The following is a 144,179-nucleotide window of genomic DNA, read 5'->3' on the forward strand; positions in this document are numbered from 1 at the left end:
CAACCCTGTCACACAGTGACACAGATACATATATACATACATACATATACATAAGCATTAGCATGAAACAATCATGATCCTGTCAAACAACGACATACATACACACATATATACATATAAACGTTAGCATTAAACAACCATGATCCATGACGACCCTGTCAGACATGACATACATACATGTATACATATATAAACATCAATATAATCATGATCACAACATAATTACATATAACATAAGGTCAAGGTTAAGAGAACGCCCTTTATCCATGCAACATGCACAACATTGAGAACAACAATTCCCAACATAGCCAAGGCATTTGACGACTCAAATCTATTTACCTTACCTTTCCTGATTACCTTGCTCATGACTGTACTACCACTGTCCATTTACACCAATGGACCAAACCAATCCAACCGATTGTCATATTCTTACCTTCAAATGCCCTTACTCATGCATCGAGCTTCATTCGGGTCTTACATTACCTGCTAGGTTTCATTCAACTCTCCTTGAGCTCCATTAACTTTCCTCTTTCCCAACCAATTCCCAAGACCCTCAAAACATAAAAGGCAAGAACAAACATAAATAATAAGAAAACCATGAAAACAAATAACAACACGACACCACAAACAAAGTGGTATGGCCATACACTAGACATAAACAAAACCATAAATCAAGCGCAACAAATCACAAAAGAGAAAAAGCACAATACTGTCAACAAACACCATGACTCAATCCCCATGGTTCCCAGTGCTTCCAAAGGAAAGCTCAACCTGAGCCTTCTTCATAATTTCATGTTAGTCTCTTTGCCATGCAATCCCCTGCATCATATTGCCATAAACACATAACTGTCAGTGCATAAATAAACATAACAACATACTAGTTACCTTACCTTATTGTGCCAAGCACATTGCCTTGTAACTAAACACATCCATGCCATCTCTTAAGGGACTCCAATTCCCTTGAAGAATCCACCCATAATGTTGAAAATGCAACAAGATGATGGAGCTTAGTGGAAAGGAGTCGCCTTCACTAAGTGGGCCCGCAGGCTATTTTTGGCGCAAAGTCTATTTTTAGACTATGCCTATTTTTAGACATATGGATCATGGTCTATGAGTTGTAGGATGCTATTTGTGGATGATTGGTCATGTTGGTAAAAATAGATGGACTTCTATTTTTAGACATATGGGCGGAGTCTATTTTTAGACTGCCAGGCTAAAAATAGAACAATCGAATATTATTAGCTCTTAATAATATTTGGACTATAAACATTATCTTATCCTCTTGGAGCACTTCAGTTCGAGCTATGGATGTGGCACATGCAACTGTCAGAAGGAAATACACTTTTCTTATGGGTCAGTTGAGCTATTGCATGATGGACTTCAGTTATAACTCAAGTGATTGAGTTAGGTGGAGTTGATTGAGGAGTTGATGGAGTTGTGTTCAGTTTGACTTAGTTGAACTAGTTGTATTTAGTCTAACTGCAGAATACACTAGTGATGAGTGATGTGAATTAATTATTAATTAATTCACTAATTATTAACTCATAAAGCAACTAAAGAATACATCAGTTAACTCAGTGCATGGACAGTTCAGTGGAGACAAGTGTTAGAGGTGGGTGAAAGAGTGAGACTGCTATCAGTTGTGACTATAGCTATGCATGAGATTTTCAAAATCAATGATGGAGATTGCGAATGAGGATTGCGTAGTACAACAAAAGGGAATTCGAACTTGGATCATTCCTATTCTCACATTGGATTGCGCAGTGGAGGCAGGAAAACAACGGAGGAGATTTGAACCTGTGACTTGATTCAGATCTGAGCTAGTTTGTGTGTAACAGGTGGAGATAGTACTGAGTACTTGTGAGAAGTATTGTACTATGTATTGTTACATGTTCTTTATCATTATAATATACAGATAGTTGTGGGTTTTCAGCTGTATGCTTTCCCCAGTACATACTGTGTTAATGTGCGCATGCGATTGAAGTTTCATTGTTTTTAATTTTGCAAAATTGATGATCAACGTAGAGGAGGTTATGTATTATGCATGCATTATGCAATAGTGTATAATCAAGATAATCTCTGTGAATAAGTTTTATATTATTCAAAATTTCTACACATAACTCGAAACTAGTTGTTATACCTGTCAAAGGCATGTTCAGGAATATAACACATATCCACATAATGTCAAATAAAATCAAGGTTAAGAAGACTTCTTGTATGCAAAGCACTCATTTGTTTGGAATTGCGGTTTCCAAACATAGCCAAAGGAATTTTCACCCAATTCCTTTCTTTTACCTTTTCCTTGCTACAATTGAGTCTTACTATGCACTGTCACATCACCCAACTGTTAGTTATATAAACACATCAACTATTACCTTGTCAAGCTAATACCAAGCATGTTTCCTTGCAACTGCTCACACATGTCAGTCTCACGTTCCAAAGATCAAGACATCATGTATATTAATTTGAAATCAACCTTTACCAAGTCTAACAAGCATGCCATAATCAACTAACAATCATAAGACATAATGTTACACCTATCACCTACTTACACTCAAGTACATATCAATTATCTCAACACATATGTATTACTACAACCATCTTAAAAAAAGATCATTCCTTCATGCAATCTTATAGACACATACTCATATCATGCAATTAATCAAACATTCAAATAACAAATAGATGACATAATAGACACCAAACAATCAAAATGCTAGATAAATGATATATTCAAACATTCAAGCACCAAGTAGGCAACATAAGCAAACTCATACCTTAATGTATTTCAGGGGAGGCTATCTTGTTTGTATAATTAATCTAGATTGACACAATATAACTTCACAACATATAAACTCAAACATAGATAAGGTCATGATATCCATAACAATAACTAGCTAACATGTCCACATCATAAATTCATAAACAATTGTCATTCATGCATAACAATCACATATGCACAATCAATCTAGATTAGTATGACATAATATCCAAATATAGTAACTCATACCTGAATGTCATAAGCATGATCATCTGCACAGGTCAATCCAAATTAGCACAAAACATACAACATCAAGATCTTAGATGCAATAACCCTAATCATCAATTTAACTAACATATAACAACAACAAGTTAACATATAACATAATCGTAAACAACATATAGAATAATCATCAAGTTAACTATCATATAACAATCAACAAGTTAACATATAACGCATTCATCATGTTAACTAACATAAGACAACAACAACAAAACATATAAAAACGAGTTACTATCATTCATGACTATTCGACACATGTGCATATGACCACACTGATTCAATAGCATCTACCATGCATGTAACCACAACAACAATAAAATGACAAACACATATATAACCCTACTGCATATAACAATCCATTAACTAACATACCTGCATGCCAAACATACAATACATGTATGACAATCTTCTCTTACCCCAAAGTTTAGTGTTGAAACTACACTTTGATGGTCTGCATCTCCTGCTCTATCTCAGTCAACACATTAGAATCATAACAATACAACAAAATCATGATGACATAACTACATACAATGACCTCACAATGCATATCTAACCTATTATGCATGCATAACCATAACCATAACAATGCATGCACAACAACCTATAGACACTGTGATGCATAACAAATGCATATACAACTGACATGCATTCATGACAAACACATCCCGATAACAACATCATCAACTCCTACATGGCAACACAACTGTGACAATGACCATCATCATGCATACACAACAAGCACATAGACCACAAGCATAACGACATATATGCAACCGACATGTATGCATGACAAACACATTCTGCCCATCCAATCCAAGTGTTGAACCATGCTTTGATACCACTCTGTAACACCCTCCTCCCACATCTACCCAAGTAACCGACCAACCGGGGTAAACATGTGACGAAGAGTTACTATGATATGATTCAACTCCCTATGTATCAGTTAAGGAAGTGGAACCGACAAAACACAGACAACTTGACCTTCTACACCTGCAACAGAACCCCCAGGAGCCATCCATCCCATCCAGGTGACTAGCCCCTGAGACAAATTGACATTTTGTTGCATTAAAGCCTTAGTCGCTATCTTGACATGGGCATGCATGCGACTGAGACCCTCAAGTCGCTCCCACCACACGACTTGCATGCGACTCGGGACTGTTCCAGGTAGTTTTGTGCTAGTGACTCCGAATTCTGTGCCACTTTTTCAGGGCCAGGACTCAGGCCACTGCCCAAAACTCCATGAAATTTCCAGAAATGAAAAATAACATTGAAACAACGATAAAAATGCAAAATACCTGAACAAGGACTTGACTAGACCCTTCCTAGCCATGACAAACATTTCATCAAACATGTCACAAATATGCATTATACAGGTTTAAACAACAAATTGGAGCACGAGGGTCTCATAATTATCTGAGAATCACTAAGAAGCATTGATGCCTCGTCACAATAATTGCATTACCATCTATTAAGCCATATATTCATTGTACATTGAGTGATTAACCAAAACATGATGAGCGCCATACATTAACATTGTCATAAAACTCACTCATAAGCAACATATAATCAACATAAATATCAAGGATATAACAACCATATAAACCACATATAAATAAGTGTATTTACCCATGAAATAACAAGGAGACAGAGAGCTCTTATTAATGAATGCAAAGGCCAACCAGGTTTGATACTTCCACATTCCACCTGATCATAGAACCAAGTATCTCTTTAGCCAATCAACCCTTGTGCCATATTCCAAACATGAATGTGGAATCTCATAGAACGAATCCATCAAAACCAAACCAAGGCTTCCAGAGGCTAAACCACCTCAACCCTCAACCAATGATTCCACCTCATAGTCAGATATCACTAACCATCACTAGACTGGTTTCTACCCAAGCTGTCCAGTGCTCCAGAGCGTTTGTTCCAACCAAGACTCTAGGACTAGTAACTCAACCCACATCTGCTACCGGGCTTCAGAGCATTTGTCCAACCAAGGCTCCAGGACTAGTAACTCAACCCACCAAGGGCTCTAGAGCGTTTGTCCAACCAAGGCTCCATGACTAATAACTCAACCCAAGTTGTTATAGGGCTCTAGAGTGTTTGTCCATCCAAGGCTCCAGGAACTAATAACTCAATCCACAATTAAAGGAACATGAGACCAACCAGAAAACAAAAGGGAAAGACTCCTGCAACACCGTGGTTATCCAGGAAATGGCAAGGCTAGGAAAAACCACTGTCAATCTAGGCAATCCTCAATGCCAATGACATATCATAACCAAGAAACCACATGCATGTGCCATGCATGCCAAAACTAGTAAGGAAATCATACATGTGACTCGGTACCTACAAGCAAAACCCGCTATAGTTGTTGATCCTGATGTCCTCTTGCACTTTCTTGCTCTTCCTTCGCCTTCTTGCTCAAAATCCCAAGTATGCCACACTCCTCCAAGAGTGCTCTAAGAGAACTCTAAGTATCCAAGAGCACGAGAGAGAGAGAATACAATGAGAGCTCCAAAACCAAACGGACAAAAAGTCTGAGCAAAAGCTACCAACTAATCCTCATAAGCCTTTTTATCAATGAGGCCTCTAATTTCTTCATTTTCCATTATTTTCCTTCAATTTCCTCTTCACATGCAACTTGTGACCTTTCACCTTCACTTTCTCTTATTTTCCATTATTTTCATAAATAAAATGCCAATTAATGCCTCATGCCTTTCAAAGCCTTTGCCAATTTTCTTTAGCCATAATAACTGAAATGAACACCCACTAGGATGATTTGTCCACCATTCAGCTTGGAATATGTGTCCCATGACCGTGGTCTTATATAGTTTTACATGATTTTTTAACCAAGGTTATTACATCTGTTTTGACGCCAGATTTGACAGGGAGTGATAAAAAACTAGATCTTGTTTGTCACACTGCTCCATAGTTAGATCTGCAAGAATATAAGGAACTCGAGGCCCAGAGGAATAGGAATCCATGCTTTGTGGTTTTTGGTGGCTTTGTTGGCCCTTCCTCCTTCTTTGTAAAAAGAACCACGTAAGAGCAAAAAAACTAGAGAACTTCCACGCTCTCATCCATATTTGAGAGGAAATATATTAGTTCGGCAACATAAATGAGTAAAAGACCCTTTTCTAATCTTTGCGGTTTCAGATTTGGCAGAGAGGGATCAAGCCCCCATTCCATTGTGGCCCGAGTGAACCCCTCCCTCCTTTGTGTAATAATGACAACGATGTTGACCCCAGGACGACAAAGTGACATCCATTCCCTGTCCAAGATTACTTTTGAGACTTCACAAACAACTCCATTTGCTTGATGGATATGTTGATCTCCTTTATTAAGAGCGCCATATGCATTATAGTTGATCTGAAGCTCGACAACAATAGTGTGACAATGCTTACGAACAAAAAACCCTAGCTATTCTCTTTGCTCCGACCAACGCTTCACTCTCTTAATATTACAATTAATATATATAGAATAACAAAAAATATATTTAGGGCTCGGAGTATGTTTTAAATTGCTTTTGCTTGGCTAAGAGTTGGTCTCCCTCACACGTAAGGAATAGGTTAACGGTCCAAGACCGAGAAGCATATGGCATGATAGAAAGCTTGCATCCTTATGGACCACCAATAGATAATTCTAGATGACGTGGTTTTCCTTAAATAACGATAATGAGTCACCTTAGATTTTGCGTAATAACTAATAATAACCGTCCCATTATAAATTTGAAAACTAAACTATGATAAATTTTCCCATCTCTATAAAAAATAATAAAATACATTTAAATATAAAATAACAATAAAATAAAAAATAATAAAATACATTTAAATATAAAATAACAATAAAATACACCAGTTTGTAGTTTTTTTTACATTTAATTGATTCGAAGCAAACCGCCCAATCCCGGCTATATGGAATCGTAAACCTTCATCCATAGGTCCCTGTCATTGCTTTTCGTCATCCTGTTTTATCGGCTATATGCTCCAGCTGCCACACAGTGGAAAACTCACGTATGCAAAGCGGTGTAAATGATTTTTTAAAACAAGATTGTAATAGGTTCGAAAAGAGCAAAAGGGTTATAGGTTGAACGACCATTACTTTGGGATTTGAATGGCAGTGATAAGGGATAGCATATGCTAACACCTAGTCAAAGAGCATGCTGCACCTGTAGGGAGAAGCCAGGCTGTGTTGCCAACTGATCTGCAATGGAGGCAATCACAAATTTTGGGGTTTTAACTTCTGCATTGGGCAAAGGAGTGCCTTCTAGAGAGTATTCGAGGTCTAATTCAAAATCCCAAGTAAGGAGGTCTCATATTAGCTGGGAGAGGGGCTTCACTACCAGTAACTTCATCAACAATAACAGGCCTATCATGTCCTGTAATTCTCAAGAGGTAAGCAAGGTTTTACAATTTCAATAATGTTTTGAATTAAGGTCCAATTCTTCCAGAAAATACTGATATTCAAATCATTTAACGTCTGGTAATTCAATTTGGTCCTCCTATTTCTTCTTTGGCATGTTTTCTAGATAGGCCTTTATTGATCGGGTTTAGCAGTGAATTGGTCTGCAGTCTGAGAGCACAGATGAACCTGTGGTGTTTGATCCCAAAAACAACATTGCTGAGCCTCCTCCTGAATGGAAGGATTGGGAAGAGAGGAAGATGCAGGAAGAATTGGATTCCAATGGGGGGATTGCTATTAGAAGGCGTCCTGCCACTGGACCTCCATTGCATTACGTGGGTCCTTTTGAATTCCGTCTGCAGAACAAAGGCAACACTCCCAGAAACATATTGGAGGAAATTGTTTGGAACAAGGAAAAGGAGGTTACACAGGCAAGGTTTCTCAATTTTGTTTGGCATCCATTCTTTTATACTCATTTGCGTTGTATTCTATATTCTATGTGGCAGGCCAATTTATCTTGAACAGTAGGTTGAACTGTTTAGCTGCCCAATTTTCTGAATGATATTAGTCTAGTATTTGTCATCAGTTCGTTGCCCTTTTTAACAGATTATTGTTTTATTTTCAGATAAAAGAAAGAAAGCCCCTTGTAAGCCTGAAAAAAGGTCTTCCTTCTGCGCCCCCTGCAAGAGACTTCATTGGTGCGTTGAGGGCTCGTGCGGAGGAAACCGGCATGCCAGCTCTGATCGCAGAAGTGAAGAAGGCATCGCCGAGTAGAGGAGTCATTCAGCCTAATTTTGATCCGGTAGAGTAATCATGAATGCTAGATTTGATTCACTAATAGTTTTAAGTTTTTGGAATTGCATGGGTTGAATAAAATTTTAATGAACTGATATAATCTATCGGGTAACTTATAAAAGTGGTAAGATTATGTTCTCCTCTGTGAGGAGAATTTTGTGCCAATCTGTTGCCTGTTAAACTCATGGATTTTGTTTGAGTCCATGTTGTATGAGCAAGAAACGGGACTCCACGAGAAAGGAAATTGACAACCACTGGTTGGTAATCAAGCACCAGTCAAGCGCCATTTATAGGATCAAATATACTTTTGCGGTTTCCAAAAGTTGTGCAAAATTTCAATTAAGTTCCACTTATGCAAGAATACAGGCAAGTGTTTAGAAACAGCCCAAAGTAATGGGCCACTTAAAAAAATAGTAATATGACATTCACTATGTGGTTAGCCAGAAACTTGAAATTGTTAAGCATGCTTTGTGGGAATGTAGGTAGCTTGAAGATTCTGATAATGGATAGTGGTTGCCATGAACTGTGCACCTTAAAAATGAGTAGTCAATTGATACAATCCACTTGGAGGCAAAACCTCCTTTTACAATGAATTCCACACCCAAGACAAGATGAGATGATTCTAAGGCTGTCTCCTTGGTGTGTGTATATATATGGAAGACAAAGGGTACAATTATAATGAAAGCCTAAAGGGTACAATGAAATGTTCTGGCTGACCTACTAATATAGTACTAGAAATGTAGTAACTCATTATCTAGGACTTAATAAGGGGTTTTATGCTTAACATGCCCTTCCCCTTCAAACAAGTGTTGACCTCAACAATTGACTAACTACTGGTGTTTCACATGAATAAACTCATCTGCCAATGTTGCCTCTTCCAATAGTAAGTTTTCCATTTGATGAGGTGCTCAGTAATTGCTCGATTTTGCAGCGACTTAATCATTGTTTCAAGGATTATTCATGGTTCTAGTATGATTTTCCCTTCTTCATTAATCTTTGAGAAAATAGTTTCAATTGGGATCTTGTCACCAATTACCTTCTTTAAGCAAGAAACATGGAAGACTAGATGTACATGTGAAGATGGAGGCAACACGAATTTTATAAGCCATACATTCAATCCTTTGCAACACCTTATAGGGGCTATAATACTTGGGTGCTAATTTATTGTCCTTCTTTTGTTGCTTCAAGAACATCTGTTTATATGGTTATAGCCTCAAAAGATTCCCTTTCACTATGATGCTTGGCCGCTTGTTGTTTCAACCTATTTTGTGCTATAACCAAGTTGCCCTTCAATACTTTGAGATCCTCTTGTTGGTACCCTATGTGGCCCTCCATGAACTTTTGCAGTCCCTTTCAAGGGTGATGTGATGGGTGGAGGATGATCACAGGATGATATCCATAAAGTGCCATAAATGAGGACATTTTTGATGAAGTATTGAAGGATGTGTTCTACCACCATTCTGTGAAGGGCAACCACTTGAGCCATTGTGTTTGTTTATCAGATGCAAAGCAATGAAGATATTTTCTAAACATTTATTTACAAACTTAGTTTTCCCATTGGCTTGAGGATGGTAAGATGAACAGTGAGCCAATTTAGTACCCAAACATAAAAATTAATGTGGTGATTTTTTTTATAGTGAAAATTGAATTTTTGTCACTTACAATAATCTTCAGAATTCCATGTAGCTTTTGGACAATTTCCATGAACGCTATTGCCATTATACTTGATTTAAAAGGACGAGAAAGAGAGGGAAAATGGGCATACTTTGGTGTTCGATCTACTACTATTATGACATTTTTTCCTTCAGATTTTGGTAAACTTGTAATAAAGTCCATTGGAACTTCTTCTTAACATTAATTTGGTATAGTTAATGGTTGTAAGAGACCCATGGCCTTGATTATCTCTCCATTTTTTTGTTGGCAAAACACACATTCAACCACAAACTTTTGAACATCAATTTTTCCTAGAAAAAATCCTTCTGGGTCTTGTGGTAAGTTTTCAAGAACCCTGAATGTCCTCCTATAGGAGAAGTGTGCAATTCCAAAAGGGCCTTTTGTTTGAGTTGGGGTTTCTTACATAAATATAAGTGATCTTGATACCATAATAGATCATTCTTCCACACAAATTTATCCAATGCAATTGGGTCCTCTTGTAGTTTTTGAATGATCTTGCATATATTTTGTCCTTGCTTCTTCCACCCGATCATATTGCAGAATAGAAATAGCACATTGTAAACCCTTGGTTTCTTCTCCTTTCCTTGAGAGTGCATCTGCCATCATATTATGTTTTCCTTTTTCTGTAGATAAATTTAAGTCATAATCAAATGTCTTTCTAACCCATTTTTGTTGCTCCTCTGAAGATAATCATTACTCCAAGAAGTACTTCAAACTATAATGTTTTGTTTTTCTTTGAAGTGTTTTCCTATTAGGTAAGGGCACCATTTTTTAACTGCATGTAGCATAGCCAATGTCTCTTTTTCATAAATGGGTTTGAGCACATTCTTTCCTTTAAGTTGGTTGCTTTCAAAGGCAAGGGGCCTTCCTTCTTTCGTTGAAACTACACCAATGGCAAGGCTTGAGGCATCACACTAGACAACAAAGTTTTTTTGTGAAGTCATGTGTGGCTAGGATAAGAGTTGTACACATAGCCTCCTTATGTTATCCAAAGGCTTTGGCTGGTTTTTAAGTCCAAGAAAATGCTTCCTTCTTTAGTAATGTGGTTAGAGGTGCTGTTGTCATAGTTTTAAAAACTGGAACTGACTTTTGAATTGGGCCACCTATCAAATCGGGGTTTGAACTGGAACTGGAACTGGATTGAACCAGATTTAATAAACCTTAATGAACCAGAATTGAAAAATACATAAAATAATTAAATTTTAATGGAAACAAATTATTTTAAGATTTCAAACCGTTAGACTCTAGAGACAAAATATGCAAAGTTTTCTCATCTATATACCATGTAGGGGTGCATGTATCAAAATGGCACTGACGGCAATATATATCATCAACAAAATACATAATCAATGAGGCTCTAAATGGCTTCTAGAGTCCAAAAAAATGCCACAACTTGAATACTACAAGTCTACAAATCACTGATCAACACAAATTACAAAAGTCTTTTTTCTAAGGTATTGCTCACCTCAATAAAATGTTAGATTCTTTCTCACTAATATCACTCTTTAAGTTCTTGTTGTAATGTATTGTGGTGCACATTAATCATCTCATAATTGGCTCAACATTCTCCCAACATTTTTCTTGTGTGTGAATTTTTGTAGAGACATTTTCTTTCTTAAAGAAAAGAACACGTCAAAGAAAATGCACACACAACTAGATGCGATGTCTAGGATACAGGAAGAATACAAGGCTCCTTGTGCGCCATGACCATAAAAGGTAAAAAACTCGTGAATTTCTTGGAAGTTGGGTCCAAGCACCAAAGAAAAACATATTGTGGTGCCATTAGCCAAGGTTGCAATATAAAAAATCTCAATTGATTATATTTCTTGTAATGCATTAATTTATCTTAAACTAGATTCCTTTGTGTTTCTCTTTGCTTGTAGTTGGATACTATTGAGGGGCCTGCTATTAAACATCCATTAAGTTAGCTGCAATCTAGTTTATCACACATTCATTGTCCATACATGGACCTTGTAAGTTATAACAAAGCATTCTACCAAATGCATTTCAAGATACTATGATATGACTTATAAGTTTATTTATTTATTTTTATGTGGTTTATGGACCCTGAAGATTGGTGATCGCTACGTCCACATAATATTTGTACCAGGCAGATCCACTCAAAGGGATCACTTCATGCTGGTTGAACCACAGAGCCTGACCCCTTAGGGTGTCTGAAAGAATTGAACCCATGACCTCTCAATAACAAAGGTGCTTTAACGATGGGGATTCAACCAATTGAGCTAACCCTTGGGGCTGATATGACTTATAACGAGCATTCTACCAAAATTCTTCCAGTTCTACCATGATATGACTTATTAGATGTTGATTTTTTGTAGCCTCGAAAGGTTTTCTACATTGGCTAAGTGTCTTCTCATATAGAAAAGACTTGATTGCCTCTTTAGGTGTTTTCTTGGTGGAATAAGTGATTTTATGATTTCTTTTCGAAGGTTAACTTAAGAAAAGTTTACTAATTAATTATTGTGGACTATTAGGTCAAAGTTCTAAGGATAAATAATTAAATTATTTACGTGACTTAGATAAAATCTCAATTGTTGATATGAAGTGAGACTTAGGATTTAATCCTAGCTGTTGATCACTTAGGAGATTAGGGTTAGGGATTTTGTCTTACTAAAATTATAAAATAAGCCCTAAGGGAGAAGTGAAGACGCATTATGTCAAGGAAGCGGTTTTCTCTAGAGCAAGAGGTTCGATTTAGCTAAGGAGAATAAGGAGAGTTTGCTGAGAGAATTTCAGGAATAAATTCAAGGAAACCGATTTGGAAAATGTAGAGGCCGAGTACAAAATCCAAGACGCCGAATTATCCAGAGAGGCTGAGTTGCATAGGTGCGTAGGCCGTACAATAGGTTTGAGGAGGCTGTGAGTAGGGTGAGGAGGTTGAGCAACTCTAGAGAGTAAGTTGAGAATTTCTTAGGGCTGATTTTCAACTGACAAGTTCAATTTTAGGAGTCTGATTTCCTTGGGGCCGAGTTACAGGTTCTCATACAACTGAAAATTTCTCTGTGTATTTTATCTTGTGTCTAACCCAGAATTTTCCAGAGTTTAATAAAGTGAAGGAAGATTGTTATTGGGTGAATTTTCTGTTGTTACATTTTTGATTTCTCATGATATTTTCTGTTGCAATTTAATTTTCCGAGTTAATATACTAGTGTGTTTGTTTTATCAACAATTCCATAAAATATTTGAGATAAATATTTGTGTTTTTAATAAAATTGTTGAAGTAAAATAAATTAGATCTGGTATAAAGGAATTAACATGGTATCAAAGCCCTAGAAATTTGAAGAAGGAAGATCAGTGGCATAATGGTTTTAACAACAAAATTTTACTTTAAGGGTTTTGTGGCTAAAGTCGATATGGTAATATGGCATCATCAAGTCTAAGGTATGAAGACAGATTGGAGGGGGATATAAACTTTAGTCCATGGAAGGAGCAAATCACCATTGTCTTAATGGTAAACAATTTGTGGAAAGTTGTAAGCCAAGAGATTCAAGTTCCTTCGGATGCTACCCAAGTAGTTGAACATAAGATAAAAGATATAAAAGCCAGGGGCATCATTTTGGATGGTGTGAAGGATCACATAATCCCTCACATAACAAAGAAGGATTCAACCTATTAAATGTGGATGGCCTTGACAAAGTTGTACCAGAGTGATAACCAGAACAGAAAGATGGTGCTAAGGGAGAAGCTAAATAACATTAAGATGAATAGATATGAGATTGTGGCCTCGCACTTCACAAGGATTCAATAGGTTCGTGATGAAATTTCACTTGTTGGGGAAGAGGTGGATGAGATGGAGCTTGTAAAAGTAGCATTGAAAGGATGTACCAAGCAGTGTGATACATTTGTTACAGGTAACTTAGCTAGAGATAAGCTTCTTACTTGGGCTAGATTCTGGGACAATTTCCCCCAAAAGGAGATTTGGAACGAATCCATAATTAGTGGACAACACAAAGGTGGAGATGAGGAGAACCTTGCTCTTGCCGGGCAAGCAAAGAAGAGCAAGGGTAAAGCTAAGGGGAGTGGAGAAGCACCTACACAAGGGGAGAAATACATGAGAAACGTTAAGTGCTTTGCATGTCATAAGTTCGGTCATTATGTGGACCAGTGTTGAAAATATCGGCGAGGGTCCAGAAAATATCTTATTGGCAATATCGGCAAATATCGGCAAGCATAAAAAATGCATGTGATATATATATATATTTCTTTCTTTATTTATTTTTTGCTTTCAGATTTTTAAACAAATAAAGCAATAACAACATGAAATAAACACATTGGCACATAAATATGAAGAAAGCACTGATATATATGATGTCAAATAGAAATGATACATCAAAGGCGATACCAACTCCTGTTGATCCCTGATAATTGTCCATTTAAGGACTCAAATGTGGAGAACCAATACAAGATAACAACACATATATAAAAGTATCTCATCATCATGAGTTATATGTAGCATAACAAATAAAACTAGCAGCTATCTATCTGAAATCACTGCCCTCTCCCCCTTTTACGGGAAAACATGATGGGCTGTTTGCCAAGCCTGCCCCTAGTAGTAGAAGGCCCTGACCCTGCCTCTGCACCTAATGTCAAATAATGAGTGCTAGGTATGGGGCTATGCTCTCCTATATCTATTGCAGATGGTGTTGATGCTGATGCTCCCGCAGTGTCCTCCTCCTCCTCCTCCTCTGAGTGCTGTTGCTCCTCCGAGTCCTCCTCCTCTTGCTGCCCCTGTTCTAATGGATCATCTGCCACTGGCTCGAACCATGAAGGTGACTCCTCCAAGATGGGCTCCTCATACTCCACCCTCCACTGAGACAATACATCAATATTGTCTAAGGAAATGGCATCTGGAACCATTGGTGATCCTATTTGCCTCACTCGAAGTCGGATGTTGTAATACACATACACCAAATCGTTGAGGCGTGCGAACTCCAACCTGTAAGAGTGTAAAAAAAGTAATGAGTCTTGACTCTTGACTCTTGACACTTGAAGGTCATAAATTAAAAATTAAAAATTACAATAAGTGTAATTGCTCAACTGAAGGTTGGAGCTCAAAGTTATACCTGTTGCGCTTTTTTGCGTGTATTTTTTCAAATACACTCCAATTGCGCTCACACTTTGAAGAGCTACATGTTTGGCTCAAGTTTCGTATGGCCAATTTCTGCAAATTTGGTGCCCTTGCACCATAGCTTCGCCACCAAATATCTACAACAAAATAATGAAATAAAAAATTCAAAAACTTAAAACATAATTAAACTTTCAAATAAAAGTTACATAATTGAATTTAAAAAAAAGAAGAATTATAAGTAAGGAAATTCTAAATTGAAAATTCTAATTTCTAATGAGTGATGACTTGTCACTTACGTGGCATGAAGAGGGTCCTTTCCCTAATAGTATCATCAAAGCCAAATAGGCCAACACAATCCTGATAAGACTGTATCTCACGATTGATTTTGCTACGAAGCTCAGGATCAGGTACCATCCTCTGAATACAGGAATGGAGCCCTTCCATCACCTCACCATCAAAATCAAAGCCGCATTTGTATGAAAATGCGGGGATGAGGAAGAGTGCTGCTGCATGAATGGGTCGATGAAGCATCCCTATCCACCGACTATCAATCACATCCCATAACATCATCTGCCTATCAAGGCCGACAGAACCCTTGTCTGCATAATAAGAACGAATGGCCTCCTTGGCCCTATCCATGCCCTCATACAAAATAAGCCATTGCAGTTTTCTCCCCATCCACCAATCTGAGAACCTTTACTATAGGTTCACTAACTGCGCATGCTTCTTCTACTCCACGCCAAAACGTCTCAGAGCACACCATTTTTTCAATGGCTTTCCCGTCCTGTCTCCTGTTGTATCTACAATTACGCCAATCATCAGACACAAACATTTGCTTCAACTCGAACTGACATCGAAGCAAACACTGAAGAGTAATAAAGTTTGTGGCAAAACGTGTGATCGCAGGACGCCGCAACTCCTTGTTTCTAGTGAACCTCCTCATGAGGCTAAGAACAAAAGCATGGTTATAAATAAACTTGGGGATGCTCCTAGCCATATCAACTGCCTCCTTGATGAAGGAGAGTTTCCCCATATCATCAAGCAACAAATCGAGACAATGTGCTGCACACGGAGTCCAGAACAATGTGGGATGCCTCTCCATAAGCATCTTGCCGGCAGACACATAATTAGTAGCATTGTTTGTTATGACTTGCACCACATTCTGCACACCAATCTCTCGAATGAACCCATCTAACAACTCACATATCGTTGCTGCATCTTTGATATGTTCTGATGCATCCAACGATTTAATAAACATGGTACCTTTAGGACAATGTAGCAAGAAATTTAGAAGGGTCCTACCCTTCCTATCTGTCCAACCATCAGACATCACTGTGCATCCAGTAACTTCCCATGTCTTTTTCAACTCCGCCAATCTAGAGTTGATGTCCTGCTTTTCTGCTTGAAGAATTGGCCCCCACAACTCCTCATATGTGGCACTTTTGTACCCTGGGCCCACAACAGCAATAGCATCACACATTGGCTGCCAAAATGGATTGGTTTTGGTGATGTTGAGAGGTAAGTCGCTCTAGAAAGTACACCTCCCCATGACTCTATCTTCTTGCTTCTCCTTTTTTTAACAAGCGATTTTATGCCAGGTTGTGCTCCAAGTCCTGTTCGTGGAACAAAAAATGATGACCTCGCACTAGCAGTAGCAGGTGATGATGTGCCAGCTGTGGAGCCCCTCCCACTACCCTCAACATCAAAATTAGGAGAAGGTATCGCGAAAGATCTACCTGCACGTTCAACTTTGTTTCTTTCTGCCTCTTCCTTCTTTCTGTCTTTTTCATCAATTGCCTCAAGAGCTTTTTGTATAAGCTCCGGACTAGAAACTGTACAAATCCCAACATCATGTCCACTGAGTCTAGCAAGATGGTATTTCAGTTGTGTAACCCCACCTGTCATCCTGGTCCCACACAATTTGCATGTAAGATATGCACGATTTGTCCCACCATCAGGGTTCCCATACTCCCAAAATGGGTCCAAGGCTTTTGGCATATTTGTATTTTCTATTGGGCTAACTCAAACCTAGGGCACCAAAAAAAAATTGGAATTAGTAACTTAATAAGTAATAACCACATCATTTTACAAAACAGTTTTTTTGCTACATTATTTGCAATTTTGCAATGTGAATTGAAAATTGAAAATTCATAAATTCATACATAGAATTTACTTTTAGAAATAGGCAAACGGTAAGCCTACCTCACTGTTCACATTGCACAATAAGAAACTAATTTCTAAGGTGAAGAAGTTTTATAGAGATGAACCCCTAATATATAATAAAATTAATAAATAGCCTCTGCAGCTATGAACTCAAAAAAAATGGAGTTTTCCCTCCAAATATGGAGAAAATTTGAAAACTTAAAAACTTAAAACCCTTGCATTTGCTCATGGGCATGAAAATCTTTTCAAATGGAAAAAAAAATCAAGCAAAATGATTGTAGGCAAATAGGCAAGCAAGAACAATCCTAAAACTAACAAAAAATTCATTAAAATAGGGGTTTATTTGAACATACCTGTTAATGGAAGAAATGAAATTGTTTCACTGTTCTTGAAGCTTAGATCAATGAAATCTTTGTTGTTGGTGGCGATAATAGCTATGGAACGCTCAAACCCTCCTTGGCAGCAAGCACATAACTCTCCCCTTCCTTCTCCAACAATCAGAAATGAAAATGATTCATAAAAAACCAAAATCCGAATTTTATAACCTGCGCGGATATTTTCTACTATCTCCTGGCGATAAATTAGATCGTCGCGCGATATTAATATCGCAATATTTTATCGGCGATATTTCGGCTCGCCGAAAATATCGCGATATTTACAAATATTGCCGATATTTTCAACACTGATGTGGACAATTTCCAAACAAGAAGAAAGGTTAGGGGAAAATAGGTCACAACAATAGTCGTATCTGGATAGCTAGATGAGTTGGTTGAAAAAATTCGAGAAGGAATTTGCTCTAGTATCCTATTTTTCTAGCACTATTACAAGAGGGGTGTGCTTTGTGGACAATGGAACATCTTGTCACATGCTAGGGTCTCGTGATATCTTCACTGTATGGCCAAGGAGCATAAATATCTACATGTGGAGCTTGGTGACAACACCAGGTATGTAGTGGAGGCATTGGCAACATATAGTTCCAACTAGGCTCCGAGAGTCTTATTGAGGTAAAGGAGGTAATGTATGTACTTGGGTTGGAAAAGAATTTACTCTTAGTTTTGGCAATGGAGAATAGAGGACGGGAGGTCAGTTTCACAGGAGGTGAGGTAGTTTCCAAGCCGAAAGGGGCTGATCCTAGTGTGAGGCGAGTTATAGGCAACATGGAGAATAATCTGTATTTGCTGAGAGGATAGCCAGTGAAATCCCTAGTACATATTAATGATAGCCAGAGTGAGATTTTGCATATGAGAATGGGACATCTACATTACAAAGCTCTACCACTGTTACGAGAGGTGGTCATTGGTTTTTCAGAGTTCAGTATAGAGCATGATGGTGTGTTTAAGGGATGTACACTTGGCAAGCAGGTCAAAGCAACATTTCTTATCAGTGAGACCAGGTCCAAGGGTGTGTTGGATTTGGTGCTTTTCAATATCTGTGGTCCTTTGTCGGTGGATTCTATCTTGAGGTGCAACTATTTTGGGACATTCATAGATGACTATTCCAGGAGGACAAAAATTTACTGCATGAAGGCCAAGGATGAGGCCTTTAGTTGGTTTCAAGAGTTCAAAGCTCTTGTGGGCCAGACTAAGAAGATCAAGTTCCTGAGATCAAATAATGGGGCGAGTATACCTTCAACGAGTTTAAGGATTTTTGCAGGGAAGCAAGAATTAAGAAAGAGCTGATAATGCCTTACAATACATAGCAGAATGGAGTGGCAAGGAGGAAGAACAAGAGTATAGTCGGAGCAGCCAAGTCCATGATCCATGATTAGGATCTGCTTATGTTCTTGTGGGTGGAGGCATGTAATACCACGATATACTTGCATAATAGGAGTTCTCACAGGATAATGGAGGACATGACTCTTGAGGAGGCTTTTACATGAGTGAAACCAAAGGTGAGTCATTTGTGCATCTTCAACAGTTGAGGGTATGTCCACTTTCCTTTAGAGAAGAGGACTAAACTGGAGCCCTTATCAGAGAGGTGCATTTTTATTGGATACAACGAGACTTCAAGGGCCTACAAGGTTTATATTCCAAGACAGAGGAAGAGAGGAAGAGAGTAGACCACCTGCCTGATTTTTTAGTTATTTGTCCTTGACTAGCAACATAAGTGATTCCAAGGCTTCTACTTATGAGGAGGTAGCAAATTAGCAGGTTTGGAAGGATGCCATGATGTAGAGTATAGTTCCATCACGAGGAGTGATGTTTGGGAGATTGTATTGAGGCTTGAAAGGAAGTTGGTGGTTACTTGTTGATGGATTTTTAAGATCAAATATGTACTAGATAGCAGTGTTGAGAAGTACAAAGTGAGGTTCATGGCGAGGGGTGTTAAAATTGGCAACTAGGGCCAAACTCCATGTGGGTCATCTTATTTATAGCAGTTGATATTTTTCTTGGATTTCTCTCTTTGAGAGTTGTAGGATTGATGTAAAGATCATCTGATTCCGACATGTATTTATGGAGATATGAATTTATTTGTATTATTGACAATTTGTCAAGGTCGGCCATCAACCAAATTACCCTAACTTATCCTCAACATTGCATTATAAATAGAAGAGGTCTTCAAGTCATTTTGACACACTCATCTCTTGTGATCTCTCTCTCCACTCGTTTTGGTTTTGGTGGAAAGAGAGGTCTAGAAGAGAAGGCTTATACACTGTCCTAAGGAGAAGCCCTATACGCTGTCTTAGAGGAGATCTAGCCATGACCTAGCCGCATGTGAAGAGAAGGATCTGGCCGCAGTACTGGAGGGGAGATCTAGCCCTAGCCGCAGTCAAAGAAGGCAGCCCTAGATGCAGTGAAAGGGAGCTCTAATATGCAGCCAAAAGGAGCCCTAATAAGCTATCTAAAGGAGGCCTAAAACACAGTCTAGAGAGACCTAATCTAAGGTCATCCATATGCTCTCAAGAGGCCCTAATTCGCTGTCAAAAAGGAGGCCATAATTCCGCAGCAAGGAGAGGCCCTATCTGCCGCAAGAAGAAAGGTAGAAGAAGCTCTTAACTACAGCTAAAGCAAGCCCTAGCTGCAGTAAGGAGAAGTCTAGACAACGAGGTCATTTGGGGGCTATTTCAAGGGTCCGTTTAGAGGACAGAGTGACTGTTCTTGGAGGCCGAAGCAGGGAGGGTTTGCTGGAGGGTGCAACAACAGTTTTAGGGTGTCAATACCATGTGTTGGGCTTGTAATTGCCCTAAAGGATCAATGTGGAGGGCAACATCCTATTAAGGGATAGCCGCACCAAGAGGAAGGAATTCTGGGTTAGTTTGAGGGATGTTAGGGATTGTGGTTGGCTGTCTAACCAGTCCAGAATTGCAGCAACCTAATTACCCTAGAACATTGAGCTAGTGCACACATCTTGGAATGTATCTTGTATGTGTTAAGTCAGTTTGATGGGCAACTTGTAGGAGTCTTTAGGACAACAAGTTTGCAGACAACATAGAGTGTTAAGGGCTGCATATTGTGCCCTAACTAGACTTGCAGGAGCAACAAGCAAACAATGGTGGACAACAACACTTTGTGGAGGAGTGTTGGGTCAATGTGTTGACCAGATTGAATCGTGATTGCAGTAGACTGTTGTTATTACGTGGAGGATCTTCCAAACTGCAAGGAGGATACATTGAGCTTACTGTTGAAGGCCTTATCTGCTGCTGTCATTAATTATCAGTTTTTGTATATTTGTACTATCTCTCTCTTTGCTGAACTATTGAAGAATATAAGAAGAATTGATCAAGGGTTTCCCTGCATTGGGGTTTGTCCCTGGCTGGTGCCACATCTTGTGTCCTCTTGTCTTGGCTTGTCTTCTGCTGTTTACGTTTATATTCTATTTGCATTTTAATATCATGCTATTGTGATTGCTAATCTGGATATTGATGTTGAGCTAATAAGAATGTTGAAGTAAATTTCTCTAAGCATAGAACATACCAAAATTTAACATGGTATCAGAGCTGAGGTGAAGACAATGCCCAAGCAAGAGTGAAGAGCAATCACCGAAGACAGTTGGAAAGGACAAAAGGCTCAATGTGTTCCTCATCCCACTTCCTGGCTGAAGACAAGCTCCGTGAAAAGTATGACTATCACGGATGGAAGATGTCTCTTGATTTGACATTGGAAAAACGAGAAGTGTTGGATTATGTGAAGGGTGAAATCCCTGAGCCTCCATCAAATGCACCGACTGCTACAAAGAACAAGTACACCAAGGGCGAATTCAAAGCGAAGAAGATTATCAGAGATTCCATTGACAAGCGTCTGGTGGCCTACATCTCCGATCTAGACACCTCCAAGGAGATCTATGACAGATTGGTAATCATGTTCAAGGTTAGTGATGCAAATCAAATTTTGTTCCTCAAAAATAAGTTGAAGGATATTAAGAAGGGCAAGGACGAGGATATTCAATCCTACTTAAGGATCACCGAGATTAAGAATGATCTTCTATCAATTGGAGAAACAATGCAGGGTCTAAAGGTCACTTCAATGGAAAGCTCGGATCTAAGGGAGGAAGGAAAGGCAAATGCTTTGTTTGCAATAAGTTTGGCCACTATGCGAAGGAGTGTCCAAATAGAAGGGACACATCAGATGATGATGATCACAATCATTCCAGGGGAAACTTCAACAACAATGATCGAAGGAATGTCAGGTTCAATAGCAAAGGAAAAAGGAATGCAGGACATCAAGGAAATGGTCAACCCTCTAAGAAAGTAAGGAACTCTAGGTATGAAGAATCGAATGTTGTTTCTGACAAGCAAAAGGAGTATTATCTTATATTGGCCCTTTCCACTACCTCTCCTCCGGACACTTTGGGAAATTGGCTTATTGATAGTGGTGCTTCAAGGCACTTTACCGGATACAAGGAAGCACTCTCTATTTGATAGAGAAGGAGACAAACTTGGAGATTATTCTTGGAGACAATGCCACCTATCTCGTAAAGGGTGTAGGGAATGTTATCTTTCAATTGAATCAGGGTAACACGATTCATTTACAAGAAGTTCTTTATGTACCCGATCTCAAGAAGAACCTGGTGTCCACTTCGGCAATGGAGGACAAAGGTTACAAGGTGGCATTCATCGATGGAAAGGTATGTGCTTGGAAAAAGAATTTTAAAGATGCTTTTACTCTTGGGTTCAGGGTTGGCACTTTGCATCAAGTTGCAGGAAGTCCATTGGGGACCATGTCGTGTGACACATCTCTTCAATGGCACTAGAGGTTTGCCCATCTTCATTGTAAGGCCCTACCCGATGTGAGACAGATGGTGACAGGGGTGCCTGAATTCAAAGAAGAGCATGAAGGTACATGTCCGAGATGTACCGAAGGAAGACTTACAAGGGGACCATTCCCCTCTTGTAATAGCAAGACCATAGATGTTGAACTGTTGAAATTTCTAATTCTATCCGTTAGAAATTTTATCTGTATTCTTCTGGCTTATTTCTCCTACTTTTTAATTACAAACAAGTTATTTAAACATATAAACATCGAAATAAACACAATACAGTCTCAACCATCTACAGATCAACAACTGAAAGAAATAGCAAACACACAAGTGACACCGTTATTTTTGGACAACTCGTCCCCGGAAAAATCCAATTCGGGAAAACCGGTGCAGTGATTCTGAGGGTTATATTATTATGCAGTATATCCTCGAGTACAATTGGGTGCCAAACTGGCTCAATCGATAGAGAAAAATAACCGACAGTAATACCTCTCTTTTCGGAAGTAGATATTCAGAACATCTGCCCCACGAAACCCTCTCCAGCACCACTGAAGCACTACGTTGGCCCTCCTGGCCTCTATGTCAGCCTCAGAACCTTCTGCATCAGCCCTCTGAGGCACTGTGCAACCTCTACGACGTTCTGCGTCACTCCTGTTGCCCTCTGCGTGGATGATGCAGGCCCTTTTGGCTCTGCGCTGTCTCTGCTGGGCTTTGCGTGGCCTACTCTGGCTTCTCCGTCTGCCCCTCTGCCTCTGCGCTGGTCTCTTGGCAATATCTCTGCTGGGCTCTGTGTGCCCTGCTCTGGCTTCTGCATCTGCCCCTCTGCCTCTGCGCTAGTCTCTCGGCACTATCTCTTCCTCTCTGTCTAGTACTCACTGCCCTTCGCTGTTGATCACTGATTCGACTTTACTTAGCAAACCTCGCTCTAGTAAATCGAATGACTGGTCACTCTGGTGTGTTCTCCAACTGACCCTCAAGCCTCTTCTTATACTTTTCCTGTTGGTCCTTCAACGGTCGAGATTACATCTCTAATGAACGGCTAAGTTTAGATTTGGCTTGATCCATCTTTTGAAACCTTCTAACCCAGTTTTATATTAATACCCTTTTATTTTTCCTAAGTTTAGACTTAGGAACTCCATTAAAAATATTAATTATTTTAAAATCTCCTAAACCAGGTAGAATCTGCCCAAATCATTTCTGGGTCTTGGAGATCTCATGTGCTTTAGCCTCAACCAATTTTCATGGCTAGAGCACATCTGATGCTACCCCAAATCAACACTCCCTCTTAGCGAGGACCGTGCTCTAGTAATACTCCATACTGAGCACCACTCTGATTATACGACACCGGTACTTGCGCTAATGCTAGGCCTCCCCGCCCAACATCCTCGGCACTGCTGCATCCTATACTGTTGCCCATGGCCTTGCCATTGCCGCTGCTGCATCCGTACGACAACTTCCTCTGCATCCGTGCTGCCGCTGGTCCTTTCTCCCAACACTGCATCTGCACTGCAACCCCCTCTCATCACGCTGCATTGTGCTACTGCTCACTGCTACTGCACTGCAACTCAGTTAGTGAGAAGTAAGTAACTGATCAACCCAACTACTGACATCCCTATCAGGCTAGAAACACTCCCGATGCTGAAGCTCCCTCTGCCGCTATCAAGTGCTCCCTCTACTGCCTCTGCGCTGCTGCAACAACTCCCTGCCTCTTGCAGCATGGTAAACCTCTCTGTGCCATCCAGCATCGTTGCAACCCTCTTTGTGCCTCTCGCACTGCTGCAACTTGCTAGCCTTGCGCTGCATGGGGACTCCTACATTGTAGCACTCTCTACCGCTTCATCCGCATCCATTTCTACCGACATCCGCCAATCCTGCTAGTCTCTCTTCGGGGCTCCCGTAGTAAGGTATAATCCAAGAGGTTGGGTACTTCAAGGATCCTGCCCCTCATTGCTTGTAGTCTTTTTGACTATAGCTAGATGTCTCCCCACCTCTTCTCTAGAGGTAGATGAGCACTCATGGCACAATCGTCATCCTCCTCTACCTCCTTTTCCGCCTTCGCCGGCGCTGCCTTAGAGTTAGATGCCTCTCCCTTGTTCTTCTTCCTCGGACACTGGTTCGCATAATGACCCAGTTCCCCATAGTTGAAGCACCTGACCTTGGAGAGGTCCTTTTCCTTGCTCTTCTCCTGCTTTCCTACAGATGCCAGAGTTGCATCCTCTTCCTCTTCCTTCTTGATTCAGACTCCTTTGCTGCTACTCCCTGTTTTGGACAACTGTCTGATCTCTTCTTGGTGAAGAGCCGCCCACAATTCTTCCCAATCTGGAAGATTCGCCATGCCCAATATGCTCTGGAGAAATGTCTCCCACTCCTCGGAGACTGCGTTTAGTGCGGTCCTCACCATCAATTCCTAATCCGGCGTGGCCCGTATGGAAGTTAGTTGGTCCTGGATCTCCTTCAACTTCCCGAGGAAGTGATCTATCTGCTCCCCCTTCTGCATCTAGTATGACCACCGCTGATTCTCAAGTAACATCTTCCTCTGCACGAAAGTATGCTGGTACAATGTCTTCAAGGCGTCCCACATTTCCTTTGCCGTCTCCTTCTCGGCAATATGCTGGATCACATGATCCTTGACCCCATCAAAGATGATACATTTCGCCTTGGCCATTGCCTCCTCGTACTTCTCATTATCTGCTGGGTCAACTGGGATCGCCACTGTTCTCAAGGTGAAGGCCTTGATGTGATGTCTATCTAGAATAGACAGGACCTTGGCCTTCTAGACCACAAAGTTGGACGCCCCATCCAGCCTGTCCTGATCCCTCAGCCCATTCATGGCCATCTCTTTGCTCTTCTTGTCGACTCCTCCGAGTCTCTCTACTTCCCTCCGGAAGTTCTCTCTTCGACTCCTATTGAGTCTCTCTACTTCCCGCCTGGAAGTTCTTTGCTAGACTTCCTCTGAGTCTCGATTTCCCTTCTGGAAATCCTCTTGCCAATCGTCAAGTCGCATCTCTCTGATCTTCTGTGCACCTGCAACAATGATCCAGATTCCTTGGCTAGAAATCCGCCTCGGTAGCGACTCCCTTTACCTTGGTTTTGCCCCGTTAGGTACTGTTTTGCCCACAACACCCCACCAGCGCCACTCCTCGCAAACTGCCCACAACTACCTATGCCCCAACAACTGAAGGACTGAGCCTCTAGGCTTTGCGCAATCCCATCACAGGCTAAATGCTCCCTCAGCCAACTGCGTCAACCCTCCTGGTCTCTGCGTGAGCCTTTTTCTGCCCTCCTCAGCCTCTGCACTGGCCCTTCTCTGGCCCAGATTGATCACACAATCCCTCTGTGTCAACCCTTCTTCTGTCGCCTTCTGCAAGGAACAACTTCTGTCACTCGGGACTACTGTTTCTACTGCAAATGCTCTGCTTCAACTAATGCCTTCAGCTCTTTGGTGATCTGCAACCATGCTCTAATACCATGTTGAAATTTTTAAGTCTATCTGTTAGAATTTTTATCTGTATTCTTTTGGTTTATTTCTCCTACTTGTTAATTACAAACAAGTTATTTAAACATATAAACATCGAAATAAACATAATACAGTCTCAACCATCTACAAATCAACAACTGAAAGAAATAACAAACACACAAGTGACACTGTTATTTTTGGACAACTCGTCCCCGGAAAAACCCAATGCGGGAAAATCGGTGCAACAATTCTGAGGGTTATATTATTATGCAGTATATCCTTGAGTACAACTGGGTGCCAAACTGGCTCACTCGACAGAGAAAAATAACCGACAATAATACCTCTCTATTCAGAAGCAAATATTCATAAAATCTGCCCCACGAAACCCTCTCTAGCACTACTGAAGCACTGTGTCAACCCTCCTGGTCTCTGCGCTAGCCTCAGAACTTTCTGCGTCAGCCCTCTGAGGCACTGCACAACCTCTACGACCCTTTGCTGCTGCCCTCTGCGTGGATGACGCAGGCCCTTCTGGCTCTGTGCTGTGTTTGTTGGGATTTGCGTGGCCTGCTCTAGCTTCTGTGTCTGCCCCTCTGCCTCTGCGTTGGTCTCTCAGCACTATCTATACCTCTCTGTCCAGTTCTCACTGCCCCTTGCTAATGATCACTGATTTGACTTTACTTAGCAAACCTCGCTCTAGTAAATCGAATGATTGATCACTCTGGTGTGTTCTCCAACTGACCCTCAAGTCTCTTCTTATACTTTTCCTATTGGTCCTGCAACAACCGAGATTGCATCTCTAATCAACTGCTAAGATTATATTTGGCTTGATCCATGTCTTTTGGAACCTTCTAACCCAGTTTTATATTAATACCCATTAATATTTTTTTTCCTAAGTTTTGACTTAGGAATTCCATAAAAAATATTAATTATTTTAATATCTCCTAAACCGGGTAGAATCTGCCCAAACCATTTCTGGGCCTTGGAGATATCATGTGCCTTAGCCTCTCCACCAAATTTCATGGCTATAGCACATCTGATGCTACCCCAAATCAACAAGAACAACCCGAGGAGTTTGAGATTCATGATCGGGAATCTCATGTATGCAGGTTGAAGAAAGCTCTCTATAGTTTGAAGCAAGCACCCTGGGCTTGGTATAAGAGGATTGATAGCTATCTAATAAAGCTGAGATTCACTAGGAGTGAAGCTGATCCAAACCATTGCTTTAAGGTTGTGGATGATAGACCTCTCGTACTGGTACCTTATAAGGACGACCTCTTTTTTGACAAGTACAAACCCTCTCATTTACAAATATAAGAGGGAGTTGGATTCTGAATTTGAAATGGTGGACTGCAAGCCTGTGACTACTCCGATGGAGCTTAACTTTAAGAAGTTATGCGGTAGTGCTGTCGGACCTGAATTGAGGAATGCCTCTGAGTTTTGTCAACTCATAGTAGCATTGATGTTCTTGGTGAACTCCCGTCCGAATTTATGTTTTGTAGTTAGCATGTCGAGCCAACATATGGCTGAGCCTCATCACTCACATTGGATTGGCGCCAAGCTTTTGAGGTATCTTCGGGGCACAATCACTCATGGACTGAGATACATTGCCGGAAATGTGGAGCTGCATTGTTGTTCTGATGCTGTTTGGGTAGGCAGTATTGTGGATCGCAAAAGCACTTCTGAGTGCTGGTTCTCTTTGGGTTCTGCGTCAATATCCTGGATGAGCAGGAAGCAGAAGTCGGTTGCTTTGAGCACCGCTGAGGCCATATACATAGCTGCGAGTATGGTCTCGTGTGAAGTTGTCTAGTTGGGGAAGCTCTTCAGTGAGCTGTTTGGACACGTGTTGGATACCACCGTGATCCTCTGTGGCAACCAAAGTGGGATCCGATTATTAGAGAATTCCATATTTCATGATTGCTCCCAGCACATAGGCATCAGGTACCACTTTATCCGGGATATGGTACACCAAGGAGCAATAAGGCTCCATCACATTGGGACTGATGTGCAGATCGCCAATATTCGGATGAAGCCCCTAGGAAAGATCAAATTCTTGACTTTCCGAGAACAACTAGGAGTCGTGGAGAGACCCTCTCTTGAGGGTCCTGTATGATATATCGAGCTCTGGGAGCTCCAGAGGGCATGGGGTACTTCTTGGAGCGATGAGCAACCATAAGGTGAGTGGTTCAACCTTCCCCTAGTGGTTTTCTATGTAGGCAGGATGAGTGGTTCATCCTTCTCCTGCTAAGACACAATCATAGGGTGAGTGGTTTAGCCTTCCCCTAGTGATTTGTTGTGTATAGGGTGAGTGGTTTAGCCTTCCCCTGGGATACCCCATGGCGACATGTAGGCAGGATGAGTGGTTCATCCTTCTCCTGCTGAGACATCCTACCCATGCAGTCTGGGACTCATGGGAAGTACCTCTCATCTGGCCAATGAGTAGGGAAATGAGGATAGGGACCACAGTGCCCTCTCTTTATTTGGAACTGTTTTCGGATCAGTAAGGGTGGAATGAGACACTCTCTTTATTTGGAACTGATTTCGGATTAGTAAGAATGGTATGAGACACTCTCTTTATATGGGATTGACTTTGGGTCAGTATAGAATGGTATGATACATTCTCGATCACTTCTTCTTCTTCATAGTTCAGCAGAGCAGTGCAGGGCACTGCATTGATGGCAGAGATAGTACGGACTGGTAGATGGAGTTCTCCCTAGTTGAGAGGGAGTGTTAAAATTGGAAACTAGGGCTAAAATCCATGTGGGTCATCTTATTTATAGTAGCTGATATTTTTCTTGGATTCCTCTCTTTGAGAGGTGTAGGATTGGATCTAAAGATCATCCGATTTCGACATGTATTTATGGAGATATGAATTTATTTGCATTATTGACAATTTGTCAAGGTTGGCCAACAACCAAATTACCCCAACTTATCCTCAACGTTGCATTATAAATAGAAGAGGTCTTCAAGTCATTTTGACATACTCATCTCTTGTGATCTCTCTCTCCACTCGTTTGGGTTTTGGTGGAAAGAGAGGTCTAGAAGAGAAGGCTTATACGCTGTCCTAAGGAGAAACCTTATACGCTATCTTAGAGCAGATCTAGCCATGACCTAGTTGTAGGTGAAGAGAAGGATTTGGCCGTAGCCCTATAGGGGAGATCTAGCCCTAGCCGCAGTCAAAGAAGGCAGCCCTAGCCGCAGTCAAAGGGAGCTCCAATACGATGCCAAAAGGAGCCCTAATCCGCTGTCTAAAGGAGGCTTAAAACGCAGTCTAGAGAGACCTAATCTAAGGCCATCCATACGTTGTCAAGAGGCCCTAATTCGCTGTCAAAAAGGAGGCCATATTTCCGCAGCAAGGAGAGGTCATATCTGCCGCAAGAAGAAAGGTAGAAGAAGCCCTTAATTATAGCTAAAGCAAGCCCTAGCCGTAGCAAGGAGAAGTCTGGACAACGAGGTCGTTTGAGGGCTATTTCAGGGGTCCGTTTAGAGGACAGAGTGATTGTTCTTGGAGGCCGAAGCAAGGAGGGTTTGCTGGAGGGTGCAACAACAGTGTTAGGGTGTCGAAACCATGCGTCGGGCTTGTAATTGCCCTAAAGGATCAGCGTGGAGGGCAACATCCTATTGAGGGACAACCGCAACAAGAGGAAGGAATTCTGGGTTAGTTTGAGGGATGTTAGGGACTGTGGTTGGGTGCCTAACCAATCCAGAATTGCAGCAGCCTAATTACCCTAGAACATTGAGCTAGTGCATACATCTTGGAATGTATCTTGTATGTGTTATGTCAGTTTGATGGGCAACTTGTAGGAGTCTTTAGGACAACAATTTTGCAAACAACATAGAGGGTTAAGGGATGCATATTGTGCCCTAACCAAACTTGCAGGAGCAGCAAGCAAACAATGGTGGACAACAACACTTTGTGGAGGAGTGTTGGGTCAATGTGTTGACTAGATTGAATCGTGATTGCAGCAGATTGTTGTTGCCATGTGGAGGATCTTACAAACAACAAGGAGGATACATTGAGCTTACTGTTGAAGGCCTTATCTGCTGCCGTCATTAATTATCAGTTTTTGTATATTTGTACTATCTTTCTCTCTGCTGAACTATTGAAGAATATAAGAAGAATTGATCAAGGGTTTCCCCACATTGGGGTTTGTCCATGGCTGGTGCCACATCTTGTGTCCTCTTGTCTTGGCTTGTCTTCTGCTGTTTATGTTTATGTTCTATCTGCATTTTACTATCATGCTAATGTGATTGCGAATTTGGATATTGATGTTGAGCTAATAGGAAAATTGAAGTAAATTGCTCTAAGCATAGAACATACCAAAATTTTACAAGGAGGTTCTCCCAGAAGGGGGGAGTAGACTATGAGGAGACATTTGTTCATGTTGCCAGATATACATCTATTAGAGCGATCATTTCTATTGCTTTAGAGATGGAGTGGAGGATCCATTAGATGGATTTGAAGACTACTTTCCTCAATGGGGTGATTGAGGAAGGGATGTATAGTGACCAATCTTAGGGCTTTGAGTTGCATGGGAGGGAGTCCCATGTATGCAAATTGAAGGCCTTATATGGACTTAAGCAAGCATCTTGTGTATGGTACTCCAGGATTGATAGGTACTACTTGGATTGGGCTTCACCAAGAATGAGGTGGATTCCAACTTGTACTATGTACTTGTTGATGGTGAACTGCTCATCTTGGTGCTAAATGCTGATGATCTCTTTCTCACGGGTTTAGAGAGGCTTATAGGGGATGTGCAAGGAGGACCTTTCTTTGGAGTTCAAGATGAAGTACATTGGTTTGGTGTGTTACTTCTTGGGATCAGAGGTGTGGCAACAACCAAGAGAGATCTTCCTTGGGCATGGCAAGTATGCAGTTGAGAGTTTGAGGAGACTTGGGATGGAAGATTGCACACCGATGTCTACACCAATGATCACCAACTTGAAGAAGCTAAGTGCTTATGAGGGTGAGTTAGTGGATCCCACCTTGTATAGATAGTTGATCGGGTCCTTGATGTATCTGGTCAACACTAGGCCAAATATTTGTTTTATTGTGAACACACTCAACTAGTTCTCTTGCATAGCATTAAGGATTCTTGATGATGTAGCAGTGGATCCAACATGACCCTAGGTTGGCCTTAACACCACTTGATGGACATGCTTTGTTCCAGAGCCTAAATGAGGATGATTATCCCTCAAGATGATTAAGGAGGGCTTGTTGCACCTAATGGAACCCCAACGCTGGAGAGAGAGTACACCACGTTGTCTACATGGCACCCATAGAGATAGATGGAGGGTGCCCACAACTGGCTTTTGGACACATGGAGATGCTTTGATGCTTGATTTGAGGACTTGTCCTCAAATTGAGGTTGGTCATGATGCTTGAAGACTCATTTAGCCCTTCCAGTGCACTTTTGGAGCTTTTTGAGTCCTAAAAGGGCATGATGTCACGCTTTCTAGAGGCTTACAACTCACACGTGTGGGCATTTATCGACATATTTTATTGTTGAGCTAGTAGCCCAATTTTACTTTATGTCTACTCAAAATTGAACTTGTTTTAGGGGATTTTAGTGGATTATTAGAGCTGATAAACCTCATATAAGAATAGGATAATGTCGTGTCATTTATCATCATCACTTGTGGATTTTGGCCTCTCAAGAAGAGCTTGACTTAGCCTACTTGTACTTCACTGCTTGAGGAGATGTAATCTTATGTGGATTTTCGCTATTGATGACTAGTTTTTGTGTTGGAGAATCTTTTCGGGATTGAAAGAAGGCATATTCTTGGATAATTCATGTCTTTTATGGTTTACATGTAATGGAATATTGCTAGGGTTTCTATTTTGTTCCTTGTTTAAATGCAAATGTTTATTGGAAATTATTGGTAATTGTTGCATGTTAAATCTATCATCCCTGAACTCCCTAGAAAACCTCCTAGTGAGCCTTTTTCTAGTTAATTTCTCCCCTCATAAAAAGGTAGCTAGGGTTAGAAAGTGAAAACGAGGGTTTTCCCTGTTACTCCACTCAAAAGTTTGATATATCTATGGTTAAAGTTCCTAAGACTCCATCACCCAAGTAGTGAAAAGGTGCTGTGATCCCTTTTGATGATCAAAACATTAGGAACTTTACCTTTTTCTTCTCTCTCTGCTTTTTTGGCCCTTCAAGGCAAGCTGTTAAGGCTAGGGCAAGGGGCCAAATTCAACTAGGGCTTGTCTTTGTGCAATGTTGAACCTAATTTGGCACATTCTCACCTCGTTTTCCTTTCCACACTCAAAATCTAGCTTCTTCTGTGGTGAAAATTGCTTCTTTAGGGCTGATGTCATCAACCCTAGGCAATTTATGGCCTCTTGAAACCCTAGTTCAACAAATAGGCTTCAACTTAGGGCTTGTTGAAGGTTTGCCATTCCATATTGTTGACTATACCCTTAAAGAAAACCTTTTCCTTATGCTTGTATGCCTAGATGCATTGTTAATGAAACATATCTTGAAATCCTAGGCTTCAAGTGCTCTTCTTTAGGATTCCTCATTAGTATGTTGTCCCTTTACATAAAGAATTGTGCCTTAATTCGGTAAGAAGTACCTTGATCTAGCCTCTATTACATCTCCTTGATCCTATTGACTTAGTGATGAGCCTAGGTATTGTAGCAAGAATGCTGTAAGTCCCAGGGCTGCTAGTTTTACTTATCAACCCGAGGTTCGTACAAACTTGGAGGTGACTGTGCTATATACACAAGTAGAAGTGAAGGTACTGCCTATTGTCACTGCTCATCTGGCAAGAGACCCCAGGGGTTCCAAGCCAGATTTCTATAGGGTTAGAAGAAGCTTGATTTTGATGGAAGGAGAACAAACCTAATCTAGGGGAGAGCTATTCTAATGCAAAAATGAAGAAAGCAATCATGTAATGCTAATTTCCTAAGTTGCAAAAGTAAAAACATCAAAACTTAGACTAAGGGTTAAACAATGGAAACTAGGCTAGGTTTGTGTCTAAGCAGAAGAACGGTCGGAGATCAAAATGGTGGAAAGGGGACGTAATGAGCAATAGTGCATAAGAACCGTTGGATCAGGCAAGTGGAAAGCAAATGAACGGCTGAGATCAGATCGCAAGAGGGTACGTAGGCAGATGGTCGAACATGGTCAACTAACGGGATGGACGGCTGAGATTATATTGCGGAATCAATCGACAGATGGACGACGGAGATCGTGGGCAAAAGGAACATGCGGAAATGGTATCGGGTGAAGCGACAACCATCAGATTAGGAGATGGATCGACGACAGAGATGGAAGCGGGCAAAAGAAAACGTGCGAAAATGGGAGAGCGGGTTTAGAGGGCGATAAGCGGAATATTGCGCGCCCTCAAAGCTGTAAGTAGTTTTGTAGAATTTCACTCGATTAGCTTCCCCGACTGACATGTAGCACGGGGAAACCGCTCATGTTCTGTGCCCTCAACCGGATAATGGTTGGACAGGAGATACACGCAATATCGCGCAAAGGCCGTCGGATTTGGCAAGGCAGATTTATGGTGGGGAATGGACCGAGCAGGTTGGTGAGCGGGTGTGCGATAGCCGTCAGATCAGCTAAGGCAGATCGACGGCGGGGATTTAAAGGGCGAAAAGTCAAACGCAAAAAGGAATTTGAGCGGTGATTGGTCAGTTTTGCTGTGTAAAGCGATTTACCGGCAAAAACCGTTTAAACATGAATTTAACAACTTTTGCTCAGGTGTTTCGTGCTGAAGGGGAATGACATGGGAATGTGAGTGAGGTCTGAATGACAAAAAGAGAGCAAATCGAGCTGATGACTATTAAAGGGGCAGAGTGACAATGAACTCAGTGACTGTGTTTAAACGACAAACCCTTTGTGAAAACCAAAACCCTGTGTTTTTGGGGTTGCTGCAGGGTTTCTTCCTCACATCATGGTCCCAGAGGGAGGAGGTGAGGCTGAGACACCTGAGCAACCTTGTGGATCTTTTCTTTGCTACGAGGCTAATTGAAAGCATAAATGAAGCAAACTAAATCACAACTAATCTGTTATGCACTACTATAATGAGACTGCAACTATTCAAGCAAATGAACAGAAAACAGGAAGCTGCTTAAGTACATGAACAGGAAAGCCATAAATCTGTGCTGAACCACTGTAATGAAAATGCATCTATTTAACCAAATGAACAATCAAACCATGCATCTATGCTACTACTGCAATGGAAATGAATTGCTTAAGTAAATGAACAGAAAACAAGAATCTAAGCTAGGATAACAATACAATGAAGAGGATCTTTGGCTGCTAGGGTTGGGCCCTAACCCAAGAGCTTCAGCGCTTTGAGTTAACTCAGTGTTGGCTCAAATCAAAACTCATCTTCATTATAAAAGAACTGTATTACATCAAACTGTTACAAAGCAGAGTTAAAGTTCGAACCTGACTAGCTGACTGACTAAAAAAAACCGAGGTCCTAAGCCTCTTTATTTATACATTTGAAGTCTCAACGACTCCCCTCAAAATTAGGGAGGTACAACTCCCAACTTAATGGCAACTTGTCCTTTCACTTTCACTAGCTCAATTGCCTTCTAGTAGGGAGCAGTGTTTTAAGATTCAGCCGGCTTGGAACTGATTCGGTGGAGTTGGTCCGAATCAAGGCCTCACTGGGTCGACTTGGCTAGTGAACCGGTTCGACCGGCCGGGTTATTATCGAGCCGGCCGAGTTGTCTAACAACTTGGCCGAATCGATAATAACCCGGCAGGCTCGGCTGGGTTGGTTGACAGCGGCCCGTGAATTAAGAAACAACGATTTTTTTTTTTTAATTTTTTTGCTTTTGGGGGACTCCAAGGTTTTCACGATGATACTTTAATGGTTTTTAATAAGTTTATCTCGCTTGATCTTGAGAGGTTTGTTTAGGTGGTATCACATATGTAGTAGAGATTCCTTAAGGGTAAGCTTCATTCTTCTTCAAAACTTTCCAATAGGTTCTTTGCCCCTTTCTTAAAGCAAACCTAACTTTGTGGCCCCAACCTTGGCCCTCCAAAGATGAGCATCGAGCCTTGAGTTGATTCCACGTGATGCTACACCCCTTGATGAGCCTCCAAATGCTAAAACACTAAACTTAAAAGCTTGGACATTGGACTATTTGATGATATGCCCAAATGGACTGAAGATGCCCCCTGGCTGGCCTTGACCCTATTTTGGTGGATGGTGCCTTCTTCCAAAGCATAGATGAGGATGGTTATCATTGAGATGACTTAGGAGGGCTAGCACATCCCTCTTTGATGCCAATGCTTACCCTTAGGGGTGCCATGTCACTCACATGCTTGAAAAGGGTGACATAGGGTCTCTCCTAGATGACATCATGGTGGAGGATGCACCTTTTGAAGATGTACACATGCACTTTGGGACTTTCTTGGAGTGAGGAACACTCTTGGACCCTTGTATTAGTTCCTTGATGACTTACAATCTATTTTGGAGGATAACGCCATTTCTAGCCTCCTTGGTTATGTGTTTTTGTTTTGATCTCTATATCATCATCATGTATGTATTGGACAGTGCACTGGGTGCCATTTTGATATAATGGATATATTCATGAGCCTACTTTGATCATATGTTGTCTTCTATCTATATTCTAATGCTGTGTATTTGGAAACATGAATGAAAATCTTTAAAATTATGTTTTTTATAAAAAAATAAATATTTATTGTATTTTTTACAATGATTGAGTCATTGAAATTGAGCCGACCGAGTCGATATCAAGTCGGAGTCGGAGTCGACCCTCGGCCAAGTCGGAGTTTTAAAACATTGGTAGGGAGGCTGCTTGTACTTCTACTTGCTTGGCTGTCTTTTAGTACTCTTGATTTGGCTATTTGTACTTTTAGCTGATGGAGGGATATTCAAATGGATTGGCAGTAAATGAGGAGGATTTACCTCCTGTAATTCCTCTCCCTTGTCCCATCTGAGTTTTTACCAAGGTCTTTTACCATAGTTCCTTGCTTTTACCTTTTATCCCTGCATTTCCCTCGCTTTTATCCTTTAATATTTATTCCTGCATTACATGCACATTAGACCACGAAGCAAAATATCAAACTCTAACTCATCTCGTAAGCAAAATATAATCAAAGGTATGCAATAAGTTGTGAGAATAGTTGGTTTGACTAAGCTATGAGGTGAATTAAGGCCAATTAAGGCCCATATAATTACTCAATGATGAAACTCAACACTTAGAATACCTTTAGGTGATATGTATTGGAAAGCATCCAATGTGGTGAAATTACACTAAAGCAGGAGGTGGAGTGCTAAGGTGATAGTGGCAACCACCTCATTGTTGTGTCTTAGTCTAGTTCTTTCCTTGTGGGGCATCACATGAGGTTTGCTAAATTTTGAGGCAACGCAAACTTCTCCATCCTAACCCTTGATATATGAAACAATATTGGGAGGCCTTCAACCTTAGAGATCTGTGTTTGTGCTTTAAAAGGTACTTAAGATTACTCAAGTGTCAGAGGTAGTAGATAATCTCCTTATACTAGTCGATGTTCTCTAACTCTTGAGTAATTGCATTAACCATGGCACACTTGTCATTCCATGCGTTCCATAGTGTGTTCTCTTTGGCTCTTTCGGGAAAGCCTCCCACCAGGATTATGTGTTATGTAAGGGCTCCACTATGAGCTTGAAACGCTTGCCGCCTCTGCGCTGTCTGCTCCACATCTTCCCAATCCTCCTTTAGCCGCTCCACTTGGCAATGTGCCAAACTTAACATGCTCCAAAGGTCCTCTAACCAATAATAACTCTGCTCATTTGACTTTGGGGTCCTCAACTTTGATTGGCTCTAACTTTCAAGCCAGAAGGCCATTCTGGAACTTCCATATACCATTGGAAATCTCTTTTAGAGCTCTTTCTATCTAAGTGGGTTTCAACTGCAATTGAAGTGATCTTATGAGCTAGAAGTGGCTTCAAGGATCTTACATCCTCACCAATCAAATCTTCCACTATAGTCCACCAATCTACTTGGAAACATCTGAGCTTTGCCACACATGTGCTGATCTTCCTTCTTCTTGTAGTCTTCTTTGCTTTTCCATTGCATTACCTGTGATATGGATACAACACCACTAACACATGTGACATCACCTTGTGTTGGAAAATGTAACTAGTTTCGGTCTTCATAATTGTCATTATACTCATGTCATTATGTATATCTTATGTTACAAGAACAAGAAGAAAGAAAAATATTATTTTTAAGCATGGGATTCATGCTCCATTTTATTGGTCAACTAGGTCAAGCATGCATTTCATGCTCCTAGGGTTTGTCAAGTCACAATGATATTTTTTCTTGAGACAAGAGAGTCTTTTTCATTTGTATAAGGCTCTATTGGGCAAGTTGTAACATGTAAAAGATGTTATTTTTGAGTCTAGAAAGTCAAAATTGTCCTCCAAGACCAAGTCGGCCTTGCCAAGGAGAAGTCGGCCTAGAAGAGGCCTATTTGACCTCTTGAAAGGTGTATGAATAGTAGACACTTTGACCTATTGGAGCACTGAAACACACAAGTTCGATCTGCAACAAGACAAGAAGTAAGAAGAGTGAGAAAGTCAAGAAGAAGAAAGAAAAAGTCAAAGCGAAGAAAAAGTCTTGGTAAAACATCTTTCTGTCCACACATGCGAAGTTGTTTAGGGTTTTTGTGCGAGTTGCAGGGGTCGAAGTTGTAGGTTCGAATTGCAGACCTAGAATTGTAGGATGGAAATTTTGATAGAGGCTGCTTTGACATAGTTTGGCCCTCGTTGACTTCGGAAGACTTTGACTCGTTTGGGAGAGATCCTGTTGGAGGGTTGACTTGGTGCTTGGAGGAGGTCTTGGCTTTGGTCTTTGGGTCTTGGATTTCTCATTTGATCTGATTCTATAATAAGTGAAGAAATTATTTCTAGGTTTTCCCCTTTGGAGGGGTTTTGCCCTGGCTTGGAGCATATATATTGTGTTCTGTGTCTTTGTGATCTTCATATTTTGGTAATTGTTTGATGAACACAAATTAATTGTAATAAAAGGACAACTAACATCACAAGTAATTATCAAGAAAGGAAAAGTCAAATCTAATCTATAAATACCTTGATTTTCGAACATGGTATTAGAGCTAAGGTTGATAGAAGAAGGCATATTGAATATCACATTATAATGTTGGCATATGATATGTTCTTGAAGGATCTCTCTGTATTGGACAAACTCTTTAGAAATTACTATCAATTGAACAGAGTCTTGGATCTCCTGTGGATACCGTTGATTTTTGGTAACATCGGATGTGCTCTAAGTCTCAAATTTTGCAAGGAGGCTTGGGCACATGTATTCCAAAGAACCCAGAAAGCGTTTTGGGAAATTCCACTATGAGACAATTTTATTAAAATAATTAACTATTTTTAATGGGACTCTAAGTCTAAACTTAGGAAAATAAAATAATTAATGGGTATTAATCTAATGTGGGTGTAACTTCTAGAAGAAGACGAGGATCAAGTAGAAATGATCTTAGCCATTGATTAGCTTCTAATATGGGCCGTTGAATGTCAACGAGGAGATTATTTAAGGAGGCTTGAGGGTCATTTGGAAGGACACACAGAGAGAGTTCAGAACATAGTTTTTAAAACCGGCCTAGCTAACCAATCACCGGTCTAACCGGTCGGTCAGCAAGGCCACTGGTTGGAACCGGCTGAAATATCCGGTTAAGGAGGTGCTGTGGTGAGAATTTGGCCCTAACCAGCCGGTTTGTAGTAAACCGGCCGGTTACCTGCCATGCCCACCGAGGACCCATAGTGCGGCTTTTCCAAGGTAGTTTAGGGGTTTTGGAGGGAAATTAAGGAGTCAAACTTGCAGTGCTTCAGGTTGTGAGTGCAATTGGTCTGTTTTTGAGCGCATACACACGAAGAAGAGAAACCGTTTAGAACAAAAATGGTTAAATGATCTTGTTTTCATGCAATACAACCTTTGACTGAGGAGGAACCAAATGATGAACAAAGCACTTGATCTAGATCCCATTGTGTTGGACGATATTGATCCAACATCAGAATGGGTGGAGGAGACTGAAGATCCTGTGTTTGAGGCTGATTTTGATATTGACATGGCTTTAGCAGGGGATGAAGCAAATTTTGTGGTGGCATCAGAAACAGCATCAGTAGTGGCATCAAGGAAAGGCAAAGAACCAATGGAAGGCACTAGTCACGCAGGTCGACAAACTCGTGCTTCCATTAGGTCCACTTCTATTGTTATTGGTGGCATTGCTACTGAGGTTGCAGATCAGGCTGAGGCATCTTCAGACTCTGAACCAGATGATGTCTATGTAGCTCCTGATGATGATCCTGTGGCTAGTAGTGGTGATGAACTTGATGATTGATCATGTGTACACTGTAGACTTGTAGTAGGCCAATGGCCTCATAACTTGCAACATTGTTTTTGGACTTTATAGGCCATTTAGAGCCTCATTGCTTATGTATTTTGCTATTTTGTCGATGATATGTATTGCACTCGATGCCATTTTGATATATTCACCTTTACATGGTATATAAATGAGCAAACTTTGCATATATTGTCTTTATTGGCTTGGAATCATGGTTTTAAATCTTAAAAATAGTTTTGTTTCATTAAAAATTAATTATTTAATGTATTTTTCTAAAACTGGTTCGTTTAGACCAAACTAGTCCCGGTTAGACCGGTTCCGGTCGGTAAATCGGTTCATTAGGTGGACCGGTTCGGTTTTAAAAACATTGGTTCAAAAGATCGAATTTCTGAAGCAGAGCAATTGCTGGAGAGAGATTCAAAGTGAGCTCTTGTAGTGAGGGGCAGGGATAGTATCCGAAGGGAATTCTTCCCACTTGGAGAATACTCAGCAGAGAAGACAGAGGGAGATCTAGCTGTGGTACTGCAAAGCCAGAGAGGCTGACGCAGAGCTCTACAGGGCCACGCAGAGGCAACATAGGCTGATGCAAAGTCAATGCAAAAGCTAAGAGGAAGTCCAAAAATCCGCTGGGAGATCGATTTCTGTGGCTGGATTCCGGGGTGTGAGACCGGGAGAGCAGAAGTATGATTTCGAGAGGCAAATCGAGCAGTTGCGCAGTTCCAACATAGTGAGACGTTGGGCTGACGCAGACACTGTGCAGAGGTAGCATAGAGGCAGCGAGGGTCTATTCACTCAAGGGCTGGATCAACCATGATTTCCAGTGATAGGGTGAGGTAATCTCACTTATCCTTTTGCCAGTGACATTTCTCTGTAACTGGATTGTTGGGAGGGCATCCAATGATTGAATTCATATTTACTACTACATAATAATAAAACCCTCAGAGTTGCTGCACCAATTTTCTCGCATTGGGTTTTTTCGGGGATGTTTGTCCAAAAACAACTGTGTCATTTGTGTGTATCTTTCTTTATTGTTCAGTTTCTTGTTTCGGCGTATTATTTAAATGGTGTAGGCTGCAGTGTATGTATTTAAATGTTTGTCGTAGGAAACTGCAAATAACTTGTTCATGTAAATCTAACAAGTAGAAGAAATATCATCAGTTCTGCAGTAGGAATTCTTGGGTTTAAGGAATTTTCACAGATACAATATAATTCTATGACATGAACAAAAAAAACAATGATCTATGGCTTGCACTACTATGGAGGCACCGATGGCCTATTCTCTGCACTTGTAGCTTGTATAAAATTTAAAGGATCTTGAAACATTGCATTCAGTATCAGGATCATGGCATACAGTGACATTACACTATAGTCCTGCGATTTTCGTATGGCATCAAACAATGCTTATATTAGTATGAAATCTACTACATAAGAAGTTGTGATAGGGATTCTCATATGACTCATCTCGGTGATTCTTTGGGACAAAACTCATTGTCAAATCCTTATGCTCGCATCTAGTAGCTCGCATTGTTCCCATGAATCAGATCAACATCTTTGTGATGGCTTGTACAAATAAATCTGGTGTTCTATATAACTATAATGAAGACAATCATGCGAGTTTTCTTTATGAAGACTATTTGATGTAAGTAATCATGAAAGCTTACCATGGTTAATGCAAGCTTCCATTGCTAATCGATGCAAGGCTTTGGTCACCATTCCTAAGGTATGGTTGTAATGCAGATTCGAGTTGTTTGGACTATAATACGAGTTTGTTAATTTTATGTATGTTTTATGCTTAGAGCAATTTATTTTAATTTTCACAGTTAGCTCAATGTCTTTTCTAGATTAGCAATCACATCAGCATTAAAGTAAATTGCAGATAGAACATAAACATAAATCGCAGAAGACAAGCCAAGACAAGAGGACACAAGATGTGGCGTTAGCCAGGGACAAACCCCAATGTGGGGAAACCCTTGATCAATTCTTCTTATATGTTCTTCAATAGTTCAGTAGAGAAAGAGAGAAAGAGATAGTACATTTACAATAGAAGTCAACACTTCGACTTTCTAGATAAGAGAATCGATCATCTCTACATGAGATCAGTTGAAGACATGCTGCTTCAACTGATTCTCCAAGGTAACTCCTTTACCTATCATTGTGCTGCATCTCGTCCATATGTTGTACCTCACCTATGCTCATCATCACAGTGCTGGACCTAGTCACCATGCTATGCACTTCATGTTGCTGTTCTTGTCACTGTGCTGCTCTCATCATGGATCTGCACCTCATCATCAGTTGCACCTGTCACTATGTTTCACCCAATCATACACTCAAGGCATACTCAATACATCATCATCATCATGCTGCAATACCTTGTTACTACATCATGCTGCTGCAATACTTTTGTTGCTCTTATCAAACAACGTCCACTTTGCTGCAAATGTGAATCAACCTTAGTTGCTTGCTATGGCTTGCAGCCTAGCAGAGCAACTAGGCTATAGTTGCAGATTTCTTCAAGCAGACCCAAACTAGACCCTAGATAGTAGCTTAGCCCACTGACTTCTAATCTAATGACAACTGCTCCCAAATGTACCTCATTCATGCTTTTGACCAGTGGTGAGATAGCTATAGTTATGGCAAGGTGTGACAATGGATGAGGACATCTTCACGTCTGAGATTAGGGCCTCTTTAGGCCTCCTTACTGCGGCTTGAGGAACTCTTCACCATGTCATTCAAGTTACTTCTAGACCTTCCTTTGATGCTGTCCCTATGCATCATAAGGCTATGGTATGATTGCGGCTAGGGCACTCTTTAATACACTTCCTTTTGACTGTGTCTAGAGCTATTTAAGACCTCCTCTTTCTAGCGAGTATGAGTCCTTCTCTTGCTGCATAGAACCCTTAATGACTACGGATTATATCTCCTAGGAGGACTGCGGTTAGGGTAGCATAGAGCCCTTCTTTTGCTGCGGAATAAGGCCAACATTTAGAGTGCATCCGGACTGTGACTAGGGCTACACAGAACTGCAGCTAGGTCTCTTTTAGACCAGCGTGTAGACCTCTCCTCAGGACAGCAGATAGGGGACTGCTTCTAGGGCCAGGACAACGGCCAGATTGTGGCTAAGACACTTCCTTAAGTGCTGCGGCTAGGAGACTGTGTTAAGGTCATCTCCATAGGGTCATCCATGACAACGTTAGGCTGTAGCCAAGATTTCTCTAGGACAGAGTTTAGGTCTCTTTGCGTTTAGGGCATAACAACGTTAGAACCCTTGTTCCATGACTGTGATAGGAGGCTTCTTCATTAAGCAGCATTAGGGCTTTGTTTCCATGCCAGCGTAGGTGTTTCTTCATGATAACAGTAGGGCTTCTTCCATGGTTGCATTAGGCTTCTCCATTAGAGCAATGTAGAGCCTATTCTCCCATGACTGCATTTAGATATAGGGCATGTTATCTTAGGGCAGCGTATATCCTAGGGCACTCCCTCTAGATCTCATCTTCATCAAACCCAAAACAGGATGAAGAGAGATCACAAGAGTGAGTGAGTGTCAAATGACTCAAAGTCCTTTTCTATATACACTAAAAAGTAGAGCACAAGAGGGGGTTATTTGGTTACTGGTCGACCTTGACGAATTGTCCCATAACCCAAGTAAATTCATATCTCCATGAATACTTATCAGAATCGGATGATCTTTAGATCAATCCTACACCTCTCGATGAGAGGGATCCAAGACAAATATCAGCTTCCATTAATAAGATGACCCACATGGAGTTTGGCCTTAGTTGCCAATTTTAACACTCCCTCTCAACTAGGGAGAACTCCATCCGCTGATCCATATGTCCAACTGTACTATCTCTGCCATCAGTGCCCTGCACTGCTCTACTCTGCCATGTTCCGCTAAACCATGAAGAAGAAGAATTGATCGAGAATGTCTCATACCATTCTCTACTGACCCGAAGTCAGTTTTATTGATCCCAGATCAATATCACAAAAGAGTGTCTCAAATCACTCATACTGATCCTAGATCAATTTCATTGATCCCAGATCAATGGAGGTCATCCTAGCATAGGGAGTACGGTAGATACAATGATGCGTCCATCAATAGTACTACTATGGTCCCTAACTTCATTTCCCTGCTCATTGTTCAGATGAGAGGTACTTCCCATGAGTCTTAGACTGCATGGGTAGGATGCCTCGACAGGAGAACTAATCATCCTATCCACAGGAGAACGAATTATCTTGTCCAATGGATGCCATGGAGAACTAATCATCTTGGCCCACAGGAGAACTAATCATCATGTTCCATAGTCGCCACGGAGAACGAATCATCCTAGCCCACAGGAGAACTAATCATCCTGTTCCATAGTCGCCACGGAGAACTAATCATCCTAGCCCACAGGAGAACTAATCATCCTGTACATAGCGCACCACCAGGGGAGGGTGAGTCGTCTTGTGGTCGTATGTTGCTCCAGTAAGTACCCCAAGCCCCCCAGAGCTCCCAGAGCTCAATGCATGCAACATGTAGCCTGCAGGACCCTTATAAGAAAGTCTCTCAACGACTCCAAGTTGTTTGGGAAAGTCACAGATTTGACCTTTCCCGAGGCTTTGACAAAATGTCTACGACCTGTACATCAATCTCAATGCGATGGAGCTTCCTCGCTCATCGACTTACCATATCCCAGATAAGGCAGTATCTGATGTCTATTTGCTGGAGCAATCATCGAATACGGGATTCCTCAATAATCGAATCCCCCCTCTGGTTGTCACAGAGAATCACAGTGGTATTCATTATGTGTACAAACAACTCACTGAGGAGCTTCCACAACTAGGTAGCTTCATACGAGATCATACTCGTAGCTATGATTCGGTCTCGGCGTGGCTTATAGCAATCGACTTCTGCTTCCTGCTCATCCATGATATCAAAGCAGAACCCAAAGAGAACCAGCACTGAGAAGTGCTCTAGTGATCCTCCACACTGCCTGCCCAGTCAACATTCGAATAATCATGCAGCTTCATATTTCCGGCAGTGTATCTCAATCCATGAGAGATTGTGCCCCGATGATATCTCAGAAGTTTCTTGGCACCAATCCAGTGAGGCTCAACCAAATATGAGCTCACCATGCTAATTGAAAAACATATGTCTGGACGGAAGTTCACGAAGAACATCAATGCAAATGAGTTTATGAAACTCAGAGGCATTTCCCAATTCTGGCCCGGCATCATCACCATATAACTTCTGAAAGTTAAGATCCTTGAGGTAGTCACGGGCTTCCAGTTTACCATTCCATATCCAGAATACAACTCCCTCTTACTTCTGTAAATGAGAGGGTCTGCACCTGTCAAAAATAGGTCGTCCTCATAAGGTGATGGTATGAGAGGTCTATCATCCACAACCTTCGGGTAATGATTTGGATCGATTTCACTCCTAGTGAATCTCAACTTCATTAGACAGCTATCAATCCTCTCATACTACGCCCGGGGTGTTTTGCTTCAAGCCATAGAGGGCTTTCCTCCACCTGCACACATGAGATTTCCGATCATGAATCTCAAACCTCTCGGGTTGTTCCAAACCTGTGGACCTGCTACATGAGGGGAATGGTCCCCTTGTAAGATTTTCCTTCGATACATCTTAGACATGTACCTTCATGCTCTTTTTGAATTCAGGCATCCCTTTCACCATCTGACTCACATACCTCTGGTGCTATGTGTCAATGGACATGGTCCCCAGTGGACTTCTTGGAACTTGATACAACCCTGAACTTAAAAACATCTTTGAAAATTCTATTTTCAAACACGTACCTTTCCATCGATGAGTGCCACTTGTAACCTTTGACTTCCATTGCCGAAATGGACACCAGGTTCTTCTTGCGATCAGGTACATAAAAGAGATTCTGTAAATGAATCGAGTTACCCTCATTCAATTGAGGGGAAACATACCCTACACCCTTTCCGGGATAGGTGGCATTGGCTTCAAGTATAATCCTACAATTGTTTCCATCTCTACCAAATTAGAGAGTGCACCCTACTATCCGATGAAGTGCCTTGAAGCACTACTATCAATACGCCAGATTCCCAAAGAATCTGAAGGAGAGGGCCAATACAAGATAACACTTCTTTATCTTATCAAAAAGAACATTTGATTCTTCATAGCTGGGGTTCCTTGCTTTCTCTAAAGAGTCAACCGTTTCCTTGATTACTTGTCATTCCTCTGACCATTGAAGATGTTCCTGGAATGATTGTTATCATCATCAAGTGATGTGTCCCTGCCATTTGGACACTCCTTCACATAATGGCCGAACTTATTGCAACCAAGGCATCTGCCTTTCCTTCCACCCTTAGATCCGGACTTCCCAATGAAGTGATCTTTAGGTAGGCCGTCAGAAACTTCCGATGCGCCATTCTGATAATATTCTCTACTTCGACTTCACCCTCGGTGAATTTGAAGAGGGATGAGGAATCCACTGATCCTTCTGCCCTTTTCCAACTATCTTTGGTGATTTCTCTTTCACTCTAGCTTGGGCATTGTCTTCACCTCAGCTCTGATACCATGTTAATTTTAGGTATGTTCTATGCTTAGAGCAATTTATTTTAATTTTCACAGTTAGCTCAATGTCTTTTCCAGATTAGCAATCACATCAACATTAAAGTAAACTGCAGATAGAACATAAACATAAATCGCAGAAGACAAACCAAGACAAGAGGACACAAGATGTGGCGTTAGCCAGGGACAAACCCCAATGTGGCGAAACCCTTGATCAATTCTTCTTATATGTTCTTCAATAGTTCAACACAGAGAGAGAGAGAGAGATAGTACATTTACAACAAAAGTTAACACTTCGACTTTCTAGATAAGAGAATCAATCATCTCTACATGAGATCAGTTGAAGACATGCTACTTCAACTGATTCTCCAAGGTGACTCCTTCACCTGTCATTGTGCTGCATCTCGTCCATATGTTGTACCTCGCTGTGCTGCACCATGCTACACTCATCATCACAGTGTTGGACCTAGTCACCATGCTATGCACTTCATGTTGCTGTTCTTGTCACTGTGCTGCTCTCATCATGGATCTGCACCTCATCATCAGTTGCACCTGTCACTGTGTTTCACCCAATCATACACTCAAGGCATACTCAGTACATCATCATCATCATGCTGCAATACCTTGTTGCTGCATCATGCTGCTGCAATACTTTTGTTGCTCTTATCAAAAAACGTCTACTTTGCTGCAAATGTGTATCAACCTTAGTTGCTTACCATGGCTTGCAGCCTAGCAGAGCAGTTAGGCTATAGTTACAGATTTCTTCAAGCAGACCCAAACTAGACCCTAGATAGCAGCTTAGCCCTCTGACTTCTAATCTAATGACAGCTGCTCCCAAACGCACCTCATTCATGCTTTTGACCAGTAGTGAGATAGCTATAGTTATGGCAAGGTGTTACAACGTATGAGGACATCTTCACGTCTGAGATTAGGGCCTCTTTATGCCTCCTTACTGCGGCTTGAGGAACTCTTCACCATGTCTTTCAAGTTACTTCTAGACCTTCCTTTAACGCTGTCCCTGTGCATCATAAGGCTATGGTATGGCTGCGGCTAGGGCACTCTTTAATACACTTCCTTTTGACTGTGTCTAGAGCTATTTAAGACCTCCTCTTTCTAGCGAGTATGAGTCCTTCTCTTGCTGCATAGAACCCTTAATGAATGCGGATTATATCTCCTAGGAGAACTGCGGTTAGGGTAGCATAAAGCCCTTCTTTTGCTGCGGAATAAGGCCAACATTTAGAGTGCATCCAGACTGTGACTAGGGCTATGCAGAATTGCAGCTAGGTCTCTTTTAGACTAGTGTGTAGACCTCTCCTTAGGATAGCAGATAGGGGACTGCTTCTAGGGCCAGGACAGTGGCCAGATTGTGGCTAAGACACTTCCTTAAGTGCTGCGGCTAGGAGACTGTGTTAAGGTCATCTCCATAGGGTCATCAATGACAAAGTTAGGCTGCAGTCAAGATTTCTCTAGGACAAGTTTAGGTCTCTCTACGTTTAGGGCATAACAATGTTAGAACCCTTGTTCCATGACTGTGATAGGGGGCTTCTTCATTAAGTAGCATTAGGGCTTTGTTTCCATGCCAGCGTAGGTGTTTCTTCATGATAACAGTAGGGCTTCTTCCATGGCTGCATTAGGCTTCTCCATTAGAGCAACGTAGAGCCTATTCTCCCATGACTGCATTTAGATCTAGGGCATGTTATCTTAGGGTAACGTATATCCTAGGGCACTCCCTCTGGATCTCATCTTCATCAAACCCAAAACAGGATGAAGAGAGATCACAAGAGTGAGTGAGTGTCAAATGACTCAAAGTCCTCTTCTATTTACACTAAAACGTAGAGCACAAGAGGGGGTTATTTGGTTACTGGTCGACCTTGACAAATTGTCCCATAACCCAAATAAATTCATATCTCCATGAATACTTATCGGAATCGGATGATCTTTAGATCAATCCTACACCTCTCGATGAGAGAGATCCAAGAAAAATATCAGCTTCCATTAATAAGATGACCCACATGGAGTTTGGCCCTAGTTGCCAATTTTAACATAGTTACATCTTTTGGATTCAGATCATGGAAAGTCACCTCCTTGATGATCCATGATAGTATGGAAGAAAAAGATCTATCGAGATTTGAATAAATGATGAATCAAAATTTTGTTAATATGGAATTCACAACAGTGAATCTAATCCATGACAACGATCTAGTTATCTTGATATATGACTAAGACAAGGTACATAATTGTGACTTGGATATACAGGAGTAACCTTGATACATGACAAGGGTGATAGACCAAGACTCCTAAAAGCAAAAACAAAAAACTCAGGGAATATTTTTCCAAAGGTTAATCCGAGCTTGAAGTAATTTCTATAGATCAAATTTTGTAGGCATCTTTGGTGAAAGAAAGTAGCAGAGCATGTTTTTGAAGAAGGCATGAAGGACAGAATGCTTGGAAGTTCGAATGACTTCTTGATGCAGTTCTTGGTAATCATGGAAGTCTAAGGTATGTAGTCTTTGCATGAGGTATGTCTATAATATGGTTAGGGTTTCATAGCTAGCTATATGCATGTAGAATGTTATTTCTTTGTGGTAAAAAGTTGCTGTGGTTTGTGAAGTCTTGAAAACTCTTGATGTCTAGAGTTTCTGAATTAACCCTAGAAAGGAATATTTTTCCAAAAGTTATCCGAGCTTGAAGGAATTTCTATAGATCAAAGTTTGTAGGCATCTCTGGTGAAAGAAAGTAATAGAGCATGTTTTTGAAGAATGCATGAAGGACAAAATGCTTGGAAGTTCGAATGCCTTCTTGATGCAGTTCCTGGTAATCATGGAAGTCATGTAGAATGTTATTTCTTTGTGGTAAAAAGTTGCTAGGGTTTGTGAAGTCTTGAAAACTCTTGATGTCTAGAGTTTCTAAATTAACCCTAGAAAGGAATATGATAGAAAACCCTAAACCTATCTATTTTATTCCTTTAAAATGAAACCCTAGCTCTTTAAGAATGATATCTATGGTTTAGAGGGTTGAATGTTTCTTGATATTTAAAAAACCCTAGGGTATGTTCTTGAAAGTAAAATTTTAGGGTATGTTTTAAAACCCTACCAAGGGTTGGATTAAGAGGGCTTCGAGTCAAGAACCCTAGAATTGGGCGGTTCCATAAAATCCCTCAAGTGTGGATCAAGGAATGTCTAGTAAATCATGGAAAAACACTATATTGACAAAAAAATTGATATTATGATTTTGTCTTTGTATATTTTGCTTGTTTGCTCTTGCTGGTAAAAATCGCAGGTATAAAATGAAGTCATCTAGTTGGCAAGAATGAGAAGTTTGAGACCATCTTGCACATCATTGTTCATCCAAGTATTTCCTAACATAATGTTAGAGGTAGTCATCTTCCAGAAAGTATCATCAAGATCCTACTATAAGAACCATCATTTAGGGAAAGTTCTTTAACTTATAAGCATTGTGACATGACTAGTATATATTCCATCTAGTATGGAAACAATAGTCTTGAAGGATGAAGAGATGATGATGGTCAAGTTGCAGTTTGAGAGGTAAAATTAAAGTCTTTCTCCTCTTAAGGGAAACTTATCTTCAATAAGGAAAGAAGCAAGCTCATTCAAATAAAGGATGGCTAGATGGTCAAAAAAAAATTTGTCATAAGAATGTGCTCAATAACATGAGCATGAGAAGGCTTCCTTGTAATTACTCGACACTTGGAAGGAGTTTTGCATGCTTTGGAATTGTTAAGGATCAAGGCTCTTCTACAAGTTGACATGACTTAGACTTAATGATATTGATCAACATTGAATATGGTTTCCTGAAGAAAGAAAAAGAGTTGATAATGACAACTCCAAGGAAGAAGAAATTGCAGCTTGCTGGTCAGTTTGTTCCATGGGCACTTTGATTACAAGTGATTAGCATGAAGAAGGATCTTTGGTAAAAGTTGAAGATAGACCATGCGAAAGGATGTTGATCTCAAAAGCAAGTGAAATCTGAAGGGGCCTTCATATTGAGGTTACTTTGATATTGATGTCATGGTTTTGGTTATGTCGATATATGTTTTTGCTACTTGGAAGGAAATTGCAGAAATGCATAATGGCAGTTGAGGCAAATATATCTACAACTGTTGGTTTTGAACTCAATTCAATGAATACATGGATTGAGTGGATGGTTTTGGTAATCCTTGAAGGATTGTGTGGTCAAGATGTTTACATCATCTTGGGATTAAGAGGTAGCAGTACAAAGAGAACCTGATGTTCATGTTTTGATGACGATGAAGATCACTTTCATGTTTAAAGGGAGCTATGATTAAGCTCTACTTTGATTGGCTAAATATAATGCCTTTGTTAATGATGACTAGAGGAAAGTGATATGAAAGGTTGATGGCCCGAATCCTGTCACAGTTTGGCTCCATTACATTTAGGAAGATGAAAGCTCAATTTGATGAAGATGCGAAGAAGAGGAGCCATGTAGCTACTTGAAGATCTCCATAAAGGACTAGTAGCTGATGTATTGATGAAGACACACTAGAAAGCTTCCCAATTGAAAGGAAGTAAAAGAATATCCTCTATGCTTTAAAGGGAGTAAGAAGTCTCCTTAAATGTTTGAGAAGGAGCAAGGATCTATTCCCCAATCAAGAGGGAATGAAAATCTCCTCTACAAGTTGAGAGGGAGTGATGATGGACATCATATTCGTATTCTCTTCTTCATATTTCATGCACTAGGACAAGACTAACAACCTTATGTCTAGTGAAGGCCATGGAGGGAGAATGGAGAATGGAGGATTGGAGTTGGGATTTGGGAACTAATCAAGTCGGGTCACATGTCATTACTACCTTTACATGGCTTTTCTTTTCAAATATATCAGTTATCTTTCATGTACATTTTTCTTTGCAGGCAGCAGTTTGGACTAATTATTGAGATGTGTTGGACGCCATCTCTTTTTATGTACTTGAAAAATGGTGAAGAGTTAAAAATTAATATAGTAACAAAGAGTGGGTGTTTCTCAGCATTTCGAAGTGCAAAAAGATTATATATGTTTTTTGTTGCAAAAGTACAAAGTGCATGCTTATGATATTTTGTCTTCATTTATTATTTCTGAGATCCTGAATATTCTTGTCTTAGATAGTCATGAATTTATTTAATTCAAGTGAATGATTCAGCGGCAAATTAATCTTTAACTGTCTCTAAATAGACTTCTAAACTGAGATTCCAATATCTTGATTGCTGCTTTGACAGATTAAAATTTTTCTGATATATTGTTTTCTGCTTTGACAGATTAAAATTGCTCAAGCTTACGAAAAAGGAGGAGCAGCATGTATTAGTGTCTTGACAGACTCCAAGTACTTCCAGGTGATGTCTAAAAGTTTTGGAAAGTTATCCATTAGAATGATATTATAAATTTATAATTATAATTCTTGTTTATAACCTAGTGCAATATTTTCTATTGCTGCATTTGCAGGGGAGCTTTGAAAATTTGCAGGCCATTCGGGATGCTGGGATAGAGGTGTACCCAACTCTCTACTTGCAAGCTTGTTTCCTTGACATTGTTTTTATTATTTAATGCTTTTCATACAAAACATCATTGCGGTTTGTTCCACATTTATCATTCATGTTTCAGTGGACTTGGAACTGTACATATTGTAATATATCAAATTGAAAATTTACAGCAAATAACAGGATCATGTATAAGGAACAACAACCATAAACAAATTCCAAACATGCACATCAAAATACACAAGAAACTGAGCCATTTCATTAATACAGACATCTGAGTACATAAATGGAAATGGATGATAAAACCTGGGCCTGCTATGCAAGCTAGGCAAAACCCAGGTGATACAACTCGGCTCTGGAACATATATAGGCTCCCAAACTGAACTGTGAACTGCCCCAATAATTCTGCTACTGACTGCTGAATGGAACTGGTGGTTCTGCTCTGAAAAGTGCCCAGAGTGAGCTGAAACTTTGTAGACGGCCTCCTCACAAGAAACCTAGAAAGACCCGGAAATGGTTTGGCTCAACTCCAAGACAAGTTTGAGTCCACCAAGTGATGCCAATTACCCACTGACTAGTAAAACACACTGCTGAAGGGAAGTGGATTTCTGTCCTGAATACTGCTCAGATCACTCTGAAATCGCAGCCACGAACTCCTCTCCATATTCCCACAAAAACCCATAAAGGGTTTGGGTTGGTTCCAATTGTTCCCAGTGACCCCAAGAAATGCGAATTGCCCCAAGTTGGCCAAAAACGCCCCACAAAATGGCACTGCTGTAGGATGCCCAAAATGTGGCACTGAAAGCCTCCCACAATCGCTGTAAGATATCTCCTTCGGAAATAGCTACTTTCCCAACCTATTTTCTCCTTCAAACTCCTCTTCCTCAAACCCTGCGCAGCTATTGCCTAGAAGCCTCTCCGCACAATAAAAAATTGACAAATTTGGCCCAGCTAACAACCATGATCTTAGCGCTGCAAAATACCAACAATCCTCTGGCCTCAATGTAGGGAAATTTTCTGCAAAAACTCTGGTCAAACAACCCTTTTGCTAGCTCTTTTGAAAAATAGATTAGGGCAACATTTAATTCATCTTTGCCATCCATGACAGTTATTTGTGATAGTATGTTCTTCCTTTAGCTTTATTATGCTTATGTTCCTATCATCAAATAAATGCCAAAACAATGAAGATCACAACCATACAAAAATTAACGCAAGATATAGGCTCAAAGCCAAGGAAAAACCCCTTCAAGGGGAAAACCCAGAAATAACTTCTCTTCTTATAGTATCAACTTCAAAGGAGACTTCCAAGACCAAACCCTAGACCATGGCTGCCACCAAGAACCAAGCCAACAAGTGAATCTTCCTTCTGCAATGTACGACAAAGTCTACCAAGAGCAGCGAAACAATATCCTTCCAAAGCAAGGCTCTTCTAGCCTTTCGGTTCCCCAAGAGAAGTCTACAACTGTGCCTGCAATTTTCGGACCTGGGATACACACAAAAACTCTAGGTTTCTCGCACGTGTGAGCTGAAAGATACAAAATTCAGACCTTAGATCTTGTCTAGGGATTCTCTCTTCCTTCGCTAGCCTTTTCTTTGTTTTCCTAGGACTTTCGCACTCCTTTCTAATTGCAGTCCGAATCCAGGATGCTTATGCTTGATATGTATCACAATAGGTCGATTTTCCATCCTTTATATAGCCTTTCTGGGGCTTGAATAACCTTCATAAGGCTGACTTTTTCCTAGCTGGTCAACTTGGTCTTGGGAGCCTTCTAGACACTTTCAAATACAAAATAATTTTTTCTTTTCATGATACAAGTGACCAAATGGGTCTTTTTACAATAACAATGACTCTTTGACCCATGTAAACCCTAGGAGACCTAATGCCAAATAACTTGAGCATGAAACCTATGCTCCAAAATAATTTTTTCTTATTCTTTACATCATTTTCTTTCTCCTCATGATAGATAAATAAAATTTGCATCATGTCATGAGTCCAATGACAATTATGAAGACCAAAACTAGTTACAATTTCCAACACTCCCTCTTAACTAGGGTGGTATTCATAATTGTCTAATCGGTACAAGGACAATACTCCCTTTGAATAGTTCTCATAAGAAGAGTCGGATTGATAAGCTAACTATAAGCATCAACATTATGATCAACCAACATTGTCTCTGAGGCCTAACTAGACAAGCTCTACTTCATTCAAGAGCATTATGCTGAGAGGCTTTACGTGTGTTACCACACTACCTTACAAGGCACATACCCCATTAAGATGTCCACAAAGTATGTCCTTTTAGGACTATTCTTAACTTGGATTTCCAATCTTGAATCCTCAAAGAGTATCGATCCTCTTCAACCACTCTTATCTTGGACAACTGTCCTATCCTCAAAGAGTGTCGGTCCCTTTCCTTTCTTGGATGTTACATCCTCAAGGAAACCACAAATGCTTATCCATCCTCCACCATTCTTGTTTCAAGGCCTTCACTTAGACTTACAACTGTTAGTCCTGGTCAAGTGCATGACACATGAAGACAAGAATGCACATGTGATGTCCAACATCACTCCCTCTCAACCAGAGAGGATATCCCTATTCTCCTTTTGACTTGAGAATAGATCCTTTCTCCTATTCAAGGAGACTTCTTTACTCCCTCTCAAATTTAGAGGAGATTCTTGACTTCCTTTTGTAATAGGGAAGTCATAGCTACAAGCTTCTCTAGCTTGTCCTTATAAGAATTTCAGCTACAACATGGCTGCCTCTTTCTTCCGCATCTCATCGTATTAAGCCTGCTTCCTTCCTGGTATCATAGAACCATCTTCTTCCCTTAATCTTATGACAAGCTCCAGGTCATCAGTGTTGCACAACACTTTCATCTTGTCAACATTAATGAAAGCATTATATTGAGCCTTTCCAGACTTCAGGCTGATCATAGCTTTCTCACGAAAGTGATCTCTTTTGACCTTCATGTTTTCTTCTCGCACTGCTACCTTTCAATCCCAAGATGAGTGCATCTTGACTTCACAGTTGGCAGGTACCAGATATTGAGCTTACCTCAACATCCTTCATACATTCCATCCATACAGTTGAACTTTCCTCAACTGTTATCATGTATTCCTGCAACATCCTTCCAGGTAGCAAAACAATATGTTAGCCAGATAACCAATTATTAACATCAAAACTCTCTCATCATCAACATCCTGAAGGTCCATCTCCACATGAATCAGAGTGCCCAAGGATTGAACTTGATTACCAAGACCATTTTCTTCTGAAGATTATACTAGATGCTGATCACTAATATATAGATATATTCCAGTGAAAAAGTCTTAATATTCTATCCATTCTAGAGTAAATCAGGTTCATCTTCATAGGCATCATACAAGCAAATAAAAGATTCACCATGCATGATTTATGACCAACTTTTCCTACAGGATTATGTAAATCCTACCCAAAAGTTACTTCAAACATGCATTCTTAATATTTTACACAATCATCCAGCTATATGCATCCTTCAATGAGCCTGCAACATGACCAATTGCATTCCTTCACCCTTTAAGAGTATTGTTTTCGTATAATATGGAACATATACTAATCTTGTCATAACGCTTCTCCCAAGAGCCTTCCAAGATGATGACTCTTAAATGATCATGATGATCTTGTTGAAGGAAATGTAACTAGGTTCGGTCTTCATAAATGTACTTTTGATATTTGTATTTATTTATTTAAGAAATATTATTTTTATAATATATGTCAATGAGTTTCTTGCTCATTGAAATAGATCTAGCACATGTTAAAGTGCTATAGGTGAGTCAAATAGTCAAAAGAAAATGTTGAAGACCTTAAGGGCATGTTGCACCATGTATATGTTTGTATAAGAGTCAAAGAATACTCCAAGCAAAGTCAAGTCTCCTCCAAAGAAAAGACACCATCCAAAGAAGCCAACCGAAGCTAAGACATCTAGTTGGCCTACAAACAGCGAGTCGGTCTTCATAAATGTACTTTTGATATTTGTATTTATTTAAGAAAAGAAATATTATTTTTATAATATATGTCAATGAGTTTCTTGCTCATTGAAATAGATCTAGCACATGTTGAAGTGCTATAGCTGAGTCAAATAGTCAAAGAAAATGTTGAAGACCTTAAGGGCATGTTGCACCATGTATATGTTTGTATAAGAGTCAAAGAATACTCCAAGCAAAGTCAAGTCTCCTCCAAAGAAAAGACACCATCCAAAGAAGCCAACCGAAGCTAAGACATCTAGTCAGCCTACAAACATCGAGTCGACCTTCAAGTCGGCCTAAAGGAGGGACAAACCTCTATATATAGAGGCTGTCCACTCCCTCAAAAGATAACACACTCATATCTTTGAAATTTGTGAAGTAAAGAGGCAAGTAAAGGGTAACGAAGGACGAAGAAGAGGTCTCCAAGTGCAGTGAAGAAGGTGAATCCTAGACCGAAGTCAAGAGGACCATTTCTAGGGCAGTTGTAGTCACACGTGTGAGAAAAGGGAAGGTTGCCTACGGTCATAACAACAAGAGTATATCAACTTCACATCTTTCATTGTTTGGGCTAGAACATAGACCTAAAGGGCCTCCCACCTAAGCGAAGAAGTAAGGAAGAAGAGCGAAGGTAATAGGGCTGTTCTAAAGCCTATTACAGTCACACGTGCGAAGAGAAGGAGGCTATCTCAGCTGGTATAACAACCCTCCCATTACAGTCATACAAGTTCATTGGTTGGTGAAGAGAAGAAAGGGATCATCATAAGGAAGGGTCTCATCAAAGGTATTTCTTCTAGAGCAAGTACACAAGATCTAACAACAGTTGAAGGATGACAAAGTGTCGGGAGTCGAAATACTAGAAGAAGGAAGTGTCGGGGAACAAAGTGCAGAAAGGAGGAAGGACTTGACTTATGCTTGGAGGACATTCTAGTCAATGGTCTAGGGTTTGGCATTGATCAATAAGAAACTTCAATAAGAGAAACTTACTAAAGGGTTTTCCTCTCAAGAGAAGAGAGGTTTTGGCCCTGGCAGAGAGCCAACATCTTGTGTTGTTGTTCTTATGTTTTTGGTAACAGTTTGATGAAGTACACACACATGCATTAATAAGAAGAAGAAGATTAAGCTAACAAGAAAAGTAAAAAGACTTCACAAATTGTTATCAAGTCAAGAAGAATCACCTTACACCTAATTTCTCTTAATTCTTTAACATGGGATCAGAGCTAAGGTGACACATCAAGGAAAGGGAATCTCAAGAACACTCTACAAAAGTTGAAGCATCTAGCCAAGAAGTCTCTATCACATCAAGGACAAGAAGGTCTACCATCTATCTTTCATCGAGAAAGACTACAAAGCAAGAAGAAGAGCCTTACACAAAGGCACCTACAAGAAGAGCAGAGCAAAGAAAGACCTACATCAAGCTACAAGTCATCAACCAAATCTCATCATCAAGCAAGTTCACTTGGAGAAAGCAACGTGAAGAACATCAAGATCTAAGGAAGGCAAGCCATCAAGTCTTCAACGAGAAAGCAAGTCTACTACATCTCAAAATCTATCAAGTAAGTAGATGTCCCCTTCTGAAATCAATGTCTTTTTGCAAGGAAAGCAACAAATTGGTAGGTACCAATTACTTTCTTGCATGGAAGAAGAGGACTGGTTTACTTCTCAAAGAGAATGAACTCCTAGAAAACATCAAAGGGAATGTTACTATTCCCGCTAAGGAACAAACTCAAGCCTTAGCCAAGTACAATAAGAATGAGATAAGAGCTCAAAGGATTCTAATAGAATCCATCAAAGACTCTCTCATTCCTTATGTCTCCAAAATTGAAACATCAAAAGAAATCTATGATAAACTAGTAGAGCTATTCTTGGTAAGCACAGCTGGAGAAGTGATATCTCTACGAAATGAATTGTACAAAATGAAGATATCAAAGGAAGGAATAGCTCCCTACTTCATGAAGATCTCTGAGATGAGGGATCAACTTCAAGAGCTAGGGGAAGTCATGTCTGATAGAGAAATGACAACTGTAGTACTCAATGCTCTACCTGAGGATTGGGGCAACTTCACATCAAGCATATATGCAAAGAAGGAAGCCACCCCACTAAGTGAAATGTGGTCTCTATGCAAGATAGAGGAAACAAGACTCAAAGCAAAAGAGGATGTGGGATCAAAGGAGCAAGCATTTGCTACCATGGCCAAGAGAAAGAGAAAATTTGGCAAATTTGGTCCACGAAGAACAAACAACAAAGATATGTCCAAAATCCAATGCTATGGATGCCAAGAATATGGACACTACAAAAGGAATTGTCCTAAACTAAAGAAGGACAACAACAACAAAAGAAAAAGGGAAGAATCTCACATGACTCAAGAGGTGAAAGAAGAAGAAAAGAAGCAAAAGAAGGAAGATCCTCTGAATCTCTACTATGACTAAGTCAAACTCTTTACTTAAAGTCTTCTTTCAAAGTTTTGAGTAGGATAGGAGCATGTAGGAATAGAATAAAATTGCATGGCTAGAAACATCTTCTAGAATCTAGAAGCATGATGTACATAGAGTTCTAAATACTCATGTAGAAAGAGCATTTATAAATAAGAACAAAATGCATGGTTAGAAATATCTTCTAGAATATAGGAGCATGGTAGATATAGCTCAAGATACTCATGTAGAAAGAGCATACCTAGTATAGGACCTCATCCTCAATTAAAGAAAATTGATCATGATTAAGAATCTTAGAAGACCTCCATCATCAAAAGGAAAGAAACATTTGCAAGGTAAGGGTCTTCAAGATCCTATGATGGAATCTTCAAAAGAAGATTCACAAACAAAGGCAGATGTCTCATTGCGAATCCCACTCATGGGATTCAAGAAAAGGATGATATGCAGGCAAGCTAAGATGAAGCAAGAAGGGCCACACCAAGGACAACCAAATGAAGCTAAGATGATGAAAGGAGAATCAAGATGAGGTATGTATCAAAGTTTAGCCATGTTATCATTTGTGTATTATTGAGTCATGAGAATAGTTCTATAACATGATCAAGTAGGAAAGAATCTCTTTCACCAAGGACATGCTAGAAGGCATGTACTACAATGTAATGAAGGTCAACAAAAGAAAATACTCACATAAGGAGTATAAGAATGTTGACTAAGAAGCAAGTAAAGAAAAAAAGCTGACTAGTCCTAGAAGCAAGCAATGAAGAAGTGCTCTCACAAGGAGTAGAAAGTGGTTGACCAATCTATCCAAGAAGAAGCAAGTGAAGAAAGAGATCAAGCATGTGAAGAACACCATGATCACCAAGAATCACTATCTGACAAGATACTTTGAAGACATCTTTGGAAAGAAGGCATGACAACTTTGACAAAGGAAGAAAAGGATCAAAGGGCCCTTGACACCTGTGAAGGCCTTGGAGATATGAAAGGTGCAAATAACTGATTCCACTCTACGAATATGTCATGGTGAAGAAGCCATCCAACAAATGTACCATTTAATGTTGAGGCAATATCATGATGAAGTCATGAAGGGCTACTAGATCAAAACATGGGAACAAGCAAGTACAAGGAAGCATCCATGTGAAGAGTAGTTCGAAGCATAAACGAGATGACAAGGAATAACTAGATGACAAGAGAACCTGATATGTGCAAGAAGGCCACTTTCCACGAAGGAAGCAATGACATGACAAAGAAGGAAGGAAAGTGATCGATGGATGGTGCCCTACCAAGAAGAAGTTCAAACAAAGACTTCATGACATAAAAGGAAGGAGATCAAGCAGCTGGAGGACCCACGAAGAAGTTGCTGATGAATGGAAAAGTCCCTAGCTAAGAGGGAGTTATAACAAGTTCCCAATTACAAAGGAACTTAGACAAGTACCTTGTTAGAGGATACTTGGTCATGTCTTCCTCAATTGAGAGGAAGTGATAGACACAACATTCTTGTCTTCACTTGGGAAGAAAGAATGGGAGGATTGGGTAATCATCTGGCATCCGATACTCTTTGAGGATGTGTAGGGCATCCAAGACAAGAGTAGGCAAGAGGACCGATATTCTTTGAGGGATGGGAACCCAAGATAAGAATAGTCCTAGAAGGTCATACTCAGTGAACACCCGGGTGGGTTTGTACCTTGAGTGACAATGACTATGGTGTCTATAAGTCATTGGTCTCGCCAACATTGTGCTCTGATCTATTGAGAGATAGAGCTGTCAGTCAAGGCCTTACTGTGGAAACAGTGTTGGTTACTATGATGCTATAACAGATGGATTGCCAATCGTGTTTCTCTTATGTGAATTCTTCAAGATTGAAACATAGCCAAACACCTTGTAATGTTGTATGAATATGATCCGGATTTAAACAGGAACGCAACAAATTACAGAGATAACCATAAACACAAAGATGCAGCGGAAATAATACTTCATTTCATTAATGTAAAATACTGAGATATGCTTACAAACAGAAAATGGAAATAAACAACTAGGGCGATGGTAGCTTATCTTTGAGAAGAGATGTGGTGGCTACGTGCCTCTGAATTGTGTTACAATGAGGCTCGAAGGTCTATTTATTGTTGGGAAACAATGGAAAACCCTTAACATCCCAAAACCTAACCCGATAAGATGTAACGCCAAATTGTGGGCCCCGTTTGGGTAAATTGGTACATCAATTTCCTGGGGTCATAACTTTGGCATACGATCTCCGTTTGACGCGTACAATAGCTCGTTAGAAAGATCTATCTGAGCACTACAACTTTGGGAAGGGCAGCATCGGTCCATGGACCCATGGTGCCCCCAGATTTCCCAAAAACCATCGTTTAGGGCCTCAAAACGGCTCTGGAAGTTCAGGACCCGAAAAACTGCTAAAAATAGTAAACTGTGCTACAATTTAGGAAACTAAAAAAACTAAAAGAGACAATTGTGGGGGTCCAAATGGGATACGTGGGTGGCCACCCACATCCACTTGGATCATTCCTCCCCCCTTAGGAAGCAATGGTCCCCATTGCGTTGAGTTCCTCCCTGAGATGAGGAAGCTTCTGCTGAGCTGTTCTGCAATCTCTGATGTGTCCAGAATTGGTGGGAAGCATGGTCGATGACGGTCCACATTGAACGCTCGGTGCAAGCGAAGGAATGGAGGAATGCTGTGCTTCAAAGCATTATTTCCCATAGCCTTGGTTATGCTGTAAGGATCATGTCGGAGTGGTCTGAGCTTTTGATGGGCTCTTGTAAGGCGCTATTTTTGTCGATGCAACCAGATTTTGTTGCCCACCTGAAGCTTGTGTGGTACCCCTGTGGGTGAGGAGAAGTTCTTCTTGTGTTCTTTCATGACCGTATCCATCTGCTGCTACTGCTGCGTGGAGGAACCCTTTGCGGGGGTCATGGATGTGGTGATGATCTTCCCCTTACTTTGGGAGCGAACTAGACAGAAAATGAATTTCCTAGTCTGGGAGATGAGCTTGCTTCCTTTCTTGGCAGTGATAAAAGAGGTGGCGGTAGGTGGGGCTATCTCCGGTATCTTGTATAATGAATTACACAAAGAAATAATGACAACACAAGGCCTTGACTCATACACAGCATGTCACATCCACAAGTATGGCTGGCCTAATAATACATCACAAACATCCAGAGGTGTAACATCACACAATACCTCGTCTATGAAGGGCTTGATGCTGTAGAGAAGGTGGCATTGCTGGCGAACTTTGAGATCTTGTCCTTCATGAAGCCACCCGATATTGTACTGTTGTGGGTGTGGTGTAGTCGGTAGGCCTAACCGCTTCATGACCTCTGTTGAAATGAGGTTCTTTTGGCTGCCACTGTCGACAATGAATTGCAGCGGCGAACCCTTCACCCACATCTATGAGTGGAAAAGATGCTCCCCCTCCTCTGGATCTTCGGGCTCATTCTTCTGGATCTTGGCAGTGGCAACAGTGGCGCTGGGCTCCGCGTCAATGATCTGCTTCCCTTTGCCATTCCCCTTATCGGGTTCTGACTCAGGGTCGGAACATGCATCTGATTCGGAAGCCTTCAACTCAGCCACCAGCGACTGTTTGGTTCGACACTCACTTGTGTTGTGAGTGGGGCTCATGTGGAACTCACACCACTTTCCTGTGTCCTTCGACTTCGGGGTGTTTTTATTTTCTTGCGGCTTCGACGGGTTGTCTTGGGTCACCCCGCCTTGGCTTTGTCCTTTGGTCTTCGGATTTGCAGATCCAAAGTATCGCTTCTTCTGTTTGAACTTTTGCTTGATTTTGACAGCGTGTCGGTACGCCGTGCCGAGCAAGGAGATGTTCAGGAACTCCATCTCTTCCTAGATGTATCCATCTAGCAGATTTAACCATTTATCTACGGCATCTGCGTCTATTTTACCCTAGAAGATGGGGATTTCAAAATTAACTTGTACCTTAAACGGTGTGGCATTTCCAGAGTAGTTGTTGGAAGCCGATGCGTCGCCTCTGGGTAGCCGCTGAAGGATCTGTGCAAAACCATCCATCATCCCGTTCCTTTGTCGCTCGAGGGCTTCTTCGAGCAAGATTTTGATAGGATCTCCTGCTTCCTCGTCTTTCTTTTCATCTGCCATGGGAGGCCGTCGGGATTTGCGAGGCTGGTCTTGCAAAGGTTCGACCAGTTCAAGCCCTAACTCCTTATATCCCGACCTCGTTGGGGACGTGCAAAGAAAAACAGAGAAAAAGCAGACCGCTATGATACCACTGATCCGGATTTAAACAGGAACGCAACAAATTACAGAGATAACCATAAACACAAAGATGCAACAGAAATAATACTTCATTTCATTAATGTAAAATACTGAGATATGCTTACAAATAGAAAATGGAAATAAATAGCTAGGGCGATGGTAGCTTATCTCTGAGAAGAGATGTGGTGGCTACATGCCTCTGAACTATGTTACAATGAGGCTCGAAGGCCTATTTATTGTTGAGAAACAATGGATAACCCTTAACATCCCAAAGCCTAACCCTATAAGATGAAACGCCAAATTGTGGGCCCCGTTTGGGTAAATTGGTACATCAATTTCCCGGGGTCGTAACTTCGGCATACGATCTTCGTTTGACACGACAATAGCTCGTTAGAAAGATCTATCCGAGCACTACAACTTTGGGAAGGGCAGCATCGGTCCATGGACCCATGTTGCCCCCAGATTTCCCAAAAACATCGTTTAGGGCCTCAAAACGGCTCTGGAAGTTCAGGACCCGAAAAACTGCTAAAAATAGTAAACTGTGCTACAATTTAGGAAACTGAAAAAACTGAAAGAGACAGTTGTGGGGGTCCAAATGGGATAGGTGGGTGGCCACCCACATCCACCTGGATCATAATACCTCCCTAGTTAAGAGGGAGTGTTGAAGGAAATGTAACTAGGTTTGGTCTTCATAAATGTACTTTTGATATTTGTATTTATTCAAGAAAAGAAATATTATTTTTATAATATATGTCAATGAGTTTCTTGCTCATTGAAATAGATTTAGCACATGTTAAAGTCCTATAGGTGAGTCAAATAGTCAAAAGAAAATGTTGAAGACCTTAAGGGCATGTTGCACCATGTATATGTTTGTATAAGAGTCAAAGTATACTCCTCCAAGCAAAGTCAAGTCTTCTCCAAAGCAAAGACACCATCAAAAGAAGCCAACCGAAGCTAAGACATCTAGTCGGCCTTAAAGTGGGCCTAAAGGAGGGACAAACCTCTATATATAGAGGTTGTCCACTCCCTCAAATGATAATGCACTCATATCTCTAAAATCTGTGAAGTAAAGAGGTAACTATAGGGTAACGAAGGATGAAGAAGAGGTCCCCAAGTGCAGTGAAGAAGGTGAAGCCTAGATCGAAGTCAAGAGGACCATTTCTAGGGCAGCTGCAGTCACACGTTCGAGAAAAGGGAAGGCTGCCTGCTGTCATAACAACAAGATTATATCAACATCACATCTCTCATTGTTTGGGCTAAAACATAGGCCTAAAGGGCCTCCCACCCAAGCGAAGAAGTAGGGAAGAAGAGCGAAGGCAATAGGGCTATTCTAAAGCCTATTAAGTCACACGTGCGAAGAGAAGGAGGCTATCTCTACTGGTATAACAACCCTCCCATTACAGTCATACAAGTTCGTTGGTTGGTGAAGAGAAGAAAGGGATCATCATAAGGAAAGGGTCTCATCAAAGGTATTTCTTCTAGAGCAAGTACAACAAGATCTAACAACAGTTGGAAGGAGGACAAAGTGCCCGGAATCGAAGTACCAGAAGAAGGAAGTTCTAGGGAACAAAGTGCAAAAAAGGACGAAGGACTTGACTTGTGCTTAGAGGACATTCTAGTCAAGGGTCTAGGGTTTGGAATTGATCAATAAGAAGCTTCAATAAGAGAAACTTACTAAAGGTTTTCCTCTCAAGAGGAGATGTTTTGGCCTTGGCAGAAAGCCAACATCTTGTGTTGTTGTTCTTATGTTTTTGGTAGCAGTTTGATGAAGTACACACACATGCATTAATAAGAAGAAGAAGATTAAGCTAAAAAGAAAAGTAAAAAGACTCCACAAATTGTTATCAAGTCAAGAAGAATCACACTACACCTAATTGCCCTTGATTCTTCAACAAATCGACCTTAGCAAAATGACTTCCTCTAACATATGGATGCACACTTGTGCAAAAGGGTCCCCAAGCTTTTGATTCTTAAAGGACTAGATGATTTCAAGCGATTCAAACAAGTAGACTTTAAATAAGCTACTATCACATGCTTCTATCTATGGTGCCATACTAAATCAAGATTCTTCTAGAAAATACAATGATACATGGTTACTCCAGGTCCTTCCAATTCCCTCCTTACATTATGCTCATTTTTTTTCAAGGAGTCATCTTGCAAGCACGATAGTTGCTTTGCTTCTTCCCTCCTCATCTTGCTTTTATCTGCAATCTTTAATAGCAAGTACAACAGAGAAAAATATACAAATACAAGAGCATGATGTCAATTCTGTCAATCTAGGGTTTCCATGGTTTTCTCAGAGGGTAGACTCCTAGGGTTCTAAAGTAAAAACCCTAATTTTCTTGATCTTTCCCTTAGAAACATCAACCCTAGGGTTATGATGTCATCCCCTACATTTCATTCAATTCCATGCTCGCTAGGGTTTACCATGTCCTAGATTCCTTTTGCAAACCCTAGATAACAAAAGCTAGGTCATTTAGGAGGGAACAAACTAATTAGGGTTAGGGTTTTTCACTAGGGTTTCCAAGTTCCATCTAGGGTTTACAATCCCTTGATGCCAAAAACCTTCAATAAAGTGAAATCTACAAAATCTATCAAAACCCTAATGCATTTTATTACTTTATGCAGACCCTCTTGCAAATAAACATACAATACCAAGAGATCATGCATACCTTCTTGCAGTCTTACCTTATCCTTTCCTACAAAGGATTTGTCTTCAGTTTATTTGAAAGAGACTGCTTCCCAAGGATTTGATCTCATAGTTGAAGTTGTACTTCCTTTAGAATTGCTTTCAAGAGAGGCTTTCAAAGATGTCAAGACAAGATGTTCTTCTCAAGGTGACTAACCTCTTGCTCCTCTTGAATTCTGGTTAGGGCATTTTGTAGATGCTATTATAGATCCTCAAACCGGACTCCTACCACAACTCCTTGCTTTAAACGAATTGTTGAATGATATACATCAATCCTTCCTTTCTTCAATGCCCTTGGTGATAGATTTGGAATCAAGCTTATACTATCCTACTGCAACTTCAACCCTATAGTTAGGGCTTACTAAAGTCCACATCAACCCTAATTGCAAGGTCCAACTGTCATCCTACAGTTGCAGCGTTCCTCCCTTAGCCTTCTACTCCCATACGCTGTTGTTGTAGATGGGTTCCAGCATTAGTTTAGGCCTTGCGACCCCTCCCAACCTTAAGTATAGGACTCGGTCCTCTTGCCTAAACAATCATAGGACTCGTCTTGATTTCAGTGAAAAATGTTACATGAACTAGACTAGAATTCCCTCAAATACTTGGTCCTACATCTGATTTGAATTTGCTCAACAAAAATAGAAAAATGATCCTAGACAAAGTGTTCTTTTCCTCCTTTCATTGTGCTCCAAATTCCGGTGGCCAATTAAGAGGTATTCTTCCTTATGTTTGTTGCTTATTGTGCTTATTCGGTCCTTCATAAACCTTAGATCTCAAACCTAGGCTTGCAGTCTCATTTCAGAGGTCTGATCCCATTGTAGATTGCACAAAAATAGCCCAGAAATCATCCTTCTAGTTCGGATCTTGATCTAGCAATCTCGACCTTCAAGTTTGATCCAAACAATTCCTTTTTTCATGGCTTCTTGGAACAATGCAAAAGTTCCTCCAGTGATCTTCCATTTGCCATGCCTTTGACCTTAACTTTGATACCATGTTGAAAAATAGATTAGGGTAGTATTTAATTCATCTTTTCCATCCATGACAATTATTTTTGATATTAGGTTCTGCCTTTCGCTTTATTATGCTCAGGTTCTTATCATCAAATAAATGCCAAAACAATGAAGATCACAACCATACAAAAATGAACACAAGATATAGGCTCCAAGCCAGGGAAAAACCCCTCTAAGGGGAAAACCCAGAAATAACTTCTCTTCTTATAGAATCAACTTCAAAGGAGACTTCCAAGACCAAACCCTAGACCATGGCTACCACCAAGAACCAAGCCAACCAGCCAATCTTCCTTCTGCAATGCAAGACAAAGTCTACCAAGAGCAACGAAACAATATCCTTCCAAAGCAAGGCTCTTCTAGCCTTTCGGTTCCCTAAGAGAAGTCTGCAACTCTCCCTGCAATTTTCAGAGCTGAGATACACCCCAAAACTCTAGGTTTCTCGCATGTGTGAGTTGAAAGATACAAAATTCAGACATTCGATCTTCTCTAGGGCTTCTCCCTTCCTTCGCTATCCTTTTCCTTGTTTGCCTAGGGATTTTGTATCGAGAAATATAGGGCAGCTAGATTAGGGTGATTTCTCTTACTTTGATAACTGCTTGTGATGTACTTTTACTTAACTTGTTGTACTTGTAGTTAATTTCTTCTTATCTTTGATTATTATAGTGTTCTTTAATCATCAAGCAACTACCAAACAATGAAGACCAATGAGACAAGAGGACACAAAATGTAGGTTGCTAGCCAGGGCCAAAACCTCTCCTCTTGAGAGGAAAACCCACAAGAATTCTTCTCTTATAGAATCTTCAAATGACGAATTCCAATACCTAAGACCTTTGTCAAATTCTTCTCCAAGACCAAGTCAGCTTTTTCTTTGATTAGCTTACTTCTCCAAAGGTCAACTAAAGTCAACCTTGCTTGAAAACAACTGCAACTACTCCTTCAACTGCAAATTCAGACCTACAACTTCGGCCTCTACTGCAGAAACCCTTGCTTGTACGTGTGGGTGGAAGATGGTGAATTAGGTCTCCTTTTTAACTTGCTCAAAGTGCTTCTTCTTCCTTGTTAACTCGACTTCCTTTCTTAATGATTTTGCTCCCAAACTTCAACTTCTTGTGATGGCTTCAATTCGGTCTTTCTTACTACAAGATGATGCCCTAATTCTCGTCGCACGTGTGGGAGATAGTAGTCCAAAACCAATCCTAGAAACTTTGGTCTTCTTCTTTATGTGTTCTCCTTATTTACTCCTTTTTAGGTCTGTTTTTTTTTCCTTGATCGAACTTCATTGATTGTTCTCAAATGAGGTTGAGTGCCTCTTTTTTATAGGCTTCTTGGCAACCCAAATAGGCCAACTTCTCATAGCTTGTAGGCTAACTTGTCATTTGTAGGCTGACTCGTCTTGGAGTTTGACTTTGACACATTTTATGACTTGCAATAATTTCTTGGCATAATACAATGTGTCCAATGGGGTCATTTACATATTACAAGGACTCTTTGACTCCTAGGCTTAGTGACAAAGCCCTAGAAGCACTCAATGGGTGCTTGGCCTACAAATAAATTGACCTTGAGCATGAAACCCATGCTACAAAAATAATAATAGTATTTTTTCTTTCTTTTTACAATATACAAGAATCAAGAGTACATTTCATATTTATGAATACCAAACCTAGTTACCTATTTCAACGCTCCCTCTTAACTAGGGAGGTATTCATAAACCATACAAGGTACTTGGACATTCTCATATTGAAGAATTCTCATAAGAAGAGTTAGATTGGTAAGCCATCTCATAAGCTATTTATTTAGTGTATATCAGTGCATCTCATCATATCAACCAATATTGTCATATAGCAAGGCCTTGATTAATAACTCTATCTCTCCACAAGAATTGAGCACAATGCTGGGGGGACAATGACTAATAGACACCTTCATCATTGTCTCTGAAGACACATATCCGATCTGGATGCTCATAAGGTATGTCCTTCTAGGACCATTCCCATCTTGGATTAACACATCCTCATGGAATTTCCTCTTCAACTACTGTTACTTATTGGATTCCCTACCTCATCCTCAAAGAGTATTTGGAATCAGTCTAAGATGCTTACCTAATCCTCCATTATTTCTTCATAACATGAAGACATAATGATGTGTCTATCTCTCCCTCTCAACTAGGGAGGATCTACTCATTCCTATAAAAGGAATATACCCAAGCTCCCTCTTAACAAGGGACTTGTTACCAATAACAACTCTCTTCGATGGAGATCATGGTACTATTAGCTACTTGTAGGACTCCTTTCGGCATCATGTCATGAACTTTAACTTCTTCATCATGAAGCCTTCTTCTTGTAGGGCTTTGACCATCTTCTCCATCACTTCCCTTCAACGAAACATAGTGTTGAACCAATAGTCATGTCATCCTTCTCTTCAGCGGAAGTGATCTTCTAGTCCACATCTGGTTTTTCCTTCATACAACTAGCTCTTCCAAGTCATTATTCTTTCAGGATCTTCCATCCAATCTTAGTTGTAGATGAATTTCTACAACCTTCTTTCGGTAGCCCTGCTACAACCCAACCAGATGCCTTCTCAAAAATAAAAAATGAACATTAAATCAAAGTTACTTCTTTATGATGGCCTTTCGTCATGACATTTTCTTCGTGCAACATCAACATCCTTTCACACACTGTATGAATCCATCTCCAAGACATACATTACCAAGGTTCTCCTTTTTCAACATACATATCCAGGTCTTCATACCTTCCTCATGGAGATGTCATATCTAATCCTTCTTGATATCAGATGTTGATCACTTATCTTATCTTTCTCACGAACTCATCTTTCACCTTTTGCACATATTGCTTCCTTAGGATCTTTTATAAAGTGTTCCTTTATCATGGGAACGATAGTTGCCAACCACCTCATATTCTTCATAAGGTCATATTATGTTGATTTCATCTTTGTCAATATGTAGAAGAGTTCAAGGCACATTGTCTACATGCCTTTCATGCATCATTCTAATGGAAGCGTTTCTTCTTCTTTCATTATGCTCATGAGATAGAGCATTCTAACCATTCTATCTGTAACCATATGATGACATGATTTTATCTATTGATTACCAAAAATATACATACCCCTTTCTTCATGTGGTCATCTAGACTTCTTTTGAGCAACTTCCTTTCCTTGCTTGAAGATGAAAATACTTCAACCAATTTGACATGTTGCACGTCTCTTGTCACCATACCTTTATCTTTCTAACTAGTGGATCCCACACAAGGTGGAATGTATACTATCTGTGAGACGCTTCTTCTAAGTAGAGGTGAACCTTTTAACAAAGATTCCAGTGGAGGATCTTGATGATCCTAATTATGCAAATGCTTCTTCCTAGCGATGACCATGTATGATGATCTATTTTTTGTCCTTGCTAGATGAATTACTCCAAGCATATATACTGCTACTTTGGTTATCCTTATATGCTTCCAAATGCCATGAGCTACTTCCTTTATATCATGATGACTGCTTCAATCATATAGACTTCTACTTTGGCTATCCTTCCTTGTCTCTATGATGATGTTATCTCAACCTCTACTATAATGCATCCTATCATACTTGTGATGCTTTCCATCATGGCTGTTATCTTCTACAAATTGAAAGGATTTAAGTATATGATGTTATCTTAGTCATAGTAGATGTCTTTCACTTCCTCCTTTGTCTTCTTATTTTCAGGTTCTTCTACTTCTTCGTTGACATGGGCTTCATTTCTTTCCTTTCTCTTCTTCTTGTCCTTTCTGAGTTTTAGGACAATTTCTTTTGAAATGCCCATATTCATTACATTCATAGCAATGGATCTTAGACATACGATTCTCTTTTGAAACTTCTTTCGAGGCTCAAACTTTCAAAATTTGCCTTTGTTCCTTGTCGATGCTGCATATGCTTGAGTCTGTTCATTTGACCCAACATTGATCTTCGCCTTTAATCTAGATTCTTCAATCTTGCATAATGACCACAGATCGCTGAATGGAGTGGTTTCCTTCTTCTCATAGATACTTGATACAAAATTCCCCCATTCATCTGGTAATGCATTGAGTACTAGGGTGGTTATCTCTGGATCAAAGGTTGTTTCTCCAAGTTCTTGTAGTTGGTCCTTAATTTGAGATACCTTCATGAAATATGAAGCTATCCCTTCTTCCCTTGAGACTTTCATTTTGTAAAGTTCGGTTCTTAAAGATATGATTTCTCCTGCAGTGCTTATAGAAAACAATTCCACTAATTTGTCATAGATCTCTTTAGATGTCTTCAACTTTGCTACATAAGGGATGAGCGAATCCTTAATTGATCCTATGAGGATTTTTTGTGCCCTTATTTCTCCTCTCATGTACTTTGATAGTGCTTGAGATTGCTCTTGAGATGGTTTGGTGATTGAGCCTGTGACATATTCAATAACTTCATTCTCCATGAGAATTAAATCAATTCTCTTCTTCCATGCAAGGTAGTTCGAGGTCCCAACCAATTTATTGTTCTCCTTGTAGAATGAAGTCATTTGGTTTGTAGATTGAGACATAAAGTATAAGGGACTTACTTGTCAAATGAAGATACCTCCTTTGATGACAATATCTTCAACTTGATGTCTTCTTGATGATGATGACTTCCACTACTCCTTTGATGTTGATAATTGAAGATGCCTTCTTGATGATGATTTCCTTCTTGACAATGCTTCTCCTTCAAGATGGGAAGAGATTATCCATTCTTCAATTTGAGAGAGATTACCTTGATTTCCTTGGTGATGATGAAGTGCTCTTTCTTGCTTCCTTTGGTTGAGGATTGTAGAATGTGTAAGCTTCCCAAGAATGCTTCAAGTATAAAGTCCTTTAAATGGAGGTAGGGTCTTTGAGGTCTTCTTCTTCTTCCAAGATTTGTGATGATGTGATCCTTATGATGTGATGGGTGGTCTTTCTTGATGCTTGATGCTCTTCTTATGCTTGGACATTATGTATCCTTCTTTAATGGAGTGATCTTCAAGCCGCCTCTTGTTGTTGTTGTTGTCGTCACCTTAGCTCTGATTCCATGTTGAGAAATCTAGGGCAGCTAGATTAGGGTGATTTCTCTTACTTTGATAACTGCTTTTGATGTACTTTTACTTAACTTGATGTACTTGTAGTTAACTTCTTATCTTTGATTATTGTAGTGTTCTTTAAACATCAAGCAACTACCAAACGATGAAGATCAATGAAACAAGAGGACACAACATGTAGGTTGCTAGCCAGGGCCAAAATCTCTCCTCTTGAGAGGAAAACCCACAAGAATTCTTCTCCTCTTATAGAATCTTCAAATGACGAATGCCAAGACCTAAGACCTTTGTCAAATTCTCCTCCAAGACCAAGTCAACTTCTTCTTTGATGAGCTTGCTTCTCCAAAGTTCAACTCAAGTCAACCTCGCTTTACAACAAATGCAACTGCTCCTTCGACTGCAATTTCAGGCCTCCAACTCTTTGATTGCAACTTCGGCCTCTACTGCAGAAACCCTAGCTAGCACGTGTGGGTGGAAGATGGTGAATTAGGTCTCCTTTTTAAATCGCTTAAAGTGCTTCTTCCTTGTTAACTCGACTTCCTTTCTTGATGATTTTTCTCCCAAACATCGACTTCTTGTGATGGCTTCAATTCGGTCTTTCCTGCAGCAAGATGATGCCCTAATTCTCTTTGCACGTATGGGAGATAGTAGCCCAAAACCAACCTTAGAAACTTTGGTCTTCTCCTTTATGTGTTCTCTTCCTTCTTCACTCCTTTCTAGGTCTATTGTTTTTTCCTTGATCAAACTTTATTTCTTGTTCTCAAAGGAGGCTGAGTGCCTCTTATTTATAGGGTTCTTGGGAACCCTAATAGGCCGACTTCTCACAACTTGTAGGCCGACTTGTTTTGGAGGGTGACTTTGACTCATTTTATGACTTACAATAATTTCTTGACATGATACAATGTGCCCAATAGGGTCTTTGATCCAAATTGGATCATTATATTGTTTTTCATCCATCTCGATGCATTTGGAGTGGAAAAAGTGGAGGAATCAGCTCACGGGACCATTTTTAGCAGCGGGACCCAGTTTGGCGAAACAAGATCCAAAACCTTCTGGGAGTGTTTTAAGGCATCAAACGATGTTTTTTGGGGGGTAAAACTTTGTCGCTTAAGTGCCACAACTTTTCATGCTATTCTACACACAAAGAACTTTTCAACGGCGCAAGAATCACGTCAATTGGAGTCTGTATGCAAAAGTTATGCCACTCAGAAGTTGACCTTCCTGTTTTCACACCTATAGTTTGGGAGGATGTCGCGTTAGCCCCCATTATTCATGGAAAAGGGGCTAGCCACGTGTTTGTGATGTAAAAGACTCTAGAAGAGTCTATTTTGTAACTCTGGTTAAGAGTTGATGTGGTCAAATTTAACCACTAGTAGGCTATGAGGCTGTGTTATAACCAAACCACTAGGAGGAAGAGACATTCCATTTTTTTGAGAGCATTTTGTTCCATAGGTGAGCAAAGATAGCCAAGAGAGACAGGAGGTAGAGCATACAGAGAGGATCTGTGCACTGTAGCAGCCCACGGGCCACAAACATTACTTCTTTGTATCTGTTGCCATATTTCCAGACAGAGAAAGAGAGCGAAGCAGCCTCACCTTCTAGTTGGGTCTTTTCCTGAAAGGGTTTCCCAGAGAGCATATCTTGTGTATTATGTGTGTGTGAGCTTATTTTGTCGTTCTCACTTTTTCTGCTTGATTTACTTTTACATGCATGCACTAATTACAATTAATTTTACAGATCTAGAAATTAAATAAAATTGTAATAGTGTAGAATCTCAGATTTATAATATAATATTATCAGATTTGTTGTGATGAACTGTCCAGTGGAATATCCACGACAGTTTACGGATCATTTGGTATTTGAAGCGAACAAAGTTCCTTCTTAAGATTAATTACTCCAAAAGATTTGGAATATCAAATTATCCATTAAGGATATAAATATTATATTAAATATGTGAATAAGAATAAGAATGATGATTTACAAATGAGAACGAGAGGCTTGCTTATATACCAAGCAAGTGTCTCTTCATGAAGAGTCATGTCCAATTAGACATGCCTCTTCAACCTAATTACTAACTTAACTAACTATTATTTATGATTATTATCTTGTACATTATATTTATATTATTTATATATTTTATTCGTTACATTGCCTCCTTCCTCAAAAAGCTTTGTCCTCAAAGCTTGTCGATGAAAAAAAAACTTGATCTCTTTTTCGGCTTTGAAAGTCTTTCTCTCTTGGAACAGTCATCTTCGTCGATACAAGCTGATATGATCTTCTTAGTGACAAACAAAATTGTCGCACTGAGAAGGGATCAGACCATCCGAGATTAATCTTCTGTATAGCATTCTGATCACTGGAATTTTGTAACGACTTGTTAGCATAAGACTGGACTGATTTTACGTCATTATTCTCTGAAACATCAATTTGTTGCTTCTGGTCTGAATGGTACCGATACGTAGCATGGTTGATTGGTCTACTCTCGTGATTCAGATGTCGATATGGAGTTTTTAGTTTTTCTTCAGGCGAAGATGTTGTTGAATTGGTTATGGAACATTCACCTGGGATGTCCATTGTCTGAACTGCAACATCTACATGTGTCGTTTCTTCAACTAGCTTGTCTTCTTGAGTTGTCATATTCACTGGATCGGTATTCGTTCCCTTACTTTCAACTTGGACTGCTACGACTGGAGATTCCGATGCTTCTTCTTGAGTGAATTGTTCCAACTTATCTTTTAATGCTTCCTTATCATCCTTAAGCTTCTTAATTTGAGTGAGTAGACTTTGATTATGGTTTTTCAGTCGTAAAAGTTCTTTGATTTCTGATTTATCAACCTTATTTTCAGTGTTTTGAATTTTAAAATTTTCATCTTTTAGATCTTTGATTTGTTCTAATAAATTTTTACTAAGGTTCTTTAAACGCAAAGTTTCCTCTTCTTGTTCTGATAAGTGCTCCTTGAATTCCTTCTTTGAGACTTTAGTCTTCTTGACTTGTTCGAGTAGCTTTTCCTGGTGACCCCTTAGGCTCGAAATTTCTGTGTCTCTGCTGCAGATGACTTCTTCAAGCTCTTTTTGCTTCTTTGATATAGTTTTTTCGTTATCTTGAAACATCAAATCTGAGATATCCTTAAGGTCTTCTAATGAAGATTTTATTGATTTTGATTTACTTGTTATGTCTCGAAACATGACCATCTTCCCTTTATAAGGAAACGTCAAAACTTGTTTCTTTATGTTTAACATGAATGTACCCAGATCCTTAAACCAGGGTTGACCGAGTATGATGTCAGTGTTTATATCTGTCCTTACAACATGAAATTGAGATATGTAGTCATAATGACCTTTTGTCACTTGTAGATCACTAATTTTATACTTGTTTTGGTCAAAAATATTTTTCTTTACACTAATGCTTAGCTCTGGAATTAATAGTTGATTTGCCAAGTTGATGTTGATATAATTTTTATCATTGCTTGGGTTGATGGCGACATTAACTTCTCTTCCTTGGATATTTCCTTTTAGTGTAATTACTCTATGATCTGTAATTGAAAGACCATTATAGGAAAACCTTTCTTCCTTCATCATTTTAACTTTGTATGGAAATATTTTTTATTTTTTAAACTTATTTTATCTCCTTTTATATATATATATATATATATATATATATATTTCCAATATTCTCTTCTTCTTCTTTTGTTCACTCTTTTAATAAATTTTTTTATATAATAATAATTTTTTTAATATATATAATTATAAATTATATATATTATATACTTTTAATTTATATATATTATAAAATTATAATTATATAAAATTTATATATACTTTTTTGGCACCCACTTTTCCTTTTATATGTAACTATATAAGGCTTGTATAGTATTTTTTTTATAATTATAATAATATTTTTTTTTTCGAAAATTTGGATGAGACGTGACTAATTTGGATGAGACGTGACTCTTAGTAAGGTCACAATCTTTAGATTTGAACGATTAAAATTATTTAGATCACACCTTTTTTCTCCAATGCTTATCAAAATATCTTTCACTTTTAAAATACCATGGGCAATTACCATGGGTTGTTTCTAAAACCTCGGTTATTGTTCTCCACGTAAAATGTAAAATGTAAAACTTACTACTGGTTTCTAAAACCACGGGCAATTACCATTGGTTTCTAAAATACCATGGGCAATTGTTTTTAAAACCTCGGTTAATGTTCTCCACGTAAAATGTAAAACTTACCACTGGTTTCTAAAACCACAGGCAATTACCATTGTTTTATAAAACCACAGGCAATTACCATTGGTTTCTAAAACCACGGGCTTCTCCACGTAATTTTTTTTAAATATACTTGAAAAGATTCCCGCTTATCTTTATTATGCACTTTTATCAATAATGTAAAACCCTTTATATATATATATATATATATATATATATTTTCAATTTATTTGTTTGTTTGTTCAGAATATATTATTTCTTTTCCTCTTTTCTTTTTATATACCCTTCTTATTTATTCTTTATTATTATTTTTAAATAATGGCCAAAGACCTAAAAAATGGAGAATCTCCCAATATGTAGCGAAACGCTTCAATTATGACAGCAACGAAGTTGATGATAGGTTGATAGCCAAAGGCCTGGTGATCAGCCAACGTGGCTCCGATACCACATGAAGCGAACAAAGTTCCTTCTTAAGATTAATTACTCCAAAAGATTTGGAATATCAAATTATCCATTAAGGATATAAATATTATATTAAATATGTGAATAAGAATAAGAATGATGATTTACAAATGAGAACGAGAGGCTTGCTTATATACCAAGCAAGTGTCTCTTCATGAAGAGTCATGTCCAATTAGACATGCCTCTTCAACCTAATTACTAACTTAACTAACTATTATTTATGATTATTATCTTGTACATTATATTTATATTATTTATATATTTTATTCGTTACAGTATTGAAGCCGGTTTCTTTGGGTATTTTGTGAAGATTGCAGGGATCTAGATCGGCGAGGCTGAAAATCGTAAGACCCTAATCATGAGCAACGAATCTGTAAATGAACTTCGTGATCCTGCAGAGGTGAGGTTTTCGCGACTTGAAGAACAAGTTGTGGATATAAAACTGCAATGTCAACCTCCTCATGATGTCCCTAAGCAATAAGCTAGGGATATTTGGAGAAGAAGGGGTTCGAATGCAGAGGACAAATCAGAAGGGGAATCGGGAAGACGCAGATAACCAGCCAAAGAAAGAACCCGGAAAAGATCAACCCAGTTTGAGTGTCGTGAACCAATCCTTGTTTAAAGTGGAAGCAAAAGTTGATATCAAGCCATACCACGGTGAGATCGACGCTCTGAAGCTGAACCACTGGTTGCAGCAACTGGAAGTTTATTTTAGTGTCCATCAGATCGAGGAAGGGCAGAAGATCTCATTCGCGCGACTGAAATTGGAGGGCCATGCACTAACTTGGTGGGAGAGCCACATGGAAACCCTGAGGTTGGAGGGAGAACCTCCAGTGACTAAGTGGGAGGATTTCAAAACCCTCATTAAGTCACAGTTTTATCCCATTGGGTACGTGGAAGACCAGTGGATCCGGTGGCATTACTTCAGGCAAAAGCCGGGCCAAAGTGTGCAAGAGTACACCACAGAATTTAGAAAGATGTTGGGTATCTCTCCAAAGAACCCAGATGTACTCCTCAAGTATTTGGGGGGTCTACACCGCCATCTGCGTGAGCAAGTGATGTTGTTCAAGCCCAAAACGGTGGATGAGGCTTGTGTACAGGCACAGTACCTGGAGAACATAGGCCTGAAAAGAGCGAAATCAAGTGGATCGAAGCAAAAGGAGCAACAAGATGCTTCTAAGGATGGGAAGAAGAAGCAAAAAGGGGGAAAAGATAAAAAGATGGCAGCCACAACACACCAATGCAAAGATCCTAACAACCATTGCAACATTGATGGCCATACAAAGGAGAAGTGCTAGAAGTTGCATCCAGAGCTAAACCTGAAGAACAAGAAGAAAGATAATAAGAAGAAGAATCTCATGGCCATTGATTCGAGCAACCAAGTTGAAAGCAACTCAGACGTGGATGAGAAGATCGTCTGTACATCAGTGCAGAAGGAGGTGAATTTGAGTAGCCTTCAACAATAAGAAGAGAAAGAAATGACCAAACTCTTCCATGTAAAGATACAGGTCAAGAAGACGAAGATTGATGCTCTGTTTGACTCAGGATCGCAGGAAAATCTCATTGCAACAGATCTAGTCAAGAAGTTGGGGCTGGAAGTTTGTGATCATCCAAACCCATATCCACTGGGATGGATACATAAGAATGTAGTGCCGAAGGTAACAAAACAGTGTAAATGTAGATTTTCTATCAGTGCTGATTTTATTGATGAAGTAGATTTGGATGTGGTTCCCCTTGATGTATGTGGAGTCGTGTTTGGGAGTCCATACATGTACATGCGTGATGCAATATTCATGAGGAGATCTAACTAGTACGGCTCATCAAGGATGGAAAATCATTCATCATCAACGTGCACAAAGGCAAGTCGAAAATTTCACTGGTAAGTGCCAACCAAGCCAAGAAATTGATCAGTTCTAGCAAGAAGTATGTTTTATTGTTTTTAAGAGAAATTCAGTCTGTAGAGGAGTCAATAAGAGGCAAGGCATCCCTAGAGGGGTGTACTAAGAAACAAAAACAACAATTGGAGGAGTTGTTACAGGCATACAAGGACGTGTTTCGAGAGCCTAAAGGGTTACCCCCTAAGAGAGAAGTGGAGCATGAGATCTAGCTATTGCCAGACTCCCCATTGCCAAATATTGGGTTGTACAGGCAGTCTGTTATAGAAGCAAGTGAGGTGAAGAAACAGTTGCAACAGCTTCTTGAACAGGATGTCATTAAGCCGAGTACATCACCATGTGGGTCACCCATCATTGTTGTGCCAAAGAAGGATGGGACTTGGTGGATGTGTATAGATTACAGGGCATTGAATAAAATAACGCTGAAGAACATATACCCCCTGCCCAAGATAGACGATCTGCTAGATCAGTTGCAACAAGCAAAGTATTTCACCAAGCTGGACTTGAAGTCTGGATATCACCAGGTTCAAGTCAAAGAAGAAGATACATGGAAGACTGCCTTCAAAACCAGGCAAGGTTTGTATGAGTGGTTAGTTATGCCATTTGGCCTATGTAATGCACCAGCTACATTTATGAGATTAATGAATGATGTATTGCGCCCTTTTATAGATTCATTTGTTATTGTCTATTTGGATGATATATTGGTATATAGTGCTACCTGGGAGGAGCATATTTCACATTTGACGCAGGTGCTGGAAACATTGAAGAATTACCAACTGCGAGCAAATCTCAAGAAGTGCGAGTTTGCGCAACAAACTTGGTGTATTTGGGATATGTGATTGGTGGAGGAGAATTGAAGATAGATCCTTCCAAGATGGAGGCCATCATGAAATGGCCGGTGCCTACTAATGTTACTGAGGTTAGGAGTTTCATTGGAGCAACACAGTACCTGAGGAAATTCATAGCCTCATTTTCAGCAGTAGCAACACCGCTCCACGCCATAATAGCAAGTGGCAAGAGTTTCCAGTGGGGAAAAGGGCAACAAAAGGCTTTCGATGAGTTAAATAAGATCAGTGAAGCACCAGTTTTGGCATTACCAAACTTGCAACGACCCTTTGAAGTGGAGATCGATGGGAGTGGGTATGCTATGGGAGTTGTCTTGATGCAAGGAGGAGGCCCGTTGCTACCATTCTGAAGTATTTCATGGGGCAGTTATTAACTACCCTACCTACAATAAGGAGCTCTATGCCATGGTGCAAGCTATGAAGAAGTGGAAGCAATATCTTATGGGAAAGGAGACAATAATCCACACAGATCACCAGCTGTTATAGTACCTGTAGGCCCAGAATAAGCTACAACAGACCAGGCATTACAAGTGGATGGGGTTTTTACAACAATTTCATTTGGTGATCAAGTATAAGAAGGGCAACACAAATAAGTTGGCTGATATGCTTTCAAGGTCACCCACATCAAAGATTGCAACTTTGGGGACTCTTATGTACATGGAGCCATTCACCCCTGATGCATATAGAGAGGCATATTTAGTAGATGCGGACTTCAAGGAGGTGTATCAGCAATTGTAGAGTCAGAGTCATGTGCACGATGGCGACAACACCGTTGACTACCATCTCCAGGATGGGTTACTCTACAGGTTGGATAAGCTATGTGTTCCTAAAGGTGAGCGTTTGTAGCTGATTAGAGAGGCTCACACCTCCAAGGTTGCAGGGCACTTTGGTGTAGGGAAGACCGTGGCTAACTTGCAGAGGTATGTGTATTGGCCCAAGATGCAAGAACAAGTAGCTAGGTTCATAAGAGGATGCATGCTTTGTTGTACTAGCAAGCCTAGCAATAGGAAACAGGGTTTGTATCATCCCTTACCTATACCTACTCGTCCTTGGGAAAGCATTTCCATGGACTTTGTGGGAGGTTTACCGACAACCAGGAAGGGACATGACTACTTGTTTGTGGTAGTTGACAGGTTCAACAAGATGTGTGTTCTGATGCCATGTAAAAAGACCATCAATGGACAAGAAGCAGCAAACTTGTTCTTTGGACAGGTCTGGGTACACTTTGGGATACCAAGGAGCATCATTTTCAGATAGGGATACAAGATTTCTCAGTGCATTCTAGACTACATTGTGGGAGAAGATGGACACGAAGTTGAAGAGATCTACAACATTCCATCCACAGACAGATGGGCAGACAAAAGTAGTAAACAAGACTTTGGTGCAACTTCTGAGGGGCTATAACTAGAAGCACGCGAAGACCTAGGATGAAAGTCTGTTATATATACAACATTCTTATAACAGAGCGGTCCACACTTCTACAAGAAAGTCCCTATTTGAAACTTGTTTTGGATATTTTCCACCTTCACCGCTGGATATGGGCAACAAGGAGGAGTGAAGGAAGACATTACATGAGATGCTTTGAGGGTTGAAAATTTTATAGAGAAGATTAGGCAGATCCATCTACAGGTACAGGAAACACTGCAGAAGTCGCAGGTGAAGTATAAGGCCAGGCATGATCAACACAAAACAGAGAAATCATTCAAGGTGGGAGACAGAGTATGGCTATAGTTGAACAAGGAGAGGCTATAGGGGCCTGGTAAGAAAATCAAGGCTCTAAGGTATGGTCCCTTTGAGATACTGGAAAAGGTGGGTGATAATGCCTATCGACTCAGTTTACCACCATATATGCGCATTTACTCAGTTGTAAATGTAGAGAATTTGAAACTCTATGAGCCTTCCATGCTAGATCAGGAAGAGGAATAGGTCCTACCTTCTGTGGAGGATTTGGCACCAGACGCTCAGGCAGAGTTGACAGAAGATACAGTTTTGCAGAAGAGGTCTAGAACTATAAGACAAGGGCAACAAGACCTTTGGCAGATTGGGTTGAAGGGACAACTTCCAGGCAAAGCTAAATGGTACACCAGAGAGAAGGTGGAGGAAAAATTTCCTCACCTCATTCAGTAAAAGCTTTTGGGGACCAAAAGCCTCCCAAAATGGGGAGGTGTGATCCGAATTGGATCATTATATTGTTTGTCATCCATCTTGATGCATTTGGAGTGGAAAAAGTGGAGGAATCAGCTCACGGGACTGTTTTTATCGGCGGGACCTAGTTTGGTGAAACGGGGTCTGAAACCTTCTGGGAGCGTTTTGAGGCATCAAACGACGTTTTTAGGGGTAAAACTTTGCTGCTTAAGCATAGCGCATTTTCATACGATTCTACACACATAGTGCTTTCCAACGACACAAGAATGGCGTCAATCGGAGTATGTATGCAAAAGTTATGCCACTCAGAAGTTGACCTTCCTGTTTTCACACCTATAGTTTGGGAGGATGCTGCGTCAGCCCCCATTATTCATGGAAAAGGGGCTAGCCACGTGTTTGTGATGTAAAAGACTCTAGAAGAGTCTATTTTGTAACTCTAGTTAAGAGTTGATGTAGTCAAACTTAACCACTAGTAGGCTATCGGGCTGTGTTATAACCGGGCCACTAGGAGGAAGAGGAATTCCATTCTTTCGAGAGCATTTTGTTCCATAGTTGAGCAAAGATAGCCAGGAGAGATAGGAGGTAGAGCACACAGAGAGGATCTGTGCACTGTAGCAGCCCATGGGCCACAAACATTACTTCTTTGTATCTGCAGCCATATTTCCAGACAGAGAAAGAGAGTGAAGCGGCCTCACCTTCCAGCTGGGTTTTCTCCCGAAAGGGTTTCCCAAAGAGCATATCTTGTGTATTATGTGTGTGAGCTTATTTTGTCATTCTCTACTTTTTTTGTTTGATTTACTTTTACATGCATGCACTAATTACAGTGAATTTTAGAGATTTAGAAATTAAATAAAACTGTAATAGTGTAGAATCTCAGATTTATAATATAATATTATTAGATTTGTTGTGACGAACTGTCCAATGGAATATCCATGGTAGTTTACGGATCAGTCTTTTACATATTACAATGACTCTTTCACTCCTAGACTTTATGACAAAGCCCTAGAAGCACTCAATGGGTGCTTGGCCTACAAATAAAATGACCTTGAACATGAAACCCATGCTACAAAAATAATAATAATAATTTTTCTTGCTTTTTACAATATACGAGAATCAAAAGTACATTTCATATTTATGAAGATAGAACCTAGTTACCTATTTCAGCATTTTGCACTCCTTTCTAATTGCAGATTGAATCCAAGATGCTTATGCTTGATATGTATCACAATAGGTCAAATTTCCATCCTTTATATAGCCTTTTTTATGGATCGAATAACCCTCACAAGGCTGACTTCTTCTTGGCTAGTCGGCTTGGTCTTGGGAGCCTTCTAGACACTTCAAATACAAAATAATTTTTTCTTTTCATGATACAAGTGCCCAAATGGGTCTTTTTACAATAACAATGACCCTTTGACTCATGTAAAGTTTAAACCCTAGGAGACCTAATGACAAATAACATGAGCATGAAACCCTACTCCAAATAATTTTATTTTATTCTTTACATCATTTTCTTTCTCCTTTTGATAGACAAATAAAATTTGCATCATGTCACGAGTCAAATGACAATTATGAAGACAGAAACTTGTTACAATTTCCAACAAGCTCCACTTAACCCCACAAATTTCTTTTCTATGCCCAAAGAGAAGCACACTCTAGCTGAAATGATCTACCTTGTGGATTCAGAAAAGCCTAGGATGGACTTCTCTCTACTCTCCTAGGGTGACACTTGAAGTTCACTAAAAGTAGAGGTGGAATTCCTGCTTGGGAATTCCTTGTGCTAAACAACACTGGTTGACTTGGCTAAACAGTTCAAGAAAACTTGTGTTCAGAAGTAAAATTGTCAAAAGGTGCAAATGAAGGCTCCTTATTTATATTTGTTGGCCTCCCTTCTCTCCCTTGGTGGCCCCCACTCTCTCTCTCTCTCCTAATTCATACCCCTTTCTCTTGGTGTTCCCCACTCTTTCCAAATTCACATGTCTTCTCTCTCCTCCTCTTCTCACTAGTGCACATTGCTTCCTTTGGGTGGCCCCACATTCCACCAAAACTGCAATTCTCCTTTTTTCTAAATCCCATATATGCCTAAATTCTCTCCAACACCCAAAATTGAAGAATTGTGATATGCCTCAAAAATTTGTGAAATTTGGGATATCACACATTGTGGGAACGAAACAATGAAAGCTGAGTATTTATCTTGAATTTTTTATGAGATGTAGTAGTCATTCATTTATATCATTTATCTTTCCTCCACTTAAGTAGATTTCTGATTTTGAAATCAATGGAATGCAGTGCCCTTTGTTGTGCAAAGAGTTCATCATTGATGCGTGGCAATTATATCATGCTCGGTTGAAAGGTGCAGATGCGGTTCTTTTAATTGCTGGTATCTTGCCAGACCGTGATCTAAAATATATGTCAAAGATTTGCAAGGTCCTCCAAATGGCATCCTTGGTTGAGGTTTGTTCAGTCATAATGCAAAGTATAATTATTGAATACATATTTCTTTGCTAGTGAATTATCTGGACCAGAATTGGGGTGCTCTGTTCTGTGGACATGCTTGAGGGAAATCAAATTACAAAATATTTTTGTTACTTTAAAGCAGCTATCGGCTCACTAGTATGTGTGTTTGTGCATATTTGTTTCAATTTTTTTCAGACCCCTACTGCATTTTCCTGTGCCCAGTATATTCACATCTCGGTAGAACTTACAGACTGTATGGGGTGTTTGATAGAAAACATATCCATGCATTTGTAGCATCTGTATGTATTACGTTAGTTTCAAATGTTTACATATTATTTGATATCTATATTGATTACATGATGGAAGCTCGAGTCCTAGCTTGTGTGTCGGCTTCCTTTTATTGAAATCTGGATGTTAGTGAACTGTGGAATTACGAAATCTCTATGTTGGTATTTATAAGCGCAAATTGTCTCGAAGTTGATACTTATTCATCTCTTGGGATGATGGGGATGTTCTAGTTCCCTTCTTTACTATGTAAATTCCTGCTATTAAACATGTTTTCATGTGTGTGAGGCATTATTGCCTTCTCCGTCCTATATAATTTCCCGCAGTTAAAGTTGTTTCTGGAACTGCTACTTGGGATCCAAGTTATCTGATTCTTGGTTTTGTAGGTTCATAATGTGAGGGAGCTAGATCGTGTACTGGAAATAGATGGAATAGAACTTATTGGAATCAACAATAGAAGCCTTGGTTAGTCCTTGTGTCATTTGTTCAGTGTAAAAAGTATTTGCAAATGCTGCATTTTTTTACACAACATAGCGAGTATTTTTTCTATTGGTTTGTTTTTCACATGAATGATTGTTTTACTCCAAGTTCTTTTGCTTTATATCCTTATAATGCCTATTGGTTACATGTAAATGATTGGTTGGGTTAGGCCATGCAGATGCTGAATTGAGGCCTCATGTTGTAATTAGTTTTTCCTCAATTAAAAAGTTCTAATAATTTTGTAAACTGTAGAGCTATTTGTTTCCAGTTCTTCTCAAGTTCCAGTGTTGAACTTATTAGATTGTGCTGTTTCCCTTGCAGAAACATTTGATGTTGACATAAAAAATACAGAGCATCTTCTTCAAGGAGATCGGGGTCAAAGGATTCGTGATAGAGATATTCTGGTAAATCAACTTTCTCCTGCTTGAATTATGCTCAAATTCCATTTGGACCATACTCAACTGTTCAGAAGAGTGGTATGCATTTAGGTTATGTCTGCATATAAATATTCTCTTCATGGAGACATTCACTTCTTGCTTATTTTGATCTCAATTGATTTATAGGAAAGAATGACAGCTTCCTTTTCATATAGTTCTACTTAGCTTGTGTCAGTTTTCTTCTTTACTGCAACTTCTCACATAGTTCCACCAAGTTTCCGGGACGTGAGGACGGGGGAGCGGGGAAATGCCAGAGCGGCCTATGCAAAAGCTCCCCACCAATTTTTAGGAAACGTGGGGGGATGTCGGGGTCTTTAACACAAGAGACCCCAACAAAAATAGTAAAATACTAAAAAATTATAAATATATCATTGAAATTTAATAATTTAACTGTCTTTATCATTATATAACACTTACATCATGAAGGATAAATCGATGAATCATATAACTGAATCAAATTTAAAATGGAAATCATGATACAATCATACATATAACTGTAACATTGTACACTGAAAATAAAATTTTAAACCATATTGAAGTTCCAATTGTGAATACTAAATATTGAAATAAAAGTCAAGTCTGATACATCATGATTCAAATTTTTATAGTGTCAAGTCTAATATATCATATATCAAGATTCAAAACAAACTAAAGTCTACAACTGAAGTCCGAAACAGAAAATCAGATAACATAAGAACATATCAAATGACAAATGAGCATAATTGCTGAAGGTAACACCCTGCTAGTCTCTGCATCCAGCTGCTGCATGAATAAATCAGGATCAACCATGTCACCATCTGAATCAGAATCACTTGCATTCTCAAACATGCTAAGTGGCACACCGACCAACCCCATCTGTGTTTCATCAAGTCCCTCTCCAGATCTACTTGTGCATAATCCTCTGGATCAACATCCCATCATGTCGCTGGTCCCTTAAAATATGGAATAACCAAAGAAACCCTTACCCACATCGATTCATAGTATATTGATAATATTTTTATTTTTTTTAGGGATTTGAATTTTTTTATTTTTATTTTATGATTTGACCTTGATTTTTTTTTGGAAACGGAAGAAACGTTTCCTCTTTTGGGAGGAAATGTCCCCACTTCGAGTTTCCTTGCGTTTCTGTTTTTTGGGGATATGGGGAAACGTCCCCACGTCCACGGGGTGCAAGGTAGCGCTGGGATGCGTTTCCCAGGTGGGAGGGCGCGTTCCCGTGGAAGACTGACTTCTCGTTGTCTGTGAAGCGAACAAAGTTCCTTCTATAAATTAATTACTCCAGAAGACTTGGAATATGAAGTTATCCATTGAGAATATAAATATTATATTAAATATATGAATAAGAATGAGAATGATAATGAATTACAATGAGAATGAGAGGCTTGCTTATATATCAAGCAAGTGTCTCTTCATGAAGAGTCATGTCCTATTAGACATGCCTCTTCAACCTAATTACTAGCGTAACTAACTATTATTTATGATTATTATCTTTTACATTATATTTATATTATTTATATATTTTATTCGTTACATTGCCTCCTTTCTCAAAAAGCTTTGTCCTCGAAGTTTGTCGATGAAAAAAAGCTTGATCTCTTTTTCGGCTTCGAAAGTCTTTCTGTTTCGAAATAGTCATCCTTGTCGATACAAGTTGATATGATCTTCTTAGTGACAAACAAAATTGTCGCACCAAGAAGGGATCATACCATCCCAAATTAATCTTTTGTATAGTACTCTGATCATTGGAATTTTGTAACGACTTGTTAGCATAAGACTGGATTGAGATTACATCACTATTATCTGGAACATCAGTTTGTTGTTTTGGTTCTGACTGGTTCAAATATGTAACATGGTTGATTTGTCTGTTCTCATGATTCGGATGCCGATATGGAACTTTTTTGGTTTGATTTCTCCTTACTGGGCATGCGGCAATTTTCATATTTTTTTTCTGGCGAAGATGTTGTTGAGTTGGTTATGAAACATTCACTGGGGATGTTCATTGTTTGAACTGCAACATCCACGCGCGTCTTTTCTTCAACTTGCTTGTCTTCTTCCTGAGTTGTGACATTCACTGAATCGGTATTTGTTTTTCCACTGGAAAAATCAGTGATTTTTATTAATATTAGAAAATTACATATAGTAGATGCCTTGGCATTACTGTGTTGTTCATACAAAATTCACCTCATCAAGGTGTTGTTCAGAGAGTAGTTGCAAAATTGTGCTGAGTACATTCATCTGGCTGTTCAGCCTATTCGCTATCACAAAAAGATTCTGTTTTATAAACAATATAGCCATTGTTCTATACATTTCATCATATCAAAATAGTCTCCATTAACTGTCAGCTATCGGGACTATTGTCCCTCTGTTCTCTCTGATCTATGTATGGCCTGTGGTAAAATTGGTGCTCTTCTGTTCCATTCTGCTCCACTATTAGCCATTCGCCTCTGGGAAGTGTCGAGGCCTCTTTGGATAATTTGTCAGCCTCGCTGTTATGTTCTCTGTAAATGTGTAAACAAGAGAAATGATTAAAAGCTGCTTTGAGAGTGAGTGCATCATGTAATATATTGCTGAGTGTGTGTGTATGACAAGTAGTGACATTGTTAATCCAGTTAACGACCACCATTGAATCCCCAAAGATATTGATATTTGTGTGTTGATCCAATAATGCAAAGTGTAGTAGATTGCGGATAGCAGAAAGCTCAGCATAGTTATTTGATCCATTTCCGAAACCCATTTTTGCAAGGTATCGATGGTGTTCGTTTATATGCAGAACAAAGCCCCCTCCACACCCGGCTTGGTTTGCTGCTCCGTCGAAGAAGGCCCACGGGGTGGTTCTGTCGATATTGGGCATGGGTTGTATGGTTCTGGGCCTAGGTGGAGGCATATCGGGTAGCTCATGATAGGCTGCGATGATGGAGGCTTCAACCCGACTCCAAGATACCAATCGATCCTCGAAGATAGCTCGATTCCGCGCGAGCCAGATATACCATGAAGCCACGAGGGGGAGATTTAGAAGTTTTGTGCCCGGATGACTGTGAGTCCAAGCATCCCATGCGTTCGGAAGATCGTTCTCAGTCCAGTTTCCAGCAATGCCCAATTGATTGCAAATGTTGGTCCATAGGGTGTGGATAGCAGAGCATAGGAGAAATATATGATCCAAGTTTTCTGATGCATCCTTACAGAAAGTACACCATGATGGGCCGTAGATGGCTCTGCGGGTAAGATGATCACCTGTGGGAACAATACCATTGAGGGCGCACCAAAAGAAAAGTTTGGAGCGGGGTGGAGCCTTGAGCTTCCAAATGGTTTGCCACCACGAATGAATCGGATCAGGTATTCTGTGAGATATGAGTGCTTTGTATCCATATTTTGGAGCATATATACCATGATCTGCAATGCACCAAATAAGTTCGTCCGGACCTTGTTTGATTCGAATGTGTGATTCTGATAATGCCTCAGTATAGTGATCCCATTCCTGATGCCATTGAAGAGGGAGATCCAGTTGCTGGGCAGATTTCCAAGCTTGGGTGAAGATATCAGTGCGCTGCTGATCGGCGATCTGTGCGAAATGCCGGATGTCCCGGGCCTGAAGATGAGTAATAAGATCCCGATTTAGGATGTGTCTACCCCCACTGTTGATCCATGGGTCCAAGCCAATCCTGCCCGTCAAACCATCATTTATTCGCCAAGCTAGATTGTCTCGAATGAGGGGAAGGGAATGTATCAAGGCCTTCCAGACCGATGAACATCCCTTTGATGACCAAGTTGGTAGTCGGGCCCAATCCAGAATATTTTGGGGCCATATGTATTTATAATAGGTTACCTGTGTCCAAAGGCTTTGGCTGGTTAGTAAGGTCCATCCCATCTTGGCAGCCAGTGCCTTGGCGAAGTCAGGTAGGTCTTTGAGGCCCCATCCTCCCCATTTTTTGGGCAGAGAGATTTTCTTCCAGCTGATCCATGCAAAGATTCTTTTGTCCTGACTCCCATTCCAGAGGTATCGATTGCACAGCTGCTGTATCCGCCCCAGGATATTCCTCGGTATCCAGGCTAGTGCCATCCAGAATACCGGGGTAGCCTCTAGCACAGATTTAATGAGCACCAATCTGCCAGCCCTAGAGAGATATCTGTAGCTCCAGCCAGTGAGTCTTTTTTCCAATTTGGCAACCAACCAGACCCAATCAGCTATCCTTTGGCAAGTTGGCTTCAGATTGAACCCCAGGTATTTGAGACCTCTATCCAGAGGGTGGACCGAGTAGGGGAATGACTGTAGGGCTGTCTGGGTCTCCTGAACAGATGTGCGAGCGCAGGTGATGGTTGATTTCATCTGATTTGGCAGCATACCAGTAGCTGCAGAAAAAAGTTGCAGGATCTTTGAGAAGGTCCGAGAGTCTCGAACACTGCCATCTAGAAGTATAAGGACATCATCCACAAAAAGTAGATGAGTAAGATAGCATAGGTCGGTTATGCGAAGACCCCCAATGTCTCCAGCCCGCTTAGCAGAATCCATGAGGCGGCTGAGACCTTCCATGACCAAGAGGAAGAGGAGGGGCGATAGGGGGCACCCCTGCCTCAAACCCCTTTCAGAGTGGAAAAAAGTAGAGGCCGAGCCATTAATGAGGATACTGAAGGAAGGTGAGGTTATGCAGGCCATGATCCAAGTGATGAAGGCGTGTGGGAACCCCAGATGAATGAGGATCATTTTTAGATAGAGCCAGCTGACTCGGTCGAAGGCTTTAGAGAGGTCAATTTTGAGGAGGATGGCTTTTAGATTCTTCGACCAGATGGAGTGCAGTGCTTCTTGAGTGAGTCCAATGGCTTCGTGGATCTGCCTAGATTCAAGGAAAGCAAATTGCTGCGGGGCAATGGATCGAGAGAGGATAGGTCTAAGACGGTTTGCGATGGTATTAGATATGATTTTATAGAGGCAGTTACACAAGGAGATGGGCCTGTAGTCATCGAAGGATGCCGGGGAATCAGTTTTAGGGATGAGAGCAATGAAAGTAGAATTGATGGCGTGATATATAGAACCCGTAGTCCTGCTCTCCTCGACCACCCGTAGCAGAGCCTGTCCCAGAACATCATAGAAGGCTAAGTAAAATTCGATGGTCCATCCATCCGGGCCAGGGCTTTTGTCTTTTTTGAACCATTTCAGCACTCCTTCCAGTTCCTCAGCCGATACCGGGTCATTTAGAGCCTCCACATCTTCTTCCTCCACGAATCTCGGGAAGTGGTTTGCCACATTAATGATATCAAGTAGGTTAGCTTCCTGGGGACTCTTGTAAAGATTCCTGAAGTGGGTGGTGCCCAGGTGAGCGAGCTTGTTAAAATTATCTGCGAAATCGCCATCCGGGGAGGGGAGCTTCCAGATTGTATTTGATACTTTTCTGCACTTTGCAAAGTTATGAAAAAACTTTGTGTTGTCATCCCCAGCTTGTATCCATAAAGCTCGACTCCTTAATCTAATGGATTCCTCTCTCTCTTTGAGGATCTTTGCTTTTTGATTCTCTAAATCAGTTAGCCTGCATTTGTCTACAGCTGTAATGAAACCCAATCCTCTATCGTCGGTGAGTGAACTTAAATCAGCTTCAGTTTGGGTGAGCTGTGCTGAATCTCGGTCCAATTTCTCTTTAGCCCACTTAATTGAGATATGTTTTATTTCAGCGAGGTTCCTGCAGAACCCTTTGGCGAAAGATTCTGTGTCATTGATAGGGTGTGTGATCCAGTAATCCGTTATCATCTTGACATATGATGGATCCTTCAGCCATGTGTGATTAAATTTGAAGGGTGCCTTAGGTTTCTTGAAAGGACCCTGAATATCCAGGTATATAGGATTGTGATCCGATAATCCCCCCGAGCCAACCCATTGTCTGTAGAGATGTAAGCGCTGTTGGAGAGTCCCCTTCATAAGAAATCTGTCTAGTCTGCGGGCAAGAGCAGCATCCCCAACCCGTCGATTCCGCCAAGTAGGAAGAAGTCGCTGCATAGGAGTATCCATAAAATTTGATTGCTCAAGCAGATTGGTCATATAATCAGTAATGGGGTCGAATTGTGCTTCCGAGCCCCAAGACTCCCTGAAACCCAGAGAGAAATTGAGGTCTCCTCCAATAATAACATGGTCTTCATTCATCAAGGGGAGATGTAGAATATGCTGCCAGAACGATTCTCTCTGGGAGCAGGGAGCATATACATTGACAACTCTGAGATCCATGCCGAGTTCAGCAGAGAAAAAATCCAAACCAATGAACCCTGCACCCCCCCAGGTCGAATTCATTTTAATGGAGCGAGGGTTAATTCCAATGGCTAGACCCCCAGATCGTCCCACAGCATCATTGGCATAAAAGCTCCATCCAGGGGCCGTGGCTTGCATGGCTCGAGTAATCTGATCTGCTGAGCAGAGAGTCTCTTGTAGCATGATAATGTCAATAGGCTCAGTTTCAATGAGCCGCTTCATGGCTAGTTTTTTGGAGGAACTAGCCAGTCCTCTGCAGTTAAAGGATAGGCACTTCATGGGGGAACACCTCTCGGGGTGTGTCCTGCTCTAAGGACCCCGTCAATGGTCGATTGCCGGCCAGAGACCACCTCTGCCCCGGCTTGTTTAATGGCCTTTGAGAGATGGGATTTTCTCCCTCTGGTATTCAAAGAAACCCCCTCAGGTATAACAATGCCCAAACCTGAATGTCTGTCTGATGGCTCTTTGGCAGGGTTCCTTGACCGGAGGAAATATGAATGGGGTGGGGAGGACCCCAGGGAGAGCGGGGAGGATCTATCCACGGGGGAGGATGTGGATATGATGGGATCGGTGCAGATAAGTGAAGATGATGTTAATGAGAAGTGTATCATGGAGGTTTGTGAAGAGGGACCAATGACATGATTAACATCAAACGAAGAAAGCAAAGATGGGGTAAGAGAACCTGAGATCATACCCGCTTCTGCCGCCGAGCGAGCCCTGGTTTTTGGAGGCGAGGGTCGCCGGAGTCCTGGATCGACCGCGGGAGATGAAGCCGAAGGGGGCGGGCCCGCAGAGGGAGGGCGAGAAATGATGGGGGATGCCGTCCTGGTAGAAGCCGGGGTGCCTTTCGGAGTGTCTTCTGCTTTCTTGTTGAGTGGGCAGTCCTTCGCAAGGTGCCCCACTTTATGGCATCGTCTGCATCGGAAGGGGACTCCTTCGTAGTCCAGCAATTGCACTCTGATACACCTTCCCCACTGAAGCGTGATCTGTTCCTCAAGTCCTTCACGGGTGTCCAGGTGGACCAAAATCCGCGCAAGTGTTCGATTCCCAGTTTCCACATATGTGTGATCGTAGTCCAAATAAGTCCCGAGGGCATTTCCAATCCTAATGAAAACTTCTTCTGCTCAGAATGGTAATGGTAGTCCTGGAAGGCGTACCCAGATTGGTCCGGCTCCAAGCTGTTCTCGTTCTGGATCGAAGAGGGGATTCCAGCGCTTGAGGAGGACCGGGGTCATTTCAATATGCCAGTATCGGCCCAAAACTAGATTAGTTTGGCTTTCCTTGGAGAATTTAAGGGAGAACCATCCTCTGGGGAGGACATGGACCACTGGTAGATCGAATAGGACTCCGCCCTAGATCTCCTGAACCCATTGCTTGAGCCTCTGCACCGAATATGTCCTTCCCCTGACGTGCCCTACCAACACAGTGTTTGCAATGTCCATGTAATCACCGAGAGGCCTCGACTCGTCGAATTTGATGGGGATGCCCCTGGCTGTAGCCCTAACACACTTTGCCTTCTTTTTGCCGGAACGGGGAGCCGACGGATGATCTACCAGGGGATTTGTAATGCCATCCAGGGATGGGGGATTTGCGGGGCGAATAACGACCGCAGGTGTCTCAAAGCATCCGGAGGGGCGGACTCCCGAAACAGAGGGCTGTGATGCAGGGGAGCCGACGACGAGGGGGAAGGCACCGATAGAAGGGGAGGGGCCTGCGGATCAAAAGAGGGCGAGGGAGGCGTATGGGTGGCTAAGAAATGCAGTGAGCCCGGCGAGAGCGGAGGGACCTCAAATGGCGGAGATTCGATAGGGTAAGCGCCTGCAGAGGTTGGAATGGCTTGATAATCTGCAAGCGAGGCGGAGGACGGGAGCTGTGGGCGCACTGGAGCAGTAGTAGAAGTGGACGGTGCGAACTGAGAGTGAGAGGCGAAGCTAGGTTTTCCAAAAATAGCCTTGTCCGGCGAGGGATCCGCCGAGTAATCCACCGCTTCATGCTCCATGTCATCCATAACTGTCTCTTGGTCGGCGACCGACAATGACTGGTGGAGAAACCGATGGGGATGCAGCAGCTGTGAAGTTCCAGGGCTGTGACCGCGGCGGTTGGGACCTAAACGAGGAGGACTGTCGAAACCTAGCCGCTACGGACCGCAAATGTTGCGCGAGAAACCCTAACCCAGTCCTTTTCGCGTGCGCTCCATTCCGCTCCGTCTCAACGTTGCTGAATCGGTATTTGTTGTTTTGTCATCAACTTGAATTCCTACATTTGATGTTTCCTTTTTGATAAGTTGTTGTACCTGGTTTTCTAATGACTTCTTATCCTTCTTAAGTATCTTAATTTGCGTCAGCGATTTTTCACTATGGTTTTTAAGTCGAGAAACTTCTTCATTTTTATCAATAGTGATTTTGTCAATTTCATTTTGCATATTTTGTAATACTTTTTTACCTTCTTGAGAAATTACTTTTGAAATATCCGATATATCTTCTGGCGTTACTGAATTAGGTTTCAGTGTAACATCTTGGAGCGTTATTTTCTTCTTTTTGTAAGAAAATGTTAAAAACTTTTTCTTAGTATTTAGAATAAAGGAGCCTAGAGTTTCCATCCAGGGTGATCCCAAAACAATGTCACTATCGTCAAGAAATAAGGTTTTCACGGTGAACTGTGAGGTAAAAGTATATTCTCCGATATTTAGGTGTAAATTGCTTATATCGTATTGTTTGCCAAAAATATTTGTTTCAACTATATTTGGTTCAGTAATCACCAATTGATTAGCACATTTAGGACTAACATAATTACTTCTTTCAGTAGGACTGATAGAGATTATGACGTCTCTTCTTGCGAGTGATCTTTTGATGTTAAATAGTGTGGAAACACATGTACTACGGGTTTTAGGAAACCTTTCATTACTAGTCTCCATTTTTTCCTTGATGTTTTTACGTAAACAATATGTCAACTGGAGCTATTTTTATTATAAAATATCACTTATTTCTTCTATATATATTTTTCAAATATTCTCCTCTTCTTCTTCTTTTTTTTTTTCATTCTTTTAATAATTTTTTTTTATATAATAATATTTTTTTTATATATAATTATAAATTATATATATTATATAATTTTAATTTATATATATTATAAAATTATAATTATATAAAATTTATATATACTTTTTTGAGACCCGCTTTTCCTTTTATATGTAACTATATAAGGCTTATATAGTGACCCTTTTTATAATTATAATAATATTTTTTTCTTTCAGAAAATTGGGATGAGACGTGACTTTGGTACGGTCACAATCTTTAGATTTGAACGATTAAAATTATTTAGATCACACCTTTTTTCTCCAATGTTATCAAAATATCTTTTACTTTTAAAATACCATGGGCAATTACCATGGGTTGTTTCTAAAACCTTGGTTAATGTTCTCGACGTAAAATGTGAAACTTACCACTGGTTTCTAAAACCATGGGCAATTACCATTGGTTTCTAAAACCACGGGCTTCTCCACGTAAAAAGTATTAAATATACTTGAAAAGGGTTCCCGCTTATATTTATTATGCACTTTTTATCAATAATGTAAAACCTTTTTTTGTATATATATATATATATATATTTTTTCACTTTTTTTTGTTTGTTTGTTCATAATATATTATTTCCTTTCCTCGTTTTTTTTTATACACCCTTCTTCTTTATTCTTCATTATTATTATTTTATTTTTTTAAATAGTAGCAAATGGCCAAAGACCTAAAAAATGGGGAATCTCCCAATATGTGGCGAAACGCTTCAATTATGACAGCAACAAGGTTGATGATAGGTTGATAGCCAAAGGCCGGGTGATCAGCCAAACATGGCTCTGATACCAAATGAAGTGAACAAAGTTCTTTCTATAAATTAATTACTCCATAAGACTTGGAATATGAAGTTATCCATTGAGAATATAAATATTATATTAAATATATGAATATGAATGAAAATGATAATGAATTACAATGAGAATGAGAGGCTTGCTTATATATCACGCAAGTGTCTCTTCATGAAGAGTCATGTCCTATTAGACATGCCTCTTCAACCTAATTATTAGCTTAACTAACTATTATTTATGATTATTATCTTTTACATTATATTTATATTATTTATATATTTTATTCGTTACAGTCTGCATGGAGGAAACTTGACAACAACTAGTTTCATCCGTTTTTTCTGGTACAAAGGGAGGCTATCCTTTTTTAGGCAAATCTTTTGTATGGTGTTGATGAGATAGATACTAATTCTTTGCAAATGTTATATCTTGCTTTGTTAGTTTCTTTGGGGGTTTAACTATGGACTCATGGAGACATAATTTAAGGTCCAAGGATTGATCATTTCAACATGTTGGCAAAGAGTTAAAACCTTATGGGGGACATATTTGATCTGCAGTTTACTTGTATTAAGGACAAAGATATAATAGAGTTTTTAGGGCCATGGTCATACATAAGAAAGGTTAATTCTGTCTGAAGTTATACTATTTTAATGCTGCTTTCTGTATTGAAACCTTTCTTTGAAAATGTGAAGAAACATGGAATTGGTGAGTAAGGATCCAAGTTGAACGGCAAGTCACTCGCCACGAGGGAGTAGGAATTGTACTTGATGGAAGTTGTAGCTTGTTCATCATTTTAGCTAATGAAGGCAGCATCTTTCTCCCAGCACTATTTTGCCTTGAAAAACTTCAAATGAGGGAATAGCTCTAACCCTGTTTGCTCAATTATAATTTTTTCCTTTAACGAATTAGAGCATTGCCTTTACTATAAGCATGCAGCTACAATTCAGATTTGCCGTCTGTCTTAATGCCAAAGTTAATAATAAAATCACAGCCCCACAGACAATTAGGCAACAGGAGAAGGCATCACAATTCATGGCTTCAGAATAATGTAAACTGGGTACTTACTCTTTGTTGTTTCAGGTGGTTGGAGAGTCAGGGCTGTTCACACCGGATGACATTGCATTTGTGCAAAGAGTAGGAGTAGGAGCTGTAAGTTCATGGAGCATTGCTCAGTTGATATGCATTTTCTAAATGACTTTATTTTGAAATGCATACCGTCAATTTATACCAAATATTAGTATGTAATATGCAAGGCTTTCATGGATACATTCAAGTTTCTATATATATATATCATTGTTCTTTTATCATGTGTGCACGTGATTCCATCACATAAACTACTAGCTTGCAGGTTATGCATGGTTGAAAAATAGAGCAATCAGGAATTACAAGGAGAAAGGCTGATCCCTATGAAAACCCATTTTTTACAGGTTTTGGTTGGGGAATCTCTTGTCAAGCAAGATGATCCAGCAGCTGGCATTGCAAGACTTTTTGGTCAAGATATTTCAACTAGATCTAAATTGAAAACAATGGTGGCTTGAGGCGCTTACCGAAGTGGTAGAGTGCAAGCAAAGGGTTACTTTGACAGATCGGATTAGCCATTTATAGTTTTAAATTACTCACTCATTATTTGGCCCCGCTATATGTGTACATATTGCCTAGCCTTGTTTGAGATACTTGAGGGTGATATATTACCAAATGATCATTCATGGTTCATATTGTTTTCTTTGGGCCTAGCGTGTGCACATCTTTCCATATGTTCGATTATGTTTGATTTGACTTGAAAATTTAAAACTATCTTTTCCATGAATGCTTAATTGGGTAAAATTTGTCATTGCATAGGTTGCAAGCTCATGATACCAGGTTAAGATCCAGACACTCTTCAATAAAACTAACTAGTTAGTGATCCACAAGCCTACAATAATTTGAGCATTTTCATCATATCTGTAAGTACTAACAATTAGAAGCTCATGATACCAGGTTAAGATTCAGACACTCTTCAATGAAAGTAAATAGTGAGTGATCCATAAGCCTGCAATAATTTGATCATTTTCATCATATCTGTAAGTACTAACAATTAGAAGCAAAAGAATTCGTCTGAGGTGGTTTTTGCACATATAGGGTGTTGATGATAAAGGAACTGAAATAGCTACGACAACAAGAAAGCTTGTCACGATAAGGGGGGTCCTCTAATAATTGTTTTCTACTTTGAGATAGTTGTGCTAAAAGAACAAAGTTTTGAAAGATATAACAGATAGTAACTATAGAAATGGCTTACCTCATAGCCTATATATCTGACACCCCTAACAAAATGTTTGTCACCCATGTCAACCAACTTCTGGTAAAAAATACTGTGGATTTTGTTAACCCCCTGATTTACCCTCTTACCCTCTTATAAGTCTAGAGGGTTAAGAGTCAACACATTTCAGTAGGTTGGAATTTAGAGGCATTTCCAAAGACAACTTTGCTTGACCTAGGGGTGGTACCATAGAGTTCAGGTATGGGATTGGTTTAGTGATGTGATCCTAATTTAGAGACAGATACTGCACATGTTTTTTATTAGATTGAAGAGTTACTACTTTTGGCAGTGCCCCTACAGTTTAGGAGACATGGTTTGGAGATTTGCATGCCATTCATGATGGTATATTTGAGATCCCTGTGAGCTTATGATTTTGATGAGCTACTTTCAGGCGACATGCGAGACAATGCTATTTTTAGCAGGGGTTGCATGCCAAATCTGATCACATATTTAGATTCATTGAAAATCGAGCCCAATGAGTAAACTTTCGTGTACATGCAAGAATTTTCTACTTTTAGCAGTGTCTATTTTTAGGTGTTGTATTTGGTAGGGTTCCTTCCAAACATTTTCTATTTTTCCTTTTTTTGGGGGGCACTACAATTTTGGCATGTCTATTTATAGTAGGGTGTAATGACATGTGGCAACTTCTAGTTGAGGCAAGTGGTAGAATCTATGTTAGTTTTCCTTAAATTTAACACGGTATTTAATTCCAAACAATAAATTACAAAACAAATACATAGCTAAGTTCCTAACAAACATATTTAGCGGAAGCAAATAACAATTTGAATCACATGAATCACAAACATATTTTTGACCAACAAATCAGTTTATCATTAATAAATCTCGGAACTTATTTGAGCTCTCGTCCTAGGATAATGGCCCAATTAAGAAAATATAGATTACAATACTCAAGATCTGATCCAGTGGATCTGCTCTCTCTTGCAGATCTAGATCTTTAGACCCTCTGCACTCTCTCTGACCTTGTACGCGCTTTGTGCTATTGTTGTGTCTTTGCCTCAACCCTTAAGCTCAATTTATAATTTTTATAAGCTAACATTGACGAACAAAATTATCTTGTTTACCGAAAATAAGCTACTTTGGTTAACTTTATTATGTTTATCTTTCTTTACTTCAACATAAGTACTAGTTATATATTTAGCTTGCATTACATGCATGTCTCATGCAACTCATCTGCATGCATGCAATTCACTTGCACACTCCGTATGTCACATGCAATCAACATGTAAACTCCGTATATCGCATGCAATTGACATGCATGCCTTACATGTCGCATGCAAGCTCCAAAGGGGGGAAAACAAAGGTCCTTCTAGCCTAAGACACAAGGCTAAAAGTACTTGCCCTAGTTACAAAAATCAACACTCCCTCTTAGTGAGGGAGGCATTTCTGGAATAACCTCCTTCACTTGGATATGTCTCCAATCCCATCATGTCATCCGCTGATGTACTACCTTTAAACTGGAAGACTTCCTTGCTACCTGCTTCAAAATCTGATCTGAAGACCTGTTCCTTCCAACCATGCTCCTAAGTATCCATCAATGTTAGCTCATACCAGTTGGTCTTGACAGATCTTGAAGAGGCCTCTTGCTTGTCTTCTAGATTAGAACATCGAGTCCTGGATATCAACTCAGTCTTCAAAGCTTTTTGCTCAATATTTATCACTAACATCGATCCACGATCCAAGATCCTCTTGGATATGCTTATACGTTGGCCTTGCAAGTTGTACAACTTACCCTTTTTGACACCAAGTTTGATTGTTGTGTCCTGGGTAGCTCCCTCTGAACATATGAATATTTGTCCCATATGAAACTCAACATCATACCCTACATACTCCAGAGCCAAGACTGAGATCAAGTTCGTCTTCAACCCTGGGACAAATAACACCTTTGCCACCTCAAGAGATCCCCCTGGTTCTAGCTGGAATATCATTGTTCTAACTCCTTTCACTGCAAGTATAGTGCTCATACCAACTCTCACTTACATGTTTGAAATTTGAATCCATCTCTGAAACAATAAGGAACACATCCCTCATTTTTGTCATATGGCAAGATGCTCTGCTATCTACGAACAATGCATCATTGTCCACAAACATGACACTTCTAACACTAGTGCCATAAAGACAAGCAACCACTAATGAGAACTCCTCAAACTTTGTTGCAAAATATGTGATCTCGGCTGATATTGCAACATGTGTTTTCCCTTTGTCTTTCTTTTTGTTTGAACATTGGCTCGCATAATGTCTTGTTTTGTGACATGCAAAGAACTTGACTTTTCTCATGTCCTCCTCCTTTCCATCTTGAGGGGATCCTCCCTCGCCTTTGTTCATCTTGGTAGCTCCCTTTCCCTTTCTTACATGACTTGAAAGAAAAGCGTTCTCCTTATCTCTTTCACCTTTTACCTGGTTGCCACGAGGAACCTCCTCACGAGTTTCCTCCTAGGTGAAGTCATCTCATAACCTATCCTAGGGTGGGAGATGACTCCTTTAACAAAGGCACTCCATTACTCTGTGAACTCGTTTAGAGCCGTCCTTACCAATTCTAAGTTAGATACTTTCTCCCCTACTGCAACAAGCTCATCTCGTATTTGAGATATTCTGGTGAGATAAGAAGAAACAATTTCGTTCTTTTGGGCATCTTGGTGCTGCTAAGTTTCTCTCTTAGTACCATTTTCTAGTTCTTGTTGTCGCTTTGGTATAGCTTGGTCAACACCTCCCACATTTCTCTGGTTGTTTTCTTCCCGGATATATGGTCCTTCCTTCCGTCCAAGATAATTCTCCTAGCTTTCATGTCCTTCTTATTATGGGCGGCAATAAGGGTTGAATCGGTAGGAGGGATTTGAGTTTGTGCTACGAATTCCCAAATCTTATTCTCCTCTAACACCAATGCAATCCTCTCCTTCTAGATATTGTAGTTGGACAAACCATCTAGGCGATATTCAAACTTGAGATTGGCTGCCATCCTGTCCAATTGATCAAACCTTGCCAAAATTATTTCCCCTAATGAAGAAGTTTCTTGCACTCCTTTTCACGCTTTGTTGTTTTTGCTAGCCAATTTTGCAACAATCTTTTCCCACGACTTTTGTTGTGTTTGTGGGGCCTGAGCCTTGACCATTGCCTGCGTTGATTTGTTCCCTGTCCGATTACAACCCTGTTCATGCAACCTCATTACGTGTTCGTTCCGAAACCTGTTAGTGTTAGGATACTTTGGTTGGGACCACAACAATCCCTCTGCAGATTGGTCTGCTCATGACCTCACTTGGCAAACCTCTATAGCATTGAGTCTTATGTCCACTCTTGTTATGGGAACCTACGAATTTGTGCACCTTCTTGTGTTGAGCCCTGATTATTATCCTTTCGACCATTACACCATTGGTGGCTGGTTCAACTGTGGCTAACAGTTCTTGCGCACTGATCAATGTAGCTTGCGATCACCTCTTGCCATCCACGCTGCTGCTGTATTGTGCTTTACGTCTTGCCATGCAACTAATCGGTTGATACCATGTGCAAACGACCCACTTTGCGACTTGCCTTTACTTGCTTCTCTGGTGTGGGTCTGCTTGTTCGACGTCCACTCACAATTGTTGTTGCCGCCTCGACCTGCGATAGTTCCGTCGATCCTTGTTTTTCCTTTTCTTCGCTGACCAACAAATGTTCACGACAACTTGACTTGTTAACTTTGTCTTTGTCCCCTCGCACTCTTTCAACCGGGCCGACCTTCGACCTGTTCACTGTGCCCACAATCCCGCGCCCTGTCTAGGCCCTTACTCCCACATTGGTGGTGACAGGGTTTGTCAACCTCGTTTGTTTGTGTTTGATGATCGGGTGTGGTTGGTTCGTTATCACTCAACCTGCCAACCCCTCTTTTTTAATTTAATTTAATTTTTTAAACAAATTATGCCTTTTTTTTTTTGTCCTTTTGGTTGTCCGATTTAGTTCGGCCTTTTTTTTTTTTAAATTTGTACGATCGCAGTTGAACCTAGCTCCGATGACCTGGTATGAACGAACATTTGGGATTTTGAGATCGATTAAGAGTTTATGCTTTGATATCATGTCAATTTTCCTCAAACTTTGCACACGATATTTAATTCCAAGCAAAAAATCACTGAACAAATACACAACTAAGTTCCTAACAAAAGTACTAGTGGAAGCAATTAATGATTTGAATCACATGAATCGCAAACAAATTTTTGCCCAACAAATCAATTCATCATTGATAAAAATTAAAACTTCCTTGGGTTCTCGTCGTAGGATAATGGCCCAACCGAGGAAATGTAGATTACAATACTTTGGATCTAATCCAGTAGATTTGCTCTCTCTTGCACATCTAGATCTCTAGACCGTCTACAGTCTCTCCGACCCAACACAGGCTCACTAAGATACTGTTCTCAATCTCGTGCGGCTATTATGTCTTTGCCCCAAGCTTTAGGCTCAATTTATAACTTTTCTAAGCTAAGATTGACGACCAAAATTAGCTCGTCAATTTAATTGAAGATAAGTTACTTCAATTTTGTTAACCTTCTTATCTTTAACTTTCTTTACTTTAACTCAAGTACTAGTCATAAGTTTAGCTTGCATTACATGCATGTCTCATGCATGTCACATGCAACTCATCCGCATGTTTGCAATTCACCTGCACACTTTGCATGTCATATGCAACTGACACACTTGCCTTGGATGTCACAAGAAAGCTCCTAAAGAGGCAAAACAAAGGTCCTTCTAGTCAAGACACAAGGCTAGAAGTACAAGCTCGAGCTACAAAAATCAACACTCTAGACACACATGAGCTAGTATTGATGTGACAAGTGCATGAGTCAACTAGGAGAGTTCTTAAATCATCAGATCACATGCACGAGTCAACTAGAGTTCATTGGGGATGCATGCATGGATGTAGGAGTGAGTTGGTACTATATGGTAGTTAATTAGGTCACATGCATGCATGGAGGAGTTAACAATGCACTCTCTTTGAGTTAACCAAGTGCGTTCACTCTCTCTCTCTTTACTTCAATTTAGTGTAACTTAGCTTATCTCCACTCTATCCTCACTTCACTCCACCATTCCTTTAGTCAACAAGGCACATGGATTATCTAGTCCACATTTCCCGCCAGTCAACTATGTTTTCTTCATTTGCATTGTTAGTCACACTCAAGCAAACTTCCGCATCACCCAAGTGCATGGTTTCTTCTCTAGTTCTTTGCGATTTAACCAAGAGAGACTCCTAATTTCACTAGTGTGTATTAACTCTTCTCCTCCAGTTTGACTCTACTCAAACTACACTCAAGGATGCTTCTTCTCATGACAACTCAAAGTTTCTCTACGGGAACTCAAGCCCTTAGCTACTTCACGCTACTCTTTCTCCAAAGCACTAAACTAATTAATGTTTATAGGAGCAAAGAGTCTTTAAAAGTAGGGGTTTTCTATGGTTAGAGGGATTTTTTTCTTCAATAATAGTAACATACTCTCTCACTCTTTTTCTCTCTCTCTTCTAGCTTCTACTTTCTTGTGTAGGAAACATCAATATATTGGTTTTGCATATCTCTTTGACATAATCGGCCTATTGGTATATACAAAATAAAGTTTTGTCGTGCTTTTATCTAGCTTTCAAAGCTTGTTGGTATTTGATAGTTTCTTGTACAATTTTTATAAGTGTTTGAGCCTTTATTTTGGCAAAAAAGTTGTTGTCTGAAGCAACTATCTTCTTGATTTTCTTTCATTATTTGAAGCTAACACTGAAGACAATTCTACCCCTATTTACAAAACTTTTTGTAACCTTTTTGGCAACTTTAGTCACACGCCAAGGAAGATTTGTGCGATGTTTTATGTGTTTATTTTATAGATCTATAGGGAAAACAATGAATGCAAGTCTAGGGACACCCCCTATGGTTGGAAAGCACCAACCTAAATGGAGAGAGGAATTTGCATGTGTCATTATTGGGAGGATTCCTTCTAAATCTTATCCTGAAATTTCCACCACAGGTTTCATCAATTTACTCACTTTTCTAGGGAGTGGATGTGCTAACATATTTGGAACTTGAAATCCTTTGATTGAATGGTATCATTCCTAGCCAATATAAGAAGCAACTTAGATATGTAAATAATACTCTTGTTAGGAATTGGGCTTACATGAGGAATGATTGAGAAACCACAATGAATTCATGTTATTATTACACTCATTCACATAGATGTATATGATTACTTGATATTGTTAAATTTCAAGATTATTTCAAGATACTCATTTCTTAGGAGTTGTGCATTATTATTGTATTTGGAAGCCATGCTGTCCATCCATGTTTTGTGTATTTAATGTTTATTGTGTTATTTTTGGTAACTTGGAATGTATCAAATTTTACCGAAGGAGAAAAGTTGAATACCCCAAATATGGATGGGGAGCACAACTCTCAAGTGCCATAATTGTGATTAGTTGCACAATTTCTCCAAAGAAATAGGATACTATTTTTTGATAACCTAAATGGTAACAATATCAAATAGCGATAAATAACTCTATATGTGAATTGATATACTAATATTCTATAAATATTGATATTGTTGATTTTAATGTAGTCCCTCTAACCCACCAAAAAGTAAAAAGTTGGTAACCTCTAGGAGAAAACTTTTCTATTCTTTGGACAACTAGTTAGCCAACAACCCTAAATGACCAACACATAATATTATGTTAGGATTCTCCACCTATTTCTTTGGTAAGATCTGTCTCCCATCTATACAATGTCCATTATATTTCCTTAATATAATCTATATGGTTTTTTTCTTCTGAAAAAAAAAAAGATCTGTCTCCCATCTAACATTTCTTCTTGAAGGAAGGTGGGTCATATATTGGCAAATACTTTAACCATTCTTGCAATCATGTGATTTCATTTAAGGTTATGGGCATACTAATATGGATCACGAGGAAAATTGGATGATTAATCAATCTTGATTGTATTCTTGTTTCCACACTTCACCTGGGAAGTTAGTCTTTGACTCTAGTCAAGTGGGACCCCCTTTGAAACTTAAGGGTTTAGGAAAGGTACTATTAGGGAAACACTGATTGATGTAGCGTGTCCAAGGTAATCCATACTTAATATTTTTCAACTCTCCCTATTGTTCATCTCCATTCTTCAGACTGGGAGTCATCGGTCATGGGGATCGACACCCTTCATTCCACACCATTGAGTCAGAGGTCAGACACTTGGCCTCAGAGGTTGATGCAACTAAAAGAAAGTGAAAAACATATAAAGCTCAATTAAAAGAAATGTAAAAGATGGTTGGGACATTATTTAACGCGTGGGAAAAAGTCTAGCATGAGCTCTACCCCCCTCATTAGCCTTCACCTAGTTCCTCAAGCATTTAATGCTTAGTGCAAAGAAAGAAACTCTTGAAAGTCCCCATCTTGATAAGCAATAAATTGCTTCATCTTCAAGGGGTGTTGGAAAAATACAAAAAGAAAGCTTGTGCTCATAAGCTTTACACCTAATAACAACAAATCATTCAAAGTAAAAAGTGAACTAGAGGAGTGGAAAAAACAGGTTGAGGAAATGGGTAACTCATGCCACCATGATTGGTCCCTCTTTAGATCTATACACTCAATATGTTGGACCCCCATTAGTTGGTCACATGGTACCTTCCCTGAAGTCTTTCCCAATTTGTAACCATCATTATTACGCACACCTATGGATTGATGCGATAACCTGGGACATGTCACTTCCCTTGGGGGCTGGAAACATCGTATAGGGTTGATGACCTAATCATCCATAATATAGTGAGGTAACTTGTTTACATGTATTAATCTAATTAGATATTTTAAGGTGGGCTTTTTGTGAAGTATTCTTGTGCCCTAGCATTATGTATGGTCCACTATGATGCTTTAATGGTTATTGTCCCAAATGATTATTGAATTGACTTGATCATGAGAATTTTTAGTTAGATGGTATCATCAAAATAACAAAGACCCCTAGAGAGTTGGTCTTGATCCCTTTCAATACACTCCAGAGGTCCTTGTACCCCATTTTGAGAGCATTACTAACCATGATGATGTAGTGTTGCCCCTCTAGAGATGAGTGTTGGCATATGAGATGGTTCCATATGGTACTTGACCCTCATGAGCACCCCTAGATGTTGAAATTATGAGCCTATGAGGTTGGGCATTGGACTTATTGATGATGTGCCTAGATGGACCCAAGATGCCCCCAGATTGGCCTTGACATTGCTTGTTCCAGAGCCCAGATGATGGTTGGTTATCCCTGATATGACATAGGAGCGCTTGCACATCACCTTTGGACCCCAACGCTTGAGCATGATGGTGTCACTTCACTCCTTTTGCTCCTAAAAGGGTGAGATATGGCATAATTATGATGATGACATGGCTTTGGAGGCATAACCATGTACTTAGTCTTTCTTGAAGCGAGGAGCACTCATGATCCATTTTGTCACTTTCGATTGTGACTTATTAAGCATTTATGGAGGATAATGTCATGGTGGAGGACCTTATTTCCTAACATGTGGGGGGATGTTTTTAGCATTTATGTTGTGTGTTTGAGCTATGTTGAGGTTGGCTTGTGACCTCACACTTGTTGAATGCTTAAGCAAATTTGTTTTAGGGATTTGCTTGTAAAAATTGTGGGAATAAGGCAAGTTAGACCTCATATAGATATAGGAGGCCTTATTTCATTTTTTCATCACCACCCACTCGTACACTCTTCTCTTTTAAAGTGTGCATTAGTCTTCTTGTCTCTAGTGGGGACAAAATGTGATCTTTTATGGTGAGAGTTTTACTTGGAGATGTTTTCTTGGGATTGATTGAAGTGTTTTTCTTGGAAAATTTTGTAAGTTTACCACATATTTTCTATATTTTGCATGTTGTATTTGTGTAGTATGGTTTCTCATTGTGCCATGATATGAATTGCCAAATCTATCTTGAAATCATACTCCTCTATGATATATAAAATTGTTTCTTGGAAACCTTTAAGAGAACGAGTGTACATCTCTTAAATTTAAAATCTCCTCTTACAAGGAAATTGCTAGGGTTTAAAAAGTGGATGCCTAGTTCTCCCCCCTTACTCCAACAAGGTCGTTTTCATTGGATTTGTCCTAAAAGACACCATTTGCACTTTTAGAACACGTCACTAATCATAACATTGTTGATCAAACCTCTTTTTTAACAATTTTCTCCTTGTTCTTCTAATTCCTAAATACTTTGGGTCAAGGCTAGGGTTTTATGTGAAAAATTGCTAAAAAGTGATTTATGTTTACTTTTTTATTGCTCTTAAAGTAGGAAGTGCATTAATAAATTATATAAAAGCAAAATCTAGCATTCTTCCATATTAAACCCTACATTTTAGGGTTGAATTCATTATTCTCTTGTTGTTTATATATAAATTCAACCATAAAACTCCATTATAAACCCTAAATCATTGGTATTTGTTTGAAGGTCTTGCCCCCTTTGTTGATTTATAATTGGAGGGCCTTTTCCTCTGGCTGTTATATGACATCACTTACCTTATCATGAAAATTTTCAAAACCCTAACTTATAACAACCCTATAATTGGTCTAGTAATAAAGTAATTGAACTTTGGTGAAGCTAACTTCAGCCTTTTAGGCTCTACCAGTACTATATCCCAATCTTTAAACCTCATTCAATCACTTTGATCTATTCTCATTGACTATCCCTTAAGCGATCATTTAGGAAAGCCTCCCTTGTCATTTAATACCACTAACGAGTAGGAGAATGGTTGCTAAGATAACAATGGCAACTAATCTCTTGTTTCCCTAAAGTTTCGTTCAACCTAGTGGGGCTTTGCATTAGGTGTTCCATATTTTGTGACAACCATAATGCTTAACAAGCTTGGCACTTACTTTTTCAAGTGATCATTTGTATTGGCCATAGGGATTATTCAAGATTTAATGAAGAAATTGTGGTCATTTTATGCCTCTTTCATATAAATTGACCCCATTATCCATTCTCTTAAGAGGGTTAAGTATCAATATTCATTGCCATTTCTTTTGTTAATGAAACATTGTCGTCTATCAGGGATTCTATTGAGTTGGAGAGAAAAACACAAATAAAATTGATGAAATTGTTTCTGAGGGAGGTTAAGGTTTCAAGCAAGTTGCAGGTTGCTGGGTAGTTTGCAATAATATAAAATTATAAGACTTTTAAATACTATATTACATGGAAACCCATCCCTAGCTTTAAAATCCCACGTTTTGCTTGTTTCAATGTTTCAAAAAATTTGGAAATAAAAAAACATTTTGTAATGCTCTGACACTCCATCAATGACTTGGGGACTTTTAGGGGATTGTTCCCATGTTTTGGGTGGAATTAAGGGAACTACCCCCATGTCCCTTTATTTTTCTGTTGTAGCTTTTTCCAACCTCTAGATGTTCCTTGTGTCGTAGCTTTTTGTTTGGGTTAAAAAATGATTGATGCGTTTTTATGGTTGAGTGGATGGAACCTCTTTAGATGACATTGTGTAAGGTTCATTGCAACCATGTAACTATTTGTGCACTATAATTATGGTATTACTTTGACAATAGGTTAAATAATTCATATTCATATCCAATGAGACATGTACAATCTGCGTGATTTTTTAGTTATCTTTATTGATGGAGATACCAATCAATGTTTTCTTTGAATGGTTTGATGGGGATAAGTTCAATGTGTATATAGAGCTAGGTTGATCGATGGACAATAACCAATAGTTTAAATTTGAATTATGTAGATAAATTTGTGGTGGTTTCTCTTGGACTTTAGAATAAAATGCTTAACCAATGTTTTGGTTTAACGAAGTTACTGACCAAATGAGAGTTGTGACCTCAAAACGAGAACTCTAGCCAAAAACCCCCTAAAAAACATGAAAAAATAACCCGAAAATGAAAAGGTTGATGTTAAAACAACATTTTATTTTTATTTATTTATTTAATTAATTTTTTTCCAGGGTAAATTTTCAACTTTTTAAAGAAATGACAGCAAAAATCAATTTTTTTTGCGCAAAAAACATGAAAAAACACCCTAAAAATTAAAAGTGCTAATGCTAGAACAACAACAAAAATTATTATTATTATATATTGGGGTAAATTTTCAAGATTTTTTAGCAATGGTGTTATAGATAAAATATCATGACTTCGAAAAACCTTAAAATTTCAACAATTTTCAAGCATAACATTAAAGATGAAACATCACGTCTTTGAAAAACCTTAGAATTCCAATAATTTTCAACCATGGTGTTGACAAAAAATATCATGACTTTAAAAAAACATTAAAATTATGACATTTTTCGACCATGGTGTTAAAGGTAAAATATCACGATTCCAAAAAACCTTAAAACTTTGAAAAATTTCAGCCATTCAATTTAATCCAAGTATCATGCCTAAATAAATCCTAAAAAATGAATACGTAAATTAAATAATCATTATACTAAGAGCATTTTTTAAGAGTATTCTTTTTTAAATGCTAAAAGTATAACTTTTTAAAAATCTTAACCTAAAATGACGTGACACATGGCAATCAAAATATAAAAATCAACCATCAAATTGACAACGTAGTGGGGGTGGACTTGACCCATTGCAATGAAAATTTAACAATCAACCATGAATTTACACATAATGGGGACAAACTTGATCCATTCTAACTCAAACTTAAAAATCAACTAAAAAATTAACATATAGTGGAGTCAGTTTGTTAGCGTAACAAAAAAAAGAAAAAAATAGATAAATGATGAAAAGTGAGAAAACAAAATTTAACATTTATTATTATTATTATTATTATTTTTTCAAAAAATAGTCCATGGGGCCTTGGGTAGATGGTGATCGGGTGTTATGTTAAGGTGCTCTTTGATGTGAAGTCACTGATTCAATTCCCCACCCCGATCAGGGTGATATATTGGACATGATGAAGATGTGTTCATGCCAAATTTACAAAAAATAAAAATAAAAAAGTAGATAAATAACTAAAATTGAAAACACAAAAGAAACAAATAAAAAAAGAGATCAAATTTTAAAACAACAAAAAAACTATTAATAATAACAAAAAAATTAAAAAAGAAGAAGATAAGTATAAAATATTAAAAGAATAAATAAAAAAAACAAAAGATAAGTATAAAATATTACAAAAACCAAAAATAATTCATACGAGGAAAAAATATTTTTCTCTGAAGAACAATTAAAAAAGAAGAAGATAAAAAAGTAAAATGAAAAAAAAATAAAAAAATATCTCACTAAAAATACATAATTTAAATAAATAATAAAAAATTTAACAAATAAAAAAAAACTTAAAATAAAATAAAATAAAAATATACATTAAAAAATGATTTTTTAGTAATTATTTTTTTAATAATGTATTTTTTTAATATATACATGTCTTTGTTATTTCTTTTCATTTTTTTAATGTTATTTTATTTTTATTTTGGATATTTATAATTTTTTTCCAATCTATTTTTTATTTATTTTTAATATATATGTGTGTTTGTTTTTTAATTATTTATTTTTAAAAATGTGTTTTTTTTTTCAATTTTGTTTCGTTAATTTTTTAAAATAAAATCTTAATTAAACATGCTTATAATGTTGTTATTTTTTATTTTTTAAATGTTTATATGATGATGATGATGGTGGTTAACATCCACTGAGACCAAACTTTGGTTTATTAGACCTAAAGAAACGAATTATTTAGTTTGATTTAAGATTTTATTCCTATGAACAAAAAGTTTGGAGAGAAGCCTCCCAAGCTCACTATAATTTTGACATTGTAAAAGGAAAGGAAGGTCAATATTGCAACAAAGATTATGAAACTGGGATCTAATGTGGTTGTACGTGGGGCACTCTAAGAGGAAGTGATTTTCATCCTTGATGTTTATATTCTCACAGAGATGACAGATCCTTTCCATCCATGGTGTTTTAGGCACTGCCCAATGACCCGTTTCACTATGGAGCAAGAGTTCGTTCTAATCTTAGCTATTTTAATTTTCTTCTTTGAGCTAGTTAAAACAGAGAGATACTTTTGATCTTCTAGGGTGGGTTGATGACCTCCTTATAATATCTTAATTTTCTTTTAGCTGCTAAATCTTTCTCACACCACATTTTTTCTTTGAACTTAGAAGTAGCAATATTTTTAATGTTATTAATGTTTTGCAATGCAACATTCTCGTTGATCTCCCGATGGTTTAACCAGGCCCTGGTGTCAATATACCAACCTCGTTTGAGCCTTAGGTGGTTTTGGATGGAATTTAAAGCTAGCTTAGGAAGTCCATGGTCTCCTAAGTTATTGAGTTTGTGCTTGTACAACAGAAACCTATTCATAGCTAGGCTCTCGATAGGGGAAGACCCACTTCTATAAGGAGAATATGATAGGGTGTATTGCTTTTAATTTTGAGGTTATATGTTATAAAGTGCTTATGGATTTGCTCAATCTTTCTCCAGGATTCTCTAGAGATGTTGCAACCCCAAACCTCACATCCATATAAGACAACAGGAGTGACTAAAGTTTCAAAGAGGAACTTCTTTTTATCCCACATTACGAGGTTTTCCGTTTTACAATTATTTTCAAGACCAAAATAAGCTTTCCAGCCCCCATTAATCCTTTTCTCAATGCTATAGTTCCAGTTGAGCTTGTGATGAATATCAATTCCTAGGTACTTGTAAGAAGACACTTCCTCCAACTTACTATTGTCATACATAAAATTAGCGTAAGTGTCCTTCTTGGATTTGATAATCATAACTTTTGTTTTGTGAGTGTTAACGGTCATACCCATGGTAGAGCAGAAATCCTTAAGGAGTCCTAAGCCGCTTATCAAGATCAGATGGGCACCTTGCGAGAAGAACAATATTGTCAGCATAGAGAAGAAGGATGATGACTATCCTAGCTAAGATCGTGCCAACACAACCTGCTTCCTTTAAACAACCTTCTAGCTTGTTTAGAATTTTATAACTTCAAATTTTATTTCAATCATTATTTTTGGAAAAAATTTTCAAATGTTATCATTTTTTGATATAAAATTCATAAAAATATTATAAAATTTGCTATTTTTTCAACATTTTTTTTGATAAAAATATTTTATTTAACATGTTATTTTTCGTGAAAAAATCCTAAAATATGTATTTTTTTTAATTATGTCTATATGCAAAATGTGTATTTTTTGTCAAATGTTTATTATTTTTTTTAGTGACAATATTTTATGTGTATTGAAATATTAATTAATGATATATAAATATATAAAAAAACTCTAACTTCAAAATCTTAAATTTATTATTATTATTTTTTAGCTTTGCAAAAAAAATGAAAATTTCATTATAAAAAACATTGCAAAGAAAAAAAACTCAAGTCTGAAAAACCCTTAAAAAACAAATATCTCTAGACGAAAAACAAGAAGAGGAATAAGACAACTTGAAAAATGGTTAAATAACCAACATTTAAAAAATTTATGTATATTTAGGACATAAGAAAATTTAAAGTTTCAAAAATATGCCCCCGCAAAAAAGGAAGTTGATGATGCATCAATGTTTTTCAAAATCCGCATGAAAATCACTAACATTTTAAAAAGTGTCAAAAGTAAGCCCCCAAAAAAAGGGGTTGATGATGCATCAACACTTTCCAAAATTGGCATGAAAATCACTAACATTTAAAAAATGTGCATACTTAATATAAAAGAAAATTTAAAGTGTCAAAAATATGCTTGAAAAAAAGGTGTATTCTATATCAACACTTTTCAAAATCAGATGATTTTTGCAACCTCTAAAAAAAGTGAGAACGCACTACAATTCACGTTTCGTTGGTATCTATTTTGTTTATTACATTTGCAAATCTTAGTCTTAATTTGACTCTAACTCAAAGTGTAACCCTTAGAGACTTGTCATCAATGATTATATAAATTCGGATTGTATTGATCTCTCTCTCTCTCTCTCTCTCTCTCTCTCTCTATATATATATATATATATATATATATATATAATTTCCATTCCCAACTTGTCATCCCCTGAAAAATTTGGGGGCATGTTCCAACCATTTAGAATACTCAATTCTTCATCCCCCTTGATATGCATAAAAAACCACTTGACCACAGTTCTACATGTAAGTGTGGATGAAAAATTTCTAACTACTCTTTATTAAACAATCATGACTTTAATTAATGCGCTTGTTGTAACATGTATCTCAACAAGCAACAAAAAATTAGTGAATAATTACGATAAAAACAATCAACTATCCATAATAATAGGAAAACAAGTGGTGACAAACAACAATTACTTTATCCCATACTAAGGTCTCACAAACAATATGAGATGCTAAAACATATTAAGATTCCCTATTAATCCTCCCAACAATAGGAACATTGACCTCCAATGCATTCAAGTGAGAGGGAAAATTTTGTTGTATTTGACATTAAATGAGATTGATACAAACACAAAGCATGTAAAGCAACAAGGTAAGAAGTAGTGAAATGCTAGAATTCTTTGTGCTAGGAAATTTAAATATAGGATGACTAGCCATAATTGTTGATCCATGTTAAGTGTGACAATATTGTGGATGCTCAATTTATTTGAAAGATTATCACAGAAAGCATTGGCAACCTTAAGTGAAACTTAAGGGTGAGTGATATGGTTTTGGAACTAGTGAGAAGGAGCCAACAAAAGTGAATTTCCAAGTGAGGAGAGAACTTGTAACATGTGATAAACGACGATGTTTCTTGATTTCCATCTTGAGGTGGTCTCTCGAGGCAACCGAGGTTGATGAAAAGAAACATGAGAAAACAAAGTAGATGTTGAAGGATGCAACATAATAGGTGTACAAAATTCCTCTAATGATCCGGGTTTAAACAAGAACACAACAAATTATAGACATAACCATAAATACAACGATGTAGCATAACTAATACTTCATTTCATTAATGTAAAATACTGAAATATGCTTACAAACATAAGTGGAAATAAACTAGCTCGGGCAATGGTAGCTTATCTATGAAAAGAGATGTGGCGGCTACATGCCTCTGAACTACATTGCAATGAGGTTCAAGGCCTTTTTATTATTTAACAATAAGAGAAAACCCTAAACAACCAAAACCCTAACTCGAGGTGATGTAACACCAAGAATTTATGGGTCCCGTTGGGGTTAGTTGGACAGCCAACTTCTCGGGGTCATGACTTGGTCATATTATCTCTGTTTGATGCGCATGGTACCCCGTTGGAAAGATATCTCCGAGGACTACGACGAAAAAGATGATTTTATAGAACAATCGTTGGCGGTAGATTGCCAAAAAAACGTCGTTTAGGGCCTCAAAACGGCTCTGGAAGTTTAGGACCCAAAAACTGCTAGAAATAATAAACTGTGCTACAATTAAGGAAACTGAAAAACTGAAAGAAACAATGGTGGGGGTCCAAGTGGAATTGGTGGGTGGCCACCAATATCCACTTGGATCATCTAAAGTTGTTGAATGGATTTGAAACTGTACATCTGGGAGTAAATGTTGTTGCTGTTATAGTGCTACTAGATGAAAGTTAAACAATGTTTTCCAATTGAAGGAACAATCTGACGTAGTAGTTCAAGTGCAATGTGCATAAGATACTGGCATATGTAGTATCTTTACGTAGACTGTAGGTGTTTTTTAATGCATCATAATGGGCCTTTCGATCACACTCATAGGGTTAGCCAAGTAACAAACCACAACAACACGTGTTGGTTACATCACAAGTGATTTTGTCCACAATCTTAGGACGAAAAGAAAGTGAGATAACACATGCATGTGTGATTAGGGAAGAGGAACTGTCATCTTTCCATCCAAGTGCATAATGATGAGGATAAGGGTCCATTGGTAAGTGCAATTTGTTATCAATGTACTTGGAAATTAATTTCTCTTCTGAGGCATTGTAAACGATACACACAGTGGAGAAATCCATGTCTAACAAATCACTTGTAGGTCATCTTTACTATGTAACATTCATTGATGATCACTCTAGAAAGACATGGCTCTACCTTCTCAAGAAAAAGGATGAAGTATTTGAGAAATTCAAGGATTTTAGATTTGAAGTGGAAACCCTAACCGAAAGAAAAATAAAGGCTTTGAGATCCGACAATGGTGGGAAATACACTTCTAAAGAATTGATTGCATATTGTCAAGAAGCAGGAATTAAGAGGGAGCTTATTGTTCCCTACTATCACGAACAAAATGGAGTGGTCGAAGGAAAGAATAGGACAATTGAAGAAGGTATATGAACAATGCTACTTGATCAAGGCTTACCAAAATTTCTATGCGGAGAAGCAACAAATGATAAATAAGCTATCTTGAACTTTTGGAGGGCTAGAGTGTTGTAGCAAGGTGACTTTATTTGAGTCCCATTAGCTCTTCATGGATTGTGTTTTCATCAAAAACCTCAATGGATCTTCCTAATTAGGGAATTGTATAATCAACATATTGTTCTTCAATTTGAAACATTCATACTTGTCACATCCTTATTTTTTATAACACCGAAAAACTTACTAGAAGAAGAAGAAGAAGATTGTAAAAAAAGATGAGGAACCTATTGTAGTAAAACGTACAGGTTTTGATGGCGTAGATATAGCAATATTTTATGAGGATGAGTGTTATTGAATGCCACGCCAATATAAAAACTCTCTTTAGCCCACTGTGCTTCATTGTGATGGCGTTCACAGGCTGTATACAACTGAAACTGTTTTTATCACTCACGCAATCTGTGGTAAGAGAAAGGAACCCTGAGCAAACATTTCTATTGAAACAATATCGGATGTCAACCAAAGATTTTAAGGAAACCTTGTAATCAGTAAATCATAGGCAAAAGCAGAGAGGCAACAAATCTAGCTTAGAGATGCGACCATCGATGGCACCCACTAAAACCCATCCTAGAATTACTAAGAACAACCAAATAGTTAGTCTCAAGAATTCATTGTAGGCAAAGGAGGGGGAAACCTAAAAACACTGAAAAGCAACTTGGCATAAGGAGTCCTCTGGCCAGAAATAAAAGCTTTGGAAAATCTCACGACCAATCGAGTTGCAGAGCTAAGTCTCAAAAAACTGAAGGGCAGAATGAGTCCACGAGTTTCCAAATCAGAGATGGTATCGCTAGGTCTATTTTTCAGTCTCATCCAAATGTAAAGAACAGAGAAATTGCATTGCATGAATTCCTCATTTAACACAATAATTTAAAGACCAAATCAATTTCAATATTCAGATATTAATATTACTGTTAAAAAAACTCACAAATGCATATGCAATTAACTATCTCACACCCACTTACAAATTTGATTTTCTAATTAATTTTTTTTTTGTCTACGAATGTTGTTCAATTAACAACTAACTCCACATGCCACATCCAGTTCACACAGATTGAGGATCAATTCCCACAGATTGATCTCATGGATGTATTAATTTCTATCTCCAATAACTTCAATCTCACACAGAGAAAAAAACAACATACCTTTCTCCCACACCAAAAACTTCAAGAAAATGTTCCTCCTAAAAACTAAAAGCAACTGTCCAAGAAATGAGTTCATCCATGTGAACCAATTTCCTCACTAACTACTCTTAACTAAATATCCAAAAAATATTCACAAATAAACTTTAACATGTTCTTGCCTTGGCATGTGATCAACCCATCACATTGTTAGGCTCTTGGTCTGACTACAATAACTTATCATGTTTTATGTGCACGGCCTAATGCACCTGCATCAGACTCCCCAAGAAATAAAAAAGTTATGAGCTCCTGCTCATAAGATATTCTATAGAATGACCTGCTTTCTGTAGTGCTGCTTCATCCATCCAAGTAGAATCCTTCATCAGACGGTCTTTCCACTTCACAAGATACTCTAAGTATTCTTTCCTTCTGGTCTTCTTGGAAACACGTGTCCAAAATTTGTTCAACCTCTAAACTCTTTGCATTAGGCATTTGTTTCAACCACTGTTGTTCCTTTCCTTCGTCATGGTCAAGATTCCCAAAAGTTTGATTTGCATCACCAACTGTGTAGGAATACAAATATGCTACATTAAAAATGGGTGAAATGCCAATGCCTGGATGATCTAGGCGGATCTCGGCAGATCAATTGCATAGGTTCATCGTCAGTGTTCAGTGTCGTCGTTAGCATTCAGTTCAGTGTTGTCAGTTTCAACAATGTTGTTTATGGTTCAGGTTGTTTAGGTAATTTCTATGGCTGATATGGTTTAGCACCTAGTTGTTGACATGAATTTATCGTCAATTCTGCTAGGATATGATTTTCGACATGGGTTGGTCAACCACCTTTGCAGGATTTGGTGTCGATATGGGTTTGTTGTCGAGTAAGGTTTGGTTGTTGTTATGGTGTTAATGACTAAATTTCATATTGTGACAAAGATGTTTGTAATAAGTGGAACTAAACCTAAGCTAGGTGGCAAGACCTTTTGTAATGGCCCTAAGCCTAACCTAAGACCTAGCACTAAAGCTATGGTGAAGACATGTTTAAAAACCTAATGCAAACCTAAAACACCTAAACCTAACTCATTGCGTTAAAACCCATGTATCCACATGGTATCAAACCTATGGTGAAAAACCTAATACTAAAGCCATGTATCAAAACCCTATGCTAGACCTAAACCTAAGGCTAAACCTATTCGGACCTCATTGCATTTAAAACTATGTTAAAACCTAAAAATCTAAGTCTCGACCTGTTCAAATTACAAACAAAACAATACAAAAACATATGACAGTCCTAAACCGCCAACCTTGACCGCGTCGGAACCGTTAGGGGTCAGGCTCATGTGATCGAAGTATTAACACAGTTAACCGCAACATCAACAGTCAGCGGAACTAGTCATGGGAACAAAAGAGTTTACACCACAGAGTTAATGTTACCGCACAGAGAGTTAACATTAACTGTGGACATGTGAGCAGGTAAGCGGGTTGGGATATGTGAACAGGTTTCAGAACTGCAACGAGGTATAAATCGTCGGCATGTGAGAAAGTGTCAGTTCATCGCAGAGTAACCGCATCGGAGGTTATGCACGGTGGAAAGCCGCCAGGTGTAACCGCAACGATGGAGGTAACGTGGACACATGTAAACCATCAGGGCGATGCTTACGTCGGAACCGCTGGGAGAAGACCGCGGAGGTGTCCATTTGTGGTTAGCTCGTGACCTGTTCACATGGAAACAGTTAGCCAACGTGCCGTCTGATAACCGCCAATGGTTCTGTTTTTAGTATATGTTTATTTTTGGGATTTTGTAATTATAATTTTGGTTATGTTAATTCGAGGACCATGCCTAATGACCCTAAGTGTCATTTCATGGTTATATCAAAACCTAAAACCCTTCAATTCAATAAATTCATGCCATGATTAGCCCAAAGGAGTTAACATGTACCTGCAGGCCTATAAGAGGTAGTTTTTGTTCATTGAACAGGGGAGAGTGGTTTTGGAGTTTTTGTATGTAGATTCTGGAAGTGGGAAGCTATTTTGTTTTTAGTGTAACAGGAGCATTGGGAGTTAGAATTGGGAACCGTGACAGGCGTTGGAAATCTGGTTCAAAGAGCTTCCTTTTGACAGTGATAAGAAGTGTCTGCATGCACATTTAGTCTGGTCTATTCTCTGTGTAATGGAACTCCTTGGTTTCAATCCTAATAAAGCAGTCGTCCATCTTGAAAGCGGATCTAGAGACGTAGTCCATCAAGGAGCCCAGCGGGGCGGGGATGGATCTCGGTAAGCACCCAACGAACGCACGATAGCCCACCCCTCATTCAGTACTTTTACTGCTTCATTCACTACGCAACCTGCTGAGAGCCAACCTTCACTATGGAACCTGCTTCACGATAAGCCCTATGCCCCGCTAAGTGCCCTTCAGTAAAGACAGGCAGGCAGGCCCAGTGCTTCCCGTCGTCTTTCGTGCGAGCCAAAGTACTTCATGCATTATATATGTAGACCTATTCACTTACTCGATCTATCTCTCTTTAGCCAGTCTATGTTGCGGTAGTTTTCCAGAGGCATGCATCGAGAGCCCCGTGGAATCTCATCTGAAAGGGTGCGTAAGCAGGCTCGACTCAGCAAGTGGATGAAGGTCCTAATTCTTCCGGTTCATAAAGCAGGCGGTTCACTGTCGCCGTCTACGTATAAAAGCTCTCCAGGGATGTGGAAAGTCATTCTTTTTCGATCTGAGAATCTCATTGAAAGCGCTTCGACCTCGTGTTAGGTAACTAGAGATAGCATAAAGAACTTAAGGTCTTGAACTCCGAATTTCTATTTATTCCCCTCTCCCTCTTGATCAAAAATGCCTTCCCGGGATAACGCTGCGCCCCATTTAGGTAAAGGTTGAACCTCGACGCGAGCCCACCCTCCGTTTTGCGGGTGGGGCTGGCTGTGGGGAAAGAACTTATCTGGTGGGGCCCCTCCTTCGACTCTGGATTTATGCGATTATGAATTTCACTTGACTTTTTTGATTCCGATGCGACTTATCCTTCTGGAGCTGACGTAACATAGGGGAAGGGGCATCCATCGTTGATAGATGTGAATAGACCACAGATGAAAGGAGAGCCTTACCTCTACCTCTATATATGTCTGTGTTCCGGCGCTGCATTCCAAACCAATTCCTACGCTGGTAGGATAGGATAGTCTTTTATCTCCGAACACATCAAGACGATTTGGTGAATCTAGCAGGTTATTACTTCCTCTAAGGCAGGGGGCAGGGCATATCCTGTCAATGCTTTCTGTATGAAGAAATCAGTTGTATCTGTCTGGGCCCCGATAGGATCAATAGTGAACCCACCCCCTAAGCATTTCACATGAACACCCCAAGAGCCTACATTTCACATGAGCGGAACAAGAAAGGGGGGATCGATATTGTCTTACTTTCCTGCTCTTAATGCCATAAATGTGAACGAGATGGGTATCATATTTGTGCTGTCCCAGAGCGGTAATTCGCCCTTATTCTTTCTATGGATGGGGAAGCAAGCCACGTTCGACTTGCATGTGTTAAGCATATAGCTAGCGTTCGTTCTGAGCCAGGATCAAACTCTTTTTTTGAGTATGATCTATTTTGAGCATCAAATGCCCCTCACCCATATGAATGAGTGAGCGACCGATGGCGGCCTTGACAGTCGAGCCCCTCACCATATGAATAGTGAGTGACCCCTCACCATCGGAATAGTGAGTGGCTCCGCCCCTAAATAATATAGGGCCCTCCGGTCCTCACCATCGGAATAGTGAGAGGCTGTCCATCATTTGGTTAGGGAGCAAGGCAGCTTACTGTATCAGTAGGGTTACCACTATATACGGTAGTGGGCCTACAGGGCTACCAGGCGTTACCTCCCAGCCTCCTAGTGTTGGTAGTGGTTGTCCCTTTGCCGATCATCTATTTATCCATCCTGCCTATCTATCTGGCCTACCATCCTGTGCCACATCTGACTTGTTGGACCCACATGTAGACTTCAGAACTCACAAATCCATCCCAATAATTTGGCTAAGGCACAAAGCCCTGTTTAGCTAACCCTGGTAACCTAGTCCAATGTATTCACGATGATCCGTTTACTATTGGACTGGACTAGCTTCCCTATGGACTGCCTGAAGAAGGCCTATAGAAAGCCATAGAGAGTGAAGCTCCATGTCAGCCTGGCTATCCTCTAGTCTTAGCTTTAGTCCCCCTCTCTACTGGACACTAGCTTAGTCTTGCCCTTCTTATTGCCTTAGCTTAAGTCTGGGTCACTTTCCTACTTTTTGTCTTTTTTTATCTCTTATTCCCTCCCGCCCTAAGGTAATAGCTATAGTATCTCTCCCTTAGAGTACGGTAATACTCTATTCCGTAGAGTAAGCCGGTACTAGCTACGGTGGTAGCTCTATTCCCTGGTCCCATGGACTTCCGTAGAGTAAGCTCCCAATAAATTGAACTTATTCCCACCTTCTTATTAGTAACACCTGGTTTCTAGTATTTATGGTCTAATCACCCCGGGTCGAAGAACTTAGGCTTTTCTCTAATATATCTAGCAAGCTAAGTTTTCCCTAGCCATTGTATCTCTCGGCACACGTTCTCTTCTCGCCTAACCGGGACCAGCCTATTATATATTATATTATGCAATCATTTCCTTATACTTCTTCATTTCCATAAAAGCACAATATCCGCTGATCAAGCCCTATTCCATATTCGCCATATTCTTCACATTCACCAGCAGGAATATCCAGACAGATCTTTTTCCATCGGAAACCAAAGGTGCTATATGCTACTCGTCATCCTATCCCACCGTGCTTTTCTGCTATGCTTGCTACCACTGCATCCTCAGATCCAACCTGCTATTCTCAGGCCAAGCGAGAGCCTCATTGGCGTCTTGCTATGCAAGAATAATTTCATGCTTTGCTACGCAACAACACATGGACTCTTGTTCCTCCACGACCTGGCTTCAATATCGTTGGCTGCAAATGGGTCTATAAGACCAAACGCAAGGCAGATGGCTCCATTGAGTAAGGCTCGTCTTGTTGCCAAGGGGTTCCATCAACAGCAAGGCATTTACGAGGAACACCAATGAACCAGGTTCCAAAACTTGATGTCCGCAATGCATTCTTACATGGTGATCTCATTGAGGAGGTATATATGACTCAACCACTTGGTTTCATTGATCCAGTACGACCACACTATGTCTGTCGACTCTACAAGGCCATCTATGACCTTAAGCAGGCCCCGCAAGCATGGTTCTTCCGGTTCAGCTCAGCTCTTCGTGAGCGTGGTTTTGTTGGTAGCCGTGCTGACTCATCCCCGTTCATTCACAGTAGTGCAGCTGGGTGCATCTTTCTTCTTCTCTACGTTGATTACATTTTTCTTACCGGAAGCAACACACGTGGTATTGACATGCTTATATCCTCCCTGGCTTCTCAGTTTGACATGAAAGACCTTGGCCCCCTACACTTCTTCCTAGGTATGGAAGTTTCTCGTTCCTCTAATGAACTTGTGCTTACTCAAACAAAGTATGCTCTTGAGCTACTACATCGCACTAATATGCTTGCTGCTAAGCCCCCTGAAACGAATGCAGGCTCTTAAACTGGCTAAGGAGCTAATGGAGGTGCCTCTGCTTATGCTTGCTTTCGTTACTGGCTTTGATGCAATAACTGGAATTGGATTTGAAACGGGTGCTACTTCAACTGCTGGTGGTGCTACCGGTGGTGGATTAATGGGCTCTACCTTCGCTGATGGGTAAACTCAATCTGCATCTACTATAGATGCTCAAAGCGAGGATGCTTACTAAGGAGATGGGACTAATGAGGATGCTGGTCCTGGCATTGGATCGGGATGGGTAGGGCGCTTCCTCGAATGGATGTACGGCTGCGCCTTCCAAAGGGAATCACTAGCGAACACTAGCAAACCACCAGCGAAAACCAACCCCAGCGAATAGGCCTTTCCTTCTCTTTCGGAAAGAATTCCCTCAAGCTTTCTTTGGGTACAGACGTGAAAAATGCCTGGTCCACCTAAGTGGGGACTGTACGCTGAGCCATACCAGTTCATGAAAAAGCTAAGCCTGTTACCTCATAAGCTTGCCCAGCCTTATACCTTAGCAGCGATCTAAGCCTACTACCGTAGCTAGCTTGGTGTTGATAGCTTTATCAGTAGTAGTGCTTAGCCCTAGCCCTTGTGTATCGATGTGCTAGTTGCTCTGTGTATCTTTTTTTGAGTGTAGCTTGATCTCTGTATCTTGCCCACCCCTGCTGGCTATGCCTGTGCTCTAGCTGCTTTCATTAACCCTTAGCGCAGCCTTTAGGGTATTCCAGATCCAGACTTCCGGACAAAGGGCAGGATATGGGCAGGTCACAATTTGAAACTCCCACTACTGCACCGAACTCCAAAGGCGTTATTAAACATTTTCAAAAGACTCTAGAATTCTATGATCTATCAAAATATAATTCTAGAGTCTTCCTTTAATTGAGCATTTACAGCTTGATGGAAGACCCGTACAGTTTAAATCATTTGGACAGCCGTGTGGTTGGGTGTCATGGTCAGCTCTCCTCGGGACCACATTTTTTTTGTCTTATTTGGTAATGTGGCAACCTCAGTTAGGAAGGATCAAGCTGATATGTACCCTTGACATTCTAACATCATGCTTTAAGCTGTGGGTAGTCGGAAGACCCGTACTGTTTAACTCATTTGGACAGTCGTGTGGTTGGGTGTAATGGCAGATCCCCTCGGGACCACATTATTTTATCAGATTTCTAATGTGGCAACCTCCGTTAGGAAGGGTCAAGCTGCTGTTTAATCTTTACATCCTAACATCATGTGTTAAGCTGTACTGTGGGTAGTTACACTCATAAAATTGGATTCTATGTTGCTTTACGGGTTCCATGAATGAGTTATGTCTGACGATTGAATCAAGTTGTCTTTGCTAAAACTGTCTACCACTCCAAGATAAGATCAAATTTTAATCTTCGATAGTATAAAATCCACTTAACTCATTTTGGACAGCCGTGTGGTTGGGTGTTATTGTCAGCTCCCTTAGGACCACATTAACTTTGGAGAGTCATATGTGGCTACCTAACTGTAAGGTCAAGCTGAAACCTTCTTGACATTCTAACATCATGTGTTAAAGTGTATACTACTCCAAATAGATTAAAATTTAATCTTCGAAGAGCTCAAAGAGTCTCAAGATTCATTGGACTGGTCCACTTTTATAAGGCCACGTACGCTCCAACTGTCTACTACTCCAATAACCTAATAGATCAAATTTTAATCTTCGAAGAGCTCAAAGAGTCTCTTTATATAAAGGAGGTCCCTTTTGCTCAAACTGTCTACTACTCCAAGATCCCACTACTGCACCGAACTCCAACTACCGAAGGTAGCTCCAACAGAATCAGGAAGGCTCTAGAATGGCCTAATTATCTCGGATTTTCAAACCCAGGAGAGGGTTTTCCCTAAGTATTATGGCTCATTATGTTATTTGGTTGCTCATTGAGGTGGTGCATGGGTTTGCTTGGCATGTTGGCATTCATATTGGTCTTTGTGCACTATGGAGAGGAACACCCATAAACTTAGGAGTTACTAAGGTCTTGGCATGGTATTAGTTGAGTTGTGCACCTTTCCCCCGAAGGGTAAAGCTTCCAATTCCTCTCTGACCCCCAGCCCAGAGTTCCCAGAGAGAAATGCCTATAGGACGAAGGATGGAGGGACTAGAATTTGCTATTTTGCTTCGATCCGTGTGAGTAAACGCCTTATATATGATGTGGTGGTTTTCGTTGATCAGATAGCAACTCCCTTCTTTGTCGCCCAACAACCAACCCAACTACTCGCCAAGCAGCCTCTCCCCCATCCATCAAGCGAAAGTAGCGTACTGCCTCTCCCTCATCCAGCTAGCGTCCAGTCCAAGTAGCACAGCCTTTAGGGTATTCCAGATCCAGACTTCCGGACAAAGGGCAGGATATGGGCAGGTCACAATTTGAAACTCCCACTACTGCACCGAACTCCAAAGGCGTTATTAAACATTTTCAAAAGACTCTAGAATTCTACGATCTATCAAAATATAATTCTAGAGTCTTCCTTTAACTGAGCATTTACAGCTTGATGGAAGACCCGTACAGTTTAAATCATTTGGACAGCCGTGTGGTTGGGTGTCATGGTCAGCTCTCCTCGGGACCACATTTTTTTTGTCTTATTTGGTAATGTGGCAACCTCAGTTAGGAAGGATCAAGCTGATATGTACCCTTGACATTCTAACATCATGCTTTAAGCTGTGGGTAGTCGGAAGACCCGTACTGTTTAACTCATTTGGACAGCCATGTGGTTGGGTTCATATGATGTAAGGAAATCAGGATATTTCCTCTCCTCTCCCTAATGGTCGAGCCCCCTAAAGGGTCCTTATCAGTCGAGCCCCTGCCGGTCCTCGAGGTGAAATGAGGCAGAAGGTGTTTCTCGAGGTAACCTTTTGTTGTGTTGTCTGACACGTTTCGTGGTTTTGTCTCACCGTTCTTCCTTCCATGATGGATATTCAGAGACTAGTAAGTAAAGAGTAAGTGCCCTACCTAGTGGGTAGATAAAGATGGAGGATTTCCTCAGCCTTAGCAGCCGAAGAAGAGAGCTCCCCCAACCTATGACCGGAGGGCTTGGCTCCTCACCCACGCTGGGAGGGTCCTCCTTGCATTAGTCAAAAGAGGAAGTCTTTCTATGAGTCCTGGAGTACCTAGCTATTAGTCCTAAAGTCCCTAGAGAGAGCCAGGGTCTTTAGATAGAGCCTGGGTCTTTCCAATGGTCTTTGCATTAGTCAGAATGGTAGGGTCAGAGCTTCAGCACGGGGAGAGGGGAAGCATGGTCCTGCCAATGAGCATGGTGCTTCCTGCCAATAGCGAGATCCAGACCCAGTAAGCAACCAACAAGGAAGTCACACCCCTGAAAACAAGTCATTTGACATCGGATTTGATATAAAAGATCCATATACATCAAAATTAATAGTGCCAAAAACGATGTAATTTGGCCATTCTAGAGCCTTTTTAGGGACATATAGCAGAGCCTTTATAGGGTCGCAGGGTTCGAGTCCCGCTATGTCCGGCATACCAGTAACACCCAATATACCAGAATGATGATTCCTACAAGGCATGGTGTTCCTGGGTTTGACGCCATCTCAGGAATGAAATTGAGCAGTTTCAGTTAACAATCAATTCAATAATGGATAATCAATTCTACATCAATTAACATATGATCATTTCATATCACTGGAGGTAAGTCCAGCTCAAGCATTCACTGAAAACTTGCAGAGGATCTTACAAGGTCATATCTTCTTCATTTTCAATTCGTTGTATTCTCCCCTTGAAAACCTCTCCTTTCTTAGATGAGCTAGGACCATGTCTCCCGCTTCAAAGTTTACCTCTTTCCTGTGTAAATTTGCTCGTTGCTTGTAGCTATAGCTTGTGTCTTTTAATCTTTGTTTTACTTGCTCGTGAAACTCACTCATGGTTGTTGCAAAATCATGTCCATCAACACTTCTATGCTCAAGACCCCAAGTCTCTTAGCTCACAAATTCCCCTCGGATGCATGTCGTATAAGATCTGAAATGGACTCTTTCCCATGCTCCTATTTGGTGAGTCATTATAGGCAAACTCAGCCTGGGTAGCACATGATCCCATTGCTTGGGTCGGTTACCTACTAAAGTCAACAAATTACCTAAAATCCTGTTTACAACCTTTGTTTGTCCATCAGACTGTGGATGATAGGCTGAGATAAAAATTTAGCTTAGTGCCAAGTTTTTTCCGCAAGGTCCTCTAGAAATATCTTGTGAATCTTGTGTCCTTGTCAGAGATTATACTTTTTGGCAAACCATGCAACTGAACAATCTCATCAAAAAAAAATTAGCCACATGGGTAGCATCACTAGCTTTGGAACACGGAATGAGATGAGCCATCTTAGTAAATCTGTCTACAACTACAAGGATTGAATCATTACCTAGTTGAGTTCTCAATAAACATAGAAAAAAGTCCATACTCACGGAATCCCAAGGTCTGTTGGGAATGGGTAAAGGCATGTACAATCTTGCATTTTGACTCCTCCCTTCACATGTTGATATAACCTGCACTTATTCATGTACCTTTGTACTTCTGCCTTCATCTTAGGCCAAAAATAGAAGTGACTCATTGCCTAAGTGTTTCTCAACACCAAAGTGTCCAACCAACCCACCATTATGATTTTCTTGGACCAAGTTTTCCCTCATTGAGCAGTTGGGAATACATAGCTGATTATTCTTGAACAATAGTCCATCTTGCAACATAAGCTCTTTCCATGGATTGCTATCCCTATTGATTGGATTCTTACACGTTGCAAAAGCTTCTTTAAAATCAACATCAATGTCATACAAGTCCTTCAAATAATCAAATCCTAATTTTTTTATTTGACTTTCCTGCATGATCAAACATCTCCTACTCAAAGCATTGGAAACCTTATTTTCCTTCCCACTAATGTGCTTCAAAACAAAAGTGAAACTTTGAAGGAACTCCACCCACTTTGCATGTTTATGATTCAACTTATGTTGTTGCATAATGTATTGTAAGGCATAATTATGTGTGTACAGAACAAACTCCTTAGGCATCAAGTAATGCCTCCAATGCTTCAAAGCTTGAACCATCGCATAAAATTCTTTGTCGTGGGAAGAGTATTTCTATTTTGAATCATTTAACTACTCGATGAAATATGCAATGGGCTTATCTTTTTGGCTCAGTATAGATCCAATGGCTATCCCACTGGCATCACATCTTACTTGAAAGGTCTGATTGAAGTATGGAAACTTCAACACCGGCTTCTCAGTGATCTTCCTCTTCAATAATATTTTTTTGTTGTTGTTTTTTCTATTGTCCAATAAAATGGTTGCTTATCCTTCTTAATGGTGTCAATGATAGGTGCACAAATTCCACTAGAATTCTTGATAAACTTCTTGTAGAAGCTGGCTAAGCCATGAAAACTTAGGTGAGGGCCAATTTACAATTGCCTCTATCTTCTCCGGATACATTTTCAAGCCATCCTTAGAAATGACAAAACCTAGGTATACAAGCTCACTCTTTATAAAAAAACACTTCTTCATGTTAATCAATAACTTTTCTTGTTGCAATGTTTCTAAAACATACTTCAAATGTCTCAAGTGCTCTTCTTTAGTTTGACTGAAAATTAAAATGTCATCCAAATAAACAATGAAAAATTTACTAATGAACTCCTTCAAGACTTCATTCATCAACCACATAAAGGTACTGGGTGCATTTGAAAGGCCAAATGGCATGACCATCCACTCATCCAAGCCTTCATTGGCCTTGAAAGTTGTCTCCACTTGTCTCCTTCTCTGATTCGAATTTGATGATAACCACTTTTCAGGTCAATCTTTGAGAAGTAAGTTTCCCCACACACGCAGTCCATCACATTACCCATCCGTGGAAATGGAAACCGATAACGAATGGTGATCTTGTTGATTTCTCTGGAGTCAGTGCACATTCTCCATTATCCACCCTTCTTTGGACTTAGTACTATAGTTACGACACAAAGACTCAAAATTTCTCTTATTAGTCCTTTGTCCAACAGTTCTTGTACTTGCTTCCTCACTTCCTCATTCTCCTTGGGTGTCATTCGATATGCAACCTTGTTCGGAAGACTTACTCCCGGTATCAAGTCTATGTGATGACTGATGCGTCTTTTGGGTGGCAACTCACTCGAAAATTCATCAACTACAATATCATGAAATTCATGCAACAACTCTTGAAATTACATAGGCAAATCTAAAATATCAGTGTGCAAAAGTAATACCTTTGGCTTGTAAACCACTGCATAACTCACCTCTTCTTCTTTCATCTGTTGTAGAAATTCCTTTCTATTAAGCAACAATGATTTTGGGTTGCTTGTTTAAGTTGTACCTTCCTGTTTCAATGGTACAAGAGTGTGCTTGATGCCATCTTTTTCGAACTTATAATAATTGTTCTCTCCATCATGTGTCACCTTCCTATCAAATTGCCATGGGCGACCCAAAAGAATGTGACAAACATCAATTGGCATTATGTCATAGAGCACCTTGTCCTTATAACTGCCTATCTGAAACTTGACTTCACTTTTCTCATGCACCAACAATTGGTGTCATTTTTGCAACCATGAGACCTTATAAGGTGTGGGATTCTCAATCTTCTTTAATCCCAATTTGTACACCATTTCTTGGGAGACTAGATTGTCCGTACTTTTGTTGTCAATCACCAATTTGCAGCATTTGCCTTTTCCCTTACACATTGTCTTGAATAAGGATTTCCTTTGAACTCGTTCAACAGTCTCCTTTGGTAGTTTTAACAAGACTTTGTGCATCATCAACACCTCTCCAGTCTCTGGCACATTCTCTGCCTCAGGGACTTGTGCCTCTGTTGCTTCGGTTTGAGCTATGTATGCACCTCGATATCCCGTATTTTCATTCTCAGGACATTCAAAAGACCGGTGACCCAATTTGCTACATTTGTAACACCGGTAGACAGTGTACCTCTTCCTTTACCTCTACCTCTATGGTAAGGTCTTCCTCCTCTGCTACCACTTTCTTTCTCTGACTGCACTTGTTGATTTGAGCTGCCTTCATCATTCTTTTGCGCTGGAAGCTTTCCATTTCCATTTGTCTGTCCTTTCCCTCTGGCAACACCATGTCCTTTGCCAGAGCTTTTCTTCCTATCTATCTTTTCTTTTGCCTTCAAGGCACACTAGTATGCTTCCTTTATTGTCCTTGGAGAAAGTATGCTGATTTCATCTTGCATATCCAACCTCAAACCATTGATATAACTTTTTGTCTTCTTCGGGGTATCTTCTACAAAGCCTTCTCTCAAGTTCACCTTGTAAAACTCTTCGGTGTACTCCCTCACTGTCATTATCTTTTGATTAAGTTTTTGCATTTGTCTGTAGAGGGTTAGCTGGTAACCCTTTGGCAAGAACTTACTCTTCATCTTTGCCACCATTCTATCCTAGCTCTTGATCAATGATTTGTCCTTCTTCCATATTTCAGCCTGTACATTGTCCCACCATAGTGCAGCATGACCTTTCAACCTTGTCACTGCAAACTTGACTCTCTTATCCTCGTCAATTTCCTCATACTCAAAATACTTGTCCATCTCACTGATCCAATCTATTAGATTCTCATCTTTCAAACTGCCATCATAAATGGAGATTTCAGGCTTTGGCCTTGAACTTGAGCCCAATACTGCTCTCAACAACCTGATCTCAACAACTTCTTCAACAGGTGCTTCTCCTTCTTCTTCAGGTTCATCTTCGGCCTCACTAACATCTCCACCTTCAGAATCCCGCTGTCTCCCCAATTCCATGGCTTCTCACCGGACTTGCAGTCTCCTTATCTCTTCTTGGAGTTTTGCATTACTTGTGGGCCTGCCTCCTCGACCTCGTGCCCTTCCAGATTGCCTATTCATCTGTCTAAACTGTAGAGAACAATAATGTTAAGGCTCTGATACCACAAATTGATGGCGTTCACAGGTTGTATACAATTGAAACCATTTTTATCACTCATGCACTTTGTGGTAAGAGAAAGGAACCTCGTGCAAACCTTGCCATTGAAACAATATCATGTGTCAACCAGAGATTTTAGGGAAACCCTGTAATCAGTAAATCGTAGGAAAAAGTAGAGAGGCAACAAATATGGCTTAGAGATATGACCACCGATGGCACCCACTAAAACCCATCCTAGAATTCCTAAGAACAACTGAATAGTTAGACTCAAAAATTTATTGTAGACAAAGGAGGGGGAAACCTAGAAACATTGAAAAGCAACTTGGCATAAGGAGTCCTATGGCCGAAAATAGAAGCTTTGGAAAATATCATGACCACTAGAGTTGCAGAGGTAAGTCTCAAAAAACTGAAGGGTAGAATGAGTCCACGAGTTTCCAAACCTAAGATAGTATCGCCAAGTCTATATTTTAGTCTCGTCCAAATGTAAAGAAAATAGAGAATGCAATGCATAAATTCCTGATTCAACATAGTAATTTAAAGACCAAATCAATTCCAATCTTCAGATATTAATGTTACTGTTAACAAACCTCATAAATGCATATGCAATTTACTATCTCACACCCACTTACAAATTCGATTCGCTGATTAAAAAAAACTTGTCTAAGAATGTTGTTCAGTTAACGACTAACTCCACATGCCACATCTAGTTCACACAGATTGAGGATCAATTCCCACAGATTGATCTCATGGATGTATTAATTTCTATCTCCATTAACTTCAGTCTCACATAGAGAACAAAACAACGTACCTCTCTCCCACACCAAAAACTTCAAGAAAATGTTCCTCCTTCTAAAAACTAAAAGCAATTATCTAAGAAATGAGTTCATCCATGTGAACCAATTTCCTCACTAACTACTCATAACTAAATATCCAAAAACTCTTCACAAATAAACTTTAACATGTTCTAGCCTTGGCATGTGATCAACCCATCACATTGCTAGACTCTTGGTCTGACTATAATAACTTATCATGTTTATGTGCACGACCTAATACACCTGCATCACATTGTATGCAACATTAGGGGTGGTGATTTGACATACTTTAACTCTCAATATAAACGTTCCTTCAATCCATTTTTAAACTTGAGTACAAGTTTTCTAGCTAGATCATTAACGTTGAGAACAATTCGTAGTTGATTGATATGGTGGATGTAGTCTTTCACATGGATGTTGACTCCTTAACTGTATAGGAAAAACCACTTGACATTCATATCTTGTTTGTCACCAAAAAGATAGAATGTGAGACTAATGGCTTCCACAAGCATAGTTTGGGTGGTGATAGGATTTTAATGTGCTACGTGCTCTATAATCAATAGTTTGGAAAGACCTATAAGCTTCAACTTGCTGAATGGAGCCTTCTTATCTTGAAGAATTTTATTTAATATAATTAAAGTAAGCTGATAATCTAGTTATTGAGCACTTTTGGATCACAAAATCCATCATAAATGGGCACCTCACATTTGCCATGTCGAGCAAAAGGCTTGCTGACAAAAATATCATTAATCTTGTGGATCAATGCAGTAGTGATATTGGTAATATCCATTATCCTTTTGACAAGCATACATGTCACCATGGATTGTGTAGTCGTCTTTAATGCAAAGGAAAAAAAAATCCATTTACACAATCCTTAGAACCTAATTTCTCGAAAACATTTCAATTTACAAAACCTATATTTATTTTCAAAGGTTACAATAGTTTTTTTTTTAAACCATAATATAAAATATTTTAGTATAACATAATAAAAGGTTGTAGTTGGGTCAACACCAATTACATATGACTTTCCAATGTTTCTCAAAACAAAGTATACAATTGTTTGTTGCTAAGAAAGAAGTTGTCTACAACATACTATATGATACACATACCAAGTTTTCTTGCAAGTAACTTGTTTGACAAGAACACTTAGAATTTGATGAGGCCTTAACCAACCCCCTTAATTTTATTTGAAATTATCTGGCTCTTCATGTAAATTTTGCTAATATCTCTTCTAGGATGCTTTTTTTTGGGGTGATTTTGAATTTTCTTTTATTGTCATTTTGATGGCTCCAATGCTTTTGTTTTGTTGTCAGATTTCCAATGATAGTAATTTTGCTCGATTCTGCTTCACGATTTGAAAAATATGATTGATCAAAGTTTGACTCATTTTCACTGCCTAGGCATGAAAACACGTAAATTTGTATTTTATAATTTATTTCATACAATCGTAAATAAAATTGATTAATTAAAATGTCTTATATAATGCAAATATTATTTTAATTGATTTATTTTAGTTAAATTAATATGTAAATATAATTAAATAAATAAATAATTTAATTTAATTATAATTAATTTAATTATTCTCTTAGTAATATTAATTTAATTAATTTTAATTTAATTGTATATTAATTAATTTTATTATAATAAAAAGTTGTAAATATAATAATAATTTAATAAAAGAATAAGGCCTAGAATCACCGCAACCAAGCCTTTGTATTTCCCCATTTTTATTGTGGCCAAGCCATTCATATGCAGAATAAAACATATATTGTAACTAAGGCAAAAAAACCCTAAAATTATCAAGAACCACCTCACTCGAGGCCTAAACCATACAACATGTAATTCAAACACTCACACGCATTAATCATCACCCAATGCCACGTAAACCCATAAGATTTTTCCCAACAACTTCCTTTGATGCTCCTCGTTCATTTCTTCCAAGATTTTACCGTTGGGACGACGTGGACTGGTGGGCCTCTCTTTCCACGTGTACTCTTTCTGTGCATGTTTACACGTAGCCCCTCTCCTTACTTGCCACATAACTTCAGAAGAATTTCCCTGGAGGGTTTTGTGGGAGCTCCTTGGTTTCTTCTGGGATTGTATTCTTGGGGTGACTCATTAGCCATCACCTTATTTCCTTACGGTGTACCCTTTCTCTATTGGTCCACGAAGGCGCCTACATGGATTACCTACCACATCACCCCCAGAAACCTTACCCCGACAAGTTATTTGAGCGCTCCCTTTGTTTCTTCCAAGATTTTATTTTTGGGGTGATGTAGGTGCCATGTTAGATGACAGGTCATCATCACCCTCCACGTCATCTATCACGATCCATCCTCGTTATCAGGTCTTCCTCGTCACCTCCACGTGGAATCCACACACGTAGCCCTGTGGGTCATTCCTTCACATGTTATTTCCGCCATTAGTATAAGACCTGCTCCATCTCTACGCATCACGTCACCGCAAGAGAAATGAACTCTGGAAATTCATTAAAGAGCGTATGTGATTTCATCAGGAAATGTTATGACCGAGATGACATGGGAGCCATGTAGACATCCACACCAACATATCTTCCTCCGTGTTATCACTAAGACAAGTTAACCTTTTCCATTTCTGTTGCCACCTAGAATAACAATTATTTTTCCATAGTTTAAATAAAATATGATTTTAGTTTTGATTTAAATTTTATTTTATTTTTTGATTGGTTCTTCTTATCTCATTGTTTCTGCTGTATATATAAAATAAAGGGGGGCTAGTCTCCTGAAGAAGCTTTATATATTAGGTCCAATTGTACAATATTTACATATACATCAACAGTCACATTTATTCCGATATATAGTTGCACTATGATAGCCGCGCAGCGCCACATTAACGGGAATTGATCGCGGACGGGATGCGAGAAAGCCGACAACCCCTACCGCGCGAACCATGCACTCGGGTGCGTTTCTGCTATATATATGCTACAGGTAGCATAAATCCTGCTAAAGCAAACTAAATCCCAAAATATCAGGGCATAAATCCAAAATTCGGTTCATTCTTGGGCTAGACATCAATATGAGTAAAATTCCCCAAAAGCTAAGCTTGCGGCAAAATATGATTAGAGATTGATTACAAGAATTCTAGAAGATCATATCCATTACGGTTTGGGAAATATGGAATCCATTGCAAAATATTTGCTAAACCAAATCAATTGGGAAACAAAAACTTCCAATATGGGAAATGGTTGATGGCTCTCGCTTCTAGAAGAACATATCAACATCAATCGGCCAATAAAGCATGCATAGAGTTGGGAACGAACAAATATAAGGCATAATCTTTCTTAAAATTGAAATCCTTTGGTTATGAGATTAGAGGAAGAAAGACTATCTTCAACTCTTTATAAAACATTATAAAAGGCCAAATTAGATTAGTTTTGGATTTTAGAATCCGCAAACTGTAGAACAAAGGGCTTATTGCACTATTGTATAGGACATATATGTTCTGCAGATTGTAGGAGATATGTCAAATCCCGGAGGAGGAGGAATTTTACTATTGTGTATACTCTGTGATTCAAGGTTATGACTGTCTTATGGACCAACAAGGGACTTTTTTTTTTTTTTATGATTGAGCACTATTGTTCAATTTTATGATTGAAAAAGAATTATTTCAGTCTCTTATTTATCTCAATTTTATAAGTGTGACTTTGGTTCGAGTACTATTTCTAGAATTTGATAACTCGTACTTATTTAAAGCATTGTCAAGATAACTTGCAAATTTGATTAGAGATGGATTTGGAGCTTAAAGTTGCATTTGGGCAGAATTTCATGCATTAAACTGATAGCTAGCTATCATATTAATGTCATATTAGTTTGGTTTTCTTCTTGTTCTTCTATTTGGACTATTCTAGTAGTTTAACGAGATCTATTGGCTTGAATGCATTTCCATTTGAATTTAGATATATGTACAAGAAGAATATGATAACTATTTATCGAATAATTGTTTGTACATATTTGTTTGAATAAGTGGTAGGTCCATGGAACTATTTTCTTGGCATGTTAACTTCATTTTATTCTAAGTTCAAGTTGTAACATATTTCTCTATCTTGCCCTTAATTGGAATAAGGACTTAGTTTTTTTCCTAATTAAGATAGATTATATTTATTTTTGCTGCCTTAATCTTATATTAGTTTGTATTTTTCATTTAGGAAGTTTTCGCAGAAGTCTCCTTTCATAGGAGAAATTTCATTGGTGGCTTGGATGAGCCCTTATGTCATACTAAAGACTACTTTCTTTCAAGCTAACTACAAGAGGGTGAGTATGATACCTCTTCTTATTAATAGTAATTAAAAACATCATAAATCAACAAGGAGAGTGAAGGGTAAATGGATCCATTTTAACTAGTCAAAATCACCATACAAAACGGATAAGGGCCTAATTGAGGCCTTGACCGGTGATCTCCCGAATGTTGATTATGGTCATTTTTGGCCATCAACATTTTGGCGCTAGAAGGAGAGGGCCAACAACAAGTTGGCCTTTTGGAGTTTTATATTTTAAAGTTTATTTATTTATTTGCAATGACTCCTAATTTTCCCATTTGGAGTTGCATCTCAAGACGTGCATCTACCAACACTCCAATCAAAATTGTAAGATTCTTATCGAAGGTAAAGTTTGATGGTCAGAGGGAAATTTCCGCATGTTTACATGTTTTGTGATTTATTCAAGATTTTACAAATTCTATTTTTGTTAATATTGATGAAAGTATTCTATGCATGATCTTTACTCTAACTTTCACAGTCAAAGCCAAAAGATGGTGTGAATCATTACCAATTGCCTCCATTCACAGCTGGAATGGTTTTATAATAAAGTTCCGTCATGCATTCAAATACTATGACTACAGACATGTACATCTCGAACTTGAACATTTACGAAAGTTTGAAAATGAATCTACAATATATTTTACAATTAGATTCAAATTAATTTGTCTAAAATTTAAATCTAAAGATAGACCTTTAGATATCAAGTTAATGGAATGGTTTCAACATGTACTTTCTCTTCCTTGTATTCCAAATGATAACAATGAACCTAAAGATATTATTTTTCTTAGCACATTTTCCACTGTTGAAGAGCCACTTGTTATTAATAGCATGGCCGACCCTCTTCAAGTAGAAAATGTAGAAATTGCTAATGAGCCATCTCAGGAAGACATAAGCACATTCAATAGAATTAACATTGATCCAAACAATGCTTTAGATCATGCTGGTATCGATAAATCAGTTGCTCAAAATCGAATTAAATATGGCCTTCATAACAAAGAAGCAGATAAACAAACAATACTTTAAATTGAAACTGTTAATATTGTGCATTCTGTGACAAATATTTTTGAGTTTTCTCATGCTGTAAATAATGTTCAGCCACAAAGTTTGGAGCAACCAAACATTAATTCTCAGGAAAGTGTTGAAATCCTTCCAAATAATGGCAAATTAGGTTTCCACGTTGAAGAAAATCATGAATAAACAGAACTGAAAACTTGGGAATTAATTTATCACTCTAACAGTCATTATTTAAGCAGAGAAATTTTTAGGTTTGTATGTTTAAACAACCATTTTTCTCTTTATCCCTATCTTTTTGTTGATTCAAATCTATTGGATAATCTTTGAATAGTCCCTCTTCACACAAACGTTATTTTAGAAAACAAGGAAGCTACCATAAATTTAATAAACATTGAATTGCTAGTTAGTTATGATAAAGATAATGAATTTTTAATTGATTACATCTTCACCAACTCTGAAAATTCTCATGCTTCTGAATCTGATCATTTTTCTAGTTCTAATTTATTTTTTGAAAAGAAAGAGAGTGCTATTAAAACAAGTTATTTATGATAATGATGATGAGGTTGTGAACATTGAGTTATTTTATCCTTCATCAAATTCTCATGTTCTTAATTCTCAAAGTCAATCTATATTTTATGATGAGATATCTTCTTATGCTCATACTCTTTCCTTCATCAAATTCTCATGTTCTTAATTCTCAAAGTCAATCTATATTTTATGATGAGATATCTTCTTATGCTCATACTCGTCAATCTAAATATGCTAAAAATCATAATGATTTCATTTCCTTGAAAGGAGAATCCATTCCAATTTATGATTTTGATGTCATTCAAGTTCCCATTTCTGGTCATAATCCTCAATTCCACTTACATTCACAAGTTGATGCTGGTATTAATCTTGTTTGTATTATCCTAGACGTTTCTTGTGGAGAAGGAATTTATTCAAACAAATCCCAACTGTCTTGTAACATTATCTATAACAATGCTATAAATAACGACGTAATTTTATTCTACATTCTTTATTTATTATGTTTTGTTTCAGATTTTTATTTTTCAAAATTTTGATAATTTATGTTGACATTTCGAGCAGTCAAGCGTCAAACACTCACCAAGTGCATTAGTGGAAGAACATAAAAATGTAATTCAAATCCTAAATTGAAAGCATCAATAATTTCAATATTTTCAATTGCAAATAATGCTTATAACATACGAGCTTATTCTATCTTTTGGAATAAATATTCCACAAGATTTGACACTTGCAAGTGTAGCATTATAATCTGACCAACAATCAAATCTATCTGAAAATATTTAGAAATATTCATTTGATTTCCATTCTTATTTTATTGATCCATTTGGAAAGTGTTTGGAAAATTCAGTGATACAAAAGATTTTCAATACTCTTCCTATTGTACATAGTACTAACATGTCTCTACAAGCTTCAACACTTAAACGTACATCATTCGAACCTAGCTTGTCATCCTCTTCTTCAAATCTTCTCCAATATTTAACAAAGTTCCATCCTGACTTTGATGATCCAATTGGAATATGGCTGGAGAATTCGCTTCAAGGGAGGTTTCTTGTAAATAAGCAATTCTTTAATAAACTTATTAGAAATAAATGTACATAATTGTTTGAAATTTTCTTTTAATAATTTAATATCAATATTAATTTTGTTACTAGTTTTTTTTTGATGTAAATATAATTGTAGGAATAAAAGAGCTTAAATGGCTCCATTGGAAATATGACTACACTTACTTTTATTTTCTTACATTAGAATAGGCGCAAGATAATTTTTTGTTTTCCTCCTTGCTTCTTCTAGGATAAAATAGTTGTTGATAAGCAATCAATGAGCCTTTAGTTTTCCTTTGTTTGATGCTTGCCTTAGTTTAGGTTCAATAAAATCTGATGATCATAGACACATGTGAACTTTGATAAATATGCAATTTCTTCACACTTTTTTTTTTTTTTTAATCATAAAAAGAGATTATTACTTTAAATCATGGAATTTGGAAAAAAATCGAGATCTATGTGTAAATCATAACAAGATTCTTCAAGATATAGTTTCAAATGTTTTTTTTCATCTGATATTAGTTTCAATTTCGTTTTAAGTATTATTCTAATCTAAGCTTCATTTTTGTAAGTTTTCACTATTTTGTTGAAGATTTATTTTCACTGTTAGCTTAGATTAGTTTGCTTTGTATGCCTTCTAGCTAGGCAAAGCGGTTGTAATGATGGTCAAATTGCAAACAAGTTATATCAGGGAGCCTCCGCACCTTTATCCTTTTTCATTCAACATAATGTTTATTTTGTTTTCAAAACTTAGTGTAAGTTTCATCTTTAACAAATAATCATTAAGGCTTTCAATAAAGACTTAACTCTGAAGCAAAATATTTACAAGGCAAAAGACATCTGATTTGACTTCTTCTTTTGCTCATAACTGCCTTGTAAATTTAAGATTTTATTTTTTTAAAATAAAAGGCTTGATCTATATTTAATCATATGAGACAAAATTAATCACAAACTCAACATAAATAAAATACAAACATTCACTTTGCTCCTCATCTCTATGTTGAGATATATTTTTTATATTTTGTCTTGTTTGAATTTTCATATATTCAGGGCTCATAATTTTCTTTACTCTTGGTTTTGAGTTGATTTTCGTGATGCTTACTAAGTTTATATGGTGAAAATATTTCCTACACAACACTAATTGGTTTATATGGGTAATATTTACTTTATCTTTTCAATAGTATTTCATTTATCTAAATGTCATCCTTACCAAGTTTTAAGTTTTATCTCACGTTAGTCATTATCCATGGGGAACATTAAGGTCTAAATCAAGTATTATAAGTTCACCTTTATAAAGGAATGAATTGTTTACATCCTTTGCTTTGAATCCCTCCCATACCTGTCCATAATTAAATCCTCTACTTTGGTGGCTAGAGAGAAGACTAATGGGGTCAAACTTAACTAGTTTCACTTCTATTTCTTTATGTAGAAAACCTCTTGTACCACCCCGCTTTTTTCACCCAATTTCTAAAAGCATTTTTCTAAATATGCTAATCAAAAGGATGACACATAAAAGATTTGAAAGCACCAAAAGGTGTGAGAAGTACAAGCAAACCCGTCGGGGCTATGGATGCTTGCTGGCAACGAGGCTATGCTTGTATGGTGCTGAGAAATCTTTGTTGGGGCTATGGATGTACGCGATCATTGAAACAACGTTAAGAAACAAAGTAATTTTATATTCAATAGATGCATGCTAATACTAAAACCTCCTAGTTAACATTGTTATTTAATAGTAGAAAGAGGATTAAAAAATAATAATTATTCCCTATATTTGGTTTCACTATTGTAGAACTGGGAATTCAAGTACTTTCATTTCTTAAGAGCTTACCTTACTTCTTCTTCTTCTTCTTCTTCTTCTTTTTTTTTTTTTTTTATTCAGTGGGGGAGAAGCATCCCCGCTGAAGAATCATCATACAACATATATCGCCGAAGCGAGCAGATTTACATATATCGCCGATACAAATATCGCCGTAGCGTGTAGAGATACGTCATCACCAAATCAAATGTGCTGCAGCATCACGCAGCTCCCGCAGGAATCGAACGTGGTTGGGGGGTGCGAAAGCCAACCGCCCCAACCAACACATCATGCATTCACGTGCAATGCTTTAATTTGCTTTACTTTGGGTGATTTTCACTTTTCTTTGATTTTCATTTCGATGGCTCCATTTATTTCGTTTTGTTGCCAACTTTCCAACGATAGTAATTTTGCTCGACTGTGCCTCATGATTGAAAGATATGATTGAGCAAAGTTTGACTCATTTTCACTATTTGGGCATGAAATCATGTCAATTTGTAATTTATAATTTATTTTATAAAATTGTAAATAAAATTGATTAATTAAAATATGTAAATATATATATTTTTAATTTATTTATTTCACTTAAATTAATATGTAAATATAATTAAATGATTAACTTATTTAATCTAATTAATCATTTATTTAATTAATTTAGTCATATTAATTTAACTATATATTGATTAATTTTATTATAGTAAAATGTTGTAAATATAATAATAATTTAATAAAGGCCCAAGGCCTAGAACCACCACAACTAAGCCTTTGTATTTCCCCATTTTCACCACGACCAAGCCGTTAATATGCAAAATAAAACATATATTGTAACTTATGGCTGAAATCCAAAAATTATCAAGAACCACCTCATGTTATTTCTGCCATTCATATAAGACCTGCTCCCTTTGTACACACCACGTCACCCTGGGAGAAATTATTAAAGAGCGTATGTGATTGTGCCAGGAACTGTTATCACCAAGATGACATAGGAGCCACAAAGACATCCACACTAGTATCCCTTTCTCAGTGTTATCACTGCGACGAGTCACCCTTTTCCATTTTGGCTGCCACCTGGAATCACAATTCTTTTCCAGAGTTTAAATAAAATATGATTATAGTTTTGATTTAAAGATTATTTCATTTTTAGATTCATTTTCTTATTGCCTTGTTTCTACTGTACATATATGCTACATGCAACAATTACAGGTAGCATAAATCCTTCCAAGAAAAACCAAATCCCAAAATATCAGTGCATAAATCCGCAATTTAATTCATTAGAGGGCCACACTACACATCAATATGAGTAAAATGCCCAAAATCCACGCTTACACCAGAATATGATTAGATGTTGATTGCAGGAATTCTAGAAGATTAGATCATTTACGGTTATGGAAATCTGGAATCTACTACAAAATCTATGATAAACCAAATCAGTTGAGAAATGAAAACTTCTAAACAGTTAATGGCTCTCACTTTTGGAAGAACATTTTTTTTTCAGAGAGAAAATCCATATATGGCCGAAGCCCTCATGATTACAATATGGTCGAAGCCATACAGAATATGGCCGAAGCCAGAATACAATAAGGCCTAAGCCAGAATACAATACAGCCGAAGCCGAAAGATACGGCAAAGCCGTCACATATCGCCGAAGGAGGGACCTCCGCAGGGTTCGAACTCGGCTGGAGGAGCGAAAGCCATCCGCCCCAGCCTGTCATATCATGCACGCTGGGTGCAGACTGGAAGAACATATCAACATCAATTAACCAATAGTGCATGCATCGAGCTATAAATGAACAAATCTAAGGCATGCTATTTGCTAAAAATAAATTCCTTTGGTTACAGGATTAGGGGAGGAAAGACTATCTTCAATTCTCTATAAAACATTATAAAAGGCCAATTTTTAGATTAATTTTGGACTCTGGGATCCGCAGGCTGTAGTATAGAGGGTTTATTACACTATTTATAGGACAAATGTTCTGCAAATTGTAGGAGATAGGTTCAATCCTGGAGGAGGAGGAATTTCATTATTGTAAATACTTTTTAATTTAGGGTTATGACTATCTTATGGACCAATAGTGGAGAAATATTTGTTTTTGTCTTATGCTTGAGCACTATTGTTCAATCTAATCATTAATAAAAAATTATTTCAGTTTCTTATTTATCTTTGTGTTATAAGTGTGACCATTGGTTCGAGTACGATTTCTAGAATTTGATAACTTATGCTTATTTAAAACAATGTCAAGCTAACTTGCAGGCTGATCAGAGATGGATTTAGAGGTGAAAGTTGTAAATGGGCAGGTTTTTATGCATTAAGCTGATAGCTCACTATCATGTTAATGTTATATTAGTTTGGGTTTCTTCTTGTTCTTCTATTTGGACTATTCTATTAGTTTAACAAGATCTATTGGCTTGAATGCATTTCCATTTGAATTTAGATATGTACAATAAGGGTATGAAAACTATTTATTAGATAATTGTTTGAATAAGTGGCAGGTCCATGGAACTATTTCCTTGGCTTGTTAGCTTCATTTTATTCTAAGTTCAAGCTGGTCCAAATTTCTTTATCTTGCTCTTGATTGGAATAAGGACTATTCCTTTTCCTAATCAAGATAGATTAAATTTATTTTTGTTTTCTGCATCTTAGATTATTTTGCATTTAGGAATTTTTAGTAGAAGTCTCCTTTTGTAGGAGCAATTTCATTAATGGCTTGGTTGAGCCCTTATGTCAGACTAATGAATACTTTCTTGCAAGCTAGCTGCAAGAGGGCGAGTCTGATACCTTGATCTAAATTGGATCATTATATTTTTTTCATTCATTTGATGTATTAAGGATGGAAAAAGTGCAGGAAGCAACTCATGGGACCATTTTTATCGGCGGGACCCAGTTTGGTGAAAACGGGGTCTAAAACCTTTTGGGAGCATTTTGAGGCATCAAATGACGTTTTTTGGGGGGTAAAACTTTGCCTCTTTAGAGCAGAACCTTTTAATGCTGTTCTACATACGCATATATTTCTAATGGTGCAAGAAGCGCGTCAATCAGAGTCTGTATGCAAAAGTTATACCACTTAGGAGTTGACCTTCCTGTTTTCACACCTATAGTCAGGGATGATACCACATTAGCCCCCTTTATTAATGGAAAATGGGCTAGACACATGTTTTTGAACTGGGCCACTAGGAGGAAGAGGCATTCCATTTTTTCTAGAGATTTTTCTTCCATAGTTGAGAAAATATAGACGAGAGAGATAGGGGGTAGAGCATACAGAGAGGATCTGTACACTGTAGTAGCCTACAGGCCACAAACATTACTTCTTGGTACCTACAACCTTATTTTCTAGACAGAGAAAGTGAGTGAAGCGACCTCACCTTCTAGCTGGGTTTTCTCTCGAAAGGGTTTCCCAGAGCATATTTTGTGTATTATGTGTGTATGTGAGCTTATTTATTCGTTCTCTACATTTCTGCATAATTTCCCTTTGCATGCATCCACTACTTACAGTTAAATTTATAGATATAGAAATTTAATAAAACTGTAATAGTGTAAAAATTCAGAATTTTAATATATTATTATCGTATTTGTTGTGACGAACTGTCCATTGGAATATCCACAATAGTTTATGGATCATTTGGTATCAAAGCAGGTTTCTTTGGGTATTTTATGGATATTGCAGGGATCTAGATCGATGGGGCTGAAAATCGTAAAAACCTAATCATGGGCGATGAATATGTAAATGAACCTCGTCATCTTGCAGAGGTGAGGTTTACGTGGCTGGAAAAACAAGCCACAAATATCGACAACGTAAACCTCCTCATTGCTGCCTTAAATAAAAAGTTGGGGATATTTGGAGAAGATGGGGTTTCAAATGTGGAGGAAAAATTAGAACGGGGATCAGAAGATCAGGGAGAAACAAAGAACCAATCGAGGAAAGAACCTGAAAAAGATTAACCCAGTTCAAGTGTCGTGTACCAATCACAATCCCTGTTTAAAATGGAAGCTAGAGTCAATATCAAGCCATATCATGGCGATATCAACACTCTAAAATTGAACCATTGGTTGCAACAACTGGAAGTTTATTTCAGCGTCCATCTAATTGAATAAGACAAAAAATATCATTTGCATGGCTGAAATTGGAGGGCCATGCACTAACTTGGTAGGAGAGCCACATGGAAACCATGGGGTTTGCAGGAGAACCTCTAGTGACTAAGTGGGAAGATTTCAAAACACTTATTAAGTCACAATTTTATCCCATTGGGTACATGGAGGACTAGTGGATCTGGTGGCATTACTTCAGATAAAAGTCAAGCCAAAGCGTGCAACACAAAATTGAGAAAGATGTCTATCATGTTGGGTATATCTCCAAAGAAACTTGATGTACTCCTCAAGTATTTGGGGGGTGTGTACCTCCCTCTACGTGAAGAAGTAATGTTGTTCAAGCCCAAATCGGTGGATGAGGCTTGTGTACGTGCACAATACCTAAAGAACATAGTCATGAAAAGAGTGCAATCAAGTGGATTGAAGCAAAAGGAGGAAAATGAAGCTTCTAAGGAGGTGAAGAAGAAGCAAAAAGGGGGAAAATATAAAAATATGGAAACCACATCACACCAGTGAAAATATCCTAGCAACCACTACAACCACTAGAACATTAATGGCCATATAGAGGAGAAGTGTGTAACCACCTCCTCTCGCATTTACCCAAGTTAGCTGGTCCGTTGGGGTAAACATGTGATGAGAGGCTACTATGATATGATTCAAATCCCCATTTATAGTTAAGGAAGTGGAACCGACAAAAAACAACTAATCTGACCTTCTACACATGTTACAAAACCTTCAGGAGCCAACCAACACTTCCAGGTGACCAACCCCTGAGGTAGCTGGACATTTTACTGACTTAGAGCCTTAGTCGCTCCCATGCCATGTGGATGGATACGACTAGGACCCTCCAGTCGCTCCCACAACAAGGCATGTATGTGACTGGGGACTGTTCCAGGTAGTTCTGTGCCACCTTTTTAGGGCCAAGACTCAGGCCACTACCCAAAACTCCATGGAACTTCCATAAATGAAAATTAACATTGAAACAATAATACTAATACAAATACTTGAATAATGAATTTATTAGATCCCTACTAGCCATGATAGACATTTCATCAAACATGTCACAAATATGCATTCTACAGATCATAACAACATATCTAAGCATAGGGGTCTCATACTTATCTGAGAATCGCTAAGAAGCATTGTTGCCTTATCACATTAGTTGCATTATCATCTATTAGGTCATATATTCATTGTTCATTCATTTACAAATAAAAACATGATGAGAGCCATACATCATCACTGTCATAAAACATACTCATAACCAACATATAAACAACATAAATAATAAGGATACAACAACCACAAAATTCACATATAAACTAGTACATTTACATATGAAATACCAAGGAGAAGGAACTCTTATTAATGAATGCAAAAGCCAACTAGGTATGTGACTTCCACCAACCGCCTGACCATATATTGGCTGAACCAAATCTTTCTTTCATCCAATCAACCTTGTGCCATATTCCAAGCATGAATGTGGGACTCATAACCAAAAATTCAACCAGGGCTTCCCAAGGCTACACCACCTCACCCTCATATATAGCACCAAGATTTATCGCAATCCTCACCAATCACTAGGCCCTAAACAAGCATGGATGCCATCGTATTTCTCCACCTACACTGTGAGGAATTTTATTGTCTCCTAGTCTCCAGGATTTAACGCAATCCATAGTCTGATTTAGGGATCACTAGGCCATAATGAAAAATCCACCCTCCAGGTTTTATTGTATATCCTGCCATTCACCGACCAAGGATTCCTAGGCCTGATTGAGGGAAACCACCTCTAGGATTTACCATATATTCTGCCATTCACTGATCGATGATTCCTAGGCCCATTGAGGCAACACAAAATCTGACTTTACTGCCACCCACATTCTAGTTCAGGGGTTACTAGGCTAAGTATTTACCGCAATCCATAGTCTGGTTCATGGATCACTAGACCATGTGTTCTTTCTTTAAGAGATCCACCTCACTCAATTTCAAATCCATCCGACAATCCATCTCAACCAAAACATGAGACCCCATCACACCATGGTTATCTGAAAATGGAAAGTTTAGGCTAAAAAACACTGTCACACCTAGAAAAACCCATGCCCATGACAACAAGAGAACCAAGAACACACATGCATAACCATGCATGCTAAATCTATCTAGAGAATCATACATGCAAATTTATACTTGCAGATAATCCCATTGTAGCTGCATGAACCTGCTCTTCCTTGCTTGATCTTTGCTTCCACTTGCCTTCTTTGCTTTCCTTGACCCAATGCTGAAGTGCTCCAAGAAAAATCTAAGTGTCCAAGAGTGCGTGAGAGAGAGAGAGAGAGAGAATAGAGAGAGAGCTCCAAAATTGAACTGACAAAAGGTGCCGATTGATCCTCATAAACCTTGTTATTAATGAGGCCTTTATTTTTTTCAATTTTCCATTATTTTCCTCCTCACATGAAACCTGCGACCTTTCCCCTTCCTTTTCTCCTAATTTCCTTTATTTTCATAAATAAAATGCCAATTAATGCTTCATGTATTTCCAAAGCC

General features: G+C 39.1%; 1 protein-coding gene across 1 annotated transcript; it reads left to right on the plus strand.

The window, feature by feature from the left end:
* The first annotated feature begins 7,021 nt into the window (after positions 1-7,021).
* On the plus strand, positions 7,022-95,616 carry LOC149183975 (Aldolase-type TIM barrel family protein). The gene is made up of 10 exons (XM_089417355.1): positions 7,022-7,437; positions 7,615-7,875; positions 8,070-8,246; positions 50,968-51,042; positions 51,152-51,196; positions 82,445-82,609; positions 83,284-83,362; positions 83,699-83,781; positions 94,974-95,042; positions 95,321-95,616. Exons 1-10 carry the CDS (start codon positions 7,252-7,254, stop codon positions 95,429-95,431), a joined length of 1,251 nt encoding a protein of 416 aa, XP_089273481.1. The 5' UTR covers positions 7,022-7,251; the 3' UTR covers positions 95,432-95,616.
* Positions 95,617-144,179: the final 48,563 nt, after the last annotated feature.

Source organism: Pinus tabuliformis, chromosome 3_2 (assembly GCF_031772625.1).
Source record: "Pinus tabuliformis cultivar Carrire ecotype Pingquan chromosome 3_2, CPIR1, whole genome shotgun sequence".
In the NCBI taxonomy this organism is placed as follows: Eukaryota; Viridiplantae; Streptophyta; class Pinopsida; order Pinales; family Pinaceae; genus Pinus; species Pinus tabuliformis.

What these genes read in the sequence shown, in the direction of transcription:
- LOC149183975 (XM_089417355.1), top strand. Translation starts at nt 7,252, where the DNA reads ATGGAGGCAATCACAAATTTTGGGGTTTTAACTTCTGCATTGGGCAAA. An exon ending in TGTCCTGTAATTCTCAAGAG is followed by an intron (nt 7,438 to 7,614) that starts GTAAGCAAGGTT and finishes ATTGGTCTGCAG; the next exon opens with TCTGAGAGCACAGATGAACC. An exon ending in AAAGAGTAGGAGTAGGAGCT is followed by an intron (nt 95,043 to 95,320) that starts GTAAGTTCATGG and finishes CATTTTTTACAG; the next exon opens with GTTTTGGTTGGGGAATCTCT.